At 36.8% G+C, this 144,179-nt stretch overlaps 7 protein-coding genes across 13 annotated transcripts in view; 2 read left to right on the top strand and 5 right to left on the bottom strand.

The window, feature by feature from the left end:
- LOC139140444 (BMP and activin membrane-bound inhibitor homolog) overlaps positions 1-8,868 on the bottom strand; it is a 14,915-nt gene extending 6,047 nt beyond the window's left edge. The window contains exons 1-2 of the mRNA XM_070709732.1: positions 8,661-8,868; positions 3,241-3,418 (exon numbers count right to left, since the gene is read on the bottom strand). Of these exons, the coding sequence (XP_070565833.1) occupies positions 3,241-3,418; positions 8,661-8,727 (245 nt within the window). The 5' untranslated portion in view covers positions 8,728-8,868. The remainder of the gene's footprint in view (positions 1-3,240; positions 3,419-8,660) is intronic.
- Positions 8,869-10,258: 1,390 nt separating this feature from the next.
- On the bottom strand, positions 10,259-30,199 carry LOC139140438 (GATOR2 complex protein WDR24-like). 4 transcript variants are annotated; one of them, XM_070709723.1, is made up of 18 exons: positions 29,995-30,199; positions 28,079-28,183; positions 27,516-27,629; positions 25,519-25,703; positions 25,108-25,230; positions 23,771-23,902; positions 22,989-23,193; positions 22,482-22,585; positions 21,172-21,381; positions 20,209-20,319; positions 19,285-19,399; positions 17,928-18,237; positions 17,187-17,234; positions 16,781-16,940; positions 14,076-14,178; positions 13,565-13,650; positions 13,277-13,383; positions 10,259-11,470 (listed from the first exon to the last, which is right to left on the bottom strand). In XM_070709723.1, the coding sequence occupies exons 1-18, from the start codon at positions 30,038-30,040 to the stop codon at positions 11,335-11,337; spliced, it is 2,400 nt and encodes a 799-aa protein (XP_070565824.1). In that variant the 5' UTR covers positions 30,041-30,199; the 3' UTR covers positions 10,259-11,334. The 4 variants fall into 4 exon arrangements, with proteins under 4 accessions (XP_070565824.1, XP_070565825.1, XP_070565826.1 ...); XM_070709724.1 differs by having other exon boundaries at positions 30,082-30,169; XM_070709725.1 differs by lacking the exon at positions 29,995-30,199 and adding an exon at positions 29,569-29,700.
- A 183-nt stretch (positions 30,200-30,382) lies between these two features.
- Positions 30,383-44,772, top strand: LOC139140437 (cyclin-dependent kinase 12-like). The gene is made up of 9 exons (XM_070709720.1): positions 30,383-30,765; positions 30,851-31,849; positions 32,580-33,364; positions 33,905-34,075; positions 37,875-38,065; positions 38,616-38,776; positions 39,208-39,402; positions 40,310-40,441; positions 40,879-44,772. The coding sequence occupies exons 2-9, from the start codon at positions 30,873-30,875 to the stop codon at positions 42,323-42,325; spliced, it is 4,059 nt and encodes a 1,352-aa protein (XP_070565821.1). The 5' UTR covers positions 30,383-30,765; positions 30,851-30,872; the 3' UTR covers positions 42,326-44,772.
- Positions 44,773-50,136: 5,364 nt separating this feature from the next.
- Positions 50,137-53,127, bottom strand: LOC139140436 (M-phase-specific PLK1-interacting protein-like). Its single transcript, XM_070709719.1, has 3 exons — positions 52,889-53,127; positions 52,076-52,277; positions 50,137-51,950 (listed from the first exon to the last, which is right to left on the bottom strand). The coding sequence occupies exons 1-3, from the start codon at positions 52,996-52,998 to the stop codon at positions 51,810-51,812; spliced, it is 453 nt and encodes a 150-aa protein (XP_070565820.1). The 5' UTR covers positions 52,999-53,127; the 3' UTR covers positions 50,137-51,809.
- A 56-nt stretch (positions 53,128-53,183) lies between these two features.
- Positions 53,184-63,705, top strand: LOC139140434 (inositol polyphosphate 1-phosphatase-like). Of its 2 annotated transcripts, XM_070709718.1 has the most exons (6): positions 53,184-53,485; positions 55,775-55,813; positions 56,674-56,921; positions 58,430-58,694; positions 59,957-60,131; positions 60,725-63,705. In XM_070709718.1, the coding sequence occupies exons 3-6, from the start codon at positions 56,718-56,720 to the stop codon at positions 61,227-61,229; spliced, it is 1,149 nt and encodes a 382-aa protein (XP_070565819.1). In that variant the 5' UTR covers positions 53,184-53,485; positions 55,775-55,813; positions 56,674-56,717; the 3' UTR covers positions 61,230-63,705. The 2 variants fall into 2 exon arrangements, with proteins under 2 accessions (XP_070565819.1, XP_070565818.1); XM_070709717.1 differs by lacking the exon at positions 55,775-55,813 and having other exon boundaries at positions 53,190-53,485.
- A 4,378-nt stretch (positions 63,706-68,083) lies between these two features.
- On the bottom strand, positions 68,084-127,126 carry LOC139140433 (growth factor receptor-bound protein 14-like). 3 transcript variants are annotated; one of them, XM_070709714.1, is made up of 14 exons: positions 126,992-127,126; positions 125,814-126,007; positions 112,362-112,771; positions 105,716-105,784; positions 98,730-98,892; positions 89,881-90,002; positions 88,527-88,616; positions 86,351-86,491; positions 83,016-83,126; positions 76,196-76,384; positions 75,544-75,657; positions 74,464-74,581; positions 73,328-73,509; positions 68,084-72,620 (listed from the first exon to the last, which is right to left on the bottom strand). In XM_070709714.1, exons 2-14 carry the CDS (start codon positions 125,953-125,955, stop codon positions 72,474-72,476), a joined length of 1,998 nt encoding a protein of 665 aa, XP_070565815.1. In that variant the 5' UTR covers positions 125,956-126,007; positions 126,992-127,126; the 3' UTR covers positions 68,084-72,473. The 3 variants fall into 3 exon arrangements, with proteins under 3 accessions (XP_070565815.1, XP_070565816.1, XP_070565817.1); XM_070709715.1 differs by lacking the exon at positions 126,992-127,126 and adding an exon at positions 126,405-126,594; XM_070709716.1 differs by lacking the exon at positions 105,716-105,784.
- Positions 127,127-128,269: 1,143 nt separating this feature from the next.
- Positions 128,270-142,451, bottom strand: LOC139140431 (uncharacterized). The gene is made up of 6 exons (XM_070709712.1): positions 142,148-142,451; positions 136,335-136,492; positions 135,738-135,843; positions 135,069-135,225; positions 133,754-133,918; positions 128,270-132,369 (listed from the first exon to the last, which is right to left on the bottom strand). The coding sequence occupies exons 1-6, from the start codon at positions 142,247-142,249 to the stop codon at positions 132,227-132,229; spliced, it is 831 nt and encodes a 276-aa protein (XP_070565813.1). The 5' UTR covers positions 142,250-142,451; the 3' UTR covers positions 128,270-132,226.
- Positions 142,452-144,179: the final 1,728 nt, after the last annotated feature.

Genomic DNA, 144,179 nt, shown 5'->3' with positions numbered 1-144,179 from the left:
TTCAAGCCTGTCATAGATGAGAAAAACAAAGCAGTGTAAGATTAGAGAAAACATTTTATGTTCTTAGTGATTTTTTCGTTGACATATTCGTGATGATGTTAAAAATTAACTATCATTTTCACAAACAAGCCTTCGTGAAGTACCTGAAAACAAGATAACATTTACACAACAATGGATGAACAAATCTTCAGCCATAGTTACCCTTCAACTGAATTGAATGAACTTTTAATACCTTACATTTCTCACATACCCAATTTCCCAATTTCACTACTCAGTGTCATAATTTCCAACAAACTATGGGATCTAATAGTAGGAATGTTTCAACATTTAAGTCTTGATGCACTCAGTTTTTAACGCCTCCTCAGAAAGCTGTACATACAAAGTTAATTTAGCCAGTACATAATAATCATTCATTTCACTACAATACCATAAATGTTTACATTTGATTAAATCTATCATTTCAAAGAAAGATAAACACGACTCTGACTGTATTGGAGATCTGTATGGAGTACTCTATCTAATTGTATAAGTAACAGTTAAATTCATAAAACCTTGCATAAATCTGGATTCTTGTGTCAACACTCCTAATATCAACATAACTGTGACAAACTACAGCTACATTATGCTTCTTATCTCAAAAATGACCTTCCATAGTCTATTGACCCAATATTCTTACATCATATCCTTGCTAGCTATCAGACTTATACAGATAGGAATGCAGTGTCTGCTGTGGTAATACAGGACCAATAAAGTTAACTTGTTTTGACACTGCATAGATATCAATTTTGAAATCACACCAGAACATACGTGAGGTTTGATCACTAGTAATACTGCAGATACCGGATTACAAATAAAGTAGATTCTGGTAGTGTATGAATTCTCATATTAAACCTCTTAGCATTAAATATTATATCCCTATTGCTTTCCTTGTTAAAGTTGGACCTCTAGATTGGAAAACTGGGGGTGAAAGTGTCAAAGGTGGGTGAACTGATGTAATGCCACTTCAGAAGTTGGAAAAATCGGCAATTGAGACTGGAAAAAGTGTCATATATAAATTTAACCAAATAAATAATGCGTACGAGCCAAACCTTTGCTAATTATTCATTCATTACAGAACACAATTATCCTTGAGACCTGAAACAGTAAAACCTGTTCACTTCCTAAGGAATTCTTGAAATACATTTATATAAAGAAGGAAGCTGCAGTATCCTTTATACTGTTCAGCAAACTTCCCTGTAAACAGGTCCACAATCACCACTGATGGCAATGGCTTAGGGCCAAACCATGGTGGTGAAAGGGTTTAATGCACTTTACTGAATAAACATCTTACATATATCTGTGTACAGTTGTTGAATGGGACAGTGACAGTCATTTAGAATTATAAGCAACACTCCAGACATTTTCCATCCTGTTTATCAATTCTGCACATTTTCATGTAAAGAAAAGCCTTCTAGAAAACTTGTTGTCACACGTACAGGACTTTATTCATTGTAACCTTCACAGTCTTGTTGTAGTCATATATGTCCAACAGCTGCTTTCTACATTAAACTCCAGGGCTTATAGAACTGTGTGTTTACTATGTTGATTGTTTATAAAACAATCCTGTGTACATAGAATAGGGTTAGACAGACTGAGATAGTCTGTGCGCCGACCCGGTCTATCGTTTCAAAAATGTTTTATTGAGCGCACACTTTTTAATCACCTCCATTCATAAATCCTTGCTTAAGAAATATAGAAAAGTCCATTTTCAATCTGATTTGCTGGGGCAGAGCGCTAAATTCGGCCGAAAAGTCTCAAAAAACAAAGCAGATGCAAATAGGGGTAAAAGGTCAGGAGCTTTGTTCCCGATAGCAACAAACGTTCTCAATGGCGGCTGCCGCCACATTACCTTCACATGGTCCAATCAAACAATGCATTCCATAGTACAACATTAAAGCTCTATTAGCCATAATTGTTTTATGTTTTTTCCTTTATTTTTGTTCTGTCCGAAAAATGCACCATCAAATTCTTGCTTCACTCTAAAAATCAAATTGAAATCTCTAGTATTTAAGATGGAGCTGCATGTTGCTGACACAGTTTTTTCAAAACAATATTTCTCATCTAAGATGACAAGGAAACCCTTCATACTATATATTTTCACAAAGCAGAGACTCTTAAGTTTAGTATGAGAGCAAACGTTTACTTGAATTACAAAATACGCTGTGTTTGGTGCATCACGCCCTTAATATAAGGTCTTCATGCCTCTGAAGTGAAAGACTTAAACTTTTGCTCAAACTTTCCTCAAGGAAACTTTCAAACATTGTCAAGAATAAAAATCAGGGGTCACTGTGCAAAGTCTGGTACTAGAGAAATACTGAGTTACCTAACATTTACTGATATTTGAATTCAAAATGGCTGCCAAATCTGTGTTAACTCTTTAGGGAATATAATTTTTTAATTTAGGAAAAACCAAGACAGAGAAAATTTTTCTTACTCAAAGAGCTTTAAAATGAGCCCCCATAAGTGGTAGATCAGAAAAGAATTGTAAAAATTTGAGAATCCAAACATCTGTCCAAAGGTGTATTCTACCTAAATCTTCTAAATACCGCATGTATATAGGAAATATCCAAATTCTTATTTTGTCAAATTGACTGTAATTGAATTTCATTCCATGTGCACACACCATTATCACATATTGTACAAAATGCATTATGTTTGCTACTGTTACACATGTATGTTACTTATATGCAAACATACTGGTACTGGCTTTACAGAACAAAACTAATGAAAATGTTATCAAAAGTTGCTGCTATTTTCCATTGAAAGACAGTATGACTGATGAAAATAAAGTATCATAATGCTTTTAAAATTCAATTTTCAACTCTATAGATCTTTTTCTCTGATCAAGTGTGAATCATTTGTGCTGCTTAAACATTCATACGTATGGAACGATAAATGTGAGGATTCCTGGCAAACTGCTGAGTCAGCATATTTTTTATTCTTCAATAGTGTAGAAGGCAATGACTAATGGAATTCATCGAAATATCAAACACCCACAAAATGAAAAGTTATTTTCTTTCTACGATGAATTCACTAAGCGGCTGTCAGCTCACTTTCCTATGCACCAGCTACAAATGAAACATTACCTCGGCATAGCCTGCTGAACTTCTGAGTAAAACCTAATGTATCCCGTGGGAAGTGTCAGCTGTGGTACCTTTATAGCCAGTAAAAGTGATACAACTGTGCAATATGCATGCTCACCTATTTTCACAGAGCAGAGTTGAAGTACTATCAATACAGCCTCTGGTGATAGGGTTGCCGCCGTCTTTCCTCTCGAGGTACTGTGAGAAACAAAGTCTGGAAGTATTGCACACTCTGGTATTCATTTGATTGCATTCTAACGTGGTACAGGCACACGGAATGGAGTCCTCTTTAGATTCTGCAAGATTAATACAAAATACTCACTAAAACACACACTGCTATTTCCTGCTTTGTAAAACATCAGCCCCCGCAGGGGTATAGCATAAACCATTGGCCTCCATGTTGTAAATATTACAGGCATCGGTCTATTTGCATAGCATCATAGAGTGGAAATAAAGGACTGACTCATGAGAAAGCTTAGGATTAGCTACAGAATTTTTTTCAAGCTTTGAATTTTTTATAATTTTGCCTGATTTTGATGAATTGAATGGTGTATGATATGGAATGATATCTAAAGTAAAGCTGTAAAACCATTGATAATTGTATCAATACTATGACACATTAACTAGTTCTTTTTGATTTCAAATCAGATGTAAATTTGTGAACATTTTGGCATAGACACTGACAGCAGGAGACTCAGAGAACACACAACTCAAGGATAATCATCACTGATACCGAACAAGGAGCCATCTCACTGATTGAAAAAATTCAAAATTGAAGAACATTATTTTACCTTAAAGCCTGGTGCGGACTTAATCCAAAAATCTCGTAACATATTTATATAACGATTGCAATTCCAAAGGAAAACAAAAGACAGAAATATCTCATAATCTTCTTAACACCATAGTTAATCCCGATCCCGGGCCTTTTCACGCTGGGGTTTAAACAGGCAGATAATTTTTATGCAAAAATCTAAGAATCATTATCTTTAAGACGTATTCATACATTTGAATATACTGTTAATCATCTCTAGTTGATTTTATTTTGCTTTGAAAAAAATTTGACAGACAGATAAAAAATAAATTGTACACAAAACAGCTGGCAGCTCCACTCTCCCTAGTAACATGACCTTGGTATTAACTACAGGAGAGTATACAAACATGCTATTTTCTTGGAAAACCATGCAACTTGAATACTTCAATTTATCCACTTAAAATAGCTGTCAACTTCTAAAGGTACACTTGTACACTTGATGGGTACTACATTCCATATTAAGAACCATGGCAAAAATGACCTACTACTACATTTGTACTTGCAGGGGTCAGGTTAGCTCTGTTTGGCAGGGTTGTGTGTTATCGGATATAGGCCTCCCACCTCATATACCTATAGTCGGTAACACACAGCCCTGCCAAGATGCAGAGCTAGGGTCAAGTGTGTCAACAATCAGAGCAGTACAATGAGTTCTTTAAGTAGTGCAGAGCATTTCATATCTGGGGCAAATGTAAACTGATGAGATGTTCCCTTCTGAGATGTGTCCTTGGTCATTCCAATACACACTCATTCATTATTAGTTTTGCAGGTTCTCTGTGTTTACGCTAAGCAAATTTCTGCCATTTCTGAATCACATTACTGTCCCCATTTACAAGCACACAAATCACATTTGCTCCCATAACCTCACAGTATTCCCCATGTTAATGTCTTTTTCCTTCATGTAGCTGGACAATCATCCTCTCACTGTTGCAATGCAAGGAGTACTATATAACTACTCAAAAGAAATACAATAGAAAACCTTGATTTCAAGATTAAACCTTTTTTGCTTTGCTTGTGTCAAATATTCACAATCGTAGAGAGATATAGATTTTTGTTGAAACAAAAAAAATAATATGTTGACAAATGAATTTGTCCATACCTGTCAATTTTATAATATGCTATAAAGAATTTTTATTCTAAAACACTGATTACTGTCTCTGGAAGAATTGTTTCACAATCAACCATAATCAATATTTCTTAATTGATCAATTTCAAGGTTTCTGAATCAACTATAATCAATATTTCTGATTCACTCATAATCAATGTTTCTGATCATAATCAATGTTTCTGAATCAATTGTAATCAATGTTTCTGAATCAATTGTAATCAATGTTTCTGAATCAATTGTAATCAATGTTTCTGAATCAATTGTAATCAATGTTTCTGAATCAATTGTAATCAATGTTTCTGAATCAATTGTAATCAATGTTTCTGAATCAATTGTAATCAATGTTTCTGAATCAATTGTAATCAAAGTTTCTGAATCAATTGTAATCAAAGTTTTTGAATCAATTGTAATCAATGTTTTTGAATCAATCATAATAAATATTTCTGAATCAATCATAATCAATGCTTCTGAATCAATCATAATCGATGCTTCTGAATCCATCATTTTCAGTGTTTCTGATCATAACGTTTCTGAATCATAATCAATCATAATCACTTTTTCAGAATCAATCACAATCAATGTTTCTGAATCAATCATAACCAATGTTTATGAATCAATCATAATCAACGTTTATGAATCAATCATGTTTATGAATCAGTTATCAATTAATCAATTAATATGTGTGAATCAACCGTAATCAATATTTTTGAATCAATCATAACGAATGTTTCGGAATTGATCATTTTCAATGTTTCTAAATCAATTATATTAGATGTTTCTGAATCAACCATATTGTATATATTTGAAGTCTCCAAAGCAGTGAAGCTTAACTATTCAGTAAGAATCTTTTACATTGCAAAATCTCCTCACATACAGAATTTTCTATATAAGTAAGTTGTAAACATAATGGCCTGTGCTGGTTTAAATTTGTGAACTCAATTTCCGTCTGAACGATCTATAAACTAGTGGTAGGTTGTAAATGCATTCCCTGGGTTTACAGCAAGTAATTCACAAATTGTAAACTAAAAATTCACTTGACTTTTTTCTTAAGTATTTCTGCCTCTCTGGTCTACATTACCAGACATTATACACCACACTGACTCAAAAGATTCTCCCCTTTTGGAACAGTGGTTTCTCCCTACTTAAGTCTCTCTTGTGAAGTGTTTCAACAGACCTGAGGGTATCGGTTTACATGCAATATAAACTGGGTATATTTAGAATGTAAACATATGTATAGCCGCAATGAAACCCAAAATATCAATATGTCTGTTGTTGGTCTTAACAGAGTTATAAAATCACCATTGAAAATCAGTACACTATTCAGGCTGTGAAAAGAAAGTTGGTCAGACTGTTGCAAACATAGTTCTAATCCAGCCATGTCTACCAGCTGTCAAAATTATCAAGCTACCCATGACACATCTGTATATGGATATGCACCTGCACGGCTTTCATCTTGCTGGCAATAAAAAGACACTGCCGACAGTGAAAATGTCATCATCTGTTTATCAAATATCAATGCGCATGACTCTGCATTTCCTCTTGCACACACGTAGACCAAGTTTCAGGCCATGGTGTCGCCATGGTTATGTGCCAAAAGTGTACACTAGCACTTTGTCAATGTAACACAAACCACTTGAAATGTCAAATGCTTAAAACTCATCACACCATCAGTGTGAATGTGTTTACTCTTCCTTGGCAGAAGCAGATATTTTCATGTTGTGTCATGCAACTTGCATTATGATATTTTCAATATTGCCCTACATTAGAAGAGATTAAGCATCTGCTATGCTACCTATGACAGCTTTAATAGCTCTAATCACTCTATTAAATTTGTGTGGCTCATTGTTGCCTTTTTTCATGTACAGGTAGGTATAAAATAATAAAATTGATATTTAAAGGCCAGGAACTTGATCCCCAAGATCAAGTTTGTTCCAGTCTGTAAGAGGATTATGGAGTGTCATAGCATCCTGCAATCATCAGACAGTTTGATGATAACAGGATGCATGAAATTTTAGTAACAGATGAATTGTTACTTTGTACTCAAATGATAATGCTCTTCTTTTAGTATTAATTTTCCATGAGGGTGGAGGAGGACGATAGATATATTATAATATATAGTATATATATATATATGTATATATATATATGCAAAATAAGAATTAGGACACCATCTCAGACTTATAAGGAAACACATAACTGCAATGTCAGTTAAACTAATAGACTGGTAGTTTATTTTGAAGGAGGATTGGGACTTGTTATTTGAACAATACCTATCTTTGTGTTCCCTAGGGATTTAGCCTGGTATTGTACCTGCATAAATGAATACATGACACCACAACACTATTTTTCTCACATCCCTGCCAACAAGTTCACTTGCGAGGTTCTCTAACAATTTCACTGAATGTCGAAATTCCGATGAGATCGTGAAGTGCAGGGTGAAATATTGAACCTGAAGCAGTGGCAATACGAAATGTTGTTTCACTCGAGCTCAAAGAAGTACACTTGTGACACCAATTGGTTTACATCAATTGTCAGTCGATGGCCTCAACAATGCGTCTTTACAGTGACAGAAGTCTATTGCGCGGTCAAATAGAGCACCTGCCTGCTTTTCATCGCCTGGGCGAATGTTTTGTCACCTAGCACAATATTATTAGCACCTTTCTTTCTCTCTTTCTTTTTTAACTTTTGTGCAAACAGAACAAGGGAAGTCAACAGTGGGCTATTCACGACACTTCGGGATTAATATTTGCGCTACAGGTTTCTTAGCTTACAAGACAACTGGGGATGCCGGCGGTTTTTCACATCCACGTACAGAGAGTCCAACAGCCAACAGATTCAGCGAGATTTCTTGAAGAATTGATATCATATTATCCGATTCCAATGCCCATGAGATGATGGGTGGTGCATCTTCGAGATATCGTGACCCACACAGTCGAAAATAATCTACTGTGATGTAACTGTCAGACCACCGGGTTTGCCACAACTCAAGTCTGGACGGCAGACTAAATATTTTTGACGAGGGGAGAATGTTAGTTTAGTGGGCCCGAGCTGCACCACATACCACTACTCGCACAGATCTGCAACACTCTCTGGAAAACTTGCTCCGGAGTGTACCTTAGTAGTTTATCGTTTGTGATAGCGCAGCTGCCAAATCTTGGCAAAGACAGAGATTTCAAAATCACAGACACTTCCATTTGATCGAACGTTCGCACTTCTCTTATAAAGTTAAACTAGATTTCATGTGTAAATAGGTTTGGAATGAAATTTGTTTCTCACTGCTAGGTCCAGTGTTGCAAAAAAGCTCTGACAAATATTGTCACAGACAATCGTTCAACTTACGGACTGTTTTTTTGACATAACTCAGAACTACAAACACCAAAAACTTCAGTATGAATTAGCCACAAAATATGTACAAAATTCACACACTTTGTTCTTGTTGCTTTGAAAACCGTGAATCTCGTTAAAAACTTGGGTGAAAGCATTTGGGTCTGTGTTGTAAGTCAACTCACGGTACGAGAAAAGTTGGAAGTCTTATCACTATCAGTCTGTAAGTACTTTTGTATGACTTGAGCAAGAGCAGCAGACGATATCGTATCAGATGTTTTATATTTCGTCCACTTACCTTTCGCCAGCGCCAGTAGCAGAAGGCCCGGGACTAACAGCCAATACTGGTGCCAAAGCACAGCCATTTCCTTGTGGTGACAATAATTGGTCGCTTATTTTTCAAACTAATTGCGGCTAATTGCTGCGGTTGCACTTTTACTGCTGCTCTCCTCGGGAAGCGGACGTCATGACTGTTCTGGTAACACCGGTCACTCTGCTCTGCTGGCTTGTCTCAGTGAATGTTTACATCGATTAGTGGAGTGATCCACTATTACAGTGGGGGTGTTAAGGCGCGGAAGCTAGCATGAGCGAGCAGGAATTTCATCGTCTGGTCGCAACTCTTGACAGTCACGGTCACGGTGTGCGTCATCGTTGTAAAATATCACATGATAACGATAGTAATTTGAAATATTGTAGCCTATCTTTATTTCGTGCCTTGAATGTATGGTAAATGGCATGACCACACATCCCGCATTTCTGAAGGCGAAACCAAACATTGTACCACCCCAACAAATTTTAAAACTACAACATGGAAGTTGATTTTTTACACATTTGGGATGGTGTTTTATCTCTTGATGCTACACTTCACGGCGTTTCTCGTAAAAAAGTTTGAGACCGAGAATATTTTTTCAAATTTCACAAGTCGTTCTTTTTGCTACTATTGCGCCATCTAGTAAGTAATTGATTTCCTTTTGTTTTTGTAAAATATGCCGATTGTACTGTCAAGGTATTTTGGCAGAGGATTTTGTCAGAATATTTCGTACAGACTTGATTTGCGTTTATGTACGAAGATTCTTTTGTTTTCATACTCATAGAACTGCCTTGTGGCTATCTCTCATTAATAAATTATTGTATACTTATGATGTTGTACCAACGACAGTAATCAGTCTATGGTAAGAACATAGAAATGGTTGACGAGTGAGAAGTTATCAGATCTATAGATTACCTGGCTTTATCAGTTGGAACACCAGAGAAAAAATTTGTGGGAATACTTATTAATATTATATGATATTGATAACATGGCAGATTGTGAATTAGGCATTTGGTTGAAGATATACGGGGATATGAAATGGAATTATGGGCTGTAAATAGACACATAGAACACCATGGATTAATATTTAATCCATCATGATGTTCCTTTGAAAATTCTGAAAATCACAGCAAATTTCAGTGTATATATTTGACGATAAGATTATGTACATAGATATCCTACCTAATCACCCACCTAGTTTGCATATTTTGTTTCCAAATGTACTGAAGCTGTTCAAAAAATTTGCCAATATAGAGGCAGATTCTGGAAAAGGTGAAGAACAAACACAGGTCACCTTTTGCCTAAATTGTGTCTATCCATCACGTAAGAATCACTCTGTATGAATTTTCAGTAGTAGTAAAGTGGTGCTGAGAAGATGACTTTTCACAAATTTTCAAGGGCAACTAGTAACTCAGATTATAAAACATTTTGACACAGTTCTAGCATTTATGTACCTCAAGGTCAAATTTCAGATTAAATTAGCTGTAAGACAAAAGTCATCATGATGGGAAAACATGATCCCATGCAACAGAAGGCTTGATTGGCCAGGTCATGATTTGAAACAGAAGACTTGATTTGCCAGGTCATGGTTTGATACTATACATTTTATCTACATTTTCAAATATTTACATAGCGGCAAAAAAAATACAAAATTGTAGTATGCAGCCCATCATGTTCCGTTCATGGCACTATTACCAAGTAATATGGTACTGTAAAGAAAGTTCTTTCTTTGGCAAGCTACAAAGGCTATCTATGTATGTCTGCACTGAAAGACATACTGAGCAGGCATATGCTGAATACAAAGCAGAGTATACTAGTACTACTTTTAAGCACTGACAAAGCTTACCTATGAATTCCAAAAGTACATGTATCAGTTCTCGACTCTGTCAATTGGAAATGCACTCATGATTTTTGAGATACGTCATGAAATTACGATAACATCTGAAGATCTAAACACCTAATTTGACTGTGTGAATCTACCATGATATTTCATATCTTTATACAAGTGGGTATGGCACTATTGGTTCTCCTGACCAGCTATACAGCTAAGAGTATCATGAAATAATTTTTAAAAAATGACTTTTAGTAAAAAACAGCTTTTTCACAAGTGCTGTAACAAAAAGTTGGTGATGTAAATTCCAGCTGATATGAAAGATTTAATTCTGAGACAAGAGAACTCAATTGACTCAATTGATACATCTCTTGATAGACACGTAACAAGCTGAGTTACGATACTTTCTTTACTTTCCTAAATATAAAGCTTCTCTATCATCTACAATTGGATTAAGATTTCATTTTCCTTAAAAAAAGAAAGCTGTTGTCCATAGTTTCTTTCACAGATTGTTATGAAGCTGGGCAAGTTGGAGAAGATTGGAATTCCTCTTCTTTTGCAACCTCTAGAGGGCAGTCTAATCACAACTCATGTTGGTTGTGCATGTTTGGCTGCCACAAGGCTCAAAGCTTTCCAGATTGATTTTCACCAATCCAATCTACATTGACGAGTCTGTAATTGGCTTTATGGTTCTCATGGAAGACAAAACAAGTGTTCAAAGGCCACAATGCAGATTCTACGCTCCCTGATGCGGTGCTTTGTAAATACACATGACGAAGTCTATGTACTGGTATACGGTAGACTTTGATGTTGTAGTGGTGGTTGTCACTTCTAGCTGTACTCACACAGATGTCCACAACCTACAGGACACCAGGGACTAATTTTCAACCACTCTTCAATGTGATGTAAATGTCCTCCGTGATTACAGCCTTGGCACCATACGTACAAACCTTTCACTACGTGATGACTGCATTGAAAGAAAAGAAACAAGTTGTAAACATAGGGCCAAAGTCCCTGAAGCTACTATAGACATGGATACAAAATTAAGTATTTCCTTACTGTATGAAATTATCTCACTAAGGTCATCCTACGGACAAGTAAACTAAATATTAAAGCTGTCTGACCAGCGGTTTTGAAAGAACAAGCAACTCAACAGTTGACAGAGCTCTGTTAGTTATGTAGAGAATAACCTTTTGTGACACATGTATTGATGAAGAAGGTGGATATCTTTGATTAACATTGTGAGTTCTGTTTAATAAGTTGAGACTGTACATACTCAGAGAAAGCACACTGAAGAGACAAAGGTTTGAAACTTAAGAAGTTCAAGGTCATCAAAAGCATTATAAGGAATCATGTTACACTTTCATTGCACTGTTTACACAGATTGCATAATTGCTATAAATAGCACATGAGGAATCTTTATACAGCCTAGCTTTACCATAAAACCCCTATCACTTTGACCACTCTTTTTATTGACCACTCTATTTTTTTCCTCAAAAAGTAATTTTATTTTATCCTTACCAAGTCAACCATAAATGGAAATTAGAACTTTCTCTATCTCTATCTCTATCTCTATTGACTATTTTGAGCAATTTCTTTTAGATAACATACATGGCACAATAAATGACGGCTCAGAATATGTCAAAGTTGGGATTCAGGAAAGTTGCCTTTACATGTTTTAATCCTCCAAGATGGTAAGCATTTCACTATGAACTGTCAAAAAAAGTTGAACTTTCTGATAATTCTACACTAAAATTATTTTGGCTTCGATGATTTCCTAATTAATTCAATAACGGTATTTAAAATCATATTAATTATTTTTTTCTGGGTGAATTGATAGGGTTTATACAGTACAAGAATTACATACAATGTAAGTCAAATTTTGACCAAAATGACAAAAAAAATTCCTTAAAAATACAGATTTGCATATTTCATCACAATTTGAACAAGTCTAAGTTGGGTTACCCCTAGGGACCTGTATACCAAATATCAAAGCTGTCTGACCAGCGGTTATGAAGAAGAAGATTTTTTACCAAAAACACCTTTTTTGGCATTAATTGCCTATTTTCAACAATATCAAAAAATTAAAAAAAATAGTTTCTCAAAATCGTATTTTTCATCTACACAACAAATATCAAATCAGTAAGTACTGCGGTTCTCAAGATATTTGAGTGGACGGACGCCTCACAAACGGACATACATACATACATACATACATACATACATACATACAGACTGACGACGGACGCCGGACGGATACCCATCCCAATAGCTTCTATAGACTATAGTCTATAGTAGCAAGTTGTAAAAACAGACTGACATTGTGCCCTGACATCAGTGACTGTAATATATGTTGCATGATACATTGTGTGAGATTTGAAATCTTTAATTTCCTTAGATTCAATCATGCAAACACTGAGATCACTGTCATCTCTAATCCAATCACAGAATATGACAAGTTTACACATAAACCCTGGAAAAAGAGATTTACATACCGGTAAAACATGTAAGAATTCATGAATGTTCACACAGTGATGATGGAAAATTTCTGTGACTGTAAATTATCACACACAAAAATGTATAAAAAGTGCTTGTTTGACATGTATTTAATCACTTTTGTATGACGAATTCAGGCAACTGATATCAACAATTCTGTACCCAAAACTGCTGAATCCAGTGATGGTTGCAATGCTGTTTGACTTGCAAAGAAGTCAATTCACCAAACTGTGTGTCCTTATGGTAGTAGCAACCGTGCATGTCACTGTGTACTTACCAGATTGAACACGTATTAGTCAGGTTACAGCATCTCTCACACAGCCAGCCACTCTTTGTCAGGGGTTTATTGCACTTGTTACAGTTTGTATGAATTGTGGTAGACGCCTAGAGGGAGTGGAAAAAAACAAAGGCATCAGAGTCAAACTAAAACTCCTGTATTTACTTGACAATGAAAAGAAGCAATTGAAAAGCGCGCCACAACTTCATTGAGCAGCACATTTTGCAGAATAGAATTTCAGTCGCATTGAATTATGGGTAGTAACTGAGGTGAAAGGTCATCACTCACCTGATTCAAGGCTCCAACAGCTGCATGATTGCTAAGTTTGATGACCTCTGTGGCCACTGTGTACAACTGGAACCTGCAGAGTAACTCTGAAAACAATCACAGAAAGATGTCAATCTGATCACTGTCACTGCACTGAGATCTGTCCATTGATGCTATGAAGTGGATGATCTAATGTTGAGGTTAAAATAGACAGCAAATCACTGTAACTTTCACAATGGGTCAACCTATATTATATAATGTTATTTCAGACAAAATACTTGTCCATATTTCAACTTAACTCTGTATTTAATGCGTTATTTTGAGTTAATAACTCACTTTTTCTTAAATAGAATGGCTTTATGCCAAAATTTTCTATTTTGCATTGACTGTTATTGACCAATTGTTGGCAATAACCAGTGCTATCCCTCTTGTACTATTTTGATTTTAACAATTTGGTTTCTGAAAAATTGCCTGATATCGAGTGAGAAGGGACATATCAAGGTCGATATGAAATTTCACCACAATAGCATACCTATGTAGGACATGAACCAGACTTCCTGAGATGTTTCACTGATTTGACTTCGTATGCGATCACCCAGTATAATCAAAGCTGACACGGTCATCTGAACATCACCCTGAGGAGAGAAACACCAACAAACACACATATCAAAGAGAGCCTCACACATCCTACATTCTCATTTATAGTTCACGGCTTCATTTTAGAGTACATTTCCACGGTTCTGGATTCAGAGTGATATTACTTCCCTGTTCAAAAATGATGATGGTCGATACACTTTTGATATTTTTATGTTAATTTATGTAAATGCATGTTTTGAAGAATCCTCAAGGGGACCACACATCTAGCTAGCTAAACACCTATGGCATCAAAATTCACTTGGCAACTGAAACTTACACAGGGCACTCTATGTATGAAGTTCAAGAGAAACTTGTTAGAGTTTGGGTGAATACGAGCTAGCATAGTATGGTATAATTCACCATGAATGTCTTGCAAATACATCACATAATTCTGGTTTGTCGAAAATTTACACATTTCTGTGCAAATGATGGTAGTTTGTGTATGATCAAATATCTAGCCTGTGGTGACATGAAAGGTGAATTAAAAATACTGACAACATCACTGTTCGCTCCCATATAGTTATGAAAACAAGTCAACAATTGCATGAAACATGGACATACATATACAGACGGACTGACATACACAGACTGGCACAGAGTGATGACATTGACCCCGAGTGTGCCTTTGCCCATGGAGAGTGATAAAGATATAACAAACAGCTGAATGTAATGATAAAATAGTTAAGTATAGGCCTATACAGGCACTGAAGGTGAATATGTTACAGCAATTTGATTAGTTTCTTTTCCTTTTCTACTTCTGTGATAATATTTAAGACAATCAATCTGCAAGGCAGTTTATGTATTGACAAATATGTTATCTTTTACAAGCACACAGTAAACTATTCTTGATTTTTCATTTACAATATTTGAAATAGACTGAAATACATAACATGCAACCAGTATTTACACTTTGCCCATACACCAGATACATGGAGAAATTTCAACAACAATCATCAACTCAGAAACCCTACAGGAAAAAGTAAACATTGTTTTCTTCCAGAACAGCTGGTACATCCACATCTGGAACAACTTACAAACTTAACCAATTACACAAGGATGATGACACAAGAGGTAAAGTTAAACTGTGGTGAACTTGACTATTCCTTTCAAATCCTTACCTAACTTGACATCTTAAACTAAAATACACTGCATGGTTAATTGTGCACAAAATACATCGGGGTGGACCATTTGATAAGGGATGGTGTCTAGAAGATCGATGAGGTACATTATCTTTTTTATCCGATCAATTGTACATTCTTTTTTCCCCACTCTCCCACCTTTTCTTTTTGTCAAACCTTCTCTGGCTGAATTTTTTATTGGCATTTGTTTGGAATTTTTTCAAAATCTGCCAGGATTTTTTACCGCATTTCAACACCAAATACAGTTTACTATATCAAATGCTTACTAAATCACCACATTATTAATATAAGTTCCAGTAGGTATAAAATTACCAAAAAAAAATCTTAAAATACAAAATGAAAGATATCCCAGTAAACTGAAAGTTTCGCAAAGTTGCCCCAAAAATTCAAAATTCCGGATTTCAACTTTATTTCAATATATCTTATTAACAAAAACCCTAAGGACCGGTTTACTAAATATCAAAGCAATCAGACTGGTAAATTTTGAGAAACAAATTTTTTGACCAAAAATGAGAAAAATTGCCCCCCCAAAATACAAAATTGCAGATTTCATCCTAATTTTAAATATATCTAATTAACATAAACCCTAGGAACCTGTACACTAGATATCAAAGCTACCAGATCAGAAGGTTTAGGAGAAAAATTTTTTGACCAAAAAAGGCAAAAATTGCCCCCAAAATAAAAAAAATTGCCAGTTTCAACATACCTTCAATACATTATATTGAGATTAATCTTAGATACCTGTATACCAAATACATGTATCAAAGCTATCAAATCAGCAGTTTTTGGATTAAAAATTTTTTTATCAAAACTTGGGAAATTGCCCCAAAATTTCAAATATAACAATATCAATACAATTTGACGAACATGAATATTAAGTTTCATGGCAATCAGACGAGCGATTTCAGAGAACAAGATTTTTTGACTAAAAACGGAAAAAATACCCTAAAAATACAAACATGCAAATTTCATCCCAATTTTTTCACTCATAATTTAGAATACCTAAAGAAATCTGCATACCAAGTTTCAACGAAATCTGACCAATGCTTACTGAGTTTTAGCCATTTGCAGGATTTTTCCTTTTTTCCCCCTCATTTGCATATTTTTGGCACTGACATGTTCATTTGAACAAATTCACATCTCCACCCCTAGGTGCACCTGTACACCAAATACTAAGACAGTAGGTTAGGAGTTTTTGATGTGGACGGACTAACAGACATACATACATACATACATACACACAGACGCCATTTTGCCACCTTATACGAATACCTCCCATTTGCATATATACATATGCATATATGGGAGCGAATTAAAAATGCTATTTATATGCTAACGTGCCAAAAACCCCAAAAAGGTGTTTAATTTGAACTTCTTATTTTTTAGTGTTAGGTAATGGGCAATAAAGTATGTATGTGGGCACATTTAATTTGTGGAATTGAGACTTTCCACTCTAACTCACCTGCTCCGCATAGAAATGCAGCATATCCTTGACAATGGGCGTGAACTCCCACTGTGGTAGTGATGTAGAAACAGTAGCTGATGTGGACACTGGGTTAACGTCGGATGTTGTCACGGACAAGATGTGATTGCTGATACTCAGTGTGTCTGATTCATTGATACTGTAAATGATACAGATTGACATCATAGTGAAAAACTGGAATCTGGGGTAATTGACCACAAAGTATGAAGAAAGCTGGGTAAATAGTAACATACAAATCTTCTCATTCTGAACATTGCCTGCTAGGCAACCATGCACATGTTAAATCCTTGAGTATTACCTTAAAAATATTGAACAGTGAAAACTGCTTTTGGTTGACAGAAAAAACTGTTGAGTGATAAGGTCAAAAAAACAGCAAATTTCATACCTCGATGGGGATGCTGGTCTTTCTTGTAAATCACTGGGTGAAGGAGCTCTGGTAGAAAATGCAAAACCAAAAGAGTAAGAGACAAATTGTTAATAAACAGTCATTACAACATTTCAACTGTACTCTGTCATCTAAATGTATTCAAACCAGGATCTTTGCAAAATTGTAAGAATGTGAAATCAGGCCAAAAAGACTTTTTTCTTGGAGGCAGAAATTGTGCATCTATACATAAAAGTGTAAAGATACTTTCTTCTTACATATTCATGTTGAGATACCCTTTCGACACAATGGACATAAATAATGTGAAATTTTCCTTTAGGTTATAATAGCTATATACCGTTGTTAAATCACTGTTAGCTACAACTTTTGATGAATTTTCTTTTATTTGTGTTCTGTCTGTAAAATAAAAATGTCTTGTTGTATTGCCAAGGTCATTTTGAAATAAAGTTCACCTTGTCAGTACAACCTGCAAGTACATGTATGTAATGTCCACCATTGTTGTTGAAAACTGACTATTAGTCTAGACTAGAATTCATTCGTCTAAGAACACTGCCTGTTGTGTACAATGCGTCGTGTTGATAAGGCTACCCATAATACTTTGTAACTCATTATACTTTGAAAAATAAGAGAAAAATGGGAAACTGTCAAGAGTTACAGATGCTGTCCCTTGAATAAATCTTTCTCTCCCCGTCTAGTTTCCTATCTACACTTTGAATAAATCTGTCTCTCCCGCCTATTTACCTATCTACAATTTCATGTCTGGGTTGGAATGCTTCAGTAGGAAGTGTCCAGTCGTCCCCTGGCTCAGTTCCTGAATAATTGTCATAATCAAAGGGATCCACTTCTCCGTCTCCAAAGAAAAAATCTCCATGACTCTGTGCCAACCCGCTGGCTAGGGTTGTAAGATCCCTGTCCCGTTCTAAGTCACTCTCTGATTCCTCGTTTTCACTGGTGACACCTGTGGAATCACCGAGCTGTGTGCTGTCTATCCGAGGTTCATTCTTTGCTGGGAAGTGGGCGTCTGGATTTGGTATGTGGGTTTCACTCCGACCTGTGGTGAAAGTTGAAACTGTCACGTAATCGTCCCTGACCATTTCAATGATCCCTGACCATTTCACCTGCAAACTTTGATATATTCTTATTGTTTTCAATAGGATGGGTTAACCCATGTACTGGGCAAATGGGGTGAAAGGGTTAAACCCTCATGGTCTTTACGAATTTCGCCATTTGTTAGTATAGCTATGATCTTTAAACATCTTGTACCTTGAAATAAGCAGTTTTCTTTGAACAATCTGATTTGTTAAATTGATATTACTATTTCAAAGTATTTAATTCTCAATAATAAATTTAATGCTGTTAAAGGTTGGAAACTGGAATCTTACGATAACTGAAAGGACCAAACAGCATTTGAAATCTTCTCTTTATGACAATCACAAGTAAAGTTTCCTTTGAGGTGGGAAAGGAATATAGTAAGAAATTTGCATTTCTGGGATTTGTTAATTGATTTGAAATCATGTTGCACACACTTCCAATGAAATTTTACCCATTTGTTCCTTTCTTTTTAAATAAAAGGGTTTAAAGCTTCTTTGAGTAAATTTTGGAGTTTAACCCTTTGAGCACTGTAATATTTCCCATCAAAATTTTAGTGCAACATTTTACCAGTTTTTATGAAATTTTTGTAATCATTTTGATGATTTTGGACCAAACGGACATTACATTTCATTGGCTACAGTTTTTCTTCAAAATTTTGGCAAAAATCTGAAAAAATTTGACCGGGGTTACGTTTTATAAAGGTGACAAAAATTGACATTGGCGCTCAAAGGGTTAAGAATTTATTTCAGCAACATATACAAATATAACTTAGTGGATGGTACTGAAAGACCGGATCAAACTGAATGACTTACTTTTTTTTTTTTTTACTGAATGACTTTACTCGTAGTCACTGAGAGCAATAGCGCCCTCTCTGGCAGAAAGCATTTACGATACGCATTGATCCCAATGAATACAGATATAGAGTGATGCACAACTAAACTTCAACAAGAAAATGAACTCATTGCCAAGTCCACTTTACTATTTCAACATTGATCACAGTATTTACCTTTTTCATCTTTATCTTGTTTATCCGATGCAATGGAGACATTTCTACTGAAAGATGATGATGTTGACGTTGTGCCAGCATAAAGTAACTTCAACATCTTCCAGGACTGTGCAACCTGTAACGGGATGAACACCAGGTGGTTGGTATCAAAATGCAAATTACCTCACTCAGGAGAGACCTTTCTGTAGTGAAATGTGGTTGCAGTAAATTACAGTTGGAGAGATTTTTCACCATCTCAGCTCATTGCGTGTCCTTTCTTGTGATTGTTAAAAACACAGCATGCAAGACTTGCTATTGATCATAAGTCCAAACCTTTGATAATGATGAAAGTATCAGTGCAAAACTTTAGTCAAATAAATATTTTCCGTTTATAATTAATCATGATCATTTGACTGAATGTTCAGCCAATGCTCATTTATACACATAAGTTAAACAAATACATTTATTCAAGAATTTAATAAATAGATAAAATCCCTATGGGAATAGTCCTCTGATATTTCATTAAAGCTATAAAACTGCTCATTGGGCTTTGCGAGGACTCTAGCTGGGAAAAATTACGTAACTTGCTAGTCTGCTTAAAGTCAATCACTAAATTTGCCCCTCTCGAAATTGGCTATGAATGCAATGGGGTAATTTCATTCATATTGTGATATCTATCATGCGCAATTACGGCACACGGATGTCTTCTCAATGCACGTCATGTATACATGATGTACTTCCACCTGATGAGCAATTTTATTGCTCCAACAAAAAATCAGACTATGACACAAAACATAAGTTTTGATGTATCAGATAAAACTACGGCGAGTTTCTGGACTGGGTGAAGTTGGGAAGAAAGAGAAAGGAGAAAGAGATTGCCAAATAAAGAAATGAACAGATTGCTAAAAGTGAAATATTGATCAGTGAATTTTAGGCAGTACTGACCTGATGTCTCTGCAGATCTTGAGCTACCTGGGCATTGTGTTCACACAGGTCAGCAAAGGGCTTACCAGTCAGCAGGTACTTCTGGGCACTTTTGCAAAATCCTTCGGAAAACTAATGAGATTACGGTTGGACAAAAAACATTGATTGGTGATCTGGTTCTGTACCCTCACTTGACAGTGAATGCATGCTAAGGTAGAATGTGCCTGGGGGATAGATATCGGCACTTTCAAATTTTACAATTCCTTTTTTTGTCTCGTGCTTGCTGCTCATTTTGGAGCACAAGGAGTGAATTTTTCATCAGATTATTTTTGTGAAAATTGAAAATTTAATTTTTCCATCATAGCATTCACACATGGATGATGGCCATGTTGAATTGCAAGTGTCGGTAAATATTGAGTGATTTGTTTCTCTTATACCAAATGCTGCACAGTGACTTCTGATGATTATTCTTGATTTCTGAAGGGACTGGTTTTAATGGGTTTTATTAATGGAAAGTTTGCGAAAAGTTTAAGACTTTCAATTTCGAGGCGCATACTACCTTATACGCCACCACTGATTATGAAGTTGAGAAATTCTGCCCTATTGTCCTGTTACAGTAAACCATGGAGGTGAACCCATTCATATGTATTTGTTGTCGTCAACAATAATATACATGTCATGAATTCTTGAAATGCTGCTCTGTTTTTGTAATGTGCTGATGTGTCGAGTTGCTGTCTGGTAGCAACTAATACCACTTACAGAGTAAGAAATTTCAAATGAAGAGAAACCGGTACATTGATCCGACCATCCTGTCACAAAGTAGTGTTGTCATAATAGGCATTTCCATTCAAAAGGGGGGGGGGTAATTATAAGATGATCTGACAATATTGAAAGATGTTCTGATGTTCACAAATTATAAAGAGATGATAAGTTTAGGCCTTAACAAAAACAGAGGATGATGATTCACAAAGTATGTGCCTTCACCTTTGAGTCTTGGTTCTTGAAAATATTGACAGTGCTGCACACGGCCTTGGTCTGTTCCTCTGGCTCTGGGTTCTTTCTGAAGAATGCTGGCATTCTAGTTGAGGGGTAATTTGCTGGAGATGCACCCCTGTGAATACTGTTGCCTCCCAGAGTGTCACTTGCAGCATGGCACACATCACCATAAATGTTCATGGCTACACCAACTGGATTCTGTGCAATAGGAAAATCGAATTGTTGCAAACATTCTATTGCCAAGGAATTATTGTGCATTAAAAGCTTTCTGTAATATCACTCAAGTGAGAAAATACGATCTCATTTGTAAGATTTTTGAGGATGTGTGAATTTTTTTATGGCAGGCTATTTGAATTTGTAAATTTTATTGTTAGATTGATGAAAATAAGTAAATTAAGTCATATAAAGCGTAAAATTGTAATCTTAGTTTGATGTTGGCACTGAATTTGTACATATCAGAAATTCCTATGACAAAATGTTACAAACAGAATACAGTAACAAACTATTCAAATTTTTAATCATAATCCAACATCCTGTGTGTGTCTTTAATGATTGGTGTTTCATAATTATCTATAGTGCCTACCTACAATAAAATATTCACCAGCGCTGTATTCAGCTGAGGAAACAAATGATAGAAAGTTCCTGCCAGACTTGTCCATGCAATTCAGCAGAAGCTTTTACAAAGTGTACTGTTTTTAGCTGGGGTGAATTTCTTTCTCCCAGATTTACTTACATTTTATAAAAATAATGTGCAGTTATGTACCATCATCATTGGTAACTTTATAAAAATATTCCGTATATTCTTGATGTCACAATAACAAGCAACTTTGTCCCTTCAACTTGCAAGCAGTGTCAAAAATTAACCTTTTGCTGAATGATATGATTTTGTTTGTGAACAACCAAATTCCAACTTGGTTTCCTATGACAAGTGAAAGCTGTTGTCCTTATCTATATTAAAGACATCGACAATTAAGATTTCATTCAAAAAACTTCCATGTGGTCCAAACTCTATGTAACAGTGTATCTGCAGCCAATGCATAGTTAGCGTTGTACACTTGAATTTTTGAACTTGATTTTTAAATACAGACTGTAAAATATTTCACTGAATGGCTAATCTTGTCTGGCTGCAAGCAGAGTTGAGGGTAGGCACAGTTGACCAGTATTTTAGCATTTTCCAAACAGGCAAACAACACAAACAACTTTTCATATCAAATAAAAACTGCTCATAAAACTTAGTCTCTTTAGTTTTCTTACAGTCATATAATTCCTATACCACAATGAACGTTGTTGATACTTACAGCCGTCTCTGCCGGTCTCTTTGCATCTCTGAATACATGTTGATACAAAGTACAATCTTTGGAGCATGACAGAAATACATGGGGATCATTTCTCCATACGATACCTGCAAATGTAGACGATTGAGCCATTAACTAGAAACTACAATGAATTGCATGTATGTCCATGAGAAAAGTTATATTTCTACGATATTTTCCAATACGTTGTACAATAAATCAAGAATGTCATTCATCTTAAACAAATCTCTCTATCTCTCCCTCCCTCTGTCTCTCTCTGTCTCAACAATGGATGATGTTTTACATATCTATGCACGTGCATACTACTCCATTGAATAAGGATGTAATGTACATCTAATACAGACCTTGAATTGGCATCATTTTATCTATAATATTATGGTTTCACTTTCTAATAATCATGATCAATTGAGATACCATCAAGAAGAAACACCATTTCATCATGAGTACAGATATCAATCTGTCCAATACTATGTCGCATCTAAACTTTCTCACCTGTTGCAACATCTTTGTGCTCTTCAAATGTAGCAAATGGAATGTACGGCCGTCTGATGTCCCAGATGTTGATGCTTTGATCTACCAATAAGGAACTGCTGGCAATGTGGTATCGACGTTGAGGGCGCCATTTTATCCTGGCTACTGATGCAATGGTCTGTACTGTGTTCTGTAGTGAGGGCTTGATATGAAGCTCTGTCCAGATCTACACGCACAAAAGAAATGGAATCATTCGGGTTCTTTGGTCAAGATGCCCTTCTAGTTCTAGACCGATGTGTATACAAAAGCATAATAACTTTCATGTGTGGCATAAATGCAAGGTTCCATGGGGGATTTGTGACTGGTTATGCTTAGCGGCCATTTGCATGCTGACTTGTTTGTATACACCCTATTAGACAAAATGCCTGTGCTTTCAATGTATTTGTACATAGAGCTACTGGCAGACGATCAGCTTTGCGTTCAGTTATTCAATTTATGCAGAAACAAACCTGATAAAACATGCCCCTTTACGGGACAAGTTGATAGCTCAATGGGTTGGCTTGTGATAAGAGCATTGTGTAAAGTTAACCTTTGCTTGAATAGACCGTGTGAGGTTGCATCAAGTACCATCTTTATTGGCAGACTTCTCAAACAAGGCAAAAAAAAAGTAGGCATCAAAAGTAGGCAGATCACAGTTGAGCAACTCCCTGAGATATCAAAGGGGCTGGTAGTTGTGCACATATGAGCAACAACCTGTGATATTACAAAGGCACTACTGCTTTGAGATTACAAGTGGGCCTCACCTTGATGGTTTTATCCCTTCCTGCAGAGGCTATCCAGTTTCTTTCTTCGGTGTGCCAGTCAATGCTGAACACCGGACCGTTGTGAGCTGTGAACATCTGGTAGTACTTGTCAGTCCTTCTGATGTCCCAGAGCTTAGTTTTAATCAGAAACAGGGGGTTAGTTTTCTGGTGATGTTATCTTTTCAAGAAATCTCTGAAAACTGCAGGCAGTAGTTGAGGAAATTTGTCTGTGAATGCCATATACAGCTGAATAATTCTCTTGCACAAAGAATTGAGAATTTCTATGCAATTGTTGAGAACAAGATTGATTTCATATTTCACAGTGTTTTCTCATTTTTCTTTCAGTAACCTTTCCTGCCAAGTCCAACTATTGCTACAACTGACTTGTTTTATTAAAAAAGTGACACTATAATTTAAATGGACAGTGGTATTACCAAAACTGATCAAGTACAAACAAGTGTGCATTGCTCTGCACATTTACGTTTTTTCTGTCCATATCAGCATCACATGGTTTCTTTCAATGACCTATATATACCTGTAGTCCACAGAAGCTGAAGTTAACAGTGTGTATCACTCAAGGCAGAATGCCCTCACGGAAAGATATTTGGACTAAAATATTTACAAAAAGGCTCATTTTAAAGCTCTTAAAGTAAGAAACATTTCGCAGTCTCAATTTTCTTCTTTCCCCATAGAATTAACACAGGGATGGCAGCCATTTGAATTTCAAATATTAGTAATTGTTAGGCCCCAAAAAAATGTTTCTGGTCAGGCCTTTCTTAAAAAAATGGTGCAGCGACGCGAATTTTTTTAATTTTTTATTTATTTATTTTTCTCCTCAGGGGAGGGAGGAGGGTCAATTTTATAGTTTTATCAATATTGTCACATTTAAACTGTTCATGCAGTCACTGATCATGTGCCCAAAAGAATTTTCTCTTTCTCTTCAGCCATTTTGGTTTGGTGTTATAGTAATCAGTACGTAGTTTGCCGCGGCCACCGGCCACAAACCAGAAAAAAAGGGTGGCGCGCTGTTGTTCAAGTGACGCGCGTGCTGACCAGAAACATTTCTGTTCTTTTTTTTGGGCCTTAGGTAATTTGTTTCTCTAGTACAAAACTTTGCATGGTGACCCTTGGTATGTTACGCTTGCTCTGTAAAAGGATAGTTAAAGGTTTCTTTGGGGAAAGTTTGAACAAACGTTTAAATCTTTCACTTTCAAGGCGTATACTACCTTAATCAAAGAGTAGGCCTACTTTTCCTAACAATCAACTTGACACATTGAGCATTCACAGGCAGCTAAAAATTCTTTGTGGGGATAAATATTGGTTGTGTATACATTCACCTGCATATTGCCATTTTCAAAAGCTGCTGCAAAGCAAAAGTACTGGTGAGGGGAAAACTGTACATCGCGTACACTCTCTGATTTCCCAGTGAAGGTATTGGAAACTTCTTTCTTCCGCAAGTCCTGGGAACAGTAAGGAAATACAATCATACATTTACTTCGGCAGAATAGAACAACATGCCAACATAATTAAAGACTGAAATGACTTAATCTGCAGGGTGACATGTCCAGCCAGGAATAAAACTTGAAAGTAGAAGAAAGAAGTCAAAACAACCATGGGGCAATGACTGTAAGTGTATCTTAGGAGGATAGGGTGTCTCAAAAATCAGACTACAATCCCAAATTTCGGACCTGAACTGATTCTGGTCTGTCCAAACCTGTTGCTCTACTTTGAGGTTTTGGGCAACTTACAAATAATTTCATTGAACCATCTATTGATCCACTGAGTAGGATGTTGGGCTCCGATGGATGGAAGCACACTTTGTTCACTGTTCTCTTGTGATCTGTGAAGATGTGGTCTTGTTTTGATCGAGTTGATTTGGCAAGGTTCCAGGTGATAACGGCCCCATTGGTAGCGGCAGTGGCCAATAGATTATCTGAGAAGAAAGTTTAAAGGGTTGTTGCAAAAAAATGTGTTACTAAAATGCCACCTATGTTTTTTTGTTTTTTGGGGTTTTTTTTATCGTAAAGTTATTTACATTGAAAAAAGAAAAACTTTTTTCATATCCACCCAGAAGAGTGAGTGATTGATTGATGGAGAATAAACAGAGTTACACTTGTAATAAGTTATGAAAAGGTTCACATTTCATGTCAATGCAGTCTCAGTATTCACTGAAAAACTCAGGATACTTCCTTTGCTAAAATAAACCACTGTTATTCTAGTGTAACTCATAAAACATGCACTAGGCAAGCAGTTTCGAAACATGCTGTCATAATATGGTTCAATATCCTCTTTATGAATACCAATCGTGAGAGGAACTTGTACCGACGTATTAAAAAGTGACATCTGAGCTTGAGGCATTTGCTTGAAGTAAACAAGAATGGTGTTGATTCTCATTGTATATTCAGAGTTCAGCAGTACTCTTCACCAACATAGCACTAGTTGACCTTTTTGGCAAATAAATCTGCTCAAATACCATTATATTAATCCAGCATCATCTAAAACACACTGAAATACCTGTAATATTGGTATAATATGTGAGTCTGTGTCTATAGTTCAGTGAAATATGCTTTCTTTTTTGAAAATGCTAGTGTTATCAAAGTGAACAAAAGCTTCTGTCAGCTGTTTATGAACTAAAAATGCTGTATCTTTGACCTATCGTTTGTTAGGGGCTGTAGATAATTAAAATACACGCATGGTAAATGCAATGTCTGTGTTTAGGGTGGTTTGGCTGTATTTTGATTACCATTTGCAAAAATCGCACTACATCTTCTTATATGGCAACACCCTGTTACAGGGTTTTTTTGGGAATGGCAAAATATTGTGCTATATTGTTTGGCATGTACCAAGTCAGTGCAGCACCGGCTATACAACAGCATTACATTGACATACATGTGGTTCATTGTACGAGTAAAATAACTTAACTATCATTTTGAATACACTATTTAAATTTTATACACAGTTTCAATTTCATTCTGTTGGTTGAGTCATTGTCTAGTTGGCGCTGAACAAAGATTGATTTTAGATGGGGTACGCGGGAGTGGGGGAATGGGGGTGGTAATTACTGATTGTAGGTATGCTGATACAGAATGAGGCTTGCTTGGATTTTCGCACTTCCAAACTTTTGTTTAGGAGATGGGGAGGGGGGTGAAGCCGAACACATTTAGTTGTGTTTACCGTGCCCATGTTTTAATTATCCACAGCCCCTAACAGAGTGAACCAATACACATGAAATTTGAGCATAAATTAACATAATTATCCTGGGATGAGAAAAGATGCAAATTATTTCAACACTGACATCTATATTCATATACATTGTAATGTTTTTTGGTGTTTAATGATAAAATACACCATGAAATGATGTCATCCAGGGTCTCTTTTAAGGTAGTATGAAAACTTTCAGCCTTACTCTTACCAAATCAAGAATTAAAAGCAGGGAACACCATGCAAAGTATGGTACTAGAGAAACAAATTACCAAACATTTACCAATATTTGAAATTAAAAATGCCTCCACTCCTAGATCCTGTTACACTCTATGGGAAAAAATGAAATTTTCAATTTTTGTAGAAAACTAAGACTGTGAAAATATTTTTTTATCCCAAGAGCTTTAAAATGAGCCCGCACAAGTGGTAGATCAGAGAAGAATTATAAAAAGTTCAGTTATCTGTCCCCGAGGCACATTCAACCTTAAGTTTTAGAAAATCAAAAGTCAACTGACATCATCTGGTTTGTATTACTTGTCCTTACCATCTGAAGGATGCCACACCACATCAGCACTGCTGTAGTTCAAGTTGACTCTTCCAACCCTTAAATTGTGTCTTTCCTCAAATCCTTCATCTTCAATTGAAAATATCTTGAACACTGAAAAAAAGTAAAAACGTGTTATATTTAGTTTTTCTATAATGCATACCTATTATATAGCCTGCAGCCTGATGTGAGATGTAAACTTCAATCAATATGTTTATCCTGTGCAAAAGTTGCTTTATTATGTGTTATTTTTGCCATTTCCTTGCTGACATTTATCATGTACAGAGAAACTTAAACCCTTTCACCGTCATGGTTCAGCCCAAACCCATTGTTATTGATGGTGAGTGAGGACACATTTACCGGAAATCTGGGGATGAACAGGTTAATACACTAGTTTATAATCATATCAGTTCGATAAGAATATAATATAAAAATACATGTACCCATTCAGGAAATAAAACACAAAATTCGTCCGACACTTAATTGATGCAATTCTGATAAATCTGTTCGTGCTACATAGAAAAATTCAATTGAACAGACAAATACTGATGGGTGATACTCACAATTTCTCCCTGCCACGGCAACCTGTGAAGTATCTCTGCAGATGCTGAGTGCATTGATGGTGCTGTCAAGGGTTGTGTGCATAGTACGCCCCATACTGCTGGTGACTGTAAATATGATAGATTTACCATGAATCTGTATAAAATTATTCAAGATGAATGATGCAGCCACTGACAAAGAGTGGGCCTGTTACTGGAAGGGCAAAGTATTCAAAATCTTCCCTTATTATGTCTTTGACATGACAAGCTTCCCATGAATAACTCAAAAATGTTCATGTTTGTGGTATTTTCCGGGTCACTTACCTCAGATGACAGAAGATATTGGATTTGATGATTTCACATATATGTATTTCAACCCATTCACAAACATGGTTTGACCCAAACCCATTGTTATCAGTGGTGACTGTGGACCTGTTTACAGGGAATTGGACGTGAACACATTCGATCATGCAGATTTGGCATTACAATATTCACTTTAGACTATGTGCTTTTTTTCTAACCCTGCTTATTACCTGAACCACCCTTTTAGTATGAAATACAAATTTTAATTGAAGAGACATTGGTATGATTTCCCAGAAAAAAATAATGCAGAGAAAAGTGTTGTATGTACGATAAGCTGAGAAGAATCTAAGGACGATGATAATGTGATCAACAATCAAGACTATGTATATGCATTAATTCACAGAACTGAGGGTCATACTTGAGCCTTGAGAAGGTTGAAGCTAAGCTGTAGTTGTAGAGTTAACTACTGTACTCCCACAGGGGAAATGTTAATTTGGCTGCGAGGCTAGATGTGCACATTTGAAGTCAACTTCAATGGCAGCCCAGACTGGATGATTAGTTTATCAATGTTATATATATAAGGGTATGCTAGGCAGCATATGTCCCTATGGCAATTGATTTTGAAAACAAATGTGTATGATAGTTGAATGAACAATTGATCATTTATGCTGTCTTCACCAGCGTAATTTTTCACCTATAGCATATATGGGTCAATTCAATCCAAGATTAAAAAAATACCAAGCTACAGTTACCGGCTGGAGGGAAGATCAAGCCCTGAGGTTTGTATGAAATATTAAAATGTTTACCAGTTAAACAGTGTGTATGTCTTTTTGGTGGGTGTAACATACACACAGATTGGATGAACAGCAAAAACATGGGAAAGAAAATGGGTATAATTGTAGCTATCATAACAACCCTCCACCCCACATACAATCGAGAAATTGTGATGCTTTCCTGACCAATTCAGCATCTTTAGTGTAAAAGAAACGACTCACAGTTAATACTTTTCTTTCGGCTGTCAACGGGACTTAGATTTGGGTCCCATTCCGGTAAAAAGATGCTCATCGCGGCCTTGTAACAACGGGCTCACTCTCGGAGAACAGAATACAACGATGATGTCACCGTTCTTTCTCCGGCCTCCGTATACTGGGCCACACGTACAAAGCACTTCCTTCTTACAGGCTATGAATATTTCAATTAATGACCCGTACCTGGGAATCGAGTCTTAGCTCGCTGTTCGTGTAAATTTAAACCAGTAGACTATACCCCGTAGTAGTCAGCTAAGCACTATCCCTCAATGTGCAGCATTCGCGCACCTACGCAGAAATGGTAAAATCCTGCTGATTTGGGGGTCAGGTTGCTGGCATTTCATTGGCGGCATGTGGCCCTTTCGGTTTGTGTACTGACTGCCTGGAGGAAAAGTGGATGTGTGTCGCCACGCTTTGTGTATTTTGTCTCAGAGGTTACGATGGAGATGAAGCCGTCTAATATAAAAAGAGATGAAATGCACCAGATACCAACTTTCTGATAGAGGAAGTAGCTTTTTACTGCCTGTGCGCATTATAAAAATACAGTGTACATGTCTTATCGTGCAACTATTGCAAGCAGAAAGTAGCACTAGCAAAAAGGAAGCTCACCCCAGTCAGCTTGAGAAGTTTTAGATAGTGCTGGTGCCGGTTGCATGTTTCATTGCATAAAAGAAACTAGGAGAATAATCATTCAACCTCGTTTTTCTGCCGTCTCGAAACTGCAGAGCGGTATCCCATCGGCATCTCAAGAAGTGTTGTGTGTTAGACGTCATCACTTTTTGTGTAACAATCCCACAATGCATAGGCCAAGTGAAAATGCAGCGGAGCAGGAGCGTATTATTTCGATCCGGTGTCTAAATTTGAATCCGCGATCATCAGCGAGTAAATTGAAAAGCAAGACAAAAATTTCCAACATCTATGTAATATAAAAGCATATTTTGTTGTTTTTAAAGGCTGATCCGATATTTTACCGTAGATACTTGCAAAAACGTCCTTTTCTTGAGAGAGCTTCAGACAAACATGGCCGCCGAGTTGGAGAGCGTGATGACGTAGAGACCGGCACGTTGAGAAGCCTACACGCATCATTCAGTGGCCCGATATTGGCTTTCGTGCAACACTTGTCCATGTTTCGAAATTTTGCAAAGCATATAGTCGCCACAAAAACACCAGTTTTGGTGGAACCGTGGCTGCAGTAAAGGAGGAACTCGAAATTTTGCTCTGGCCGGTAGGATAGCGCTCGTAGCAAGGACTCTGCAGGCCTGCGTGTGTCGTACCACAACTGTTGAGAGCGGCGTGGAAACGCCTGTAAAACGCAGTTTTCTTGCATAAATGCACTTCAAGGAGCAAGAACTGGTCTTGGTGTAGGAACGAGTAAAACTTGTGAGTAACGATGATTTTTGATTGATTTTGCCCAGTGTAATTAATAGCATTTGTTTACAGTGAAAGTTGGTTCTGTCCGATTTAGTACGGAGACTGGGAGAGGAAAAATGCGTGGGTCCAGCTCCAGGAAACGAAGTAAGAGCCCTGGTTCAAGTTCAAAACACAGTTCTAGTAGTCGCAGTGGACACAGCAGGCATAGTAAAGAGCACAAAGAAAAAAGAGAACACAGGGAACGCAAAGACTATCACGAATCCCATTCTGGGTCGAGTTCAAGTTCCAAACAAAAATCAAAGCATGAGCAGAGAAGCAAGCAGGAGCGCATCAAACAAGAGCGAAGTCATAGAAAACACAAGAAGTCCTCGAGGCACAAGAGGAGCCAAAAACACAAGCGGTCAAGAGAGCATGATTCGAGAAAGAAGATTGATAAACCATCAAAACCACTTGTGGAGTATGATGACATAAGCAGTGAGTCTGAAGTATATTCTCCCATTGACAATAGTACTAGCTCATCCCCTGAAGGAGGAGCAATTGGCAGGTTAACCCCTGAATCTGACAAAAGGCCAAGCAGTCGAGATGTATCGCCAGCAACAGCCATACAACTTTACCGCAAGGTTTCCAAGGAGAAACTGAGTGTCGGTCGAAAGAACTCGCCCCATGTGAGAAATGTTTCCCCACCCCCACAAACCAGCAGGTCCAGTAGGTCTGGTAGGAATCGGAGTTCAACGCCGGAACCACCAAAAGCTTATCAGCACAGATCACCATCACCAGTACCTGTAAGACAGCCAGCACCAGCTGCAACACGCCGACGAAGATCACCAAGTCCAAAGAGGAAACACTCTCCCATTTACAGACATTCGCCAAGTCCACGGTATCACAGGCGTTCTCCAAGTCCAAACATCGGTAGATACAGGAGAAGCCCAAGTCCAAGGTATATGCGCAGAACACCAAGCCCTGTGTCTTTGCCTTATAGTAGGAGATCACCAAGCCCAATGAGATATCGACGGAGTAGATCACCATCCCCTTATGGACGTTCACGCAGTCCATATAGAAGAGGCAGATCACCAAGTAGGAGTCCTTCCTACAGGTAAGTATCTTACACAGAAACTATGCCATCAGAAATTCCCTCGGGACAAGTCCAACTACATATTAGTTATAGCATCCATGCCAAATTTGATTTTTGCTTGTGTTATATGTTTCACAATTTATATTGTAAAATTTGTCAACTGGCGTGTTTCATAAAATGCCATTTGCAACCACCGCACTTTGGAATTTCTCTAGACAAGTTGCATTGATTGAGTGCAACTGTATAGACTGATTGATTCAGCTACCAAAGTGGTGTTCATTCACCATTTCTTCAATAAAGGCTCACAATTAATGCAATAACTCAGTGGAAGATAACATGCGAAAAATTTGAATCATGTTTGAATTCATGCTCTAACTGGAAACATAACCTTTTTACTACAGGAATAAGTCCTATCCTCAAAACATTAACATTTCTCAGATTCTGAATTGATAGTTCTTTTTTGTTTGTTAGACCAATACCAAGCTGTAACCAAAATTCCCTTTGATATATTCTAAAAAAGTCCTGCATCTCATAGGCATTTTAAAAAGTCTGTGTGAAATGTTCGAAGTGCTTACCATACATGAAGATTCTCATGTTAATATTTTCAGAGGACAAATATATGATACTTTATGTTGTTTTCAAAAATTGTGAGTAATTCATTGTGAAGGAAACTGAATTACATAGGTTCCATGTTTACTTATTTTTACTGACATCTGTGAATTGCTCACTGTTGTTTATACATCATTTTCAGCCGGCATCGAAGACAGAGGTACTCCCACAGTAGAAGCAGAAGTCCCTTGCCGAGGTCCAGGAGATCTCCTCCAGAGAGTCCTACACAACGGGGACTAGCCATGTCGCCTCGCAAAACCACCCTGCTCAACACCAGCTTGGCCGCAGAAATCAGCAAACGGACTAAAAGGAAAGGTGACCTCACCAAAACTGACAGTCCCAAGGAGAAGGAAGTGAAGAAAAGTAAAACGCCACGGAAGAGCCCAACAAAATCTGTGAAGACCGAGAAAGTTGTGAAACCTGCAGAGGCACCTGCCCCGAAAGTGAAAGAGGAGGTCATTTCTGAGCCACAGAAGATTGAAGTGGTAACCACCATCAAAGAGGAGCCCCCCATTTCATTGCCCGCACCACCTCTCCCTCCAATGCCGGAGAAACCTCCCCTGCCACCAGTACCCACATTGCCACCCCTGCCGCTACCTCCCATTGGACCAAATGACGAAGACGTGTTCGATGACGATGACGACATTTACACCCCGCCAAAGAAGCGAAGCAAAATTACACCTACAGCGGGTAAAGATGAGTACCGCAGTCTCAAGGATTTACCGATGCCCCCTCTGCCGGGTGGCATTACACCTACCAGTTCTCATCTCACTCCAAAACTTCTCAAGAAGAAGAGGCCAAGGCTGCCCTGGGCAGTGGCAAGTGAGTCCAAGTGGGGAGAAAGATGCGTTGATGTGTTTGATATCATCAGTCAGATTGGAGAGGGAACATACGGCCAGGTGTACAAAGCAAAAGATAAAGGAACAGGTAAGATTTTGACTCTGTAGTTCCAAGACTGGAAGATCAGTCACTTGAGGGAGCTCTTCTTGTGAAGAAAGAGCCCTCAAGTGACTCTGCAAAGTTGCATGGTGTATTTCCAAAAAAAGGAAAATTCTCAAGTCGAAGATATTCTACCTGTAATCATGTTAAATCTTCACTCATTGCATCATTCTTTCTGGTAATAGTCAAGTCACTGTAAATTTGCTTTTATAGTCAACTTTGGTTTTTAATGCTCGTTAAGGAAAACTTTCATTTGTGCTTGTCAAAATGACTGCATCAACATCTGTCAAATACGACGTAACGAAGTATATACCACTTTTATTTGAACATTGTGAAGCTGTATAGAATTCAAAATTCATCGGCTAAAAAAAGAACTTACCTGTCCCATAATACCTTACAGTCATACTGTAATATTCCACATCGTGAAGTCAAGCAAAATACCTGTAATTTGTTCTGATCAGCATGTGCAACGGTACCTACTAATTTTTCATAAATGTTGAACAAATTTATCTTCACTTTCTTCCGCAGGAGAACTTGTCGCGTTGAAAAAAGTACGCACAGACAACGAGAAGGAAGGATTCCCAATCACTGCTGTACGTGAAATCAAGATTCTTCGCCAGTTGAATCATCCGAACATAGTGTGCCTCAGAGAGATAGTCACCGACAAGGAAGATGCCATGGACTTCCGGAAGGACAAAGGTATGCATAGTGCCATAGTGTTTGTATCAACACCATTCTCTTTCCTATCAGGGTGTGAATTTTTAGTAACTCCATGTTCAGTATATCCTCCAGCGATAAATAGTTTTCTATTTTTAGTAGAGAAGTGAATATGCTCACTCTGTGTTGTATCTGCAGAGGTAACGGTCGGATAGGGCTATGTTGGTTTTTAGTAACTCCATGTTCAGTATATCCTCCAGTGATAAATAGTTTTCTATTTTTAGTAGAGAAGTGAATATGCTCACTCTGTGTTGTATCTGCAGAGGTAACGGTCGGATAGGGCTATGTTGGTTAGTGTATTGCATGTGTGTTTGTATAACTTTCAGCTTCTTATCCACCTAGAGAAGTAGTGGAACCAGTCTAAACATTCTTGCCCTTTCATGACGCTGCCTACTATAAATAATGATTAAAAACAAACCAACATAGTCACATTAAACAATTACTGTGAACATGCAAGAATGGTGTCAGTTGCCTGTCTAATATTTCAAGCTATGCAGTGTGATTTTGACGTGTCAATTATTAGCCCTCAACGTGGTATCACAGATTTTGTAAATCGATTGAATCAGAACAAAAGTACCAAGCCATGGTATACATCATGATCATAAGTTCCATAGTGACAAACTCAATATAACAAACACAAGTGGGAGATAAGAATTATCTGTCTAGACTGTACTGGAATGTATAAAGTGTACAATATAAGCATAAATTGGTCTCGCTACTGTATCCTCCCAGTACCACTATGTATCCAATATGGGCTAATTTTTACTTTCAAAGTCTGTGTTAACTCTTGTTCAAATCCCAGTTGGTTCCAAATTTTTTTATTCAGTGAACTCATTGAGTTACAGACGACAGTTAATCCACAGGTTCATTGAACCAAAACAAGAAGTATAAGAAAAACTTGTCAGGAAAGACAGACGTGTGTGTATGTAGTGACACAACTTAGCATGTCAAATATTTACTTATCTTTGAAATCGCTGATATATTACAGCACAAATTGACACACATAACTATTGTGGACGTATCCTATCATGAACAATGGCTTCTCATTATCACAGTGAGCCCATTATGTTGCAGTTCAAGTCAATTTCAAAAATCCAAACTCCCAAGTGCATACAGGCAACCAGGCAGTTCGTTTTATTTGTTCAGTGCATTTGTGTTCTTCATGTCGTTGACCAATGTTAAATTTGCCGATTGTTGAGTTTGCCCGCATTAACTTACAAAAACACCACCATCAACTAACCATCCTGTCAATAGCAACAGCCATAACAAGGAGAGTATTATACTTTCAGTGCAACTGTTAAAACTGGCAGCTTATCATTCAAAATTTCAAGCGGTTTCACTAACTTCACCCTTTGACTACCATGGTTTGACCAATTCCCATTGTATTCTATGGCAAGGTTGGATCTCTATACAGAGAAAACAGGTGAAAGGGTTAGATTGTGGTAAATGAAGTGTAAACTTTTATATGCATGCATGGTTGTGTGGGATACCATATATACATATACTTTTATTCCCTCTGGATAGGGTGGGGTTGATGAGATGGAAAGTTACTGTGATTGTGTTTTATCCTGTGGTTATAAAATAGTTATGTCCATACACAAGAAACTTTCCATTTGAAAATAAAACTGGACGGAAGATAGAAATTGGTTCTGGTACTTTTCTCGACCTTTCAACTTTATAAAACTAGATTGGGGGGTGGGGGGTCATTGGGAGAATATCGATATTGGTATTTTGTATTGGGTATCAACTAGAATCGTTTTTTAGCTGGACAGTTTACTCTTCTGCCATGCAAAGTGTCGTCTGGTCAGAATTTCAGACGTGAAAGGAAAATATATAAACCTTAAAATGTGAACCAAAAATATTTGTCAAAGCTATTATCCTTTTTCATATACATCGTGTCAAGTTTTCCCAGAAATCACATCTTCAACTATGATATTGAAAATAAATATCTCATATTTTAGGGTTTTATGCTTTTATTGGGCAACCGCAAGAATATTAAAGGATATTTAAAAGCAAAAAATGGCGCTGATAAGCCCACATAAATCAGACATAAAAGTTCGGTATTTGTTGATTTTGATAATTTTGTGAAGCTGTGAGGTAGTTTGCTGATATTCAATGCTAAAATGTCAACAATGTTATGAATCATGTAAATAGATGTCCTTACACTCACTGTGGCATCTGAGACTTAACGGCCAGGAATGACCTTATTGTACTTTACTATCATAGGGCCTTAAGCACTCACATGCTCAAATTTCACTTCCCCAGTCTTGTTCTTGTCAGCACATTTGCCATCTGTTATCATCTCTGCAAACATGCTTTGCTTGCTTCTCATAGTGAATCAGTGGGAAAATTTTGTCATTTTTGTTGAACAGACCATGCAATTATCAAACAAACATGGGGATTTTCATTTTGTAGGAGTGAAAATGAAGAATGATTTGATCGTCAAGGGTCAAAAAACAAAATAAAGTTAATTTTCTGTAAGATTTGCTTTGTGTGAAATTCTATGAGATGCTGCTATTTTGTTACAGCATAATTCTACTCTGCTGAAATTTCTGTGGCTACTACAGCTCTACCATATAAAACCGGCTTTGAAAAAATGAAAAAAAAAAAGTCTTGACTTGCCCCACCACATCATGGAAATGCAACCCTGACCATGACCAAGTCTAGTGTATTGCAACCAAAGACTGATTTTGCTAACATGTGTAGGGAATCATTCAGTTGCGTAATTAAATTGATGAACTTGTGCCGATTAAAGGTATCAGGATGACCCATTGTTGACCAGTGTTTCTTTCTTTAAATATTTTTTCCAAGTGTTTGAAAAGTGTATAGTTGTACAAAATCAGCATTGCTCCCTCTGTCAATGAAAATACATCAAAATGGATAAAAGGAATGGTGAAATCCGCCTCCACCCCTTCAGGCCAAGTTGCATTGTGGTGAAAACCTTTTTTGTGTCATAGACAAGCCTCATAAATATTTCAATGAAGTTCAGAATAACTTGCAATGTCAAGGTTTAATTTCAATTATTCCAATTATAACCGTCTATGTCCAGAGCATGGTGGCAGTGTTAGTGATCACATCGGATCAAATGGGGATCACATGGAATTAATGAAAATTTGAACCACCGGCTCATTGAATATTGGTCACACTCTGAAAAAATTAAACTCGGTGGTTCTGAACTAGCTCTCATCCCTAGGAAAAAAAAACTGATTTTGTTGCTTCAAACACCTTTATGTGGAGCTGACAGAAGGATATACTGCTAATGCACCTAAAAGGCAATTTCTACAGCAGTCCTTCCAAACTAAACATCAGTGTTTGATAAAAGAGATCTCTTTGTGTTGGAGAAAAAGAATGTTGAAATACCTCTGAAATACCCTCTGAACTTTACAAATGAGAAATAGAAAAAAATGGGTTAATGTTTTCTGCATGAGCTAGTCTGTATTCCAGAGCTCCGTTGTTGTGATTGAAAATCTATCTCTTTACAGCTGGTATATCAGTGGTACACAGTAGAGACTTTCATCAGTGTCTGAACTATAGAGGTCAATTTGAAAACATAATTAGTAAAGACACGATGCATCATTTAGTCAGTAGCAGAGTTGCTAGTCAGTATTTAGAGATAACCAATGAATTAGCTAAGTTACAAAACAACTGTTCTGATAAGCAGTGCAAGCAATGTGATATGAATGACTTGTTCATTACCCATCCACACTGCTGTAATTTCTTCATGTGAAGGAGAAGTTTCCTTACACGTACCAAAGTAAATGTCTTTTCTATCTCTTTACAGGTGCTTTTTACTTGGTATTTGAGTACATGGATCATGATTTGATGGGTCTTCTGGAATCAGGACTTGTGAATTTTAGTGAAGATGACATAAAGTGCTTCATGAAACAGTTACTTGATGGGCTCAGCTACTGCCATAAGAAGAATTTCCTCCACAGAGATATCAAGTGTTCCAATATCCTCTTGAACAATAAGGTGAGATTTACCATCCTTCCTTCAAACTAGCAATCTCTGCAGAGTAGTTCTATACATTGATTTTTTCCCCCTTAAATATGCATTGACATGTGTAAATTTGGGTGCATGTGGTAACTTGCATTTAAAATGTTTCTTCATTTTTCACTCAAAATTTTGACAGTTATTGATAGAAAAATCATAATTTAATAAATTTTGTATTTAAAAAAACTCAAGTTTCTGCATTCTGACAATGCATGTCCAGGGTTTTTCTATCAGTTCTGAAGATGACTAATAAATAGAGATGTTGAATGGATGAAATTTCAGCGTCAGTTCTTATAAACCTCTGTACAGATAGAAAAACCTAATTAATCCTTTTTCTCTCAAGTGGTATTTATTTCTATGGTTTGACTATGGAGCCTGGTAAAAAGAGGATTGAGGAAGTAGGTGAACGTTTAGATCACATTTTGTATATCGAGAAAACAAAAATTTTACCCTTCAACCACAGCACTGTGACTGAAAATCAAAACTACAGAAATATTTATTGAAGTGTTGATATTTTTTTTCCCGCCAGGGTCAAATAAAACTCGCAGACTTTGGGCTTGCACGTCTCTACCATGCTGAAGACAAAAGCAGACCTTACACCAACAAAGTGATTACACTATGGTACAGACCACCAGAGTTATTGCTGGGAGAAGAGAGATACGGTCCAGCAATTGACATTTGGAGCTTTGGGTGAGTCTGGCAAAAGACTTTGATTCATTGAATATTGAGTTTGTTTTAATCTCATCACATTCTGTTTTCCTAACAGGATTTTTTTTATTCAGGGAAATCATGCTGTTTGTTAGTGTAACTTTTCTCTTTTGGAATAAATTAATTACTCATGTCAGGTATGGGTGATCAGTTATGTTAAAATCTAGTCAGTGGTTTCCAAAAGTATACTCTGATAACATGCCAAAGGCTCAGGGCTGAACGAATATATATGTACTATGTGGTAAGTAATGGTATATGGTTAGTTCACAGCTGTTTAGCTACAGCTGCCTCTAACTTTTTTGGCCAGTAATGGAACAGTTTCTACTCAATCCAATTCATATGTGCAAGACATAACATGAGTTTTGCAATTTTTTTTCAAAACAAATTATCACATAAAATATTATACATTTCAGGTGCATTCTCGGAGAACTGTTCACCAAAAAGCCAATCTTCCAAGCCAATCAGGAAGCAGCTCAGCTGGAGTTGATTAGCCGTACATGTGGTACGCCATGCCCGGCAGTGTGGCCAGACGTCATCAAGCTACCGTACTTCAACACTATCAAGCCCAAGAAACAGTACAGGAGACGACTCCGTGAGGAATTCCAGTTGTGAGTATTGACACACTGGTCATATCACACGTTCTACTACTTCAACTGTCTAGCCATCTAAGACTGTTCCACATCTGCAAATGAATATAATAGTGAAAGGATTGAAGGTTATAGCACTTCCTGGCAACATCAAAATTTGATTGAATTTCCACTCTCTTTTTGGCTTGCTTGAGAAGTACCCCAAGAATTACCAGTGATATTTCAATGACCCATTACATATACACTCCAAAAAATAAACGGTCTCCCATAAAAGGTTCACAAGGATGAAATCTAGCATGACTGCTGTCATGATGTTTGCATCAATATTGGTCATGATAACTCACGTTGTTGATGAGATACATCACAAAATGTGATTAGAATCACAGCCTTGATATGCATGACTTCAGGCTGTCTCATAGATGTTCTAGTTTACAATTTACAGGCAGCTAGCTTTATTCAAAATGTCCAATGATACAGGTACAGTTGAAGGATTCTAGGCCCTTATTGTGAGATTAATCAGTGCTTGTCCGAGGGTGCCTTTCATGAAGAATAAATGCAAACAACACCCCCTAGGGTAGTGTTGAATTGCATTGTAGAGAAGTATTGGCCCAGTGTTCTCCAATCTGACCGTAATGGCTGATGAGCAGAAACTGTTTGCAGATTCTTGGCTTAAACTCTGATAATTTTGGTGCCACTGCTTTGTGCAGAGAGGCAAGTTGCCTGAAGTGATTTTACAAAACTTATCTCAGTCCTCAATGGAAAAACATAACAGAATCATCCACAGGATTCCTTGAAATCAAAGAGAACTGAAGTAGATGACGGAATTGAAATCAACTTGTCATTGACCTAATTTTCAACAGTTTGGTACCCTGGATCCATGTTCCTATTGACTGACGTGTGTTAACTGTCTTTTTTCCATGCCTTGCAGTTTGCCTGACCCAGCGCTAGATTTGATGGACGAGATGTTGACCCTTGACCCGTCAAAGAGGATATCAGCTGACAAGGCACTGGAATGTCCATGGCTCAAAGATCTGGATCACAACAGGATGCCAACACCCAGGTAAGTCTTGTCCCCTATCCATGAACCCACAGTACAAGTGACATGTTCTCTTTGATCAGTATTCCAAAACCTCGAATAATATTGATGAAGAAACTTACTGGCACCAGACTTACACCATGATGACAAAGCATATTTTCCTTTATAAACTTGCATGCAAGGACACAGATTTCAATACATTTGTACATGTTTCAACACTCATGTAGAGTTGTCAGTGTTCACATATGGCTAGAGTTGCTGTCCTATGGTTTTCCAAAGTGGTAATTATCAAGCAAAGTGAATATGTCATACCTGGACACTCTTTGCATACATATTGTATATTACAGTATCCTGCTATGTGCAGTATCATGCATGCTATTTGTATCATTGTGCATATTTTTCAGTTCTTTACATTTGTATATCCATAAGTCTGATTAATGCATCCTCATTTGCATTTTCAGTTTGCCCACCTGGCAAGACTGCCACGAACTGTGGAGTAAAAAGAGAAGAAGGAAGCAAGGTGTGAACGAAGATGCAGTCAGGGCTCCAGCCAAGGTTCACCAAGGAGATGGAGCCGGTGCTGCTGCTAAGACCAGTGTGGATAGGCCAACCGGTGGTGACCAAGCCTCCCAGTCTGATGCCGCCGCTGGAAAGAGTGGTAAAGACCACAAAGCCCCAGGTGTTGCTGCGTCAACTTCCGCATCCGAGGCCTCGCAGTTGCACAGCCTGATTGCACTGCTGCGGTCTCAGCCAGGTTTGAATACAAATCAGTTGGCCCAGCTCTTGAATGTCAAAGTAGATTCGTCGACAACTCAGTTGTTAGAGAACCTTAACATGCAGCTTCTCTTAGCAGCAGCCGCTGCCCAGGCCCAGGCCCAGACTCAAAAAGCTGAAGGGGAGGGGATCGATTTCATGGCCACCCAAGCGGCCCTTAACACAGCGCTATTGGCCGTTCTGACCAAAACTGCCGAGTTGTCGAGTTCAGGGGGCGCTGCAAATCTACCACAGAGTCAGGTTCAGAATCAGGTTCAGAGTCAGATTTTCACTGAAGGAAACAGAGATACAACTAAAGCTGATATATCGTCACAAAGAGTTAGTAGTGAGCCTAGTCAGACGGGCAACAGTAATGTTACAGCCAGTGCTAGTGCATCCATGTCAAATTTAAATACAACCACCAATGTTAGCTCTTCTTTGCAGCCTAGTGCAACCACTACTAACACATCTGTACCTTCTAGCTCGGAAGGCGTGCTTCCAGGTAATGTACAAGTAGGCACCCTTCCCCCTAGCAACTCCCTAGAAAGTGGCCGCAGTCGGAGCCTTTCCCAGCAGAGCAGCATGGAGATTGACCCGGTCTCGGAGACCCAGGTGGACGAAATTGAACAAAGTACGCTGCAGCCGCCGTCGCCACAGCAGCTGCAGCAGCAGGGTTATACCACCGAAGGGGTCAAGGCCGCCCTGGCACAGATGCTCGCAAGCCAGATGATGACGGCGACAAGCTCGGCTACAACGAGTGGCTCGGCTGCAACGAGTCAAAAAGAAACACAAGACCAGAGCTCAAGCAGTGATACCGTCAGCAGCACTGTCTCCGAGCACAGCTCTCACCAGGACTCTGCGAGTGTGGCTGCGACTGCACAGCCTGAACGAAACACCAACTACCAGGCCGAACAAGCTCTGGATGACATGAATGGCCAAGATTCTTCAAGCAACGAGCCACCCAAAGAGTCCTTACGCAGCAAAGTTCAGAAATATTTCAACCAGTATAAGCAAGATGTCCCGCAACAAGCTGTCGCTCCAACCCAAAGAGGGAGAGGGGGAGGGTTCCGTGGGCGGGGAAGGGGAGGGAGGGGGCAGAGGATGCAAGGAGGGCAGCAGAGAGGTAAAGGGTATGGCTATCAAGGCCATTTCTGAAAAGCAAAATTGAGTGTGAAATGTAAAAAAAGACCGTTATAGGGAGGACCAAGTCATTTGTGCTGACCACATGCTTTCTATCTGTGCATTATATCACTTATTTTAAGAATTTCACTGCTTGATTCCCATAAATCAAAAACATATTTAATAAAAAGATAAACGTACTTCAGTATTTCACAGGGATGCACCAATGAACAGGAAAGCAAATATGAGCCAAGTGAATTCAAATCTTCTTCAAAATCTGTTGATGGAAATACCTCCCGTGTCTGAAGTAACACATTGGAGTATATTTCAATTGAAATCGAAACCCACAGCAACATTTCCTGTATATATTGCTACAGATTACCAGTTGTATTCTGATGGTTCAAGTTCTGAACGGGCATTCAATTTATGTTACAGAGCAACTTGCCAAGAGAGATGTATTTTGTTCACTGAGAGAATGGAACTTTAGCAGATTCCAGATGTCTGTCAATATTTGACAAGAAAATGAGTAACTTTTTTTGTGCTAATGGATAATTTGTTCACTGGGATTCTTGAGATAAAAATTGAGCAGCTCTGCCATGAATAATGAAAGCTCTCTCCAAAAAAACTATCAAAATGATCACAGCAAGTTCTACAAATTTTAGTACGAATAGCATTGCAATAATGTATATGTGATGACATTGTGTCTTATTTCAAGATAGTGATATATTCTCACTGTTTTCAATACCATTGGTTGGACCTGTATACCGAGAAAATTTAGATGAAAAAATTCAAACAAAATTTATGTTGATGTTCCTGGTGCTAATGACTTCTTGAATATAAAAGTTCAAAGTGTTACAACAACCCCTAAAACTACATAAAAAACCAACCTAACAACTTTTGACCGGTGATAATGATGAGCCATCAAACTTAAGTGGTGCATTATTGTTGCTACTCACAGGCAGAGGAGTGTTTTGTGTTCAAAGAAGTGAATTTGTGTGGTAATCAACAAAAGAATGCTTGCCCTGGTTTGAGAAAATTCAGTGTATTTTCAAAGTTCCAGTGGTTGTTGGCTGTGCTTTTATTATGAATTAAAATAGAGGCGGTTTACCTTTTTGATAGCTTGTTGTATGCAAATGTCTCACGTAGCTATCGACAGAGTTGTATTATTTTTTTTTGCCAAGTGTAATATTGTGACGAAAGATAAGAAGATGTATGTTGTCAGCATGGCAGCCATAGCTTCAAAATAGTGCTTTCAATAGAGCAGGGAGGTAACATGTAAAGAGGCAAAGAAAAAAATTGCTTGCTCAGATAAATATTGTTATTTGAAGCTATTATGTTTATGTGAATATAATGATGCCTCCACAAATGTCTCTCAATTTTTTATTTTAAATTTCTAATGTGCAGCATGTCACAGATTTCCCTTTGTTCTGCAGAAAATTCCATTCCATCAAAAAAGATAAAAAAAAGTACTTTTTTTGGTCTGAGGCAATGTGTTATTTGAAGACTGTGATTTGAAATATAATGACATTTCACCATGGAGACAGCAGTCTTGACCTGAGCAAATTTCTAACTGCCAAATAGAATATATTTTGCGAAATATGGATGAATTATAAGAGATGGTGTATTTTGATTTGTAATGGTTTCTGTAGCTGTGTAATCTTGTATTGCTGTTGTCATCTTTTGCTGTAAATATTCACGTACAGGTCACAAAAACAGACTCATGGTTTTCTCGAAAGACTACATTATTGTATTTCATGTGTCTTATATATAATAATAGGCATATTTTGAATTCTGTTGCTCTTCACAAACCGGGCTCTTTCGTATTGGATTTTGCCAATTCTTCGGTAAGTTTTCATGTGGTGGTATATCCTCCCTCAAAAAAAACACTGAAACCTTGAAATGGTTGTAAAGAAAATCAACATTCCAAATATGAAGTAAAATTGGAGTCGCAATGACAGTCTCTTTCCAGTCTATTTCCTTTGCACTCGATAAAACACTACTTTGTGGCCGATCTGATTACGGCGTCGGATTTCTTCACGTGTTGTTGCACCCATGCAGTTACAAAAATATTGCCCATACATACAAGGGCCCATTCTCTTTGCAACAGAAAAAACCGTGAAAACAAATAATGCATTTCTGTTCGAGAAAATCCATGCAGGGACAATACTTGTGAAAAATGTACCATTATTCATTTCTGCCATTGTAACTTTACAGATTAGTTCTCCACTGTCAGTGTTTGTTTCACTGTCACCATGTACCTTTCATTCACGATCAGTCAACTGTGCATCTGTAATTTTGTCTTTCTTAGTTCTCATTTGTAACACTGACCGTGACACATGTTTTTTTATACTTAAAGGGAACTTTTACATCAGTTTTGCTTATAGTACTGGACTGCTGTTTCTTTCTTTCTCTTCTCAACTCTGGCATATGTCAATGTTGCTTTTTTTTTTTTAAAAAGTAAACAAACAGTTGTATCTCTGAAATCACATGTGTTCTGTCAACAACTTTTCCGCATGCATTGTGAGCCTGGGTGCCTTTATCGTTCAATATTTTTACAGTCACATGCAAACACCCGTCCATTCATCCCTGTGGAAGAAGCAGACCCTGACACAATTGTCCCACAACACACCAGTTGTCCCAACAATTATTGTGTGTGCTAGATACTACTTTTCACCAAAATTTGTGCTGGAAGAGAAAGAGATTCATCAGTGGAAGATGGAAATAAAAAAATTACTCCCAAAATTGCTGAGGAAGGTGTAGTGAATGCAGATAAATAAAAGGCTGTGATGGGTCTTCAGCCGTTGGATATATCGCTCTTGTTTGGCTGTTCCATCCAACGTTGACGATGGGGGTGTCAAAACACGGTAAGTGATGCTACAGTGATGATTTGCTTAAGCTGCCATTACACTAACACCACACCCTCCCTCTGTAGAACAGTGATATAACTATACAGAGCAAAACATTTTCAAATGGTATATTATAGTATCATGGCCATAAAACATGTTCATTTAGAAAATTAAAAAACTGGACAAATATGGACCGATAATGCTTATAGGTATAGTATGAGAAAATAAATCTATGTGAGATGGCCTTTTTAAATCCATAATATTTCAAAGTTTAGAAACTCCTACTTGGTCATTAGAAAATTCTCATCATTATGTAGTTCAGAGTAACAGTAACTCTAACACAAGTCCTTGTCTGATTTTGAGGTACCTTGTAAGGCTATTAAACTGCTTTTGAAGAAAAGTTTTTGTGGTGGTAGTCTTCCATCAATCATAATACTTCAGTATGTTTTTGTAGAGACTAGGCTAAAGAATGCTACCTTGTTAAATTATGTTCTTTCAAACTGTATCCTGGTGCAAGAGTATCCACACTGGGCAGAATTGGTGATGCCTTTCCTTTGAGCAGTGCGGGAGTCGAGTGATACAGCGCCCTCTTGTGGCCAATTTGAAAAACTTTGTGCTACCAGATGTGATTTGTAATGATGACATAGCAAGTTGGCGGAATTTTGAAGCATTCTTTTGTACTTGCCATTGAAAATATCTTCAATTAGAGCTAGGGCATTCTACAGTCTAGAAGAATCCTCTTCTTATATTTTTAATCAAGTCTTTTGATGTTTGAATACTTCCAGAAGTAGAGTACCAGCTTTGTCAGTATTGCAAAGCCTACAGTAGTCGACCTCAGAAACTTTAAACACAGTGTAGGTTTGGCTTGATTTCCAGTGTAAATTTGAAAATTATACGAGGAAGTGGTAAAAATTTAATTATCATTTAAATATACAGTACAAGAATACATAGTTACGGCGGTTCAGGTCTACACGTTTCATTTTCAGTGTTTTTGGAAGCTCCAGAAGGTTCAAAGTGCTGTGATGACCATTTACAACTGTTGATTGCTAGGGGCTCATAGGCTTAACCAAGAACTTTGACAAAAAAACTTGTGAATTACATATATTTTATGAAGACCACTTTGAGATGAAGGTAGTCACATAATCAGCTCGGTATTTCTGTTTGTCACTTAGTCATGAGTTGCGGTTAATGATAAAGAAATTCAGGAAATTCAAAGTTTGAGAGCCAAGTTGCATCAGAGGTCATGATTTTGAAAGAGTAAATTATAGTAAATGAAACTGGTAGGGTTATAATTTTCTAAATTATATCAGCTATTTTTTAAGATTGAGTATTTTGAACTGGTTAAATTTTAGTCTTCAGTTAAGTTCCGGGCCTTGCCAAAATGATAGTTGAAAAAAACCAACCCTTTTAGGTGTGTTTTGTTTGAGCTTGTGGCTCTCACTCTTGGGAGGGTTAAAGGCCTCGCAGTCAATTGGAAATGAAAAATGGTCGAGGGAAAAAAAAGGCATTCTTGTAGTAATGACGCATGAACTCACAGTCCAGTGCCCAACGGTAAAGACGGTGAATGGGTCCAATTGTCCTCACTGTGTGGCAACTGTTTATGCAGCAACATTGTCAGGAGTTGTACACCGTTCCACATACAGCTTCAGGGTTTTAGCTTGACGTACATAAGAACACTCAAAACCCTTTTAAAACACTTTACCAATGGCCATATTGTAAAGGCCAGGCCTTGAATTTTGGTTGTATATACAACTTGTTCAGCATTCTGCTCCTAATGGAAGTCCAGTATCAATAAACATAAAGACAATTAATCAGGCTATATGAGTTGAAGGACCCTGTTTTCCTATGTGTACTCGTGCATTAAAAGAAACAAAGTCAAAACACCAATCACTTCAGAAAAAGTTACTCCAGGCATTAAGCATAACAAGATGATAAAGTTCAGTCAATATGGCATCCAATTGTTTCTGTGCGACTTGCTGCTCTGAGCACATGGCCATCTGTCAACCACTGAGTTGTTGGGGCCAGATGTGATAGTCTGGTAGAATTGGTAATATATACGATTCAATTCAACCACCTGCAGACATTAAGACAACATTTCCATAATTTCATCTGTTCTTGGCCTGTGAAATCTAAAAATATAGATGTTGCCACAGTCAATCTTGGCTATGTAATTGACCATTCAAAACTGCATTGTTGAAGAGAAGCAGAGCTAAACAAACATTTAATCCAAAGGAATTCCACATCATTGCAAGATGCAAGAAACAGACAATGCAAGGCTAAAACTGTAGCCCATAGTGCAATATTTTGAACTTTTAACTGGCAGTATACGTTTTTTAGCTTAATTTAGACTCATGAAAATTGCCAGGGTGAGAGGCGTGCTATGCATTATTTAACTTCTTGGCAACAAATAACTGTGAATTGGTCAATTCATTCTTAATCAGGACCGAGGCTTAAACCATGGTACTTTTAAAGAGCAGGTTGTTGGATCAGCCTTGTGTAAAAGCAAATTAACCATCTTGATAAAAATTTGAATAGAAAACAAGACTGACATCATGTAAATACTCAATGTCAATAAAAAGTAATATAAGAACAAAGGATTGAGAATTGCCCCTTTAAGCTGAAGGCGCAGTACTGAGACTGTCCACTGCAGCTTAATAGTTTCTCACTTTCATGCATGGGTTCTACTTTACCACAAACAGGCTGGTCCCTAGGTCTCACAAAGATTGGTTTTGTATTTTGTTGCTGCACATAAATAAACAACATGCTTCACCTTTTGACCAGATCCTAGTGGTCCTGTGAAGCGCTATTTGCCAATTTCATAGGTATTGACTTAATGTGAGATAATAGGTATTGGCATCTTTTCGTCTTTTCAAATCCTCTGAAATATTAATGCAGTAAATTAACCTTCTTACCCACCTTGAAAAAAAAAACCAATCCCCTTTAGATAAAAGCAACATGTAGATTATACAGTAGTCTCGGCAATAAAAACCTGTTTAGTTTCCCTTTTGAGCCACACAGTAAGCCATGATAGACCAGCCCTCCTTGAAGTAAAATGGTGTCAATATTCAAGCCACCACACTGGCAAGGAAGCTTTTCTGCAGCTGAAATGCATGGCAAGGTGTTCAGAAGTTGAAATTTGTACTGCCAAATTTTTGCTTGACAGTAGTTAGGGACACTTTCAGAGGAAGTAAAATGCTGGGTTCAAATACAGTACTTGGCATCTAAACAAAATAATCTATTTGTGGAGTTGAAATTCAGTCAAGCAGTGAGGTCCTGATCATCTACAAATTCCCTGATCTCAATTTGGGTTGACACAAAACGTAGAAACTCTAGGTTTTCTTTCATCTACGGCGAACTTATGCAATACTTGAGCGTCAGACTGTTCTCATAAATTTTTCCATGGCTAAATGAAGAATACAGTCGCTGCTCTGTGATAAAGTCTTTGTGGTAACATGCATGACAATATTGGAAACTCCATGCGGATTCATTAACCCTTGTCCTGCCAGACCCGTGACTTCCCAATTGCCAAGTCGGTGGAAAGCGATATTTTCATCTACTTGACATGGTATATTATGTTCACAGTGTCTGTTATCCAATGGCCTTCAAATGTTTAAGTCTTTGTTAAAATACAACATATTAAACATTTTATGCCTCATTGGTTTTACCTTTCTTGACCTGATGGTGACATTGGAACATAACAGGATAAGGGTTCACTGAAAACTCGCCAAAAGAATTATTATAGTTGTGAATCTCACCCAAACACCCCTGTCAGAATAGCAACAGAGGATATCTTGATGATGTTACATTATCAAGTTCAAGATTACAGAAGAGATTCTCCCAATTTGCACAAATGAAAAAACCTGGATTAAACTGCAGAGTTGCTCATGCAATTTCAAAATTTTAAATCTTGGTTAGGTCCTTACAAACCATCAGGGTTTCCTTGAATGATAGAGCTTAAAAAAAGCATATGCTTGATAATTTGAAATGAAAATACAGGCATTTCCATTTTAAAATATCCAAAGTTATGGGCAGGGAAATTCATGAGTGGATGGTCAGGAATTGAGAATGGGTTGCATCCATGCTGCTCCTTCACATGAAAACAAAGTATTTCAAGTGATACAAAAATAACACTTCATGAACATTTTTCAAAGAGATGAGAAAAATGCCATTAGCTGAATGTCTCATTCTCCAATTTTGGGTCTTGCATTCATAAGTGACTGTACACACTCCCAGTTAACATGAAAATCGCTTCGGGTAATCGCTGCATCATTGTGAACGGAATCTGTTTTCAAACACTACATCCTGACATTTGAAAAAGGTACATGACAAATCAAACCATACATGAACGTTGTGTAGTTTTAAGTTCAACGTCACACATTGGCGAACAACCAATTTAAAAGTTTCAAATGAAACCCCCCTAAACGGCAGTGAATGACAAATCTATACACACATGCGAGCTTCACTCTTTGCCATTCATGACAAAATTTTCAACCCAGCTGAACCTTGAAAATCTACAATACATAAAAATGTTGAGCTTTTCTTCATATCTGCAAATAATACACACATATCCAAAATCTAACTTTCCATCCGCTAATTTTGTGCTAAAGTACACTCAATAATTTCAGTCTCCAAAGTGGCAAAGCATCTCAGAATCTAGTGCAAGAGCTAGAGAAGTTCTCTCATAATAAGAACCTGGTCTAGATTGGTAGCATGGTTATGATGTGCTACAGCTTACTGACCTTTTCAATGAAAGGTTTGGTATCTCTTTACTGTTGCTAGCTCATAGAGTGGGTGGAAACATGTATAAGAAAATGGGGGTGATAAGGTAGCACAGCATATCTGCATATTTCATTACATTTTACATACATTTATAAACCACATACAGAGCCCGTCTTTCCGGAGAGAATTTTTGTAATAATTCCACTTCAAAATCACACTGGTTTCATCATAACTGACGTTTTCTTTGCTGATTAGACCAGCCCCATGTAACAAAACTCAATGTCAAGTTCAATATTCCAATTTATTGAAAGAAGGATACAATGTACTGTAAATATGGAATGTGGCTGTCAATTCTTACAGAATCTACTCAAATGAAATGCCAGATGACATCAGATTTAATGACCTCGTTGTATATTAAAATGTAGTTACAGTTTAAGTGTACATCAAATTCATTGATAGAAAAATTACTGAAGTGACGGTAAAAATTATTTAAAATCTTGAAAACTCAGTCAAAATCTGTTTGTCACAATATGACGATATGAATTTCTGATAAGTTAAAAAGAAAACGGTCGAAGACCTCTTCATGTTAATCAGAGAAAATTCAGCAATATTTCTACATTCCACTTGCCAGTTAAAATCTCGTGCGAAAATTTCTGTTCTTACTTCCGTTAAACATCCCACATAGATTCAGTACTCTATATACATACATCATTACTTACAAAGGGAGTGCAGATATCATTGATACTAACTTTATAGACAGCTCTACATTTAAAAAAAAATAATTTTCTCACTTTTGTAATTAATTTTGTCATAAAAATGTCAAATATGAAGGTCTCCCTTCTTTCTATGCACTTCAGAGATTTGAGTCTACAGCTTTGTACATTCAGGATCAGTCGACCTCTGGACTTCCCATGGCATACAGGAAGTTTAGTGCCCCATAATGCCTTTCTGCAATTTTGAGTTCAGAGGTCAACTACCACCAATTATTAATGAAAAATTCACAGTACACTTATAATGATAAAAACTTAGCAAAATCCAAAACAACTATATCTGTTAATGTGCTCATTTGCAAGCTATAATGATACTTCTTGAAGAAATAACAGCGTTTGTGAGGATAGGTTCAAAAACATGACTTTCACTGCCCTTGAGCTTGGTTGAAATGTATCTCACTGCATAGAATCAAAATTTAATTCTCTATCATGCACTGTAGAAGCTACCATTGTAAACACCCACTAAACACGCCAATTCTAGCTTGCCATATATTTGGTTTACATTTTCTCAGGATCTGACATTATTCTTGCTAAAGTATAGAGTATCCACTTTTTGCATGGACTGCATGGGAAAAATTGGCAGTGGCTCTGATGTATAGAATAAGCTGGCACACATTTACCTCATGCAATGTTTAAAAAATAAACTAATAAAAATAATTTTTCGAATTTTGTGGAATGTTCCTGTTTGTTTAAAAAAGTAACATTGAGACTAAAATACTGATTATGTACGAGATACTTAACAGTATCGTTGAAGATGTGTTGATTCTCAAGACTGCATTGGCTGCAATAAAAGTGAACATCACCTTAACCCTTTCACCCCCAGTTCCCTGTGTACAGGTCCAACTTTACCATAGAAAACAATGGATTTGGGACAAACCATGACTGACAATACTTCCATGTTCTACTTTGTAATAATGCCACTGGTGCTCATTTCAGGTTTATGGTGATGCTACGATGACAAACACTTTATGAAGTTTCTTTTTGATAACGTCTTGATGTGCATCGACAACCAGGTAAGATTGTCAATTCTTCGTCACTTTCTCGTCAGTGTACTGAATCCCGTATGGTTTGGTTTGTCACACTATTGTCCCTCTCCCATTACAACAGACTTTAACATGAGGATTATACTAGCACTTCGAGAGACATGGTCCGACACTGACCATGGGTGGTGCAACTCCATCGGTGCTACCTCTGACCATCGACGCTGATTGGTGTCATTCCTTCCCATGGATCTTTCACCATAGACTCTCTGTAGTAGTGTGTGCCAATGTCAGCTTTGTTATTGTACTGATGTTGAAGGTGGTGATGGTGGTGGTGGTGTTTGCCCTGACAAGATAATCAGTCATTGTTAATTTGTGAGTTTACCCCTCGTACCATCATTACAAGTACTAGAAATTACTAACAAAAGAGGCAATTCGAAAATGTCCGTTGCAAAGATCATTTTATCTTACCCTATGTGAATGTCGCCCTCTGTGTCCACCGCCTCGATATGGTTTGGAGTGGTGGTGCCCTCTGTAATTTGGGGAATCGTAGCGGGGGAAACGATTCGAATGAGGTCCGCTTGATTGTGATCGCTGGTTGAACTGTGGTTGGTGGTGGTGGTAGCCACGTTGTTGAGGACTGTATCCACGAGGTGAATGTTGACGGAAAGGGCTGTCAAGTAGAAGTATATGAGTATTGTAAGAACTTGGGAATTGAAAACTATCAATATTGGATTATTGTCTCTTACAATTAAATGTTTATGTAAATCAAGGAGTTAGCTCCTTCTTTGCGTAACCTGTTCTGAAATTCTACATACCACAACAACTACAGAAACAAGTATATCCCCTGAAACCCTTTCACAGGTTAACAGCCAGACTTTCGTGCCATCTTCTTTTCAAACAGATTGGTGAACCCATGCATACAGAAACTGTTAAGAACGCTGGTGGCATGCAACATGATTTTTGCAAATTTGATTGCCTAATGCACACGAATATACTATTGTTCAAGTTATTCAAAAGAGGCCAAAATTTCGCTGACACTACAAGTACTGGTACATGCACTAGCATATAGCATGTGCAGTGACTTTCCTTCGACATTTTTTAACAATCTCGTGGTTCTCACTGACTTGCACGAGCATCTTTTGGAAGGTGCTGGTAATGTATGTCACACTATGATATCGAAAATATCTGCACGTCAAGCTGACTCAGTCATCATCCATGAATCATGACGATATCTCCAATGGTTAGTTGTACATGTCCAAGGAATTAAAATACTGTACTCACCTATTTTGAGGACGCCACGGAGGGCTAGGGCTTCCGAACCTTGGACCAGGTGGCGGTGGTTGAGGGCGATGAAATCTGTTCGACTGTTGATTTGAATGACCCGAATACATTTTCTCTATCACGACACTTCTTTTAGGTTACTTTCGAGCACGTTTTCCTCAGCATAACAAAGCTTGAGTCCAACACGAAGCCACACGTACAAAAGCTTCTGAAGGTTTGACACCGATCGTTCACTTCCGGGTCAGTAGTCCTCACAATTTTCGATGACGTTATACACATAAACTGTTTAAAGCGTAGTGAGGTTAGAAGGTTAGGGGTTAACCGGAGGGTCGCGCCCAAGCTGATACGGAACAGGAAACAAAGCTTCCACTGCCAATATTATATCATTTTCTGTCTCTTATCATTTTAATTAAATATAAGCGAAAAACTTTAGGCAAGATGAAACTGTGATTGACAACTGAGTGCGCCAGCTCCAGCAGTGGTGGTGAACGAAGAAAGAATCTTTTCTGTACAGTCGAAACTCAAAACTGTTGAAATCAGCCTGGACTGTCCGACACAAAACGCAGTACGACCCTCTTCCAGGAAGTTGAGGAACCGGTGAGTGTAACCGACTGTAAAGTCAGACTATTGGTACTGAATGCATGCCATACACATGTGATGTACAATTATAATATCACAGGAAACTCAGGAACCATCTGTTTGGCAATGTTAAGTTTGTTGTAATTTATAGTGACACTAAATTGTCTTTATCTTTTTCTTTATGTTTGTTGTTGTTTCGATATTGTTTTTGATTTAAATTTTAAGTACATATGTAAGAGTAGCATTAGCAGAAATTCTCTAACATCATCACCATTTTATTAGGTACCATAACTGCTCTCTCATATATATATATATATATATATATATATATATATATATATATACAGCGTTGGAAACTACCGCCCGTCCTCCCGTCCGAGACGGGTAACTTTTCAGTCGGACGGGAGGAAAATTGTACTTCAACGTCCGTGTGTCGGGCTCTCGATAGTAGCCCATACGGCATACCCAGTAATCTCATCGATCAGCTGCTTCTAGATGTTGTGTAAAATAAACGAAATGTAGTATACCAATACGTCCGACTTTGACGCGCTTATGCTACTGAAACTGTGCAACTGTGTGACGCCAGAACGCAATGCAAGCGAGACATGCAAACACGGGTAACAGGAAGTCACTCATACTAGAAAATCTCACACTAAGCGAGATTTGCGCGATATCAGCCAGTGCACATGCGTCCTCCAGCACAAGTACAAGTACAACAACGGCACGGGTTTGCGTTACGTAAACACAATGTTGAGTCGATTCCTTGGCATAGAACCTCCCCAAAAGAAAAATAAAGACACCGGTGCAAGTAAGAAGGAAGCCAACAATGCGTACGATAGACGAAATGGAAAAGGAAAGTCGTCGCGTCTTGGAAGACAGAGTTTGCATAATGGTTTTTTGTTTTTTGAAAAGTTACCAGTCCTGATGTCTGGCAAATTGTTGGCCAGTTTCCACACTAATATTATACAGATGTCCTCGTGGGAAATTGCAGTGATTGATTCTTAATTGGGCGTTTATTGAAAAACATTACCATTAAATTAAGTAATAAAATCAAGTAATAATATCTGTTAAAGATTACTCTAGTAATATTCTCTTTACTAGTTATTCTAACCTCTAACATAAGCAAGTGATATCATCTTTGTATATCAGAAAAACTGTTAGACAAATGCCACCAAAACAAATATTATGTATCAAATTTCAACAGCACCAAGAAAGTAGGTCTATTGATCCAAGCTACTGCCAGAGGGACTCAGCTTGCTTTGTGCAAAAATATTGAGAGGGAAAATGGCCAATTTTTCCATTGATTGTCTGGCCCTTACCACTGCATTAGGCCCCCCCCCCCCCCCCAAAAAAAGAAATGTTTCTGGTCAGGTCTTTCTTTAAAAAATGGTGCGGCGACGCTCATTTTATTTTTTTTTTTATTTTCATTTTTTTTCCCTCAAGGGAGGGAGGAGGGTCAGTTTTATAGTTGTATCAATATAGTCACATATATATATATACTTTTCATGCTGTCACTGATCATGCCCCCAAAGAATTTTCCCTTTTTTTTCTTCAGCCATTTTGGTTTGGTGTCAGCCACGGCCGCCGGCCACAAACAGAAAAAAAAGGGTGACGCGCTGTTGTTCAAGTGACGCACGCGCTGACCAGAAACATTTCTTTTTTGGGGGGGCCTTATATGTAATTTTTTCCGGCATCTAGCTCATGAAAAGAAGATAATGTAAAAAGGTGATGGATTGTATTATGTAAAACTTGCTCTCTTCTTGAAGAGTACAGGTTTAACCCTCAAGTGGCTCCAACCAACCCACGTAGCTATCTTATTACATAGGAGATTGTTTACTATTTTTCTCCCACTGTGTTAATTGTTCACTTTTACAGTTTCAATGTATTTTGATGTACAATACCATGCTATCTGATAGTATGTGTCAAGTACAATAAAGATTAGTTGATTGATTGATTGAATAAAACATTTAAAAATGAGAATAAGATGTAATGATGAAGAGAGATTATCACATTAACTATGCCACAAAGATGAGATTGTTAATGTGCCTTTGATATATTTGTCAATGGTTTCCACTGATGCAGGAAAATTGCTTTCTCAGCAGTTGATTAATATTTTATCCTCTTTACTGCCAACAGCAAGGTAGGCAGGCAATGCTCATCTCATTCCCATTCCTGGCTGTCTGTTTGGTTGTGTGTTTGACTAGTCATCTTTTCCTGTGCACTTTTTTCCAGATAATGTTCAAAATAAAGTTTGTTTCAAGAAATCATTTTCGCATAATATTTGGTGATGTAATTAAATTTTTGCAGGTTTGAAAAGTGTCAAATTGGGAGTTTTGACTAGAAAAGGTAATAACTCTTACTTGACGTTTAGTTAAAAGGAAAGGCTGTATGTTGTATTTGGAATGGAAAAAAGTATTTGAAACTAAACCTTTGGTTTCACACCAATAATTACACGCTGATCAACAGCCATTTACATTGGGCGCACAAACAACTCCAGACATAGTACTTCACATACTTCCTGCATTATCATTGTCTCTACAGTAACATAGATTAATTAATGAGCCCAGAATATCACAAATTGCGACTCGTCGTACTGATTAACTGTTCAGTGGAAATGAGCTTACAGCATTCACTCTAATTACAAAGATGAACTAGACTGACAGTTGCCGATATATAAGGAGAATTTCTACAAAGAGCTCACATACGAATCATAAGACTACATCGACAATTTGCGTTGGAGGAGACGTTTTCATAATTCTTACTTTGTCTATCAAATCCAGATCATTTAGTTGGTATTTTTCATTATGTGTTTTTTTATGATTTTTGTTGTGTCCATAATGTGAGCTATGTTTGTCATAAATACTGTATTTTTCTTTGCATAGCAGCAAAGTTATAGTTTTCATTGTATAGGCAATCTTTCTGCCGCAAACTGTGCATGTGTAACGAGGAGCTGACTTCCATTGATAATGATAGTGTCACAGTCAATTTCTATTTGAACCATATTCCATTTTGTTCCAGGTAGGTTCAAACTCTTCCCCTTAAACACCTTTGCATATAGATCCAATCAGACCATTGAAAACCATTTGGCTATTATACAAAATTTGGCAATAAACCGGGTCAACACCAACAGTCTGGCAGTTTGTCAGCTTTGTATGTAGTCTGCAGACATACTTGTTTGAAAGACTGAAATTTGACTTTCCTTGCAGGTTGATGCTGTGACCATACCCGTTGAATATTTCCAACTGACAATATGGCTGAATTTTTGAAGTTGCTGATCAGCCTCTCGGAGAAAGCTGCCAATCTTGCCAGAGTCATCCGATCTGAACATGCTCTCTTTGAGTTGTTGGTGGAAGAAAAAACCGGTGATGCAAAGAACAAGAGATTTGTGCAGGACTTCAAGACGTTGGCTGATGTGCTGATTCAAGAAATGATCAAGCATGATGTCTCAGAAAAAGTAAGTGTTTCTTCATTGTAATCTTTCTCATCACAAAATGATAATGAGTCTAAGAGATATGGAAATGTTCTCTTATTGAAATTTAAAAGCATTTTCACCATTTTTATTGCAAATAATCTAATTATCATTGACTTTTGAAATGTTTCATGTTGATTTATTATTTTGGCAGGATTTACTAGACTTGCCCGGGTCATATTTGGCAAGTATGTCACACCTTTGTTCTCTTGTCAGATACTGAAATACCCACTTTTTCATTGAAAAGAAATTTAAAATATTCAGTTTTGTTACTTCCCGTTTTTGAGAATCAAAACCTACTAGAAGTTATTAAAAATAGCACTGATGGCAATTTGTGACTAAATATAGCATCCCCTGCGTGATAATCGGGTCCTGCCAAATCAGATTCAGGTAAATATGCCTGTTCAAATGTATTTATTTTCTCTTACTGTTTATGGTCAAATCCCTTCACATTTGATTCCATGGCTTTCATTATAGTATTAAACTTGCTGGTAACGAAGGCACACTTTTGTTTAACATGTATGTGTAATTTTCCACGGTCTTATAAAAATTGAGAAAAATATTAATTTTTGCATGTTTATTTATTTATTGAATTATTTATTTGGAAATCCCATGGGATCAAGTCTCATTTACCAGTTCCTGAAAAAAAAAAAATCAAAATTTTAAAGAAAACACTGCGTTAACATTAACAGAACAAAAACAAAACAAAGAGCAACAAAGCAAAGAAAAATGTTTAAAAATCATAGAAAAGGAAAGAAAAGCAAACAAATTAACAAGAACAGCTATCAAAATATCACATGTCAAATGTCAGTCTGAAACACATCACTGAAAATATTAATTGTTTGATTTGGAGAGGTGTTTGGTTTATAGAGGTCCTTTTAACATAGAGCTCTATTGGAATGGGCCCGGGAAAAGGGTTCAGTTTAGACAGGTTTCCAGTTCAGACAGGGTTCGGTTTAGACAGGTTTCACTGTATTATGATCGTTATGAAACATTTCATTAAATTATTCAAACATCTGTTGATTTGAGCAAATTTTAAAACATTGATGCGGCAACAGGGTGGTTTGAAAGTAGGACAGGTGTACAAAATTTTACCAGGTGCATTAATGGAGAGCTTTGATAAAACATCTGATAAGTCAATATAAAACACAGTTGCACATTTATATATATTTAAAATATCACTTCCAGATAAAAGAGTATATTAATGATAGGACTGCAATATCTTGGAATAAGCCCTTTTCTTGGAATACCTCCTTACCTGCAAGGATTCTGCTTTGTAAAATTAACCTCACCCCACTGTTTCATTGGAGAGAGTTTCCAAAGTTGTCTATAAAAATTGAGGTGAAAAACATCCTGGTCTGATCACAAACCAGCCCCATGATTGATTCACACACACTGTCACTGACACTGAAAGCACTACCAAATCAGTTAACATTTGCTTTATCTGCAATGTTTATTCACATTCAAACATTTGTGACATTGTTTCCCCACAGTTCCCAGAGATGAAGGAACACATCTACGGTGAAGAAAGCAACCTGTTTACCAACACCCTCGGTGAATCCATCGCAGTGGGTGTGCAGAGCACCCAGGAAGAGACCGCACAGCTGCTGGGAAAAGTGCTGGATGGCAACACTGCCGCTGCCAACATACTGGCCAAAGTCATCCACCAAGAACTTGATGAAGTGAAAGACGAGAAGGTTGACAAGTTAGTTCTTGAACTTGACATGGAAAACTTTGCAATCTGGATTGATCCTATAGGTAATGTCCCATTTCTGTCAGTTATTCTGGATGTTCAATATTGTCCAGCTGTTTATTACGTGCATCGTGCCCAATCTTTGAATCTTTTTCACATTTCCTCTGCTTAGTCTTATTCTAAGACATATATGCAAAATATTATTCAGTCAAAAGAACACCAATACAGGCATGTGATATAGGTATAGAGGGCACATTGATACAAGCAGAAATTGAGCACTTTGTGAACCGTCCCACCCCAATTTTATACTTCCCGTAAACAGGGACCTAAATCACTGTCAGTAACAATGAGTTCAGACCAAACCATAGTGATGAAAGTTTAAAAAGCAACTTAAGTGAAGCTGAGGCTTGATTACAGTTTAAAATCGGATCCCCTTGATCATATCGAGATGAAGATTATACAATGCACTACACTTAATGTTCTTTCTCAGGTTATGTTCCACCATAGGAGCTGACGGTGATTTATCCTATCTCAATTTGGACCATGTGTACTGAGTATAAAATGTTAATATAATCACTCCAAGCGCCAATTATTTCTTGTCATTGTAATATCAACCATGAGTATAATCAAAATCTGTCTCTCACTTGAATCGGACAATGGCCCTAAACAGCCAGTAGAAGGAATTGCTTCTAGATTACTGCAGCTCAGCATTACGTCTGCTTCTTTTCAAAGGATATGCTGAGATTATAGACTTTGTTACATGATCCAGTTGTTGCTATGGTGACTAGGTTCTTATACGAGCCATCCCAAAATTATCTTTCTGTTGAAGAGTCCTATTTATCTTCAGTCTCTTGTTTCACATGCAAGCAAATCAGATTAGTTCTCCTGTATGGCAATTAGTAGAGAGTGGAACAGTGGTTTCCATGGCGATCAAACTATCATGCAAAACAACTTTGAAAGCCAGATTAAGTAATATAACCTTTTCATTCAATTTTAGTCATTAAAAGTGCTCAGACTATTGACCATGAAGAGTTTTTTAGGCCAACAATTATGACAACAATAAGAAATGGCTGGTTCACATTGTTCTTCATTTTATTTGTTATGAAATATCAATTACAAATGTCGCAGAAAGACAATGTCAGAAATATTAAACTTTCCATGCAATACACTTGATATCGTCTTTTTGCAATCTTGTTCATCCATGTTTGGATATAAATGGCGTAAAACTTTACATATACTTAACCAGCGCCCCCAGTGTTAGAAATTTGCATATTTGTACTGTGTCAAAATATTCCATTTCTCTCTTTCTCTTGATTTTACATCCTAGATTCAACATCGGAATACATCAAAGGCATATCAGACAATGTAGCGGAGAATGGCGTCCATAGCTGTGGACTTGAATGTTCAACTGTGCTTATTGGTGTCTATGACAGAAACACTGGTTTACCAGTCATTGGTGTTATCAATCAGCCGTTTGCACAGCTAGATAAAACAACAGCAAAGTATGTCTTCATTCAAATAATGACTATGTGTTATGCATGTATGTATGTACCGGTATGTATGTATGTATGTATGTATGTATGTATGAATGTGTATGCATGTTTGTGGATGTATACAAATAATATATATACACACACTCAAATACTAGTCGCCCTTGGTCATTTTGATATGTCATTGATGCAAATGGTTAATGTCCAAAATTCTCACAAAATCATCTCAAATGAGAATAGGAACAATGAATTGAGAACCAATTTATTTTCAGCCAGACCATGATGCTGTCATGTCTAAAAGATAAATTTGTTTTAAGTTTGGACAAGTGTTGATTATACAATAGATTTACTGATTTTGTAAACAAAAATGTATTAAGGGATTTCCATTTTACGCAATGAAGTATCATCAGTTTTACATTGTTTCAGTGGAAACTTGAATTTTTCATGGCAAGTTTTTCGTTTTGCCAGGATGAACTAGTTTAAAACAAGACAGTATGACCAAAAAACCAGCAGTGATCGGATGAGAGTATCTCTGTTACAAATCTGCAGCAAAAGATGTAGGTTAACACTGTTGTGAAGCTGACAATGGTATTTCCTGTTTTTAGATGGCAGGGAAGACCGATATGGGGAGTATGCTGGAAAGACATCCGGGCCAACTCCTACTCCGATGGCCATGATAGTCAAGAAAGAAAATCTCCCTTAGCTGTAGTATTGAGCTCCAGCGAACAAGAAAACATTAAGTCGGCCGTGGCAGCTGGAGGCAAAGGTAGATACCAATACGCCAGCGGTGCTGGGTACAAAGCGCTCTGTGTCTCTGACAAGCTGGTCGATGCTTACATTCTGTCCAAGGGCACCACCTTTAAGTGGGACTGCTGTGCCCCCCATGCAATCTTAACCTCCATGGGAGGTGGAATCGTGGACCTCAAGAAAGCCATGCAGTGCGGCGACGATGGGGCATGTCTCAACTCTGCAGCGATCCACTACGACAAGCCAGACAGCAACGACTACGAGCCTGGCCAGAAGTGGGCAAACAGTGGAGGTATGATAGCCTATTGGTCTGAAGATGCCGCCAAAGAAATTCTGAAATTACTCCAAACACACAAATTGTAGAAAACAAATAGATTTACATGTACCATATATGCTATCACAGTGTACTATTCCCATATGCAGGCTACTTCATTTACAAGTTTAACTATTTATGCTACTTATTCACAAACTATGTATAGGATTTCTGGTTTCTAACTTCTAGTTACCTAACATAACTTATAATTACTTTATATTATAACTACATATATCATAATCATTTACTCTATTTGTTTTTAAATCTTTGTATTGCGTTTTAAATTTTAATCTGTACTCTAGTTAGATTCTTCACGTGGTCAGTACATCATTTCAAGAACTATAACCCTTGCCATAAGCATCTAAATTATTCTATAGAATCCATCATCAAGCTAATGAAATTTTTTTGTGAAAAACAATTTTAATTTCACTATATTTAGTTGTAAAACATTTTTTTATGAAAAACACTTTGATTTCTGATACATTGGTTTAAGAACAAGTTTTTTCTTTTAAAAACAACTTTAATTTCTGATGATTAGAATTGGTTTTAAGACAAGTTTTTGTCTGCGCTGTAACATATTACAAGGATTTAACTTATCAACATCAGATAGTAAGATTACTCTTTCAGGGAAATCAAAGCCAAAGCCATAAATACCAAAGACAAAGCAAATGTGAAACCATTGAATCTTATAATCACTTTGCAGCAAAGAGTTGCTGAAAATGCCACTGATTTCAGAAAACACAGTAGACATATGCATAGGAAAGCTGGTCTAAGTCAACAAGGGGAAGGGAAACTTAATTCAGCAGAGCGCCCTCTGGAGAGTTTGAAGGTTTGATATGTAATCCTATGGCAAAGCTGGATCAATGCTATCTTTTACATCAGATAAACTTAGTTTTCCACAAAAGAACACTTTCTGGAGCAAATGGATTTCTGGACGTGACATCCGCACTGCACAATAGAGGGCTTTCGCCGGTAAGAGAGAGAACACTCCCTCTTGCATTCCATTGACATCGCCCAAAGCGCTCGCATTTCGTGCACGGTAAACACAATCTAATTACTGACCATTAATGACTTTCTCCACATTCAAAAAGAGTGATGCCAAAAAAAAAAAAGCTTATATTTTTTGTGGGTACCGGTGGGAATTTCACAAAGCCGCCCTCAGAAAGAACATTTTACGGTTGTCATGTTACAAAGGTACATTGCCCGGAGTCAACCCTTTTCATCTTCCCTGAACCTTCTCCAACAATTACTCAACTGTGTTGAGTATTTATTACGTGTCCTACTTTGTAAGTAGGTGACCCAACTGTTAATGGATAAAGAAAAAAGGAAATTGCAAGCCAGACTTACATGAATCCTCATTTACTAACATACACAGTTACTCATATTTACATAACATATATACATATACATAGTCATGCAGCTGTCTGCGACAATCCTATCAAGGGATTATTCCCAAACTCATGAAATTTTTATTGCCGTTGGCAATGTCCAGTAGCTTGCAGACACACAACTAACAAAACAGTAATACTTTTGATGAACTCACCTATGGCTCCCATTTCTCCTCTGTCAGATATTTCTTTTTTAATCTGAAGAAGAAATCCTGCCTTGTGATTGTGAACAACCATTATACTGGTATCTGTCTCCTTGAATGCATTCTCAGTTGATAAATTGTGATTTTAAACATTGAAATTGTGGGTATTGTCCCAGTAAACTTTACTCCTTCTGGTAACGCATGCATTTACGTGTCAAGTGCAAATTTTTATTAAATTGATGTGTGGATTTTTCTGTCACAGAAAATATTTATAATTGTTGACACATTTTTGTGTAATTTAATCACTCAATATTTTAACTTTCTTTTCAGAACAGAAGTCTATATATATCTACTTTAGCAAGTTCTTGATTTTATTTCACACAGATTTGAAAAAATGAAGGACATGCAAATGAAATATTCATAAAGCAAGTGGAAGGTTTTTCCCAATTGTCTTATAATAAACTCAGGCCAATTGTCCATTGCTTAGATATTTTCTGTTTCAAACCACACACTGAGTTTCCAGTGTGCAACATTGTATACCGTGGTAGAATCTATTCGTATTTTTCATTGTACACACAGCTCTCATTGCCAATATTACATTGATAAAGTAAATCAAAGTAGTTACAGGTCAAGTATTCATACAGATTTACGTTGAAATACCGTCGTCAAACTGCCAATTTTTCTTCAAACCGTGCCCAGTTTAGATGCCTCCCATTTGTCGAGGTGTTTTCCTTTTTACAATTTTATGTTATAGCAACGAAGAGTTCTGACAACTGAGAAGGAAAAACTCAATTTACATATTTGGACAAGTCTGCACCATTTGTGCATACCTGGTTGTGTATATACAAGTCTTTCATCACAAACTGTTAGTGACATTCCGTCATCATATTATTCAGGAATTATTACATCAGTGCAGCTGGCTTTCATTTCACTCAGTATCCTTTGTGAAAACTCCCAAAGTACATACATCCCAACTCACATCCTATACACAGCAACATCAAAGACACCATGTTGATACTGCTGTGTACACATGTAAGAACATTTCTGATTGGCTTTTCAATTAATTTGTATTGATGTGTTGAACAGCAGTGACCAATCACTACATTTGATTCAAAGAGGACATGTCCTCAACTCACCGTGCAATAGAATTACTGTAAAATATTCTATTTGTTTTCAACTTATGTTAATAATATCAATTTTTATCATTTGCATCAGAAGCAAATGTCAATCAATATCTCATACATGTATCAAAAAAATACTTTATTCATAAATTATCAGAATATACTTGTTTATCACTTCAGGATAAAAATATAATAATGATGGTTTATTTTGATAATAACATCAAGATTAACTATATCATTGGGTTTGATAATATTATTAATTATATTGATCTTAGTCATTGAATAACGTTTAATGAAATTGAATGAAGGCGGATATGTACGGTATGTATGTGTTGATGTATGTATATAAACAAACATATGTATATAAATACAGATACACACACAAACAGCTCTGTGTGAGATATATATATATATATATATATATATATATATATATATATATATATATATAATATATATATATATATAGATATATATACCTTAATATATATGTTAATATATATATATATATATATATATATATATATATATATATATATATATACCTTAATACATATACATGTTTAGATATATATTTACAAAACGGTGTGTGAGAAATGCGATGACCAAACACATTGTCTATGCTGTCTATACTGATGAACATAGTAGAGAACTTAAAAAAGACACATTTTAATCAAATTCATTATGCAGTTTTTAAATAGCGCACACTACTATATACTGATATCTTAACTAGAATGTAATATATATATTTATGGTTACGTGAATAAATATTATCAATATTTTGTAAGTTACTTTTCATATGAATTGTACCAGTGAATGAAATATTTGTAAACTAGAATTGTAATTGTAAATTTCAAAGCTGAATAAAGTGACAAGCAGAAGAAAACAAATGGTGTGTGGAAAGTTTAGTTCATGATATGGCGCATGTTGATTTGTAATAAACTTTTGGAGTTGAAATGTGACATTTTCAGTAGCCTTGCAGGCTAGGACCAACAAATTTGGATTTGTTATTGTCCACATCACTCTGAGACCTGTGTGCCATTTTTGCTTTTTCATTTTTTTTTGTGTTCAACAAAATCCTCAATGGCAGTGTTCCCCAACGGACATGATCATACCAATGAAATGTTGGACAGGAATCATTTTGCCGTCACAGAAAAAATTACTTTTTTGCGTATGCCATCCAATGCCATGCTACAGTGGATTGATTTGAAAGAAAGGAAAATAGAACCACATCACCGCATTACTGTTACAAAATGGATCAGAAAAGGACCAGAAATAAATATTTTTTTTTTCTTGGCCTGTGAAGGTAATCTTTTTACACCATCACCTCTTGTACTGTGGATGAGTATGCGCAGAAAATTTGTGTAATATTTGAATATTTGACTACAATATTTTATGGATAAGTAACATTCATACAGCTACCCTGCATGTCTTACAGCCTCCATGTCATCTTCCAGTGATCGACTCCTTCATTTTAACAAAATTGTGTTCAGTACTCTCATCATGTGATATATATCCCAACATATCCTTGCTGAGATCACTTTTACTGTGTGCAGATCCCATGTACTGTCATTCAGAACACAAGCCATTTACTCAGCAAATTTGGAATGCAGTCTCATTGCTACATTCAAAATATCTGAATCCCATGTCAATTTTAACTGAACTCATGATTTCCACCCACTTTGGGCCAGCTTTTTCACCCGTTTTATGTCACTATAAGTCATACATACCTGCAGCTTGTCAACAGTGACAGAAACATACATGCTTTGAAATATTTCTGTGATCACAAAGAAAATAATACACAAAGTTAAAACTTCTAATTGAGCCTTCAATGGTACTTTTCAACTTAAATTTTGCCCCTGTCTGTCCTGCTTTGTTATCTGTTAGGTACTCAAAAAAGAAACTATTTCAAAGATGTCTAAAATTCATGAGATTTTACTTTCGTTTTTTCACCTGTTCATAATAGCATAAACCTTGACCAATCAATTTCATGGTCATTCAGTTGGCAGTCCTTTGGATAAATTCCAATGCTGGTTTCTCAATGATGGCGCCACCAAGAGGGGAATATCATTTAGTGTCCCCCCGCCCCCTCCCCCATCCTTCACAATATGTTAGATAATGACTGACACCAATCACACACATACTCATAAAACACCATAATTGCAAGACATTAGCCTACATGATAGAGATCTTCATCAAATACAACAGAACACACCACTCAACTGAGCTAAGGACGCTTGGACCATCTACTATGCACAAATCCACAAGGCTTTTCCTTCACACCAGCAGCAAACATAAACGTGAATGCAACGCTTTCCAAGCACACACTACTTTGCACACATTAAACAAGTTAAAATGTACAGATGCCTGTAGAGATAAAATATGTAAACACACTAAATCACTCACCAGCTCTCATGTTGGTACATATAGTTCAGATGTGGCGCCTAAATAGTCCCTGGGCCACCAGAGCCATGTGTCCACCATATGTCATTATCAGAGATTGTACAGAAGAAGAAAACAAATAGTTGGATGGCGTTTACCATCCTTTTCAAAAAAGCATTAGTTGATATGAAAGGGTTAAAGGTGCTGATTGTGGATATTATTTTCACCAACTTCATAGCATGCAAGTGTTTCTTCATGGTAATTGGCATTAAGTTTAAAAATCACACTCTGAGTGTGGTTGGCGGACACTATATACCTTTCAGGTCCCCTGTTCAAGGACGGTGGATGGAGAAAGTGCTGTATCGCTACCTCTGGGAAAATAACTGATGAGCTATATACAGGAGCAAGCTTTGTAGAACTCTGAAAACTGGCATGAGATATACCTGGGTTAAACTTTATTTTATTTTCTTGCATTGATATAAGTGGAAAACCATTTGATTTTGGAGGTAGAGAAAATGGGTCTGGCAGGAAGTTTATTCTCATGTGACAGCAATTCTGGGAGTGTATTTTTTTCTCAAGCTATGACAGGATCAAATGATTCTTCTCCTCCTTCACCTACCAACAATTTTTTTTCAAAAATCCTCCACCCACTAGAAATCAAATGGTTTTACATTTCTTAGGGATTCAGAGGAATAACTTTCATCAAGGTTGGAGGGGGAGGGGGAGGGGAGGGTGGACTGGTAAATTTGGGTGATTATAGGCCTTTATCCTGAGACACGCCAACAAACTTTGACACTTTCAGATACGGTAGTATACCAAACTCATCATGAAATGTACTCTTTACCTAAAAGCAGTTTTGCTGTAATATATTTAATACTTGATAGTACTGGGAAAAAACAGGTGGTGTAATGTTTAGGTTTGCAGCAGAAAGATATGCACGGTATAAAATGATAACACATCTGACCCTGGGAAATGACATCCTGACAAATGGTATCACCTATTAATACAGGTCACCATGCCAGAAGCACAACATCTACAAATCAGTCTTTTTTTCATTTTCTACCATCACTGATATACATCTTTTTCCATTCCTGCCTGTTTGAAATTACTTCATTCTGAATTTTATTGTCATGCCATCACATAGTATTATGGAGAACAAGCAGTCGCAGGTTGCACAAATTGTGATTTAGACATAAAATTATTTATGGAGCAAAATTATGAGTGTGCATTCATTTAACAACAATCCTGGGTGTCGCTTGTATATCTTTTGACCTTTGAACTCACAAACAGACAACGAATAGTGGATTGATTGATTTAAATTTGATGGAGCCAAAGAGAGGAGTCGTTGTCGGTTCTCAACATTACATCCTATTCATCAACCCCTCCACGTACTGCAAAAGGATGGTAAAAAATCAGTCAGCAACTTTCATATCATTTCACATACATACACAGACACATAACAAAGATACCAAAATTCAACGAAGAATATGGGGAAACTGAAGATCACAGGGTCCACACTACACTATGACAAATCAACACAACCCTAGGGGGTACACTTGCTTTATAAACGCTACAGAAGAGCCCCCTAAGAAAACCCTTTGTTGAGCCTGGTGGTCTTCAAGTACGGCAAAGATGAACATCAACATTTCCAGGGATGTATTAAAACTGGAATATCATCTTCTCACATACAATGTAATTCCGTATAATAAATGCAAGCAGCATTGTTGAATCAGCTTTTTGTCAAAAGTCATGAAAAGACGATTCTAGTGACCGTAATTCCATTATTGTACGGTAATTAGCTACATCAACTCTCAGGACTTAAGCACTCTCAACAAAATTAATCTTTTTGTCACAAATGACGCAAGACAACTTTTTTCAACATGAAAACTCAAAAAGATTTACTCACAAAAAATACTATGTTGTTGTACTCCAATCCATATTCCTGTTAACACAAATTTTTAAAAAAATTCCATGATCTTTACGAAAGAGAAACTGTAAATCAAAGAAATGTCACAGGTCAAAGGTCAAGACTGTCACTGAATCTCAAAGCACTGATATGATACAGTGGTTAACATGGTATCTTGCTTTATAGTGTTACATTTGACACTCGATAATATATGAACAACTATGACAATATTCTACGTTACGTCTACATTACTATATTATACTATGGACATATTTGTGACTAGGATTTGTTGCAATATTTACAGGAAACACAGTTACTTTATTTTGAAGTCTGAATGTACAAACTACACTACCATTGCAAAAGACAATTCTGCTCTGAATCCGATTTCTGCATATTATACTACTTATCTTTGAGTTTTATCATGGCGATATGACCTTTTTTTCATGATTTTTTGATACTGTATACACATTATACCAATGCATGAATGCCTGTCAGTGACGAAAAAGAAATGAAAAAAACATTATGATCCCCATTGATAAAATACATAAATCCACCTCACTTGGTTATGAAAAAAAAGAAAAATTTTCTGAGCAATGAATGTGAAAATACATGTTACCACAATGGAGCAAGAGAGGAGGTCTGAAAAGAAAGAAGCTAGCAAAGACTGAGAAGGTTACAACATGTGTGCATAGAGTACGGTAAACGACATTTGAAGTTGCCATGACAATCTGCTAGAATAAACGTTTGCATGGCTCTTGGACAGTTATATGATAATTAGATTGAAAAACAAAAATAAACCAGAACTGAGATATATGACTATAACAGTAAATATCAGGCAAACTAATAAAAAGTTATCTTGCCATTATGATTGAAAAAATGTCGATAACATTTCTTGGTTTTTCGAGAGAGAGTTGACGGTTACCAAAAACAATAATATTATTTTACATGTACCTCAGATAATGACAGATAATTCATTCCTAGAAATTTTATTCATAAATATTCATTAGATGATTTTAAATCATAGGAGCCCATAAAAATATTGAAATCAGTGAAGACTCATCAAAAATCCTGATTTTTCATTAATTTTAAAGAACCAGTCAAGGCCTGAAAGACGTCATACCAAGTATCAAAAGAGAATGGATTTCTCCATGTTTCTACAAGTACTGTCAATTTTTGCCCTTCTGAAAATTATGTCATATAATTGCTGCGAGTCATTCTAATAATATACCTCGACTTGTATATTTTGGCACTCAAAGAAACCCAAAATTGATGTTGAGCTATGAGCTGATTGGTGTAATTTTAGCACCGTTACTTCCCATTGGCTGAAGAGAATTCCTGATTACCAACGACTTGTCTGATTTCTATTTCAACGAATTTACAAGTTAATTTTTGAAACTGTACCAAAATATTTCATCAAATATATTCACAAGATAACAAATGTAATTATCAAGACGAGCTTCTTTCTCTAGTTGAACAAACAGTTTGCAAAATATGTGAGGGATATGCACATATGTGACAAATACGAGACATTTTTGAAAATTAAATGATAACTGAGATCAAGAAAATTCAATGAGCTACATATAAACACACATGAACATATCATCCCACAAATTTCTTTAAAATTATAGAACTTCACAAATTCATCATTTTTTTATCAACCCTGTGAATAGAATTTGCATTGACCTCGCCATCCCTGTGTAAAGTTGTAATAGTCTTCAGGGAAGGGTCACAAATTGGGCAGAAATATTTGGATCAATATGGCATTTATGAAAAATTCTGCTCAGCTTGATTATTCATTTTTATGTGTCACTTTAATGTGCAGAGGTCGTTAAAAGATCACTGACAGAGAATGGGCAATATTCTCCCTCAATAAAAATAAAATTCATATTTTTTTTCAATTTCATTACATATGCCATGATTGTATGATATCAAGTCTTGCCCCATTGTGTCAACTTAAAACCAATGAACTGGCTGCAAATTTTGTGAATTCATTGACCGATGATACCTGAATTACCTTACACATTATTTCTAAACATTCAGTAGATACCTTTAGCATCCACAAATTTCTCCTAAAATTTGTCATTTCTCTTGAAGGCAGACACATTGCACAACTTCGTTTTTTTTCTAAAATGGCACTTGACAATTTCAAAAAAAATTTTACAATATCAAATATGTCTGAGTAGAAAAACTCTTTTTCTGAGAGCTTGGTACTGACAGCCAAATTGTGTGGACTAAATGCTTCCAATCAAGTGCTGTCAACTGCAGTTACATAATAATTAATTGAAATTAAAAGCAAAAAAAACAAAATCAGCCATAGGAAGAATTCTCAATGATTGGGGGTCATCTGAGGTCACTTCAAGTTCAAACAAAGGTCATGTGAAGATGCAACGACTGGATTGGCTGCTGGATAATCACACAGCGTGAAGATTCAACAACAAAAACAGGAGCAAAATAAAAAAGTTCAAATCTTCAAATTAAAAAAAGGTGCGCATTTCATAAAAGCAAAATGTCCTGTTTCAGTCATTTCCAGAGCAGTGTAGTAAAACTGATTTATTCTCCAAGCAACATATCATTTAGCTAATGTCTTTATAATTGTACAATAACTTAAGAGTAGCCCCGGCACCTTATAATCTTCAGTTTAATGCGGGGAAAATTCACTTGAACTGGTCAATTGCATTAAATTATGTTACATTACATTTTTCACATATGATAGTGACTCATTTGTAGATAAGACCGTGGAGGTAGCACACAGAAGCAATCACAACAAGCCTACATCTCATAATCCCATATTGTTCATCTTTTCTTCTTTATCAGTTTTAATCCCTTTATCTACATTGTATGAACTCCCTTTGCTGTCATCTACATCTTCCAACACTGTCCTTGGCAGCACACTGCATGGAGGCCAAGTGACATTAACCTTTGGTTGTTGAGGTCACTCATATTCACCTGAAGGTTACTTACTACTGTGCAGAGATGACCCATGCATGACCTGGGTCAAGCGGGTCAAAAGAGTGCAGGAAGCTCCGTAATCCACTGGGAAAACACTCAGTGATTAGAATTCTCAACACTTCAGCCAAGTTTTTGCAAAGTACTTTCAACAACAATTTTCATACGCTTCTTATTTACTGTCAGAAGTCTTTCTTTGAGTTGACAGAAGTGCATATCAGGAGCATTTTCACACATGAATATACTGCTCCAAATTGAACCGAAACTGTGAATTTGGGTCAAACTTTCAGAGTTTTCCATTCAGCGATGGTACACAATGCCATGTTGACAATGAATGGAATAACCAACAAATCACGAAAACAACCGAACAAGTCTGAGCTCTGCTTATTAATATGTTGATCTTGTTCAGAATGACGACAAAAAGCTCATTAGTGGGTCTTTCAATGTGAATCAAACAGCTAGAAAAGCAAACCGCAGATATGCACATCATCCACTTTGATAGCCCCCCTCCAGTTGTGACTCCTTCAGTGTGGTACCTCCATGATAAGACACACAAGTTGTTCAGATAGTATTCCATCAATACATGCGAAACGAGGTTGGACCCTACTGTGTTGACAGAGCCTGAAGATAAACTAAGTCAATACAGTGATAGCTATACTCCCAGAAAAGCCACAAAAAAATTGCGTCAATTGTGTGTATCAGTTCATGGAGGTATCAACTGCATTGCTTAGCACGTGTGCTTGTGTATACAAGTTGGATTCCCTTTATCAACCTTCAAACAAATAAACACAAAATGAGTCGTCAATTCTTTTCATTGACTCTTATCTCAGTAACAGTATCTGTCTTATCAACAAAATGTGTGTCTTATCTATAGAACATGTGAGTCGAACATAATGAGGGAAATATGTTATGTATGCAGTTGTCAATTCCAGGTGAATTTTTTTAGTACGAATTTGTAGTGTGTCTTTTCACACCTTGCTAACATTAGCAACCAAGTGGATATGGAATCCATCGATGTCACTGTATACTAAATTTCTTATTAAAAATTATACATGAGTTGTCTATTGAACCATCGACCCTAAATACAGTCTTTTTTAGGGTCTGTAAGTGAACATAAAGTCCACTCAGTATCCTTAATACTGGGACTTAGAATATCCATTGGGAATATCACTTTTGTCCCAATTTTGACACACTTTGGGTCAAAATTATTTGAAACTGCTATTGACAATGAAAGGAAAAAAAATTAAAATTAGACCGATGAAGTGTGCATAAAGTGGGATTAATTCTTTCAACAATCCAATACAGACATTGTATTTTTGTTTCAGGTTAGTTTTTTGAAAGTGAGTTATGGGGTCTAGTATGGTGTTGTTCATTAATTGCATCAATTCAACGTCGTCCATTCTGTACTCTACATCAGCTTTGTACAGCATTGTCGGAGTCTTATCGGCAAGCCTGCCGGATTCAGCTCATAAAATTCCACCAATTGCACTAGGTCCATAAATTTGGTTGCCCCATCGTCAAGGCTGTAGCAGGTATGTCCATTTTGATCTTCAATCTGTAAGAACAAGGCAATTGATTAATTAATCGATCAATCAATCAATCAGTAATCAATAAATATGGCATTACATTGCCCTGAATGATTATCAACATCTTGCAAGCATAGTTGAATTGAAGTCTACGATGAAAGAACACAAAGCTCTCATTTTGATTGTTGTATGCAACTTTGGCTCATCCAGTTTGACTTTTGCTGGTTGCTATGTTCATGAAAATGTTGGTTTCCCATCCGAATTGGAAGGACAAAGACAAAGAACTCTGTGACTGAAAACTATGGAAGAAGTAATCTGTAGTGTTAATTCAGGTCTAAATCTCACAGATTGTGACATTCGTGTAACGGTGCTTGGTGTAAACATTGACCCCAATCTGTGGTGTTAATCTGCTTTCAGACTGGTTTCTCAATCACATTGACCTTTGCCTTTGGAGGTCAACTACCAGTAAGCTGACGATGATATCCCGAATGAACTAATAAAGAAGGAAAGATAGTGACTTTGTCCTGGACATGTTAACTAGGTATCATTATTCGACCATATTCGGATGACTAGACATGCATGCAGCATTGCTCTACTTTACTGGACACTCCATAAAATATCAAGAAGACTGGCTATTGGCACAGAAATCATACATTGACAGGCCTTGCCACTAGAGGGAGCCCTACTAGATATGACACCTCAATTGTCATCATCATTGTTGGGGGAAAGGACTTACTGGAGTTATCTGATAGTGCCTGATCTTGTTGCCATAGCAAAGCGACAGAACGTAATGACATAATTGTCGATGACTCTCTCTGAGTAAATAGAGCCCATCTATGGTTCCATGCTGGGTGAGTAACTGCTCCGATTCCTCTCTCGACAGTCCGCTGTGAAACCATGGCTGGGTTATGTGAACACCTGTCACAAGACAAAATGAAAGAGTACACAAGGCTGAGTAAAGTGAGAAGTTATCTCCTGTTTTGACTGCATGTCAGTGTCTATTTTTATTGTATCGTGGGACTCCGGGTAGCTTAAAGGAAATTTTCCATCATATTTTGATTGGACAATAAAGTGTTTGATCGATTGATTGATTGATTGATGGATTGGTTAGTTGACTGATTGATTAATTGAACACCTGGTCAGTGGTGGAGATAGGGTTTGATTAATGGCTCTGACATAAGCTGCATATTGACCCAAATTAATTCATGCGCAGTGTGAAACAGTTCTCTTACACTTATACATGTTCATTATAATTTGTCTACCTCCTGACCTATGATTTAAGCATAGTCCGTCCACAAAATGAAAGGGACTGTGATTTGAGTAAAGACTGTCAAAGGTTTGACTGGATTTGACAACGGCTACATGAACTTTAAGACTACTGCATTTAATAGTTGTGCATTCCAATACTTCTAAATCTTACAAATTAGAGTACATCACAACAAATTAAAAGTTAACATCTTCTTTAAACTACAGCATTCATATTCACAAAAAGTTAATTTCAAAAAAATCTATTTCCTGAAACTTGATTTTACATACTAGTGCTAGATTTCATAAAACATGAATCACACAGAAAAAAATTCACTTCCATGGCGCTAGATTTCAAAAAAGTCAGTTACACTAAAAGAATCAGTTGCTCAATATTTAATTTCATAACTTGTTCTAGATTTCAAAAAAAGTCAATTTCACATTGAATTTCAATTTCTGTTCCCATGTTTTGATGACAGGTACTGGTTTCATATCCCAGTGCAGTGCAAGACTGCTAGATTCACTGATTAAAGCTTAAAACTGCAACTGCATCTGACTACTTTTGGATTTCACCATCGATGGATTTCACAAACTGCAGGATGTTACAAATCAGGTGCTCGCACTCACCGACTTCAATTCCTTTACTCTTTGCCAATATGGGACTACCGGTGCTGAGGGGGCTTGCAGCTAGGAGCGGACTGCCACTCAACCGTGGACTCCCCATCGCTCGGTGACTGCCCTTTTTCTGGAAAAAAAAACATAGAAAGAATGGCTATGAACACACATACTGCATGGCATATGTCTTTTCCTCTTCCCAGCTGTCTCCATTGTTTTAACGGCAATTTCAAATTTCAAGAGGATCATTAATCATGTTCAGTATGACCTCATTATTTACAAACATGTCTTTCTTCAAGCTCTGTTGTCTCAGAAACACCAAGTTATGTAAATTTGCAGATCCTTCAGCCAATATTGGACATTGCTCATAAATTCTGAAACATATTCAAAGAACGGCTGTAACAATGGCAAAGACATATTGATAGGCCTCAGTAAGATCTAAATTGCCATCATTAATTTATGAACATTTCTAGGGGGTCCACTTTCCCTTACTTTTTTAAGCACAACAGTAAATTGTAGTCTGCCCCAAATAATTGACTGATGTGTGGTTTCACAACTCATAAGAATGATAGGTGAAAAAGCGATCAGCCACCATTTGGAGTGACATTGAACTTTGATAAAATGTATGATTTTGTCAAACAATTTGGAAGGTTTCCACGTTTTCATCATTTTTATGCAAGCTTTGTAAAATCTACATGATTCCACTCACTGCTAGATGATACATTGTAATAATCAAACATTTAGCATACTGCTCACATTTATTATTGTAATTTTTGGGTTATGAGCACCAGAAATTTGGTTTCCAGATGGACAGACAGTGGGATGGAAAGACAGACAGACAGAGACATGCAAGTATAGACTGACTGAATGATGACATTGACCCCCCTTTACTGTACCCTCATTACATCAGGCCAAAAATCACGAAACAAAGCAACTTAATGCTATTACAATGAAGAATGTAACACTAAGCTTTTCAACAAGTCCATCACAATGCTAAGAAAATTCCAATCTGTCTATCATAGTTGGGGGGGGGGGAGGGTGTACAGGAAAGCAATGATGGGAAGTCAATGTACTGGTGAAGGAGGAACTCACCCTCCATTCATGCCCCTCTGCAATGGCCACTGCCATAGCTTCCGTTGGGTTCTGTACAACTCTCCCGTGTTGATGTGTGAAATCCATGGCAACCCTATCACTGCCTGCCCTGATCTGCAAAAGTTTAAAAAAAGACACAGAGTTGGGAAAATTTCATCATTTGCATTGTAATATGGTAAGATACACAAGTCTGATTTCCACACAGACAGCATGGCCGCAAGGTTCATATGCATTACTGTGTGTGGGTGGATGAAAATGGAAAACCACTGAGGCAATGAATATTGATGTGATATTTTAACAAGAAAATGCTTGCTCATCTAACATCCATTACTGTCACAGAAACAAACATAAGAAAAATTATCAATTACTTGCATAAAGAGGATTTTTAAGGTCATCCATATTACAAAGAGTTTGCATAAAACTAAATGTCAACCAATTTGAAACTGTAGCATAAGTCCATTGATACGAGATAGTAATATTAATAGACTGGCGAAAATTAGTCACTGCATACCTACAGTCCTTTAATTTCTGTAAAAGAATCCTATGTTGATTAAATTTTGATAAAAAATGAATATTGAGATAAACATACATACAGATGGAGGCTTTTGTCATATTTGAGGAGTAAAAACCCAGCTTTTTTTTTTTCACTTACTGCTTTTGGACTTGACGTTGCTCGCAGATCATTGAGTTTAGCATGCCTCCTGAGGGCGGTTTGGAAATTCTGACGAAGCAACTGAGTTCCGTATTTGGCCAGCCTGATGCCTGTGACCCAACACTGCCTTGATTCCTCGCTCTCGGCACATAAACATTTGATGTCTTTCACATCAGTAGAAGTGACAGCCTGCCGATGAGAAGAGAAAAGACGATGATAGTGATGTAATAGAGTATAGAACTCAACCCGAAGACTCACATTTTTAATATAAAATTTGCTGTTTACACTGTCATTGGAACACTTATAGTCTTGCAGTGGCCATTCTCTGAACCTCATCAAGATAACCCTTTCACCACCATGGTTTGGCCCAAACCCATTGTTATCAATGGTGAGTGTGGACCTGTTTACTGGGAATTGGGGTGAACAGGTTAATGATAGTAAGACTCTGCACAGAAATGAGTGGCTGTCAGTTCTTTTCTTGTGACGTTAACTTGGTGGTTTTTGAAAATTAACAAAACTCAGCACTTGCTTGACTTCTTTTTCAAACAGTCAGCCTTTGACGCAGATTGCTTTCAAAAAAAAACCATCAGAAAAATCAGTTGTTGCCTAGATGGACAGTTATGTCATTAGAATTCCAGCTAGACACACACCCCTTGTTCCTAAACATAAAATACTTGTAAGGAGCATCGAAGTTTAATATGCTTGCAACCATCTTGACATCTAGAAATAGATGCATTGTCAAAATTTGCAATTTTCAAATGATCATTATTTTGACTGGGTAAATCTATTTAATTTGCATATTCGAATTAGCTTTGTGAACCTTTTTATGTCAAAGTGTTCAGATGATATACATTGTGTAGCTAGGGTATCCTTCTGCCTGAAGCAAAATGAATCTGTTGTCTGGACCGTGTACCCTTGGGTAACGTTCACGCAGGTGTGGAAAGCTTGCTTTGTGGAGATGCAATTTTGACTTTTGGAAAGGCGAAAAAAAATGTTGACTGTACGAACTCTGAGGACACACCCATCTAAATCTTTCCTTTCATTGTTCTGTGTTGGTAACATCAGCATACCAGGTACCAGTATGAGCTGGTTTCTTCTTTTAAAAAAGACGAAAGGTAAGAAATGTTATGAAAATTGAAAAAAAAAATGAACGTGTACCAGGTGTTCCAAAGTTAATCAGAATGGATGTGAGAAACATTGAACAACTCGCTGTACTACAATCCTAATGCATTTCTAATCAGAGAACAAAACAAATCTCAAAAAAAAAACCAACTGCAGCAAGTTGACGAGTAACATAATGGGATAAGCTATTCATAATGGTTAAGTTTATGTTTTTTGAAATTTCAGTTGTCATTATTATCTTTCGATGAATTACTGAGATATGTTTCTGGATTACAAATGTAATGGATAGGACCATTTTAGCGAAACCTTTTGAACCCTAACTCCCTCTGGTGACATCATTTGAAGATTTACCCAAGGGGATCAAAGTCTTAGTTCTTCAAGCCCTACTTTAACTGATATTGAAAGCGGTCCATTCCCACGTGTACCTTTTACAGAACAGTGCATGGTTAGACAAGAAATCAATGATAAGCCATACATGAACATTTGCTTTCGACCCTTTGGGTTAAAATAGCACACATAAATATATGACCTGGCAGTATGAATACAAATTTTGTACTCATATCTGGATAATCTGGGGTCACAGCTAGGTCACACCTAACGCACACATGAGCAATTAGAGCACGGGTCTGTTGACGACAGAGAGAAACATCTTCAAGGCAGAAAAACATTAATTACCGGTTAATGTGCCCGCCTGACCATTTTTAACCCCTTTTCTTTTATTGTCAGTGCTAAATATTTATCGCCAAACAGCAATGATATGTGGGTCGTGTCACGCAAACGTTTCTTGACTAAGAGTGTTTGAGAAATGTAACAGCTGTTGGTAGTTTGAAGTCCGAGAGTCAAGCAAAGAGTTCACAGAACCATACATCTGCGTGTGACCTGATGAACTCTGGGCAAACTGATATCAAATGAATGATTGAATAACATAATCTTTTTTCAATCAAGATGCTCAGAATTTTTTTTCCTGTTGAAAACTCAAGTGACAATATATAAATTTTATCACTATTTTCAAGCATAAATTACAAAAGTGTTATACACCTGTGTGTACACATATGCATACATGCAAACAAATGCTCACATTTTACCACATGCACATATATGTGCATAAAATATGTTGCCTTTTTTGTGAGAAATACAACAGATGTTCATGTACTGCTGCGAAGAGAAAATTGTGCTCTGTTCAAAATTTCACATACTGTAAACTACAAGTTCAAAAGGGCAAGAACTTTACAGGAAATCACCTTTTGCAACTTGTACATGTTTAAGCAATTTTCAAAAAGTAATACTTTTCCACACTTAATGTCATCAAAATATGCCATGCTCTAACATGGATGTCACCATGACAACTGTGAAGTTTGATCTTATATGCATCCATGACCTTCCAATGACCTGCGTTACTTTCGAAGTCTTTCTTATCAAATGACCCCTTTTTACTTACCAATACATTTACAATAAACACAATGCTGCCTTGGACCTCTGCCAAAATGAACAAATACACTGAATGGTGGCACTTTTCAAAGCAGAGCAAATATTAGAAACTTCAAATAATTGGTTTTTAATCTTTATTACTGTCACTTATACTTCTGTATATATCACAACAAAATTTCTGGAGTTCTGTTTAAATTTCAGAGTTTAAAGCTCACATTTGACTTTAACTACCAGAAAGAGAGTGGCCTGGGAAAATTGACTGCCGTGGGGGGACAGTGATAACAACATGGGAGTGGTCGCGGTTTTTTTTGTGTCAATGATGTATACAACGCACAGCGTACTGGAGTGGGCTACTACTAAACACTTGTCCTGATGTCAAAGGTCACTGTAGTTATTGGTTGCTGGGCAGGAATGCAGTGCATTTGAGGGAAGAATTGACTTGTCAGAGTGTATAACAGGGAGTAAGGAATACAAGTTTTACCACAATTCAGGCCGGATGAGTCATGTCTTTTCTCAAAACTAAAAATAGCTTTATATGTGTTTGGCATTCCTTGCTACATGTTGTATACAAGTAAAAGTAGCAGCCTGGTCGTATTTTGAGCTGAAGCCGTGAGTTTGTAATGCTTGTAATGAAACAGTAAACTAACCTGTTTTAAAGAGACACTTTTCAAAACATTTATCAGACTGAGAATTTTGGGGGGGCAAATTTTATTGTTACTTCATGATATTACACAGTGAATACTGTCAGAAAGAACCAAACAAATTTCATTTTTTAGAAATACTTTGTGGGAAATTCTGATAAGCGTTACTCTCAAAATGTTGCAGATATTAATTGAAAATACTTGATTGTTAAAATGTTGTATGTCTACACTTCCAAATTTTTGTCTGTACTTTGGAAAATCATTTAATACTTCAAAATTTCTAACTGCCATCATGCTATTTCAGAAAATTATCAATAGTTGAAATACAATACCATCACTTTTAATTTACTTATTTAAATCTCTCATGTCAGCATTGTTTATTCATTTTTGTGTCTTATTTAATTCATATTCACACAACCAACCCTACACCGAAAGCGACAATCATTTAATGTGATTTTACAATTTCTGAAGGTAATTTGTGTCCCATTTGCTGAAGAAATCAAACAAACATTTTCCATCGAAGAGGGAATTTTGTTACGTACTGGTTTATATTTACACAATATATTTTGAGTGAAATGAAATGTCCTTGAAATGCCTTCTGTATGGGTTACATGATATGCTTTGAAAAAACATTGTGGCTCATAAAATTAGACTGTAAACTCACAGCTGGACACACTGCGACTTCCTACACTTCCTGGTGGAAGAAATAACGTCAATTACCCTTTGGTATTGCATCAGATACTGGGTGTGTATGCAACATAGAAAGTACCAGATACGTCATATTGACCTTGAAGTTTACTTCACCAAACTACTCCTGATAATATCAGCTTCATCACTAAGCTGATTCACTACACAAACTCAAACATAACATTACCTGTGTATTTTCTCAAATCACCGCAATATTTTGAAGTTTGTTATAATTTGCTAATGACACTGAAATATATAAAACCTATTGATAATTCAGGAAACAGTTCTGGGTACTAGTAAATAGCTCAAGCAAGTAGTACATTTATTTTGATAGTTCATGATAAAAATATGAAATGAAACAAGTTTTCAACACTTAATGATACTCATCAACCTTTCTTCTAATTACTAACTTACAATAATCATTTGTTGCTGCCGGTCAATCCCTAAATCTCATTGAACTTTAGACAGGGATTTAACTTAAGACATGGATTAACTTTAGACATGGAGCAGTTTGCAGACCAACAGGTAATGATTAAATTTTGTTGCCTATGATATGCTGTCAGCCAATGAGTTACCACAGCCACTGGATGAAGTTGCTTTGGTTTGATGACAAAAACCTGGAAAATCCGTAGTCAAAAGGTTAAGCTTTATACACTCTTTGGAGTGAGACGTTTATCATGATCATAGATTGTTCCTGCCTGATGCGCCAATGCAATGCACTCCTTTCAATACTGTGTACTGTTGAGGAAACATCTAAAATCTCCCAGAATGCAATTTCATACATGACATCATCATCATTTCAGCATGAATTGTCACTGGAAAGGGATTCAAAAGACAAAAGAATTGCATCATTGTTTCTCATCCTAAGTCTCTTGTGAAAATGATGCAGCAACACAGTTTTGATTTTATTTTCACTTTTTGGAGCTGACGAGATCAGATTACCGACTCATACGCGACAAAACAAACATTTCAACATAGAAACTGGAGTGAGAGAGGAGGGTCTATACTTGCATTGGTAAATGTAACCCATCAAGATGACGGAACATTTCAGTTGCCTGTTCATATCTGTATTGTGTGTGCAAATATAAACCTGCAAAGATTTCTACCATGCGTTGTGAAGTATCATTTTTCACTCACTAAAACATGAAAAAGAGTCTGATGTAGCTTGTCCAGATCAACACTACCAACAATTTTTTTAGCCATAGCTGCAAACATACATAATAAAACAGAAAAAACTTCACAGTTCACCGAAGTACAGTATGCCTTTGCAACATCCTTGGCCTTTAAAAAGTGGCATCAATCACTGGTTTCTGTTCTCATTGATGGGGTTGTTCTCTGTTCGCCGGTTGAGTCATCGGGGATAAAAATAGAACAGAATTGAAGGACATCTCGGCCACATGGTGGTGATGAATCGGAATGAGGAATTGTGTGGGCGAAGAGAAGCCTGCTGACGGAAACCACTCCGGGTGATAGCGGCAACCCCCATGCACTCCCGGTACATGGAAACGTGACTCTTTGCAAATATTCAAGGCCCTGCAAACTTTTACAAAAGATATCACTGAGTGTGAGTTGACTTACAAGGCTGCCATACGCTTGTTGAAACCGTTGGATTGATTAGCGTACAATCAGTAGAACAATGAAATTGGTATGTTAACAAGGACTGCATCACCTCTACAAATTCTTCTCTTTGAAAGTATATTATGACTGACAATTTTCACCAAGTGGTTATATATCCCACTTTTACGATTGCAACAGATTAAGTCTTTTGAGATTTTGCAAATGAATTAATCATCAGATCAGATTAATTTGAGATTTTGAAATAGAATTAATTATCAAACCAAATTTGCGCATAAAAATTATCAGATTCTTGACCTTGATATATCAACCTGTAGTTAACACAGGTGACTGCATGTCCTCATCACTTCTGTGTGTAATGACCTTTAACCTTTTGACCTTGGGTCGTTGAAGTATATCCATACACAGAAACCACTTGGACGGCCAGAGTAGTGTCGGCTGTAAATTTCAGTCAATATGTGAACTATTTTGATGGATATTGCAGAAAAATAAATGGGCCAGTTATCTTTTGATTCGCTCCAGCTGGGTTTCATTCCGAATGCACGTATTGCTTTACAAGTTCAGGCGATTTTCATGAATCATCTGTCCTAATCAATGGTTTACGATTACAGTTTATGAGATCGTATTGCCAGTGTATTACATCCATACATGCTCTCCAAATAAACATTAATATTTATGCGGCAGTATTTCTTGTCAGGTCCTTTTGTTGACATTCAAAACTAGACTTTAAACCTATTCACGACTGAATTTTGGTACAACCTTGTGGTTTTGCGTTGAGAGGTTGAATGTAAAGTCTGAAGCAAACGGGGATGTAAGCATTCCTGTGTTTCCCAGGGGAGCTACAGTTCACAAGTAGCATGCTGAATTTACTTGAAAGCCAGCCAAATAGTTTATTAACTTGCATTTCAAGCTACAGCGCGTTCCGTGTGAGTTATTGACACATCAACTAACGACCCCAACATGTGGCTTGAATACGGATATTTATTTTTTAAAGGTAAAAATTACACTTTAACCTGTAATGTTGTTTTGATTTTATTTTGTAATATCTTGGCAGATGTCAACACAGAAAGAGATATTTGCCATAACTTGGTTGCAAGATTTTTATTTTCATCGTCTTTATGCTGATGAAACCTGCAAAGAACTAGTTGGTCACACAAGAGTTGAAATTATTCTAAAAACTGTGCTCGCACAATGACGCAAGCATCCTGAGGTGCTTACACACACACACATACAAACACGCAAACCCAAACACATTAACAAAAGCACATACTGAAATATACATTAAAACATCATACAAGATGTAAATCTCTTTCAGTGTCATATAAAAAGTCTGTGTCATCATCAAATGAATATCAAGAAGAACTCACTTTTAGACAGAAGACACTATCGGTTGGGGCACCGTACTTCTTTCTACCGTTGATTGCATTGTAAACGTGAACGCCAGTAAACTGAGAAAAACACTGGAGATGTTTTGCTTCCTGGACAAAGAAAATTTAAAAATAGAATCAGAAAAGATGTAAAACATTCATACATTACAACGTTTCTTGCCTGAAATCAGAGAAGGAAATAATTGACTGCTGGTCTGCCTGACTGGGGAAGGTAATCTTTTTGCATGGCAGGTGAAATTTTAGATGGATAGGTGGATATGATTTCAAATTTTTGGTATATTGAAATCAGAGGCATTGTGTACCACATATAGTATGCAAGACATAATACGGCTGTTAGTGATTGCAGGTTTGTTTCTAAATGTGGCTGCATGCACAAACTGCTATTCAGTAATTCCAACAAATTTTGTCAATGTTGCAAGCATGGCTCAGTTGTTGCAGCTTGTAGTCAGAGCCGTTAATATGTATTTTCTAGTGTTCATAGTAACATTGGCAGTCTCAGGTTGTTTTCGTCGTGCTTATATGAGTAATTTTTAAAAAAGTAGTTTAAGGTAGTTCCTGCCTTGAAATTTACAAACTTAGACTTTTGGCAAAATTTTCCCCAAGAAACCTTTAAGCTAAATCAGAGGTCACTTGCAAAATTTGGGACTAGAGAAACTAATTACTCAATATTTGCCAAAACTTAAAATTCAAAATGGCTGCCATCCCTGTCTTAACTCTATGGGGGAAAGTTTTCAATTTTCACAAAAATAAGTTGGTGAAAACTTTATGAGTTAATTCCCCTAAGTGGCAGACCTAAAATGTATTGTAAACTTTAAGAGTCTATATAGGAGCAAATTCTTCTTGAACTTTTCAGACTGATACTCATATTTTTGCATACTAAGTGAACAGTGGTGTCATCTGCAAAGTGCCCTACTACATGGACAGCATGTACAATTTTTTGATAAGTCACCTGTCTGGTTGGATAGTTGTTATTTTATGTTCCATGCAATTATTTCACAGCAGTAACTCTATTCTAAACTTGAGAAACGCTAAGATTCTAATTTTGTAGCAAAGTTCTGAACAGTACATGTAGCTTGCCTTCTGACGGTGAATCAACAATTTTTGAAAGAAGACAAAAAGATGTGCTACATGGCAGTCGTGTGTTATACGCCCACTTGCTCGTGACATTTCAACTGAGAGTGCTTTTAATATCCGTGATCTACAAACACATGAACTCATGAGCTGTTTTCATAAGCTGTCCATGAACCAATGGACTTCCCACGCCACTAAGTATCAGGGAATCCCTCTGAGCTTAGAAGTACAGGAAGACCACGGTAAATGATTGTGTGGTCTTTTCAACTACCAACCACTGCAGAGCAGAGAGAACACCCCCTGATTTTGAAAACCATACAGTACGGCAACATTGATAGATTGATCCAATACTTGTGTTTTATTAATGGCTGACAGTTCGGCCTTGTGCTTATACACATACAGTATTGACCTTTATATCACAGAACTCCTCTATTGCCATGGCAACCAGGAAGGGCTGTGAAAAATTTGAGACAGATCTACCAAACCCATATTTTCCCGTCCTTCCAGTGTGACTGGGCAGTGATGCTGTGGACTCAAAAGTTTGCAGCCAGAGGCCATCTTAACAAACAAGCTCTCTTCAAATTGTATCATTTCTTTATCTGTCCAGCAACAACTGATGACATTACAGCTGAAATTGGTAATCTCTAGTAACTAACAATCCATTGAGTAGTATGCCAGATTAAGGATGAAATTAACAAGATCAGCCAGTTCCATAAACACTATAATATTGCCTTCAGGGTGTAGATTGATATCATTATCTTAGAGACCTACAAAAACTGCATGGTTCCACTTTAAAGCAAAATGTAGAAAGCCACTCAATAGATATGCCAATTTAGAAGTAAACCTGATATTGACTTTATCAGAGAGTCTCATATTGTGCTTTTTATAAAAACATCAACACATGTCAACGATTGGTAGTTGTTTCAGAATATCAGGACAACTGCAATGGTTATCATTTTGTCCTCCACGCTATTGTGGGAATATGACCTTTAACCTTTGACAGAAAATAACCAAGAAGCCTGAAGATACATGAAAGAATCCATCATTGAGGCTTGAAGGTAACTGCAAATAACTAATTACCTCAGGGGTGGCACAAAATATTAGATTAAAGCTCCATTAGTTGTAAATTTTGATTTACTTTCCACCAGTTTTTTTTCAACTTGTAAAACAGAGTTTATTGGTCTACTCAGAAAATCACGTTGAAATGTCCAGCATTCGGCATATGTGTATTGTTTACAATGGTATTTCAGTCTGGTCTAGAATTCATTTGTTGACAATAGTATATGCATCAAAGATAACTGCGTGGCCGTTACTTATATTTCAAGACTTTTAGACTATCAAATAAGGAAATATAGTCGTTTTGCAGGACATAAAAGCTATTGTTACTTTGGGGATGTACATGCACTTTTCAATTCAAATAAATCATTCTGCTGTGTTCTCCTTTGCAAACTGAGACACCGTAGTTCTTTCAGATTAATTAAACATTTCTTCAGGGCAACTTTACAGCGTGTCGGAAAGTTTTAGTCAATTGGTTGGCTGTAACATTGTTCTTCTTGAATTCTCACTACCTTAAATAGCTCTTGTCTTATGCTAAGTGGGTAAACTACATAACGTTACAATGCATTGTGGGTCAAATATTGACTTATCCTCAAAGTAAGAGTTTGAGATAGTGATTGAATAAACACTTTTCACGCTAATATAATGGCTGTCATGGAAAAAGTTCTGTATGTCCATGAAACTAGCTACACTTATGCATCTTTTCAACTTTCAAGGCATTTCTTGTATGAAATTCCTGTATAACCTAAGATTTTATTTGGCTTGACAATGTGTAGTCTTATGTATTTCACCTGTAGAAATCTGTTATATTATATTCAAAACATGGTCAACTGCTCTAGACTTTTATGACTCACGTAGGTGTAAAATCATATTTAAAGTACCGAGAACTCTTTACAGCCAGCTTATCAGGTAGGGAACAGTCCTATTTTAGACTCCCTAAGTTGCTGGAAATAAAGTCCCATTTTAGATTCCTTAAGTTGCTGGAAGTAATGACAACCTAAATTCAGATATGACCTTCCAAGGCACTGCACCTTGCTAGTCTCTTCACAGAGTGGTTTGTCCACAAAGAGTGGAGATCATGAGATTTCTGGAATATACAAATATGAACTGTGCACAAGACAAACGACTTGACCTGATGACCACTGAGGAATGCTGGCAAGATCTCAAACTGATGATGCAATGGTTACCTTGGAAGTTCCCTTGGTTGAAAAGTAGATTCCTGATCCCCGTAGCATGAAAAAAGATTTCTTCCAACTTCTTTTGTGAGCTTCTTTGCTGTGAAGCTGTCCCTCGAGGTCTGGTATGCGGTCAGTATTCATAAACAGCCTCTGTTGAGAATGGATACATCAATGAATGAATTGATGGATGGACGAGTGAACGAATAATTCAATAAGAGAATTAGGAGAATTTGAACAACTATCTTTTTACTCATACTTTTACAAATTTTGTCTGGAAGAAATTACTCTTCACTAGTGATGGCTTTACTGTGATGAAATAAAAAATGAACAGAAAAATGTAAAGATATTAACGTGAAATCTGATTATGACTTAACTTTTTTGAGGACAGATGGCAATCTTCTTATATAAATGGCTGAGCTGACTTTGTTTCTTTTTTCTTATTCTGATGAAAACTAAAATCATTTGAATTGACCTGGTATATGCAGGCCCTATGATCACTAGTTCACTTGCACTCATCTAAAAGCTTGCATGTACAGCACAATAGAACGACTAGTAGATCAAGAGTCTTGGGGACTTTGAATGGTGCATTGTGGGATGGCCCTCCGAGGGAAAAGTGAAATGAACCATTTTTCCTTCCATCCATTAGTTGTGTCATTTCCGCCTCTTTCAACAATTTATCATCATCAAACTGAACCGCTGTCGTTAACAACTGACAGACCGGTAATTCCATAAAAATCTCATACATGTAAGGAGGCAGAGCTGCCCTGGGCTGCTATATCGGAGATAAACGATCCCGCTGATATGGATTTGGGGCTGTGTATTCATTTCATTTTTTTAAAACTGATCGGAAAATTAGCGGAAACCAAATCAGTGTTTAACTTCATTATAGGATAACGCTCAGCGAAGGGACAAGCCAGTTGACATCCTGAAAGATGTACCTAGATTTCATGACGTCCATTATTGGCAGACATGTGGTCATGCTACCATGGCAACCAAATATAACTCCTGGATGTTATGGGCTCATTTTTAATGTCTGTTTGTCACTGAATGTACATTACATGAATGCAACACTTGCCACTATTCACAGAAATTTGCACAAATTTTTGTCTGTTTGTGTCTGTCCTTTCTTTCTGCAACTGATGGTGCTAATCCTCTTGCATGATTTCTACAGCAAACACAGCATTGGCAGTAAAATCGTACCATTTTTTTATTTAAATGTGTCCTATTTCAAAATTCCTATCAAAAATTTTGCTCAAATTTAAACTTACAATATTGATATTAGAGTATACATGTACATTAGAATCAAACCTACTTTTTACATTGCCATACCTTTTCACATTTCCCCCAGACAAAATTCTAACATTAGGCACTCCTAGCCTTTAAATCCTTTCACCCCTAATGAACAGTGGACAAGTCCAACTTGGCCATGGAAAACACATGGGTTACATCATAGCTCAGCTGTGAATGGGTAAATTTAAAACTGCCTATTCAAGTATGATTCAAAAACGTGACTTCTATAAATTCTTCTGAGATGCAGGACATATGCTTTCAATAGAAGGAAAAATGTTCTATAACCCTCAGTTGAGAGAAGATGACAGTATTTAGCACGGTATAAGAGACACCATTCAAAGTCAAATGTCGTGAAGGGAAGCAATATCAATGATCTGGGATTAACAAGGTTGTCATTTTCAGCAGAGTTTGTGACCAAAGTGTGTGTGTGCACAGAATTCAATGGCTTGCAGCATTGACAAACTCATTGCATTTCGCAAGGCCTTGTAGGCAGTCAAAAACATGGACAAACCACTTTAGAGATGTACATTTAGGTGCCACATCATGCAGTGAGCCAAACAGGTTTGTTCTTGTGATCTAAAGGCGTTTCTAATTTCCTGCGATCTCTGATGTACAGTATAACGTGACATTTAAGTTCCTATTTTCCCTCCTGGTTGAGTGCTCAGTTTACGATATTATTTCATCACGTGGCTCAATCAAATGACAGATGTCAGTCCATTCCATTTCACTTTATCATGTCCATGCATGAAAAATGCAACAACAACAATAAAGATGAAGATGATTATGATTAAGACAAAGATGACCTCTAACCCCAAAACCCTGGCAAAAACAGTGTGTGTAATCACAGTAATGGGGGCTGATGGAAATATTCAAATCTTGCTGACGGAAGACATACCTCTAAAAGAATTTTTCTGGCTTCTTCAACACTTTCTGTTATACCTTCAAAGTCTTCTTTGCTAAGTACCATGTGTGGAGGAAAAAATTGCTGCAACAATTTAAAAGTGGATCTAGTGAGTCTGTGATGATAAGACTGTTTTAAATGTAGTGAATATATTACAGTGATAGGCTAAACAGTCCAGTGTGTACAATGACTTAAAATTGTTTGATTATTTTTAATTTTCTTTTTGAACTGACTCTTATCCTGTACACAGTTCCACTTACATCATAGAAACAACTACATAGAGAGCTTGAACAACAGTGCAACATCAGATAACAAGTGACTTCTTGTTTCAAACAGTTGGACACTTCCATTTTCCACCTACATTCTGTTTCCCATACCCCATCCCTGACAACATTGGAGATATCCCATGATTCATTATGTTTGTACCATTGGAGATTTCTCAGGGAAGTCTAAAATGTCCCCAATGTGTAGACAAATTCATAGACTAGTTTTTAAAATTCTGAGATCATAGTTTTAAAGCACATCATTCTTCTCAATTCCCACTTCAAATGATTTTGAAAAATGATGTTTGATTGCTAGTGGAGATAGCGTTTTTGTAGAATTTTCCACAGATTGTAACCTCAGCCATACAGAGTAATGTGATGCAAAATAGGGAGACTAGTTGCACCAGTTTTATGAAACAAAACTTGGGAAAAGGATATTGATTTTTTCAAATGAAAATGACAACAGAAATTTACATGCTAACTTTTCTTGAAGAATGACCCCTTCAGTTTGTCATGACTTGCTTCCCAAAAGTATGGTATTTGTGGTACCTACAGAATGTGACTTTTATGATTATTTAATGGTTTCTTTTAAATTTCCCTGAAATATCTAAACATACTTTTAATAGATATTATTGAACAATGATTTTGATGCTTCACATTACTGCTTGTATGTACAATAGAAAAAGTTACAAGAAAATAACCTTCATCAATCAAAGAGAATTGTGGGTAATTTATTGTGCTGGGTCTCCATACTTTCAGGCAAAAAAGAAGTGAAACAAAACCAAAAAGTGGCTGGTGTGCACTCTGACTGGAATGAAATAATTGGAACAGATGGTCTTCATGAAAATGGAAAATGCCATAGGAAAAAGGAGATCTTATCCAATCAGCTCATTCAATGTCATCACATGACACAGCCTCCACCAATCATGAACATTTAACGTTGTGCAAAATAACATCACAATCAAAGTAAAAGTCATCATTTCATTCATCTAAAATCATAGTTTTATTCCGCTGTTTGTGCCTTCTCTCACATTAACTTTTGGCATTTTGGAAAGAAAACAGACTAAACAGAGGGAGAAACTTACTGAAGGATTTTCAAATAACTGATATTTGAGAAAGTTCTTTCTAAATACAAATTTATTGTTGGCGTTTTCCGGCCAGCTTCGGTAGACTTCCATCACGACCTCGTGGTCTTCAAGACACCTCTCTGTCAAAAAAAGTGAAACAAACAAATTTAAATGAGATGTGTCAAAACGTTAATGCACCCTGCATATCATTTATATACACATCCTGTACAATTGTACAGTTCAATGCAAAATTGAGGAGAACAATTCAAATTACCTAGAACACATGCATGCATGTTTCTCAGAATCACAAAAGTGCAGTTGAATGAAACTTCAAGCTATGACATCAAATATATGCTGTTGCCACGGTGACAGGTCACTGAGATGGGATGTTTGCGTTATTTAATCTCTCATATTACATCAATACCTTAAGAATCTGTAATTTTCACCAAAACTAGATTACAAAGCTTTGGTGTGTTTATCAACAGATAGTAACGGTGGCTCCTCAACCTTGTTAAACCCAAGTCGGGTCATATGAAAGACTATCGGAATATCATTCCCATCATGTGTCAATTGTCATGTTGAACAGTTCCCTGTAAGCTATTGTGACCAGTGTACACCACTGAATTTCTCTGAGACACAAGACAATTATATTACACATACTTGTGTAGGGTTTATGCAAAGCTTTATGAGAAATTCCAGAAAATTTCTACAGTGACTCAAATGAGTTCAGCACTGTCATAACTTTGAGAAAACACTGATGTTTGGTGTGACGAAAATGAACGTTATATTTGAGAAGATGTGGGATTTTCTTCTTTAAAGGTAAAATATGTACCGGTATGAAAATAAGCCTTTTGTTACACCACTGTGGAAAGCTTCTTGGAAGAGAATCTGCGTTTTTTTGTATGACATGTGACTTATGTAAAAGTCCAAAAGGTCGCAAAGTTCATAATAAAGTTTACAATTCCTGTAATAGCTCTGTCATTGTCAGTCACGTTCCCACCTCCTGCAGGGCATTTCATTATACAACAATTCACTTCATGATCCAGAACTAACTGTCCTGCACTGAGAAAGCAAAATCATGATACATTGTTCTCAGTGGCTCCATATTAATACCCATTTCCTGTCCATGTGACCAATTTTTTGTGAAAACTCAACAGCCGTATAAAAGGGAAAAAGACACGCACGCATTTGTTGCATCACACACTTGTCACACACACAAGTTGACTGACGTGTGCTCCTCAATTGAACAAAGATAAGATCCTTTTACACTGTTATTTCCGTGTTTTAACAGCTCTGAATCGCACTGAAAGGGGACAATACAGTTACAAGCCACACCATACAAGCTGGAAAGGGTCGTTCACAATTGATGAACTTATGCCCGCATCAGCGATTTCACTGACTTGAAGAACAGGCCATTTTCCTTTATTTTGACTTGAGTGAAGACATTCATGGTTCAGCGTCATAGTCTTTCCTTCATATTGTTTGGCTTGGGAGCTACCAAAGGCCGTTAATTTAAATTCCAAAGTGCCAAATTGACTTGCTGGCAGGTTTCCATCGGCTTGGCTCTGTGTACACATACACACATAGAGCATACGCAGAGTTCTACTGTCAAGGTCATCCTGCAGAAAAGTCAGGCTGATGGGAGTACAGTTCATGGCTTGCCTGTTGGAAAAACATCCCACACTAAACTGCGAGCTTTTAGGGATCCTCAGAGTGAAAATAACACCTGGTGAGATGTTTTTCCCCCTCACCGGAAATTATCTCTTGGTTACAAATGGTTGTTTTCATCCTCGTCCATCCATGTTTGTAACTCTTCAAGTTTGCTCACACCTGAGCACTTTCCTTAAAGTCACCTCCGCAGAAAACATTCACTGCTTCAGTCTTATCAGAGCCTTGTAGCCCTAAAAAAATGGACATGACTCTTTTGCCTTCCATGGCAAAGTTAGCCATCCATGGACGGAAACAGCTGCAAGATGGGCTACATATCTACTAATCTTTCAAGAGTTTTACCAGTTTTTATTAATACCTTCCACACATGCAATGACTATCTATTGAAACAAGGCATTTGTATCAACAGTCTGACAGTGAAATTGTAGATCCCCATATAAAATTACTAGCTGTTCTAGGTGAGTTCTATTCTACATGTTATTGATGTTTGGTTTAAACCAATAAATGGTTTTTGTTTACATGAAAACAGCAGAGAGACATCCAACACACTGGGCTGACAATTCAACCCAGACTTTCATCTCCAGGCAAGGACACTGTAGGAAATTGCACAAAAATCCAAACTCTGCATTTATTTATTACCTACCATCTACAGGAACCCAAGTGCTCTTTAGTCGCTCCTCAAACACTTCACTATAGAACCGTAATGTCTACCGTAAATCTAGTCAAAACAATATAGCTCTCAATTTTCTCTTCTTTCACCCAATTAACACATTTTCGTGACATGTGTTTCTGGTGGACACACATGCTGTCACATATTCACCAGCTGTCACTGAAGGCCGTGTACATCACACTTGACATATATGCTCAGAAATAACTTATTAACTGGTGGTTTGTCTCCAGGGGGAAGATGTCTGACAGTCGTGATTGACTGTGAATAAGAAGAAACAGACTTTGGTGAACACCACATCCCCTCTCAAACCCTGCAACATTCACATTGGGCCATAGCAATTAAATTCATTGTTTTGCGTTCACTCAAAATTTCAAAAGGTATGCGGGTCGGGAAAGTGGTTCAAAATCACACACAAAATTTTACTCATGCAAACTGTATATTTAATTTACTTCATTGTTATTGTACAGTAATATGAGTGCCCTTTCAAGAATGAAAACAGAAACTTCTTTTTTGCCTCCACTATTCGCGATAAAATGTAACATTCTATAAGCATACGGGTGTTTTAAACACATTTTACAAAACATGTAAACAAAGATGTGTACACAAAAAAGCTATGAAGTAATGTCCTATTCAAATACACTGTGCCTTCTTTTTCATTAAAACCTATGTACGTAGACAGGCAAAACAAAGAATTTAAGTACTATTGGCCAGTGTTGAAATGCCTGGCCTTGCCCACATCACTTAACAGGTGCATTTTCAGGATACATGTATGTTCAGTGGAGCTATTAATTGTTTGGGGGGGGGGGGGGGGAGGGGGAGTCGATCGATTCAAGTCTAAAGTTTCCAATTAAAAAGGTACATCTATGTGAGGTTAGCAGTCTAGTCCACTAAAACTATCTTTCTGTGTCACATCAGCGATGTAGTCATCAAGATCATTTATATTAAATGCCAGATCTTATGTCTCTAGCACAGTCCAACGGAAAGCAGCAACAGTGCTATATGTGCATGTAACGATGCAGAGCAGTAACTCAGCATAGAAGCAGTGGCTATCTGATGGTCATACGAGGCAATTAAAGGGACAACTATACGGAAGTTATAATATGGCATTCAAGTTAAAATCTATTCAGCGACTGGAGCTCACCTCTGAAGGTCAAGTGAAATTTCTATTTTCTGGATTCAGCATGAATAGCTTGCTTTGTAAGTTCTCATGATGGAATCGCACTCAACTATCATTGAAAGATTGAAGGTGAAATGAATTTGCTTTCCACTGAAGCTGCCAAATAAGCACTGCTACTGTTCAACAAACAGGAAGCATTTCGGTTCCTACATGGATAGTTTGCACTTAGGTATAAAACACGCAGTATGTAGCTTTGACACAATTGCAGGCAATTTCATTCACAATTTACCATTAATTCCTTTTCAAAAGTACAATAGCAGATCAAATGAAGTGTGCACTAACACCAAAGCCTCTCAGTTAATTACATCGTATACGCTATTTTATAACAAAGTCGTGAGTAAAAAAATTGCTCTGAGACATCTTCCGCATGCCTAGGTATGTCCTATCACTAAATTATTCGTGGGTTACCTTTGAATTAAAATCTAAACATATATGAGTAGAGAAAAATCTTCTAACTTCGCATCAGCTTCGTAACAGCAATAATTGCACGATGCAAAATATTTTTGCATTAACTTAAACTCCCTCTCAAAAAGGGCAGGTTTTCAGATTAATGCCGAGTTTTGATGGATGCGTTTTGGGCTTGGCTCTGTATAATGAGTAATTTAAAAACCTTTCGTAAACTGTGCCGATACCTATATGGTCTAGGTCTTTATGAAACAGTCTATGTTCATGGCATGCCGATAATTTGTTTTAAAATTGTTTTTGCTGATTTTTACGGAGCGGTTGATCTCACTGTTACCAGTTTTCACTCAAGCACCAGTGTGAATTTTCGATGAGTTAGGGGCCTTTTATATCCTACACCGGGGTTTACCAGAATCGTTCTTTAGTCAGAGGTGCAACAATTTAGTCTAGTACAACACACAGTGATGAGGAGTGACATCACTTCCTTTATCTGTCATACGACAGATGGAAGACGGTCTATATAATTTTTCCCATTCGCATAAAATTACATTTTAGAGCCATTTTGAATAACACTTCGAATTGATCTACCACCACATATCTGTTCATTTGCAATCTAACTCTTTTATCCACAAATTCCTTACCACGTTACCAATACCGAATTGATAAAATGTGGCAGTTATTGAGTTTTTGCCGTGGATAGACATACAAACAGACATAAACACAAACAGACATGGGACAAACGCCAGCTGATCCTCTGATAGCACCTACATGCCATAGCACATGTATGTATATCAAATGGGAGATTGAAATAATGGTGAAGCAATACATCTGCTGGTAGCAACATTCCAATTCGAATAATTCACATGATCTGTAACTATTGATATGAAACATTTGAACTTTTGGAGTTCAATTTGGGTTATACCGTATTAGCAATGTTTCAGGGTTTTTTTAATATGAATTTTCTGAATTGTTTTAAATGACATCATTTAAATCATAGTTACTTAACATGGTACACCGGTATATATGTACATTAATCATGGGAAAGTTGCTGATCTAGAATTTGTTTTTCCAAACTAAACAAACTGCATAGACGTCAATTAAAATTGCACCAAGTGTAGAATAACTGTTACTTTAATGGGTATGAGGATCTTTGAAATGTAAGAAACAATTTGGAATTGCTTGTTTTTCCCAGTTGTTGTCATGACAAACATACTGTTTTACATCAATGTTCATTACGGTTGGATAAAACAAGGGTGAATGATGGCTGTTACTATCAACCTGCAGAACAGAAAAATCTCAGATGTCAGCACAGAAAAAATGATAAACAAGTGTAAAATGTAAACAGCAAGGAAAAACACACCTTGCGAAAACAAAAGGCAGAAGGTTGTTGGTGTTTGAGATCTGACCAATCACAGCCTTTACAGTACATAGATGCGTGGGTTTGGTCTATAATAGGAAATCATACAAACGTTATACAAACCAAGGTTTCTGCTGAAGCCCTGTAAATCAGTTCTGATGCCAAAAATACAAAGATTTGATCGTTTTAATCTTCAAAATAGTAAATATGTGATATTACATACATATACAAGTATGGACACGTCAAGCACTTTTAGTTTAATTTTCTCTCTCTCTCTCTCTCTCTCTCTCTCTCTCTCTCCTCTTCAAATTTTGGCTATGCTTATATTTTTAGCATACTCTCATTTCTAGATACCCTCATTTCAAGAAATGGCGATAAAGGAAGTTTTACAAGCATGGGTTGAAGAGCTTGAGTATGACACTTTTGAAGTGACGGATTATGCCTACTACATGCGGGTATTGTCAACACTCTCTCTCTACCTGACATGCTGTAACAATCATCATCTTTATCTGATCTGAACTCATGCATTTTGTCTTGCCACGTTTGCCAATTTCCTTCTCTGCAGCTCGTTCCTGTCAAGTCACATTTTGCGAGCCCTTCGAGGGTGCAAACAGTATTTGCAGTTGCCAGGTTATGGTGACAGCAAAGAACAGACGACATGGAAGCAACGTCAGCCTGTCAAGGTGGTTGCTAGGAACACTTCCTTGACTCAATGCAACTATTGCCAACTCACAGACGATGAAGCAATTCACTCTCACCAATGTATCAAAGATCAAAAGCTCAGTGATGATTAAATATTTCCTTGCAAAAAAAAATCCTTCGAGAAGATGCCTACAATAGAAACAATCAGTTTCATCCTATCAGTGTGTGTTTCCATCAAGAGCATTTGTACGACATGCCTCAAATAATTTCCTTTCAATCTGAACTAGAATAGTACAGTGTGACATCAATGAGCATGCTGGCATATTTTGTGCTGTGATCCAATATGGCTGCCGTGCAGCTATCAAAGAGCCATTTGGTTAAACTGAAAGCAAACTGTCTCTCAGCGATTTGAAATTCAATAAAAAACACCACTTTACAAGATGTAAATTAGATAAGTACTCATATATAACAATATGCGCACTACGTCAAGTAATATGGGCCTTTAACATATTTCCTGTCAATACCTACATGTGTGGCTTGTTTAATATTCAGACATGGAATGATTAGGCACTGGATATACGACGAAGTATGGGTGCATGACAAAAAGTTTAAATTGCAATGATGGTGATATTTAAGTAAAAGAATTTACGATATTTCTTTTAGGTATATAAGCAGAAAGAGTTGCATGTTATTTTCTATTTGTTACGTTTGCTCTCTAAAGTCTCTTTTCCTATTTTGCTTGAACAAGATGATCATTGAAATAGAGAGATGCTTTCCGGGGCACCTGGACATAAATATAGAACACGGTGTTGACTCTAAATCTGTGGAATATCAGCTTACCAATTTGATGAAACTTGATCAGTTTCACTTGCAATTCAAGGCGGCGATGTACTGGGACTTGACTGTAATTTGGACAAAATGGCTTCTGGCAATCATGCAAGAGTGAGTCAACCTCGCAGAAAATAATTCTGCTATTTTTACGACAGATATGTTGCCGAACAAATGAAGTTTTCACATTGAGCAGTCTCTTTCTCTCTACATTTCTTGCATGTAAAGTATCTCCTTGTTTTATGCTTTATCTGTATTAGGTCATCTTGTCATTGCTGTCTGTAGAAGTTATTACTCCTCTTTATCATTAAGACGATTTAATACTTGAATGAAAACAGCATTTTCCTGTACTACCTTTGTTTTCTGAATAAATATATATATAATATACATATATATATATATATATATATATATATATATATATATATATATATATATATATATATATATATATTTTTTTTTTCCTTTATTATTGATTTATGTAAAATATGTATGTATTTATATATGTAATGTATCTGTGTATCTATTTATCTATCTCTCTATCTCTCTATGCATCTATGTATCTGTGTCTGTAAAGGGCCGTCGATAATAAAAGCTGACGCACGACAAACGTAATTCTTTTGTTTAGGGGGGGGTAAAAGCTCATTTCGTTTTGTGTGCGTCAAAATCGCATAAGGATTTTCCTCTATTGTTTTCGAAGTGCAACTTTGCAGCGAGAATGCAATACTACCTTTGCGTTCAACGAGAACAGAATGACCACAAAATACGGAGACAGAAAAGACAACGAAAAGACATGAATGTGAAATAAAAACTTGTATGCTTTTTCAATGTGAAACATGTATGTGAAACATTTTCCTACGTGCGAAATACATTAAAATGTTCTGTCTTAAAAAGTGAAACGCGTAAAATGGAGGTTAATTTATTAATGTGCCTTCCGGTATTTTTTCATGGGCGTGCAGATCGGAGAGGTGCGTGTGGGTTTGTCAGAAACGGCATCATAATACGAAATTGATTTCGCATAAGAACTTTCGTTTTGAGGGGGGAGGGAGGGGGTTTCAAGTAAAATGAAGGAATTACGTTTCTTGTGCGTCAGCTTTTATTATCGACGGCCCCTAAGTTTACTGTTCTGCAAGTGATGCGACCTGGGTTTACATCTTTTCTTTCTTGCTTAATAGCCAAGTTGCCTGCTTGCTTCTTTTCTTTCTTGATTGCTGGTTCATTGACTGATTGGTATATTCAACTGTCTCAGTCATCTACCGACCCACCATTTAATCTGTCTACTCACTCACATGTTCATCCGTGTATTCATTCATTCATTCATTCATTCATTCATTCACTCATTCATTCATTGTCTTTGGCCATGGAACAAACAGAGCCACGTCCACATTTTCCAAATCCCTGATCAGGCTCAGATCTTGCCCCTGAGCCTACAGCAATGATGAGCCACGAACTCAGAACACTGATATTACAAGAAATTCAACTTCAAACATTGAGAGATGAAATCAGCTTCCATCAACCAATTCTCTCTCTACGCTATCGACGCATTTGAAGTCAATACAAGAATTTTCAGAGGAACTCAAATGCTCTGTTGCAGACATTCCTGATATTTCACATGAGTCAAGGCATATGTGCTATAATTATTGAAAGTTTACATGTAACATCCAGCCACGCCACTTGCAGACACAAGTCGCAAGTCCACGTGAAAGAAATGAAGTTTTCAATTAATAGTTAATTAAAAACATGCGGTAGACTGCACTGGGATGAAATGATTTCATTAAAATGTAGACACCACACGATATTGGCACTGACAAAGTCAGCTGTTGTAGCTTTCAATTCCAACACGCCTGTACCAGAGTGTAATTGCCCAGGTGTAACTACTTAGTCAACAGGAAATAATCGCCCACTTCTAAGCACAAAATTTAATTTGTTTTTCAAAAAAACTCTCCCCTGTCGGATATAGTATCTCCTCTCTGATGACTGTGGATGAAACTTTGACCTCAGAATGTTTTTAAGTTTTGCTTCTGTTCACAAGAAAGAACACTCAGTGTTTTTTGACTCCCCGCCATTCCAGTCTCTCTTTTCCCCGTTGGATGGAAGACATCACGTAGTGTGATAGTACTCACCAAGTCCGTAATCTGTGAGTTGTTCGACCAGCACCCAGTTTTTATCGTCCGAGGCATGACTTTTCAAAACCATGAGGCAGCAGACATCCCTGGCTTGGAATGTGTTCTGCATGATAATGGTCTTGCTGCTTCCGTCTTCGCTGTAAACTTTGATGGGGCATTCCTGAAAGTAGATTTCAATATTTTTAAAGTTAGTACTGCCATCCTCTGGAAAAATATTGACAATGTAGGGCCTTATGATTAACAAAATGCCAAATAATCAGTATGTCACAAATGAAAGAAACAGAATATGTGGTATGTTCAATTTTCTGATGAACTGATTCTACTAATAAAATTTGTCATATTATAGTCATAATTATTTTACAGTTGAATTTGTCTCTGTCCTGTATTTCTTCCACACGTTTGACTCTAACGACTGAACAGCAAGGGGTTTTCAGCAATTAATGTTAAAATTGTGTTTGCTTTAATTAAGAACGGTAGGTGAAATGAGTAAATTGAACATTTTCATCATTCATACTTTTTTCACTATACTAACAGCTACACACACTGTGAACATCATCCTTGGTGCATACACTGACGATGTCAACGTCCTCATGTCATTGAGAACATCCAATCCTTAATACCCCTGGCGTAACAATTTATTGAAGCCTGACAACTCTCAACCCACCATCTCTTGTCCACAGGGAAAATGCCTCAGGACCACTTAGAGTAAAAGAAATTGAAAAAAAAGAAATTGGCCGTTTCTTTCCAGGGCAAGGATTTCAAGGTTGCCAATTAAACACCAATTCAAAAGAAACTGCCAACGGAAAATTGCAACGTGTTGCACAGTAAAATCACCACAGCAACATACTGTTATTGTCAAAATATTTTTTCAAAATGTACCAATATTAGAGATTATCAAACAATCCAGATCAGACACCTGATCAAGGAAAAATGTCTGTGGTTGCTAAGCAACCATGATGATTTCAACATTACATCCAAAGCTATAGCCATATGTTCTGCAAGGCATTCCCTAAACTTTTAAAGTCAACAAAACATGCATCTTGACTGAGTGATGATCACGAGTGCCAGCAAAATTCAACCTCCTGATGTGCAGCTGGCTCGGAAAGTTATATCTGGTTGGTCGACTGTCGCTACTCACAGCAACTTACGAAGTCTATTGTGTATATTCAATGATAACGGTAAGATTCAGCTGACCAATTGGATAACATCAGCCCAATTCAACAGGTGGAGTGACAGCAAAAGCATCTGATTGGTCATTCGGGCATTCTGATTTATGTGTCACATGATAGACCTTTGACGGAAGTTCAAGGGTCAACTTTTTCTAACATTTCGCAGGTCAGTGACTCCTTCAGGACACCCAGTTGACTGTATTTCTATCCTGCAATGTTTTCAGATTCAAGGAACAAATCCCTGTCCATGAATCAAGCCAAACATGTAAAGCTGAACCAAAGCCCTCATTGCAATAGTACTGGCTGAAAAATGTACATTTAAATCTTTACTAATGATTTTCTAAAGGACATATTTACTCTATAGTTGTCATTCATTTTCGTTTGCCATGCAAACTTTAGATTAGATACCTTAATGGCTTCTAGTTTTTCTGATGCTTAAAATTAAAATGGATATAAATCTCTGTTTTTGAACAAAAGAAATATTTCCTCGGGAACAAATGTCAGAACCTTGTTTTTCTCCCCACCGCATATGCAGAAAACATTAAAAGCTTTAGGGAATTTACGTGTAATATTTGAAAATCTGAACTTCTAGTGCATTCTTCTGAACTGCACGAAATGATGTACTGACAACCATAGCTTTGATAGTGATCACTTGTGTCTGTTAGGAAGCAGTGTTAGTTCATCCTGCATTTTATTAGCCTCCCGGCACTGGAAGGCACCATTTCTGTAATTGGCATGCCGCTGGGAATGAACTCTTCTGATGAAAGTACACCAAAGGGTCATGTTGGACTAACAGATGTTATTTCCGTACCTTTGATTCCAATTTTACAGTGCAAAAAATACAGGGCTATCCACTAAATTTCTTGTGATGAGTGGAGTAAAGACTGAACCTCCCGGGTTAGCTTTTTGATCCCTGCAAAAAGCTTTTTTCTAAATGATTTTAATTATTCATTAATTTAAAGTAGTATGCGCCTCGAAAGTGAAAGACTCACACTTTTGCTCAAACATTCCTCAAGGAAATTTTTAAACATTCTTTTTCATTATCAAGAATTAAAATCGGGGGTCACAATGCAAATATTGATACTAGAGAAACATCTTATCCAAGATTTGACAATTTTTGAAATTCAAAATGGCCACCATCCCTGAATTACATGTAACTCTATGGAGAAAAATAAAATTTTCCATTTTCAAAAAAATAAAGATGGTAAAAACTTTTGCTCATTCCAAGAGCTTTGAAATGAGCCCCCGCAAGTGGAAGACCAGACACGTATTGGAAAAATTTGAGTGTCCAAATTTCTGTCCCCAAGGCACATACTACCTTAGGCAATACAATCTGCAAGGCCAACAGAATCATTTCCTGTATCATATTTGATGGACAACGGATCCTGTTATGATGATGAGTCACACATGGGACAGACTTATTGTAACACACCACACTAGCTGTAAGCCCATCAATATTAATACTTGGCTCAGAGCAATTACACAGGAAACTATGCAACGAGTGTACTATATGTCACGGCTGATCGACTGCAGGAATACAAAGTGCAGTTGCCTGAAGAATGTAAACAACAAAGCATTGTTTTTAGCAACCAGAACAATGTTGCAACATATCCCCTATAGAATTGTTCATCATTAGCGGTTTCGGATCATTATTCCCAGTCATTTTAATATCCAACATTCAAAACATTGCACCATTTTGCAAATTGTTAAGCGAGTTGTTGAAATCTGACGGCTGCACGTATCACAAACACTGATGTTATAATTACACAATTAAAACCATAAAGGAAAGTTTTCAAGTTGTGTTGCAAAATTCATTCGAGAATTTCAAAATTTTAAATAATGTACTTAACACGAAATTACTCTGTAAGGGAGTTCTAGTTATGTAGCTTTTAGGATTCTAGACGTTTAAAGCACAATGTGTGTGAGTCATCGTTACACAGAGAAAGCAATGTTAGCTGTACATCAGAGACATTGAACTCAGCTGCTGATGATGGACAGATCTTGCAGACTACAAACAGAAATTTTCTGGTTGACTGAAATGAGCAATCCAAGGGCATGATAGTCTGAAGGCTGCATGTCAAGCACACATACTTATATTATCCAGGGCATTTTCCACAGAGATTTCTGGGCTGATGAATCTGCCCGCTGTCACATATGTCCATGAGCAGATGTTGTGAAAATTAGAAAATTTCCAATCAATAGGAGACCAAGACGGCAAACGATTTTATTTTTAATTGAAAACAGAGAACGATATAATTTTAATTATTTCTTATGATATTCCGCACTGCAAAAATACTGATGCAATGGTGAAATAATCGTAAAACATTATGAAAATTGTAGAGAGCATTATCAAATGGTGTACACACTAATCTCATACAAAGAAGGCTGTTAAATCCAACCTAAAAAAATCTAAATTTCAATTAAACATTTCTTTTTGACAGCTAGACTTCACCAGCACTACAACCTACCGTATGTTCATTCAAATGTACCCAGTATATTTCAGTGTAATTCAATGCTGTACAATTCAACAAATTAAGTTGCTCTTTTATCAACAAGTGTACATTACACTAAGCCAGTGAACTTGAATCAGTCTAATGTCTCATGAAAGAATATCTGCTGCTCATCAAAGGATAGAGATTGTCCTGGAGGAATGTGCTAACCAACAAACAACTCCATCGGCATAAGAACTTGTGCAGGGCCTTCTACAGAGTGATTCTATATGCAAGCTGTTGACACGGACCTCTCTGATAACTAATTTGTGTTTGAATTCACTATCCAACTACAAATTAAACATTTGAATGCCTAGATGCATGCAAATTAAGTGATTGTTCATGGCAATTTAAAAACTGAGTTTCAGAAAAGCTTTTCGCAACTGCCTTAAGTTCAGTCATTTTGAAATATAATTATCCCGCTTGAAGATTATCTGAAATAGACTGTTGAAAAAGGTAAGATTTTCACTGATTTTCATTACCCGGAGGATGTATCTTCTCCTGGACACAATTTAATTTCACACTAAAAGACCATGAATGTTATTGTAACACAGTAACAACACCTGCTCTCATACTCAGCTGAAACTGAGCATCTATCAAATACGCTTTCATTCTGATTTCTGTAATTTGAAACCCTGTTAAATAGTTGCTTCTTTTTTAGAAAAATTTTGATCTGACTGTTCAATAATTGAACTGTCTATCACGCCACAGTTTGGTAACAATTATGACATTAAAACACTGAAAATGGTTGAAAAGGTTGGTATAACATTGAAATGGCTGTATTTACATGTGGACAATGAATATCAAAATTGTATTACTTTAAGACTTATAGAACTATCATAACCTTCACTGTAAATACATAATGAGGATAAATCAGTGAAATTTTTTGTGAATATTATAGATACTATCATCTATACTGTCGCAGTGTTTGGTTTTACGAGTACGCAATATACTTTGATTTGATTGGATACCAGGATAATTGTCTTATCGTGACTGGTCGTTTTGTTTTTTTACATGTTGGTTGAATGAGCGCTGAGTGTTTGTCACGTTTTCACAATTCGACTATTCACACATCGTTTCATCTGACTGGCTTTCATTTAGCCAATCGTTACCCTGTACATATCTCATTTGTATCTTAATCCACCAATAGAAACACACACGTCGCAGTACTTGCACGTTTTGTGTACATCTGTATGTCTCATTTGCATTTTTATCCACCAATAGTAATACAGACATAGCATTACTCGCACCTTTTGCCACGTTTCAGTCCGTTAAAAGCAAAAGTGGGAGGAATTGTGCTTCAGTTTAAGCCTGTAGCCAGAACGGCAACATGTAAAACTGTGACATATTTCAGTATAATAAAAGTTGGCTGTTTAAACTGCCATTGCTGAAGTGCGGTGTATCCATGTAAGAGCGGAACCGTGACAATACTATGTATCAAAAGGAGAGTTTTTTTATTGTATGAACAAATGGTTAGTGGTAACTTTTTCTTCTGCCCAACATAAAAGCTATGTAAATAACCAGCCAACCAACCAATCCTAACCCCCCTCAAATAACTCCAACGATCTGTCCCTCAAAAAAGTGCACGCTCACAAATTCTGTGCAAACAAAATTGCACATGTGCATTTTCTTCATATCCAATATCTCATCAAACTTCAACATATGCTGCACGGATTTCTGATTTACCAGTTTGTCTTCTTGCATGCACTCCCTGACATTGAAAAGTTCCTAATAGATTCTGCAATGCATACAAATGTAGGTAGAGACATGCAATTTGATTTGAATAATCCATACCAATACAAAATCAATCACTGCACTTTTGTTATATACACCTATTAGGCATACTGTACACACTTGTATAGGCTAATTAAACATACTGAATATGCTTGTCTTCCAGTATATCATCAAATTGTCTCATATTGTCACTGTATTGGTTTAGCATGAAGTTTCCTAAAACGATTTCTTTGAGCATGACATAGAAACACAGCTTTAAATTTCACAAGATTTAAAGTCAAACTGCATGTACTTTTCTTTTACTAGACAAGTATCCTATATCACGGCATGAAATTCATAGCCAAACGATTCAAGTTGTTAGATTATACCATCCACATACTAGCCAATCAAAAACTTTTATTGAATTGAACTTCTGAAGCAATTGAGAGACTTGATAACAGAAGCATCACTAGGTGCACTGGTTAGCCAAAAACAATTCAGATTGCTATGGGAAATGATAAGGCTATCTACCAAGCACTATGTACTAACTTAGACCCACAAACATTAATTTTTTTGTTCATATATATATGAAAGAACACTGGGTAATGCATTCTTGGGAATAGTTTGATATCATCTGATATCAAAAGTAGTCCACCCTTATCAGGAGCCATACATATGATAAACTTCAGTGAAAAAGATAGACAGGTCTAAATCCCTTGGGATTAAAATATAACCTCTATTATACTGAAACATCAGCGCTTCTATTATTGCTTTTTAATTTCTTTTAATATTATTGTGTGCCATGCATACCATTGACAAATACCATTAGCTCAAAGAAATATACACTGGGATTGACAAACTTGAAATGCTTAAGCACAACTAATCGTACGCCACTTCGTCACAGCTCAATAAATGCTGCACTTATTCTTGAATAATTCATTACGTGCCAATCGCAGTTACAGAACAATTCCATGTGAATTGAAAATTGAGCAGAATCTAATTTGCATGTTCATTTGTCGTTGCTCATTGGCAATTTTTATCAGAGCAAGTTTTCCTCTTGAACGGACAAAAGGTCTATGGAGACCCACCAAATGTCACCACTATCTGTCACTTTTGCGTGGAATTTATTCTTTGCACCTTTTTTTTAATTTTCTTATCTAAAGTTATCAAAACACTGAACTGAATTCTTCTTCACAGCACATTATGCACCAGCCAAAGTCTAACCATAAATTTTTGATTTCCAAATATTTGTGTGAGAAACTGTATACCAACACAACTGACATAAGGAGCAATAGATTGAAGCATATAGGGTAACTGGACCAATATTGACATGTTCTTTTTGATAAATATTTATTTATTGATGGTGGATCATTTTCAATGACAATTTATTATCATTATCAGTAATACATAAATTGTGAATTATGACGCTATCAAAATACTATTGTAAGAAGATACTAATTGACTTGTATGTTTCATTTTCTCTTTATTAATTTATTTATCCATCTTTCTATTTAATATTTTATTTGTTTATTTCTATCTCTTTCTTTCTTTCTTTATTTAGTTATCTATATTTCTCTAGTTTTCCATTTAATTTTCCGGTTTGAAGACCTACCTCATCCATATTCTTTTCATTATCCACGGATAGATAGTTGGCCATATTGTCATCAGGAGTCTTCGCATCCTGTCAAAAGATAAAGAAGACCAATAGCTGAGGTTGTAGTAACCATGGCGATGTGAAGGCTGAGCAATTTCTTCCCATGAGCTTTCTCACTGTCATCATCGTCAGGAACTCATAAATCAAACTCTCTTAATTCATTATTCTAAGACCATGGATTTTTTTGTTGGTACTTCCTGTAATACTGAGAAACTATGCCTGATTCACAAATGGGGCAATTATTCTGGTCATATTTTTGTAATATTTCGTGCGTGAATCTGACTCTGAGTGCTCGTATATGTCTGTCTGTCTGTCTAACTGTCAGTAACTCGCATTCACACAAGCCTGTGTTTATGACCAACAAACATTTACATTTTATAATGGGTAAAGGCAATTATCCAAACTTCTGTTCACATCACCCCTGAATATTGTATTTAAATTGCATACAATGATACACCCACCGTATCGGGATGAATAAAAATATTAGAGTCTAGTATTTTCTGGCTGAGAATCATGGATTAGTGGAGGAGACTTTGGCATATATACATGTGAAATCCAATCCAAACATCTGCGTTTTGTTCATTACACAGTTATAACAAGTAATATCACACATGAATCTAAGTGGTCTACACTCATACATAAGTGGAAACTCATCAGTATTGACTACTTTAACATGTTTCTTCTGTCCACTTGAGTTATCTGTTCCCAAATTTCTAGTTTCTGTTCTATGTGCACAAGGAGGCAACGCCAATTTGCAGAGCTTTTCAAGAGGTATCAGGCCTTCTCTCTTAGCTCTTCACCTGTCGACAAAACCTAGCAACCAACCTCTCTTCCAAACTACTATCAGAAATATGTAAATTCTCACACTCTGAATGATGTGTCTGAATGAGTGTGTGTACTTTACTTTTATTAACAGTTGAATAACAAGACAGCCAACCTTGCAGTTAATCAAGCTCCACTGTGATTTTTTTTCAAAAAATGATTGATGAAAACTCTTTGATCAGTTTGGTATTCAATAAGCCACAAAACACACTTGACACTGATCTTGGACAAATTTCACTGGAGTCATTCCTAGGGACCTATGTCCCACGTTTCAAAGCTTTCAGACAACCACTATTGTTGGAGATTTTTGACCATAATTAGCAAAAAATTCAAACTTGCAGATTTCCATAAAATTTGAGCAAATCTGATTTGTTTTATCCTCAGGGACCTATTATTAAACCCATCAAACTAGCACTTTCACAGAAAGGGCAAATTTTGCCCAAAAAATACAAAACAGCACAACTCAACCATCACAACTTAAACACATCTGCCTGAGGTCATTCACCAGGCGCCAGGCCCTGTATACGAAATGTCAAAGTTTTGTCACTCACAGTTGAAAGATTGTTGGATAGGCAGACAACAACAGATGACAACAGTGAATCAATCTCTCTGATAAGCTCCCCATCACTGACGGCGCTAGCTTAAAAACATGAGACGAACAAAGTGGTTTAATCAGTCATGTTCCCTTTTTTTCAGTATTTTTGTTGAGACAGAGAAGGAGTGTAGCTGTAATCTCAAGTGCCCAGGAATCATGTGTATCAGGATAATTCAAAAGTAATTGTCATTTCCATATAATTTTGACTTTTCCATCATATTCCAGACTGTGGTTGGATTTTCCAGGTGATAATGGAGAAAGGTTGTACAAAATTTAATATACATGTTTGTGATTGGCAGACAAGATACCCTAATTTTATACCACACTCTGTGGGCCACGACAGTTCCTGGACAACCTAAAATAATATCTGATCATGATAGGAATTGCCAATTTCAATTTCATATCAAGTGTCTTAACGTGAGTTCGTTCAGGATTCACTGACAAATATGAAGTATCCTGGCACTAAGGTCAACAAGTTCTTCAAATTTATGGACTTCCTGCATCAATTTTATTTTTCTTTGATTTATAAGATACGGATGAACATGAGTGGATGATGAATGATGGGAATATCGATCAAGATAGATGAAGTAGTGTGATAAAGGTGAATACTGAAACTTGTTTCATCTCATTTGTGTTGATTTTCATCAGAGAACTTAAGATATCTGTCACCTAATGATTCATTCATGTTCCCTTACACTTCTCTCAGACTTCACAGGAACCTTATCATTTCGGTTTCCTGTGAACATAGAATGCCAAGTTGAACAAACGCGATGGCTTTCTTGGGGAGACATATGGGATGATATATTTGATGACCTTTGACCCCAAGCCCAGTGATGCAGATACGTGTGTGTTGATTTACGACTCGTGTATCAGCTTTGTCTCAAACTCATCTTTGTCAGAGCAAAAGGGTATCAGCCACGACAACTTTAGAGTAGAGTTTCATGAAAGTAAATGGTATTGAAGATATTTTGCCGATTTCATTTTGTAATCTGAAAACCAATTCGAAAAGTACATGCACATGCTTCAAAAGCTGATGGATACAACGAATGCTTACGTTTATATGTCAACAAACTTTTCATTTATGACACATTTCTAGCTCATTTTGCAATTGGTAAAATCTGAATTGACATCTGATCATAGACAGTTCATGATTGTATAGATTAATCCATCTTGGCCAATGTGAATCTGAGAAATGAGGGAAACATCTCCTTTTGGTTGCAGCTTGTAGGTCTATAGTGATCTCAAATGAAGTCAGTACTTGAAAGGTCATTGAACTGGAATGGGCCATTGACACAGGAACTGGCAGATTATAAACGATTTATTCATATGGACAGAAGCACCTGCAGTGGGTACAATTGATGATGAGATTGATGTTGGTGCCAAGTTTAAAAGTCTGTTACAGATCGCTGTTGTAACTAACAGCAAACAAAAGATGAAGGTACAATTGTCAAATATGATGTATTGTGACAGAATATGAAACTGATGATGGGTTGGGGCAGAGATTCTTGCCAGTACAGTATGTCCTTATATCATTCATGCACCTCTGAATTGTGATTTTTACCCACAGATACACCATGTGATGGCACTAGCTGTCCAAAATATTTGCCAAGATTAACACGGATGAATTAAGGTAATAATCAGTATGCAGTTGAACGATTGGCTCCAGGCCATCTGCTTAATTTACCATCAAAGGATGTATTAACAAATTGGTGCTAAGAGAAGACAGACAAGTTTCCACACTTTATTACAAAGATTTGGCTGTGATGATTGTGTGTGTGTTTCACTGAACTGTGCAGCAATGTGAAAGGGTCATAGACAAAAAACTGCAACAACCTAGCTCGGTTATTGAACCATCTTTCTGACAGATAGGGATTTAGCCGAGCGGTTTTGATCGCGGACTCTCATTGTTGGGTGAACAGATACAAAAGATGAGTTTTACTCTGATCAAGAAATTATTGATTTTTATCTGGGATGATGTGCCAGTAAATGTCACCTCTGTTCCCTGCTGCTGTCATTTTACTTGAGGCTCTGTTTGTCTATAAAGAAAATCACATTGATATAGGTATAGCAAGAGTTACCTTACCAATTTACTGATATGTTGAAACATTAGAAACAATGTTGGTTGAGCGTAGACATCATTAGAAGTTTTAATGATGAACATGAAATGAAAAGAATGGGATGTATGGCAGGGATCAAATCGAAATTTACTCTTCCATGTTTGGAAAAGTTTAGGGAGTGTGCAGAAGAAATTGCCCAAGTTCAAGTTGCATTGAAAATTTTCCTGTAATTTTACCAGGCATTCTGGGTAATGGCCGAACCAGAGGTGTTGAGAAAGAAAAGGCCTATAATACTTGAGAGGTTTATGAGTCAATGTTCATAGGTTTTGATGAGTTTAAGTTTGGAGTGTTACACATTTGATTAAAAGACATTCTGTAGAGTTTGCCCGATAGGTTGAGTGTGTCTGAGGGACTGCATCAAAGGTTTATCAAACTCTGATGATGTGAGTTTATGGGGTTTTTACTTGGCAGTCACTGTCCAGACAAGAATACAAATGATGTAAACACACAAACATAACATACACATACTTGTGAGGTTTGTGTTGATGTGCCAAATCTAATACTGGTAGTGCAACTTGCTTACTGGAAGAATCAAGAAACTATAGTTAAATACTCAGAACGAAAAACTTCCACAACAAGTCATCATAAATGACATAGTCCCCACTGGATAAACTGTTTTGGGCACTGTTAATCCCCCTTTGGATTGTAATTTAAACACTTCTTGTCTGTCTGTGATTGTAAAATCATTGTTAAGTGGAGTTGTCTTTGCAGACTAATTTATCTATGGACTGAGCACTTGAGAAATTTCACATTGTTACATTGTCTCATTCTGTCATGAATTTCTTGAAAGTTTTACATCTATGTTTTGTGACTTTGTTGAAATCCATTCATGCTCATTGCCCTATAACTCTGAAGAAGATTAGTTCTAGCTTGTCGGAGCAATAACTCCTGATGTAAAATGATTGTAACAAAATGGCCGCTTAGCAGCCACGTGAGATTGCATCACAAAATAAATTCACATGCATATGTCCCTCATCGTATGTTGTCCTCATACCAAGTTTGAGTGAAATCTGTCCAGGCATGGCTGAGTAATGGCTGCAGATGTTACAGGTAATCATATGAAAACAACAATGGACGGACTGACGGACATACCAATCTATGAGTCTCCATGGACTCTGTTTGTGAGGACTAAAAACTGTCAAGGGTAACAATTGCTGGTGCTTTCTGTAATGATGTCTGGTATATCAGAATGATCAGTTGTAACCACATCTGACAAATTGGACTAACTGATAGAGCCAAAGTCTCTTAATTGTTAAGTCAAACCTTACAAGCCAGATTAATATCAGAGCCTAGATTTACAGATTGATACACTACCCCCTTGGGGCATGTGGGAGGAAAACACTGACTCATTCTATTGACCACTTTCATTTGAACTGTTGACATGATTAATTGAACCCATGTCGTTTTAATGCTTGCGCACTGCCAATAAAAATTTTGAAATCTCAAGAGCGTGAGAAAATTAATTCCAATGAGCACAATCTCGAAGAGACTTTGGATTTCTTACAAGTTTTCACGCTTCACAGTTGCTGAAAATGAAGAAGGCTGCATGATCTTCAAGTTCATTATCATGTCATATTTTTAGTCGACCATACTCTGACACTGCATGACCAGAATAATGACTTTCCTTCTCAAGGAAAATCATTCAGTCCTTTCTAAACAAAGATATCAAAGCCTACCTGGAAATAAAACTTTCTTTCCATGTTTTAAAAATTTCTCGCTCCAAGTTCCCTGTGTGATATTTTGAAAAGACATAGACGTCTGGGATTACAACTCTTCACTGCGTTCTCAAAATTTCTCACTCCAAGTTTGCTGTATGATATTTTGAAGAGACCAGTAACATTGAAAATGACCTGTTCCTTTGTCTTGCACAGTTGTAAAATCAATAAAGTTATTTTTAGAGCTGTTGTCTCGGGTTCATAGCTTCCTTCTTATCATTTGCCGAATGATTTGTTTCAGACAATGACCTAATAAGTATCTGCTATGAGTAATGTCCAGAGGAGTTCCTCAACCATACAATAATTTTTTTGTGCAAGAGAAATGTATTTCAAGGTTAGTATTTTCACAGGATTTCATTTTTCAATTGAAGATAATCCGTCTGTGAAGCATTTTCCGGTGGAAGTGTTCTTTATGCTTCGACAGACAACACCAATTAAAACAGGGTCTCTTGTACAATATTGATCCAATTTCCCGGTCACGACCTCGCTCCTCCGCACTGTCTGAGGAGTAAGTTGAGTTGAAAACTGAAGGCCAACTCTTTTTCTCTCTCCATCCCCTGGAAGTTACATTTGTCACCAAGGCAACCTGGATAAAATCTTGTGATAATGATTTCCAGATTTCTTCACAGTTTATGAACGACTGATGAAAGTGGATAAATGTTGAAAATGTCTGTGTGTCTGTATCAAAACTTGTCTCTGTTCACCTGAAGGTTTGCCCAATGAATATGTTGTGAGTACTTCACATGGGCGATGGTTTTCTAAATAATGATACCAACAACATCTCAGAATCTTTTCTGAAATATCATGTCTGAGTCTAGCTAAGTGCTGTTGATGAAAATAAATGATTCTGCAGGTGTTGATAATCAACCGAAAGGTGAGTGTACAGAGTTATAGGTGGTGTACAAATGTTAGTAATTAGACATCCGCAGTGGCCATGAACACTGCCGCATCTGATAACAATAGAGACCGATTATAGCCTCAAGGTGTGACACTACGTGCTTCAGAGTACACACTTGGGGAAATGCAACTGCTTTAAGAGTCCCCTAACTCGACAACTGTTGGTGCTTGCTGTAAGATTATGCAGTGTCTGCAATTGATCTCATCACACCATGCTACGTTTAACAAAAATAAAAGAAGTGTATGCTACACCAGCCTGATCCTATAGCCACACACAACAGAGGCATCATTCTATTGCAAATCGACCGGCTGAAATTATTCAACAGAAAAAAGTTTTTGGATACTACTAGGAAGTCATTGAACACAGTTTGTTCTACCACTGTAATACCAAAAAGAACTCTACCACTGGCTCTGTGAAAGTTTGAATAAAAAATAAAATCAAAATATGTGTACTTTACCTGCGCATTGTCTGCGTTGTTAGTGGCTTCAGCCCCCAATTCCGGGAATGGGTCCGGCACATTTGAACGGTTGAGATCATTGCGGTATCCCTGGGGCACAAAGTTTGCTTTGCTGTGGTTTGCATTACAAGAGGCCGGTACCGATACGCTTCTGGTCATGCATGACGGTCGCGGTGGCAGAGCCGGCGGTTTCTTCTTCCTAGCCTCGGCCAGTATGGGCTGCTCATCATTGTCTATGGATATGCTATCGTAGCTGTCCAGTGAGTCAGTATCGCCTTGGATGACGTTGGTCACGCTTACTGGCCTCGGTGGAAGAGCTGGCAATTTTTTCTTTCTGGTCTCAGGAAGTATGGGCTGGCCTTCATTGTCTGTTGATACGCTGGCAAAGCTGACCAGCGAATCGGTGTCACCTGCAACAACATCAGAAAGCCTGTTAACATTAAGATTACATTTGAATTTAATACTTAAAATGAAAATTATAACTAGAATAAAGATTCTCATAAATTCTGGGAATGGGTACTGCACTTTGAACGGTTGAGATCATTGTGGTATCCCTGGGGCACAAAGTTTGCTCCTACACCGACGCAGATCAGCATATGATCTTGGGATAGGAAGACATCCCTAATGGTATTGGTATATAAAACTTCTGCTGTCATACCTGAACTTATTCTCCACATCTACTGCTTGAAGTATCATATCATAGTTTTTGTTAATGAAAAGAACATCAATAAGTACTGATAAGTATGCATATTAAGAAACATTGAAGTATTAAAATCCAGAGATGATGACTATTTATAAATTATGAATATTCATGTACCTCATGTGCATATAACACTCCACACTAATACTACATATTTTGTAATATGCATATGAAATCCAAAATTACAGTAGAATGCGCCTAAGGGACAGACATACGAACTCTCCAATTTTTACAATTCTTTTCTGAATTATCACTTGTGGGGGCTCATTTTATAGCCCTTTGCCATCTATTCTTAGTTCCTCACATAATCGAAAATTTTATTTTCCCCATAGATTTAACACAGGGATGGCAGCCATTTTGAATTTCAAATATCGGTAAATGTTAGATAATTTGTTTCTCTAGGACCAAACTTTCCACGGTCACTCCTGATTTTTGTCTGATTTGGTTTAAATTTCAGTTGAAAATTTCACTGAGGAAAGTTTCAGCAAAAGTTAAAAGTCTTTCACTTTCGAGGCGTGTACAACCTTAGATGTGAAGAAATCTGAGAATGGATGCTAGTTGCTTAAAAGATAGTGAGGGTGCATCGTGAGGTCATTGTACACTGTACGGAACAAACCAAGGATGACATTCACCTTTTGCTGAAACCTTCAGCACAAATACTGATTGAACAATTGTTGAGTTGCCGTTGGCATGCTCTAAATACAAGGACAAACGTGCATCCATATCTACTCATGCTTCCAAGAAACCTCCAAAATGTACTTAGTGGAAAGGCCATCTCTAAAAATAATGTTGGTATGGCCCTGAGAGAAAATTTCAAGAAATTTCTTGAGATAACATTTTGTGTATGCAATTTCAAGACCAAGTGAGCGTAGTTTATAAACATTTTAAAAGGGATAGTGAGAAACAAGGTTCAAAATAAAAATTACCGGTACAATGGAAGTAATATGGAGCCATATGGACACATGTATTATTTGCTTATGATGGAGAACATAAATATGGGTTTGGGAATCAAAGTAATATTTTTACTGTCCTTTGGAACTCCGGTAATATGAGTTGGGTACCATAGTAACATTCACCAGCTGGTTACTCATTAAAACTGGTAAGACAAGAGATTCAGGGAAACAGCATGTTAAATTGTACTCTGGTGTTTCAGTGCATTGACCTTTTACCACACCAACTCAAAAGAACCAAGTATGGTAGTACCTTGTGATATGAAAAAATTTAATACAAAGTTGCTGTCTGTCAGTCAATGTACTTGTGCAATAAATAATCTCACACATGTGTGCATTATTTTTAAGTTTTCAATATATATCTTTTTTTGAAGAGATTTATCGATGAGTGTCAAAATATCAGCTCTAGACATGACAAAGAAGAAACAGAATGGCCATCAGGTGGCCATATTGGATTGCATTCCAAAACGAATTTGATGTGCACCTGAAAGTTTTTGTTGTGCTCTGTCCTTGAACCATCTTTAAAGGAAATCATTATAATAGGTGCAGCCAACGAACAGTGCACTTTTAATTAAAGGGGTCCTTTTCATGTTAAGATATATTGTGCATGACAAGTAATGTTAACTAACTAATTTTAAGTCCAGAGCGTAATTAATTAGCTGTTCATATTTTGTCCTCCAACTGAACATTTTTCGACTTACCCTCCCGCACAAAAACTTCATTTTTATCCACTCCCCACATATATTTGCCTGTTCCCCTTCCCATTGTGAATTTTTGAAGTTCCCCTGCCCTGTGGCGAAAAAAACTTGTCGATATGCTCTGCCCTGGAAAAAAATTCCCTTTAAAATTTTATCATACCCCTGCAGACATGAAGTTCTCCTGCCTTGTGATAAAAAAAACCTGTCTATTTCCCCATGCCCTGTGAAAAAGCAAGTAACTTCCCCTCTCCTCATTTTTTCCCCAATCCGGATCCCCATGCCAATCAACTGATATTTGCCCAGCCCAACAAAAAAAACTAAAATCTGCTCACTGCAATCTAAAATTATGTCCCCTACCCAAGCAAAATTAAAATTTCCTCTGCCCTCAAAAATTTGCTCCCGGAATAGCTTTTTCGATGAATAGCTCCATTGGCTGCACCTGTTACGTGAGTAGTCTCAGTTACCCGGGCTGCACCTAGGGGTTCTCATCCCACCAACCCCACAGTCTGGGGATGTTCAAAAATCTGAGCAAAGATAACGTGATGTAGACAAGAGCGATGCATCCTGGGAGCAACACATTAATCCATGATGCAAATTATGTCTTGAGACAAAGTCAAGAAAAAATATAGCTTCACGGTTATGTGGAAGTGGCTTTGGAAGGCCTTTCTTGGTAATACTGTAGGTGGGAACTATGGCTTCTATGTCTTGGATCAGTTGCATTGTACTTGACTATACATGCCATCTTGGCTCAGAGATTTTTAAATGGGGTTTCCCCAGACTGTGCAGGGATGGCCGGATGACAGCCACCGACTGCAGTCTTGGTAATCGATAATGCAAGACTGACTAAATACAAGAGTGATCAATGTGTGTTGTGGTTGTTCTGAGCATGAAATAATCATTAGCAACTGACTGGCTTGTGACAAGATTGGAACTTATCACAAAACAAGCATATGAGTATTATGACTAGACTGGCCTGGCTGTAGTATTTTCTTTGATGTTTGAGCATAATCAGCTGTGTACAAAGTATCACAGACTGCTATAATGGGCATGAATTTTGTTGATATTGAATATTTGTGGGGTACAATGATGTCACAACCATGCTTTGAAAAACACTATCACCACAGCGTTTCATCTTCGCCAAGAATTTTTCAGTCAATTTTTGCAGTATTTTTATGCCAATGGTGTATATAATGTGTTCAATTATTCAATAGGGGTCATGGTGTAGGCACCAGTGGATGCTGTGACTTCAGTCGTACCATCAATGTGTTCTTCTGCTCATTTGCATAAATTGTCTGCGAAAAATCAGGGACCATTTCATCAGATTAGACCAGGCTGTGATTTTCTATCTGTGTCCCTAGCACTTCGCGCACACATTCGGTCCCGCATCTGAAAACCATCCTCCCATGAGCAGCATGCAATTGTCAGTCTCTAGCAAGGTGACCATAAATACGTAGATCTGGTCCCCAGCTGAGGTGCCAGGGCAGGCAATAAGAAAATTGCAGAGGCGGTTTTAACCATGGACACTTAATTCACAGGTATTGCGTGCAGAACTCTCCATGGAGTAACCTTGCCAAACAATTAACTTAAAGGTGATGTATTTGTATACACAGAGTATACACAGAGTATACAGCAAAACATTTGCCAAAGAAAACAAGGCATACAAATTTAATACCAGCATGTAAACTCAAAGCCCTCAGAAATAGACTACCTTGTTCTACTTTTTTTCTTTATCTATTGTGATCTAAAAACGTATTTATCCAGGTAGGCATGTACAAAGATTTGTGATGACAGCAAAATAAGTTGAAGAATGATATTTTTGCACATAATAATAGTTTTTCACTTTCATTGAATAAAACTCAACAGAATTTTTCATAGATAAAAATTATAAAACAGGAATAGCGATACATTGAATTTTCTGAAAGCTATGAAAAAATAAACTAACAATATTTACATAAATACACCACTGTACTATACGAAAAATATCCAAGATGTGAATTCCTAGTTTTGTCATAATTTGTTCAATTTTATAGTTCCACAAGATCCTTCCATAATAAGATTGATGTCAAATCACCTGAGTGATGTACAAAAGAAGTGACTCTTGACCCTTGACCCCACCGTAAACACTGCAGCCAGGGAAAGACAAAATGACAACACTGTAAACTATCAACAGCCGTTCAAAGATTTGCAGCCCACACAAAAACTGCATAATACATCTTCAATAAATTTCCATAGGGGGTTTATATATTGCATGGCTCTAACATGACAAACCTCTTTTGGATAAACACTATATTAACGACAGGGTCGGAAAGAAAATTAGCAGAAATTTCTAACCGCAACTGTCAGTAAAAATAGTGACAATGTCACTTGGTCGCTCCCTATAGTTATCAAAACAAGCTAAAATCAAGCTAAAAGATTTTTTTATCACAAATAGAAACAATTCCCCCAATAAAATAAAATTATACAAATTTCACCAGAATTTGATCAAATCTTACTGACGTCACCCGTAAAACCTCTACACTAAGTTTCAACTCAATCGGACTTGTGGTTTCAGAGTTAAAAAAAATTTTTGATCAAAATGAAAAAAATAGCCAAAAAATGCAAATATGCAAATTTCACCACGATTTGCCCAGATTTGAGAAAGGTCACTCCTATGCACTTCCATACCAAGTTTCAAATCAATCAGACTTGTGGTTTCAGAGAAGAAGATTTTTTGACCAAAAATGGGAGAAAATTACAAAAAAATTCATGAAAAATAGCAAGTCCAAGATACTGACCCAAGATGTGCACAATCATTTCAGGTCAGCCCAAAGTACTTACATGCTAATTTTTCATCTAATCTGCTCAGTGGCATTGAGATTTTCAATAAAATGTAAACTTGTAAACATATATACATATGGCTATGGGAGCTAACAAACGACCCAATGGTCGACAGAGCTCTGCTGTGTTATGAAGAGAGCAACGTTTTGTGACATATGTATTGATGAAGAAGGTTGAGATCTTTGATAGCTCATTTCAGGATGGCCTGACCTAAAATGGCAACATTAGCTGCAAAAATACAAAATTGATGATTTCATCATAATTATGTATAAAAATGTATACCAAATATCAAAGCTATCACATGAGTAACTTTTGAGAAACAAATATTTTGACCAAAAACGGCAAAAACTGACCAAAAATACAAAAATTGAAGATTTCATCAAATTTCACTATATCACACTAAGAGAACCCCCAGGAACCTGTATACCAAATATCAAAGGCATCAGACAAGTAGTTTTTGAGAAACACATTTTTTGACCAAAAATGGCAAAAATTGCACCAAAAATACAAAATTGCAGATTTCATCATATATTCTGTATATCATATTTAGTTTATCTGTAGGAACCTGTATACCAAATATCAAAGCTGTCAGACGAGCGTTTTGATGAAATAAATTTTTGACCAAAAATGACAAAAAAATTCCTTAAAAATACAGATTTGCTTATTTCATCATAATTTGAACAAATCCAAGTTGGGCTATCCCTAGGGACCTGTATACCAAATATCAAAGCTGTCAGACGAGCGGTTTTGATGAAATAAATTTTTGACCAAAAATGACAAAAAAATTCCTTAAAAATACAGATTGGCTTATTTCATTACAATTTGAACAAATCCAAGTTGGGCTATCCCTAGGGACCTGTATACCAAATATCAAAGCTGTCAGACGAGCGGTTTTGATGAAATAAATTTTTGACCAAAAATGACAAAAAAATTCCTTAAAAATACAGATTTGCATATTTCATCACAATTTGAACAAATCCAAGTTGGGCTATCCCTAGGGACCTGTATACCAAATATCAAAGCTGTCTGACCAGCGGTTATGAAGAAGGAGATTTTTTACCAAAAACGCCTTTTTTGGCACTAATTTGCATATTTTTGGCAATGACAACTTCATTTGAACAAAATCTCATCTACAGCCCATCATCCATGTACACACCAAATATCAAGATGAAATGTGCAGCGGTTTTGGAGTTTTTGATGTTGACGGACAGACATACAGACATACAGACATACAGACGTACAGACATACAGACATACAGACATACATACATACAGACATTTTCCTAGCCTATAAGAATAGCTTCCATTGCCATATATACATATGGCTATGGGAGCTAAAAAGGCTCTTCTCCTCCCGTTACTGAATAATTACTGGAGGGACATTAGGCCGACAAAGCACGGAAAAAGATTCAATACGGGATATAATTACACAGGCAACTACCATGCATCATAAAGTTCCTTTGAAAGCATTCAGTTTCTCTAAAAATAACTGTTCTTGAATATAGGCTACGTGGTTTAAATTACAGTAATTTGACATGAGCATACATGCAACACGTGATTTCTACAATCAGCTCCTCAGCAGAGACTTTAAAAGCACGGCAATTGTAGATGTGCTTGCAATAACCACAACGGATCTTTGTACGACACTTCAGTTTAGATAAGCTGCCCACTTTTTATCAATTGGTTTTAGCGCTAGTATCACTGGACTTAACCCCCTTTGAATTGATCCACAGTGTACCGTACTTGTATCCAATATCCAACGGTTACAGAGGCATGCCTTGGAAAGTTTTGAAAAGATTACACGACACCTGTATACACACAAAACCCTCGTTGCTGTGAAAACTGCTGCAAAAATCGAGCTGTACTCATTCAGACAGGCAACATGGAAAATAATTGTTTTCTCCAGTTGAGTGAAGTGATTTAATCGCAAACAGCAGTAATGAGACAGGATTATGAACACGATAGGATAGCACAGATTTTTTTCTGGAACAATGTAGCTCTTTGTTCCTGTCCTCAGATGTCAAATATTGATTTTTCTGGTTTCCACCTCTCAGGATTGATCTCCAGGTCAAATGGACCTGACCACAGAATTCATTTTACCTCTCTGAATGATACGAACTCTGACCTCTTAACCTGGGTTCCGCCTATTAAGCTGTATTACACGACAATTACACAGGGGTTGCTAAACAAATGATTACATATTACCGTAAAACCCGATCAATTCGACCAGAAAAAATAATTACGATTTCAAAATCGTCGATTTATTAGGAAATTAAAACTGCCGAAATAATTTAGTGGTCGAATTAATTGGAACGACGAGGATGAAATTTACGCGAGACATGTTTGCCATGTTGAGACTGCTTCAAAGCATGGACTGTGAAATTTTGTGAGGTCGACAAATTAGGTAACAAAAAACCTCAAACGCACCTGGGTGTCACATCAAAATCAAAGTGGCCGCGATTACAGACGGAGCGATCTGTGACACTGCCACCGGCCGCTCGACGGACGACGCGTAACTTCGTTGACATCGTGTGCCAGCCCTTGGAAATATATTGTAACTCCCTGACAGGCAGATGAGATAGTCTAATGGCGTTTGATGCATTGGAAGTTTGTAAAAATAATAAAAAATGACATCACCGATCATAAGAAACGTGGTGTTGAAGATAATAGTTTTTAAGAGAAGACTATGACGACCATATTTCTGTAAGTATTGTCTAACTTTGGAAAACCAACATCTGAAGATTATCTTCAACCAACACTTTTATATTTATTCTAGGCCCTACTCTTATTATAAGATTAGTCGAATTTCTGGAAAGTAGGTGTACATTTTCGATGTCTGTGTATCGTCTATACCGAAGTCATATCCGAAACAGTATAATCAGATCGCGACAGCGTAAACCTCTCTCTCTCTCCCTCTCTCTCTCCGGCATTTCGATATTTTATATTGTCGACATTTATATATAAGTCTGAAGTTTCAGGTCACTGCTCAATGCAAGTAGTTGATGTCAATTTTCCGTATCGGGCATGGTCTCTATCGTCACTCAAATCGTTAGTTTTTTCCTGTTATATTCGATATCAGACTCAAAACACAACGTGAACAATGCTGATAATATATTGCATATTTCGTATCGAAAACCGGTAAAGTTCGTAACTGGTGACATGTCACGGCCTGGAGAAAGTTCATCACCATCGATCGAATGTCCGTGATGCTTTTGCTGCAAATAGACATATTGACATAAGACATATTGCACAGGGAACTTCGCGGTATGGCAATTATATGAATTTTACCGTGAAGAAAATCTGTGACTTTAAACTGGCCGTACAACCAACAGTAAACATGGCGGAGCAATGATACCGACTTCAGAGACTTCGATTTTTTTTTCATTGCGACCGCTGGTGAGAGCGAGTCGTCCGGTCGAATTTTTTCCCACTGGCTATTTGGCTTTGAATTTTCAATTGCCCTCATGTGCTAAAAACAAGACGGGCGTTCGCTGTGAATCAATAAGCCTTTTGAATATGAAAAAATCGGACATCTGAACCTCAACTCGCAGCTTGAAAGTTGTTCTCCGAATCAGGACAGGGACATCGGTGAGGCCGGATTTCACGTAGCTATGGAAACCGACGGCTCGTTCGTTGTAAGAAAGCATGCGATGTACGTCTCATGCTCCCTTGGGCCGTGGACTTTCGCCGTATCGCCTCTACAGACTACACCGTCTATTACCTAACCATGCTAACAAACACACGATAGTTCAGTAACATATGTCTTCATTAATCTACCGATCATCGAGCGTCGAACACTTCAAAAACAATGGTCGCGGTCACGGATTCAAAGACGTTCACATGAAGACATGTCAATAAGTGGCGCGCAGAATTATTTTTACTGGTTTTGAGAACTTCTAAAATAACTTGTAATCTGTATATCTTCGCACATCGAACCGATATTGTATACCTATCACCGTCGAAGTTTATGTCTTTCACTGTAGAGTTCTTTTTATCCAAACACATATCCAGAAGAGTCCCACAGAGCAGTCAAATGAAAGGATAATTGCTTCAAACAAATGAAATTGCAGAAAGAATGAAAATCAACAGCACATCCTGGACGTGATTTAAAACATAGCGCTTGTGAATAGGACTATTCTATTTGAGTAACGGGGATGGAAAGCACAGAACTGTAAAAGTACTGGAAAAACGTGCCGTTTTTCTCGCAATTTTAGCAACTGTAACGACCCTTTATTCTTTACTAATACCTTTCCATAATTGAATTAAACTAGGTTTAGGGCTTATACACACAGTGTACGTACACTGATGTACAGAACTTTAAAAAAGTACTCTGCTGGGAACGAGCAGGGGTTTACACGCTAATTGGCGCAGTAAAACAATGGTCATGTCCATAGGTTCAAGGAGAGACACGGTGGCAAGAGTGCAGTGTCGTAAAATTGCATAGACTAGTTTTAAGAACATACAATATCTGGTCATCGGTGTACTGCTGTGAATCGAAACGACAAGTGTATGCCTATAGCTTTGAAATTTATGGGAGAGACACCACGACTGAGACCGGCAGTAGCACAACAAACTATTCCGAATTGTGCGTCCGTGTTTAATACAGACATCTCTCGTAGGTGATTCTGGTTTCTCAATCGAATCAAAAGTCAACATTGACAACATTGACATAAAATATGTCTGAAAACTTTTGTTTTATTCAACCAACTGATTCATCTCCTTTGATATCCCCTAAGCTACATGTAACAGTCCGGAAAGACTGACATCGATGTCTCCCGGGCCCCCATGCTACAGTATGGCTGTATGTGTTCAAATATTTCAGTGTTATACATTTTCTTGTCCTTCTCTTTCTTTCTGAGCCAGTGTCATTATTGTGAACACGGCTAATAAATAAATAATAATATTTCTTCACCGTTTTGCAAAATATCTCGTCAACCGGGCGCATGGGCAACGTCTTTGTACGTTGGTCAAACTAATGACACTGTAGGTCAGGATATAACATCAGTCAAAGTAAGATTGAATAAGGAAGACGAAAATGCTTTCATCGATTGACAAAAATGAGAAGGAACGAGTCAGTAAATATCGAACCATAAAGGGCAGATCGAGACTGCCATCCCCCATGATTAATCAACTGGAACAAAATATATATTTCCATCGACAGACTTACACAACCAGAGACAGCATTTTATTCAGCTTTAAAATAAGTCACCGCCTTTCCTATAATAACACCTGGTTTGCGTTTCGATCTACTCTGCTCTGTCCCCCAATAGGTATGGCCGTCCGGGTTTTGCCTACTGTCGGCGTACTGACTGATACATGGTTATTTCTTCAGCTATCTTTTCATCATTTGGCATAAAATACAGCATCTCTTTTGGTGCACAAGGCAAATCAACGTTTAGAAGGAAAGTCACAGGAGGTTAGGATATTATATAGGTGAAATTAGAATGGAATATTGAAGATGAAAAGACTTTTATCGGTCGACAAAAATTGCCACAAACCGAGAATTGAGATTGTCTATGATTTATTAATTGGGTACAAAAATATTCGATTGAGTCATTAAACAGCCAGAAAGAGCATTTTCTTCAGCTTGAAAAAATAAGTCGTCGTCTTACTCTTTCCTTGACACTGTCCCCATTTGCGTTTGAAAATATTAGTCTGTTCCCAGTCGGTAAGAACGCACGCGGCGCGGCCGTATTTACCGACATGTAACATCGATTTTTCCTCAGCAATTTTTTCAGCATTCGCAAAAGATTTCGCAAACTCGTCCTTTTAGTGCACGGGCACATCTGTCTATGTGTTTTAGGAACAAGCAACATGTGGTTTAGACATAATATCTGTCCAATTAGGAAGGGATATTGATTCACACACAGAAAGAGTCTGTAAATTTCAATCGACACGGGATGGTAAGAATTCGGAAAAGACAATAAGAAAGGGAGAAAGTAGGTAATTTATTCTTACTTTCTTCGATATTAAGGTGAGAAAATAGTTTCAAAACCAGAGACTAGAGGGTTGGTACTTCACACACGCTGAAACTTCACGCATATTTCGAAAGCGGCGACTGAGATCCAGCTCACAAAATCACTGAGGTTTCCACTCAGCGAAACTAATCATGTGACCCAATGAAAACCAATCTGAAAGCCGTTTACAAAGCCCTTTGTTGGTCTCATTTCTGCCTTTTTGTCTGACCCGTGGTTCATCGTATTCGTAACGGTGGTTTTCGATGTCTTGAAATATCGTTCATTCACCAACTGAAGGAAGTTTTTGAGGGTATGTAATTCGGTCGAATTAATAGAGATCGAGAAAGTCCCAATTTTAGTCGGTGGTCGATTTGAAAGGGCCCAAATAAAATTATGTTTTGTGAAAAAAATAGGGTGGTCGAATTAATAGGGTGGTCGAATTGATCGGGTTTTTACGGTACTTTGACGAATGCTTCCCATCTGCTACTAAAACATGAATTATTTCCTTTTCCGTAACCCTAAACCACCCCTTCCTCTCCATACTGGGGTCCACCTTCGCTATGATAAAAATTTATGGGGCTGCTCCAAATAGCCAAGGCAAAAAGGGTAAAATATTTTCATTGCACTTGAAAGTTGCAGCTCTGTTAATGAAATGGTAAGTCATTCTCTGATGTGCCTGGGTCTTCATCGAAAGAAGAAGTAGAAAATTTGTGTGTTTACTTTGAGTTACAGACCACAATGTAACAATATACCACGGGCTATCGCGGTAGGCTGATGCACTGGTCAAATTTTGTGTCAAAGAACTGTGCACTTCACACGAAAATACAGCGGTACAAATTATAGGATATAGCTTTCCCTTGATAGTTTTTATTACCTGGAAGCCTTTAATTATTCACTGAAAAGCCATGATCACAACAATGGCAAGATTTTTTTGTGATTTCTGCAAACAAATATACATGTCAGTTGAGTCACCATCAAAGGTAATGCCACCGCAAGGAAATGTCTGTAAGAATTGACAGATAATTTTCTCCGAATGGCAGGATTTTTGTCGACATTTCTCAGATAAAGCATAACAATATTAAAAGAAAATTTATAACATGGTCAAACAGCTGCCACTTGGAACTGAGACACAAAACGGCAAAGTTGTACAGGTCACAAGTATATGTACGCACATTTGGATGATTGGCCAATATCGGTTCATGTCTGTGGTTTTGGCAAGATTCGAAAAAGCATCTCTGAACTAACGACCACTGAAGCTGCTTAACTAGGGCATTACAACCAGGAAGCAGTGGTCCGTTTAATAGCCTGCGAGGACATACTGTACTAACCCTGACCAAATCAGATCAGTGCTGTTTAAGAAATGCAGCCTTGTACGTCAAAGCAAACAATGAGAAATCTGAACAAAAGAATGAAATCTAGAGGTCATTGTTACATTGAGGGTAAAAGAGGTCACACATAGCCCTATACATGTTACAGAGGTGAACGACTGACAAAAGTACATCATGTCCATGCATGATGCAAGGAATAATTGACAAATAATTTGACAAAATTGCACCAATACTAACCCCTACATCATGTACTTAAGAACCATTTGAATAAATTATATAAGTTATGCCATTTCTGGGTAAACTCATTCCTTTGGCAAATTGCCAATAGCAACCACCTATCGTTTTGAGCAAATATGATACCAGGCAGTCTATTTTTCAAGCTGACTTTATCAGAATCAAGCTTTACAGTATGTACAATAAACCAACCATTGTGACAGAAAATGGTTTAAACACAGTTAAAAACCACACACATTCCATAAACACATTTCTGACAAAAGTTTATGTATTGTGCCAATGCTCAAGTTCTTCACTTATTCTAGAGCACTTAGATGCCTTTTCACTCTGTGAATTAATTAATCCCTTTGAAAACGATAAGGATATACTTAAGTCTGGGCAGAGAACTGGAGAACCTTTTCTGCGCCTGCATACATTTGACTTTCACCACCGTTCTATTTGTGGAGTTTGCTTCGGCAATAAATATATATAGGCACATAAACTGCTCATAAATCTGATACTCAATTCTCTGCTGTGATATCAATGAGAATTGGAATTGATATCTCAACTTATGGATGCAATATACTAAGTATCTTTTATGAAAATATTCATTAAAATTTGTTAATATATTTTTGGTTTACCATAGTATGTTGAAATCAGTCAATTGCACGGAAAAGAAGTATAGCTGAGTACAAAAAAAGAAACAACTCTATGACAGGGGTTTCTGAATACGAGTTTAAGATGATCATGGTGTCTTCATCATCTGAGGATTTCAACAGACTGACTCACCCATATCACCTGGACTGATTTCTTCCCTGTTGTTGTTGACATGTGATGTTTGTTGGATGTGGCAGATTGTCTTGAGATCTTCCACCATGTCGTTCAAGTTCCCCAGTACATCTTCGAAACTGGAACAGCCGACATCGTCCATGCTCGGTTCTTGTTGTTTGTGCTGTTTCTATCTGTACAGTCAGCGGTTTGTCCTGCACGTGAGATAGATGTGAGGATGGTGTCACTCAAAGGACAAGGAAAGCAAAGTGTGACTTAACGGCATTAACTTTTCCACCTTTACCTTGGCATCTAGTGTCTGGCTCTCATTCAACTATTTCCTCTTACAATTTTCCCTATCTATAAGAGCAATTGAAAGTAATCTTTTACTATGGAACGAATATCAAAACACTGCCACTGGCTAATGTGTGTCAAGGCCAGGTCGAATTTTATCGCTAAAATACACCTGTCGTCACGCAATAACGATTGCGATCTTAACAGGCCGATTTCGTTCGCCAGTTGGCAGCTAAACAATATTGCATTATCTTTACACATCATTCATGATTATCAATCGACTTCGTGGTGAGTTAAGCCCGACAAAGGTCATCCCACCTTTCAGCTTTGCCAGCATGTACGTGACCCGAGGTATCTCACATGTGGGTTGCATCAGACTAAGGGGAGGCGTGATGCGTAAACGTTGCCCCGTTTGTGTGTGAACTGGACGTTCCTGCTCTCGAGTGACTGTCCATTAATGAGGAAAATCGCCCACACATGACGAGCGTCGGGTACAACCTTTGAATCTGGTGTTACGCACTCTCAATCCCGTGGGGCGTGCTGAAATCACCGAGATCAGAGCCTCAACTACGTACTTGTAAAACTGTGCCTTGCAGCCACTCAAGCTTCAGTTACTGGGTATCGTCTCTCGCTCATACGGTTCCCCTACTTTCCCTTGTTCATATGGGTTATTAAATCGAAAACAAAGTCGCTGCAAAAACCTGAAAACTGTCATTGAAATCAAACACGTACGCAACAATGTTTTGAGGACTTCAAGAATCAATATTCGGCGTCACTCTGTTGGCCATTGCCCACGTTTACGACGGTGGGCGTTCAGATAGGCACTGAAGGAAATCGATTTGAGTCAGGACACCATTAAGGTTACCCGTTAAAAGGCAAAATCTGCTGAATAGTAAAGTACTTACGTTGTGGCACTTCCCATATCCCATCTGCTTCTGTTTACTATTTACAAAGTATGAGCAGACGTGACCCGCCGGTTACTCACACCTCACACTTTAATGCCAAGCGAGGGCGTGCTTTACGATGTTTCAAAGCTTGTTCCCTGCCATGGCCTGGCCAGTATATGTGTGTACACGGTACAAAGGTAGGATAGGGAGAGGTGTGTTGCGGGCCGTGATGATGTGTAAGCAACGAGGTACAGTTATAATAATGTTTGCACTAGGTTACCTATGAAATCGATGTCAATCTTGAGAATTTGATACACCCTGATAATCAAAGGTGATGGTAGACTAGTTCAGAAAAAGCAGCGTCTTCAAGTGTCTGAAGCGCAGTTCAGTTGCATTTATATCCGTGTCCCGCAGCGCCATCAAGTGTTTTGATTTTCGCAACTCATTTTGTTTTTTCAAACTTTTTCTTCTTGTTCAGCTAGCACTTCGAAACTTTACAGATATTCTGTATCGTAATGACCAGCCTAATTCCAAAAAAAATATGCATTATTCAAAATACTTGTATCCTGTGCATACAAAGTTATATATCAATAGTTATCATAGCAATCACGTCGAGCAGTTGTCACGCTGGATGTACAATTCTTCAATCATTCATCTATTCATGTTCATACTTTATCTCAACATTTCTGTAAATGCAGCTTTTTAATCACCAGAAATTTCATCACAGCAACCTACAACCCTCATTTGAGATTGTACATTCCTCCCCTCTGACTTTGCACCCCTTTCCCACTTTCTCCAACAAATTCTAAATGATACTTCACTTTTGATGTAGTGCTTTGCTGCTTTAATATCTAATCTTCAATCCTTTAATTTGTTAACCTCCACTTTGACATATGTGTGTATGTATGTATGTATGTATGAATGTATGTATGTACGTATGTACGTATGTACGTATATATTATATATATATATATATATATATATATATATATATATATATATATATATATAATATGATTGCTATATATATATATATGATTGCTGATGATTGCTTAGCGCATGAAAAGCTGTAGAGTGACAACTACAAGTTCCTAGATTCTCAGTATTACCGCCCTGCAGAAATGCATTGAGCACTATACTTTGCCTGCATTGACAAGCAAACCATTTTCGTATATATATATATATATATATATATATATATATATATATATATATATATATATATATATATATATATATATATATATATATATATATATATATATATGCTTAGCAGGCAAAGTTCTGAGACATTGCTTTCAAATTTAATTTTAAGATATTTATTACAACAACCAAGGTACAATCTTGAATTAATATTGATACATACACAATTTTATTGAGGCTGATTTTATATATATCTTTTCATGGTATGCTAATGTTATGTAAATTACTTCAATGCTTGAGTCCTAATCATTTACTGTTTGATTCCCACATACACTGCGGTATTTGTGCTTCTGTTCACAATCGGCAGAGCTGAACTTTTATAAATCATTCATTGGTTGGTCCAAGGGGAAGCACTGAGGTACATTTATTACCAGTTTGCATCAATTTTTACCATGCACCTCCATTAGACTCTACCCTTTCATCATCAACTTTTGGTACAAACCCATTGTGTTCCATGGGATACATGGACCTATCCACTCGAGAGATGGGTGAAAATTAAGAGTATCAAACAGGTCTGCCTAACCTCAATGATGGAAAAATTCACTGGGTTGAGGAAAGAAAATTTACCATGTAGTGGTGCTTCAGACATCAGAAAAATGGAAATTGGTCAAAGAATATTCATATACTAAAATATCATCAGTAAATATCCTGAGATTTACAAAAATGAAAAAAGAAGAATGCTTCATTTCACGATAACCGACATGAGATAAGGAAAAACAACAAACACAACACTTTGAAGTTAAGATGTACACTTGTGAATTTCATGCAACAAACTTATAATGTAGTGAAATCATTGTTAAGTAAGTATATCATAAGTATATGAAAACAGCACAGTTAAAAGTTACTAACTAAAATGAATTGTTTCAAGAAAAGAAATAAAAAAATAATTTGGGGATATCTTACTCATTTGTTTGAACAACTAAAAAAAGTTTTTTTATCTGGTATAACATGAGCAAATGACAATACAGGTTGACCGTTGTTTCAAGCTGGTAAAAACAGAAACAACGCAGAGGGAAGAAATGTTTACAGATGTAAAACAAAGTTAATATATGTTGTACATCTTTGTAATCGCAATAAGACAGACACATTGAAACACTGCATATCAAAAGAAAGACAAATTAATATAGCAAATGCAAAAACAATCAGACAATTATCAAGCTAACTGATATTTGATTTCAGTAATCTTACTATAATAAACAATTGATTCTAAACTCCATCAATCGATCATTCATTAAAGTAAAATAAAAAAACAGTGAACAACAAGGTATTTGTGGCAGTGAATAGCTCCATCTAAAAGTTGATATTCATGTACTTCAAAGTCGCCTTTGGGGGAATTTGTGTTTCTCCATTCATATAAAATATAAAATTTCAATTATTATTCAAAGAAAAGAGTTTGTAAATCATTGAGATTGCAGAAACATGGCAAAAACTATTTTCACATACAATATATACATCTGTTTTTATATTACCAGTATCACCTGGAGCAATATGGGTTCCCAATTTCTGTACAGTAATTTTGCACATCTGTTGGTAAACTATTTTCTATGGCTACTCAGATTAGTGATGGCAACTAGCAATTAAGTAAAGTCAGCTTGTATCAAATCAGAAGAACTCTAAAACATTGGCTCTGAAATTCTCATCATCGTTAAAAATATTGTCAGCAGGACATCCGTCTATCATTATCACTCTGATGACTATGGCACCAAGCTAACAAATTTCATTTCATTAAAACTCCTCCGCTGAAGTCATTCAGATATCAGATACCAAATGAAAACGGCAGCACAGGTTCATTACTTTCCAGAGGCGATATTCTCACAAAATGTCAAGTTCATGTGGTGCAAAAGAAGACAGCTGTGATCAATAAGCAATATTACTTCCAGGCAGTGTGGATTAGGGACGATTGCATGAAATTCTGTCGGCTACGTTATTTTGCAGTGTCACTGGAGTAGGTTCAATGTTTAACCTTGTGAACAGCTTTACATGCTTAATCTAGCAAAACAACTTTACATGGCCTAACCTAGCAAATCAACTTAACTTTGCCTAACCTAGCAAAACAACTTGACTTTGCCTAACCTAGCAAAACAACTTTACACATTACCTAACCTAGCAAAACAACTTTACATTGCCTAACCTAGCAAAACAACTTAACTTTGCCTAACCTAGCAAAACAACTTGACTTTGCCTAACCTAGCAAAACAACTTAACTTTGCCTAACCTAGCAAAACAACTTAACATTGCCTAACCTAGCAAAACAACTTTACATTGCCTAACCTAGCAAAACAGCTTAACTTTGCCTAACCTAGCAAACTACTTTACATGCCTAACCTAGCAAAACAACTTAACTTTGCCTAACCTAGCAAAACAACTTAACTTTGCCTAACCTAGCAAAACAACTTTACTTTGCCTAACCTAGCAAACTACTTTACTTTGCCTAACCTAGCAAAACAACTTGACTTTGCCTAACCTAGCAAAACAACTTGACTTTGCCTAACCTAGCAAAACAACTTTACACATTACCTAACCTAGCAAAACAACTTAACATGCCTAACCTAGCAAACAACTTTACATGCCTAACCTAGCAAAACAACTTTATATGTCCAAACAGAAAATTATGAAAGTTACAAAAAATGGTCCCTTATCAAAAGTAACATTTTTTTTTTAATTTAAATTTGCACAAATGGTGGGGACATAGTATTTGCTTTGAATGAAGTAAAAGAGCACAGTAGATACAAACTATATCCAGTCATAACACTTAAAATTTATTTGTAAAACATTTAGTTCATAATGTAACAATGCCTTAAATCCATCAAATGGACAAAAAACTGAGAAAATACCATACTGTTTCAACACAAAATTTTGCTGTAGAAAACTTTGAAAACCTGATAAGTTGCCACCTAGGGTTACAGGCCTCCAGCCAAAGTAGTCTTTGATCACGGTCCCTCCATAGAGGGACAAACCTCTTACAATAGGATTCCTACAATTAACAAAGGAACCTCAGATTGATAATGTTTTGGCAGCTTTGAAGATTAATAAACACATACCCCAACCTCATCTACTCGTTCCTTGTTCCATCCCAATTCCCTATAACAGGTCCACATGCACCATAACAGTTAATGTGTGTGGGCTAAACCATAGTGAGAAAAGGGGTGAGTAGAGCACACAGAGCAATGGTGGTTTGTTGTCATGGTTTACAGGTGGGACAATTAAACATGCTCCCCAGGGTAAACTATCATGGTAAAATAACTTCCATTTCCAAGATATCTCTTTCTCCACACACAAGCTAAAGTCAAGAGAGTTTGAGCTTTTTTTGCTGGGCACTGTATGACTTGCCTGACGGTAATGTGAGAAAAATAAAAAAGGAATATAAAATATAGAATAGAATATTTACAGATACACTTTTGATCCGTATCAGAAAAATAAATCATGCCTCGGCAGTTGTTAGAAACGTTGAATTTCACAATGTGTTACATTTAGGACAAAGGAAGGGTGACATTGATAATAATTGATAGTGATCCACTATGTTAACACAGATAAAATCAATCTCATATTAGTGAGATGAGAATCCATGCATAACAATGTCCCGTACCCTTTGTTTGGCAGTGTTTCTCTGAATCTATAGATACACATGACAAATTGAGATCTTAAAATTATAAAATCCCAGAATCCTGAACAAGTGTCCTGACATGTTCATGGATATCTAAGATGTGTTTTGTGTAGTTCAGTGCAGAATATGAAAAAGTCTGCATATACAAACACCAAGACCATGTTCATGAACAATTTACACACATAACTTTAACTGTTAATGGGTGTTTTCCACAATCTTAAACTTCAGAGCATCATTTTGAAGATCATGAGTACTGATAACGCCCAGTTTGCTGTCTGGTTCATCGCCATTAGTCATGTATAGGTATAGATTTTCATGGCGTGCTGATCTGAAAATGCAGTAACTGGAATTTTCAATGCGTTGACGGTAAAAAACACGATTGTCCAGATCTTTCAGCTTCTCAGGCCTGACTACATTAGACTTCAACGGTGAACTTGACTGCAAACTCATCCTGGGCTGCTGAGTACGACGATCCATAGAGCACGACACATATCGATTCCTATCTCGTTTTTTAAAAATTCCAATATCACGAGTGTACCAGGGACATTGCTGCCAATGCGATGTTTATAGTGATGCATTTTGACCAGATCTGAAAAAAAGACAAAAGGCAATTCAGACATTTCTCTCGGCCTTTGAGGGCAGTATGATAGCAATACTGACCAAAACAATTATTGAAGACACTTTGACAGCTCTTCCAAATTGGAAGGAATTATAAGAACTAATATTTACAAAAAATCCTTTCAGTATCACTTTCAATGGTGTTGCTTTGAAAGTCAATCAGCCCAAATGTTCCTCATATGATATAAACTAGCTCATAAACTGAACGTTCTCTGGCTAGTTCATGAGCAACACCTATTTAATCATTGTCCAATCATATGAGGAACATTTGGGCTGATTAAATTTCAAAGCAACACCAGTGATATCATCGTCTCTCCTGGAGACCATTCACTTTCAAATGAGCTGTTGTTTTAGACTACGGCGCAAAAAATGGACCTCAAGTCTGGACGGAGTGGGGTCGGAGGCACGGAGGCCGTAAGTGAAGTATAGGGTCTAGGCAACCTGAAGACTGAATAATCTGAGAATGTGTGCATGTTCAGCTCTTGAAATCCATCATTAGCACAATGCATACACAGCTTGTTTTTCATAGGGCAGAGCGATATATATTCAGTGGTACTGCTTATAAAGGGCCAGAATGCTAACTTTTGATGATTTTTTCATTACTTTTTATTTTGTATGTCAATTGCAAGTTCTCATTCCACTCTCAAAAGAATAGTGAAATATCAAGTATTTAGCTTGTCAACACTGTGAATTTTTTGTCCCGACAAGAATTCAAACGTAAACAATAACAGTGTGTTTTATACAAAAAATTCCCTTGTCAACAATAACAACACAGTTTACACATGGACAGGCTGAGTTGACAAGCTGAATACTGTGTATTTCACCTTGCTTTGGAGGAAGAACAAGAAATTATGGTTGACATTAAAAACAAATACAGTGCAAAATTCATCAAAAGTTGGCATTACTGGCCTTTTAAAATTGCTCGAAAGCTACCATTACAAAGAACAGTGACTGTTCAACCCTTCAAGTTAAAAGTCATTTTTTGTCAAATTGTTTATAAGAAATAAGCCAGACAATTTATTCTTTCCCCAAAATTTCTAATCAAAGTCTGTAGCCACTGAAAGTTGTGTCTGGTTGGTCAAAAATTATCAAAATAATTGCAGAAAAATTCATAAAAATTGGCAGACTGTTGCACAAAAATTTGGGAGGGAAATTATAGCACTCAAAGGGCTAATCTCCTACAGACCTGCAGCAGATAAACTATAGAATTACGCAGTAAAAACCCTTTTTACGTATTTGATTATCTTCAAGCTTTATCCATTAAATTGTATTCTTCGTAGACGAGAGAATCACCCAGCTCATGCAACTGGAAAAAATGTTTAAATTCACAAGATAAAATTAAAACATAAACCTACATTTTTTCTTTCGCATCGTATGAGGTACAATCTCTTGCTTCCTGGCAAGTTTCAAAATGGTCGTGGGTGAGTTGCTGTAGGGTAAGAGGTTCACATCGGTGTAATTTTCATGGCTGATCACCGGCCCTGAACCTAGAAGTGGCTCAAGAAATTTCTGAATCCAATCTGAAAGCAAAGTAAATACATCAAAGTATGAGAAATATATAGTTGATTTTGATACGCTGGGTTCAACAGAAAACAAAAACAATTAAAATATTCACACTTTGATTTTTATCAGCCCATTTCATTGAAAGTACAATAACATAATGATCAAGGTCGAGTCACATTTATGATAACAGAAATTTATTTACGACAAATAAATGACCCAAAAACCCAGAGAGAATGATAAATTATTAAAACAAGGTTATCATTAAATAATAACAGAATTATGGAAAGATATGATTTGTGAGTACATGCAACAAATCACTATTTGAAAGGGGCAATTGTTCTTGATTAGTGGAATAACAAGCGAACTAACGGCCAAAAGAGCTCTGCTGTTTTATGTAAAGAATAACTATTTTGTGACACATGAGTTGATGAAGGTGGAAATCTTTGATAGCTCATTTCAGGATGGCCTGACCAAAAATGGCAAAAATAGCTGCAAAAATACACAAGTTCACATTCAGATCCTCACTAAGAGCATGGTTATCAAATACCAAAGCTATCAGATAAGTAGAAAAACAAATTTTGACCAAAATTGCAAAAATTGTCCAAAAAATACAAATTTGCAGATTTCATCTAATTTCAATATTTCACATTTAGTTAATCCATAGAAACCTGTATATAATTATCAAAGCTGCCAGACAAATACTTATTGAGAAGCAAATTTTTCGACCAAGAGATGGCAAAAATTACCCAAAAATACAAAATTGTAGATTTCATCATAATTTAAGTATATCATATTTTGATTATCCCTATGAACCTGTAAACTAAATATCAAAGTTATCAGATGAGCTGTCTTGGTGAAAACAATATTTGACCAAAAAAGACAAAAACTACCTTAAAAATACAAATATGTGAATTTCTACACAATTTGAACAAATTTGAAATAGGTCAATCCTAGGGACCTATATCCCAAATATCAAAGCTGTCTGACCAGCACTTTTGAAGAAGAAGATTTTATAAGATTTTTTGACAAAAATGACAAAAATTAGAGGGGGGGGGGGGCAAGTTAATGGTCATTTAGTGGTCATTCCATTAACAAAATGATGATGTCAAAAATTTCATATCCAAGGTTTCACAGTTGGAAGTGACAAGTACTTAATGATTCACTTACTGAAAAAAGTCCACAGTACATGGAATTCAATAATATCACATTCCTCGGTTTCCCGGACCAAGTTTTTATTGATGACCATCTGAGAATTTTCTTGTTTTAAAACAGTCTCTGTTTCCTCAGGTATGGGTTTCTCATTGCTTTTCTGTCGTTTAACATGCTACAGGTAAAAAAAGGATACTTGTTGTAAGCTCATAATGTCGATGTGCTCATTCAGGATCTTTTAATTTATTTACCCGTTTTCAAGTTACTTTTCAAAAGACAAAAATATAGAGTAGGTGACCAAATAGAATATAGACCAAAAAAATACTGCATAGCTGTAGAAAAAAGAAAGACTTGCTAAATCATACATACACATTCAAAATGAAGATAAATTAATATCAAATTTACTACCATGGTGTCGAAGCTACTTATACTACATCAAGTGCTTTACAAAATATAACTACTGCAAAAGAATATTATTTTTTATCATGAGGAAAAATAGTCAAAATAAAATGCATCAGTTTTGATGTTGCTAGTATTGTCATCTTCTTATTTAGGAACCAAAACATTTTTCCAAAATCACACTCCTGTCAATCTATTCTGCTCATTCAATCAAACAAATTTGGAGCATTGTAAATATTGCTCTTCGTGATTACTTTTTAGTATATCTATGCGGATTTGATAGCTTACCACTTTGAGTTCTGATTTTTTCGTGCTTTGGAAGCACTTTTCAATTGCAAAACTATCCATTCGAGTCAAATCTTTGCTGTTCATCCGAACTAGCCTATCTCCCGACCTGAAACAGGAATGAAATAAAAACCAAATTTGAAATAAAAAAATAACACATTACAATGATAAAAGTCAAATTCTTTTAATGGAAACTTTCGGTTCTTACGTATGCTTGGATGTTTGTGTTAACAGTTTCTGACCTTCAACTTGATATAGGAAATCCATGATGGGCAGAAAGTAACTGGTGTGCAGTTCCCTGAAATTAAATTTTAGTGCATATTTCCTTTTCAATACCATCAAGAAGTACATTTTTACGGTATTCAATTTTTCATATTTACATCCAGCAACAGGACTGTTCTATCTCCATAGCCATGTTAAAAATTTAAAAATAAATTCCTATTTTAATCAAAATTGGACTAGAAACACATTTTCCTTGAAATGATTGTACATTGAATCTGCCAAAATCAATTCATTGTAGACTGTTAGGAAAAGATATGGCAGATGTATGCACTCAATGCTTGACAACAACAAAAAATCCTAGTACACTTATAAACTTACTTGATTCCCCACTTTTTGAATGGTCCATCTGTTTCAACATAGACTACTCTTTCCCCCTTTTCATTACTTTCAACACTTGCTCCGAGATCTGTTAGTTTTGTGAAATCAACGCTGGGGTCCTGAATTTTCAGCCTCCGGCTATTCCGTCTTCTTCCATTCTATTGTTAAAAGAACAGGCAGGGTATTTAATCAGTCATTGTCATGTTTGACAACTTTTACATGTAAAAGACAGCGTTTTGTAAACATTTGCAGAGTAATTTTTCAACCTCTGTATGGCATGGTAGAGTGTGCATCCAAGAGAGATTTTCGACAGACTCTGAAAATTTTACAGTTTGTTTCTGGTCTGCCACTTGTGAGGGTTCATTTAAAAGCTCTTGGAGTAAGAAAAAATTTCACCATCTTAGCTTTTCAAAAATCAGAAAGTTTTGTTTTTTTTTCCCATAGATTCAATGCAGGGATGGTGGCCATTTATGAATTTCAAATATTGGTAAATGTCAAGTGATTTTTCTGTAGACCACACTTTGCATGGCGACCCTTGATTTTTATACTAGATTTAGTGAGAGTATGGTTGAAAGTTTTGTTGAGGAAAGCTTGATCAAAAGTTTATGTCTTTTTAATGGACCTTTTACTGTTCACTATGCATATAAATATTAATTATATTACAAAAAATGTGTACCTAGCTATGGTAAACATTCTAAGCATTGAAATATGGACCTGAAACCTAAGTATAAAGGAGTATAAAGAAAACAATCGTGGTTTCAAGCTGAGTTGTCAAGCTAATATGGTAAATTTTCCAAGTTAATTAAACAAAGGTTGATGCAGTACATGTCTTCACGTGTATGGATGTTTGACTTGATATTTGTGGTTGGGCCCTTTTACCACAATGGTGTAGCCCAAACCTGTTGTACAGCGGTGTGTGGGGACCTGTCTTCAGGGAATTAGAGAAAAATGTAGCTAGGTCAAAATGTTTTGCTTCTCCAGTTCCGATGGAAAACATGAATTTTCACCTGAATTCCGCCATCCCATGCATCGCTGACAAGTTCAATGTATGAGAGCTTTATGTTCAACTAAAATTAATCAGGCTTTATCCTGAAGACTTTGGAAATTGACTCACATTTTTTATAAACAGTATTTATATGATAATTGGCATCTTACAAACTGTATTTGATTTGATTTGAATTGTACATACCTGTGTCATTTTAATAACATTATCACCAGCGGCAGTGATTTTAAGTAATAATTATTATTATCGATACTGATAATAGTTTGACGTAATGAAATAGAAACAATGTATTTCTCGGTATGACTTAAAAGCAACTGTTTTTCATCACTGATTGTAAAATCCTTGTATGAAAGAAGCCCTAGAGCTCAATATGCTTGGATTTGCATTCAGGTGGCAGTGCATGTAAAACAGTGTATTTTGCTCAAAATCACTTTTTTAAACATTTTTTGTAAAGATTCATTCCAAGAGTTTCCATTAAAATGTTAACCCAAGATTAAAATATTGGTTGGGTTCACCTTTAAGCGTGACAAACAATTGTAAGTTGAATGAGAAAGAAGTATAATTTTATGTAAATTGCCCAATTTCCTTCCTTCTTCTTAATTCCATTTTCAACATTTCAAAAAAATTATCATAACTCCTCACTGGCTGGTCAAATTTTGTGAAATGTTAACATTGTGTTCTTTAAGTACTGTATAATAAAGCGACAATTTTGTTTCGCAATAAAGTTCTTATATTTAGAATAACCAAGTCACTTCAATTTTGCTGATCATGATTTTAATCATTTTGTTGAATATCAGTCTTTTAACCCTTGCTATTTAAGACTGGGAATACATAATGAAAATGAAATAAAATTGTTTTTTTTCCCAACATATAATCTAGTTTCAAATGAGATACTAAATTTCATAAAGAAGTATCACTTTTTTGACAAACAAATTTCTATCATTAATACCAATATTGAGGTTTTCTACCCCAAATATGTACGCCCTTCATCCTTCCAGTAAACTATATTGCTACACTACCCTTTTTGAAAATATATAGTATGTTCAAGGCCCATGTACTACATTGCTGACCATTGTTAGCAATGAGGAAGTTTGTGACCAGACCCAACAATGTTATCTTGTTTGTGTGCTCATAAAGGATTTGACAGTTTCAAATTGACAACCTATATAGACTGACCTTTTGTAGTCCAACTTTTGTACTTTAGCCAATCGAGACAATTTTGTGAGCAATCGCACAAAAGTTCACTTGGCTGGTACAATCATTTCAAGATGATCTAGATGTCTGCCTCTCTATTGTAACAGCTAGACCAGTAATTTGGGGTAACTGTAGCAAAATGCAGATTTGAGGCGCAATCGTGAAACAGAATTAAAGCTCAGCTGGTTCTCATGAATTAGGTCAATCAACAAAGGTCAGTCAGCTGACAGGAAAGCAATGACACATATGATTTTGATGGCCATAATAGCACTTTGATAAAGAAAATTTTCATCAATAATTAAATGGGGTGGAGCTAGGTTATGTATGGTATATTTCACTGTTTTACATATGGGGTATAGGAATTGTTCAACAATTTCTGATCATAGCTAAGCTTGGACACTCGACATTGATTCAGATGAGAAAAACTGATTGTATCATAGCTACGTGTTGCATGTATTCTGTCTCTGTGTTATCCAACATGGGATGAGTATATTGTGGAGTTGTGTCTGTAACATGTTACATATGGTATTCAGTATGGGATGGGTGCTGACAAATCAATTGCCTGTATGTTATCCAGCCTGGGATGGGACGTTGGGTGCTGATCAAGTTGAAAAGTCTGGATTAGGTGAATCAATCACTTGTGTTTACATAAATGCCAATACCAGACTGTCAGAAGCATGCGCATAGTGGCTTGATCACTAAGTTTGGGAATTAAACACTGAAGCATTTGTTCAAGTGGCTTTTAATACTGGATTGTGATACACTATCCGCATTTGTACAACTGATAAACTCAAACTCTCTTGAAATATTATTCTTGACATCAAAGAGTTCCCTATAAGCTTTGAAAAAATACACCTTTGAGTGAGAGCGTCATTGTAAAATTGCAATTTCTGGAACAGGTGATCAACCGCTTTTAAGGGGTGGCCCATTTGATTTCAGGGGGGGGGGAACTGGAGGATTTTCAAAAGAAAAATTTGCTGCCGACCAAATGCTGGAAAAAAAAATTGTCTCTGCAAAAGGGAAGGTAAAAAAATTAGCTTCAAGGAAGGCTCACCCTTGGGTGATAGACCAGCATTCGGTGGTCTCTGGAGCTGCTGTCTACGGTGGCACAAGAATCTTTGAAAACAAAATTATATCGTCTTTAGAGGCTGCCACCTACAGAAGCAGAAACTTCTTCTCAGTAGCATGAATCACTGTCACTGTATGGAGTGACCATGCATACAAAGTGACCGTATGTGAATGTGTACTTGTATTCTGCTACTGCACTCCCTGACTGCACTTTTGTTATAAATACAATGCTGTCAGTGTTAGAGTAAGCGTGAGAATGTTTGTCAAGTCTACAAAAGAGATTTGAAATCAATTAACAAATAAATCTCATTACCCAGTATAAAGCAGTAACACTGTATGAATAGATATATGTCTATAAAGTTTAACATTTTGTCTCAAATTTTATTGGAAAACAAAACAACTGGTGAATGTCAATGTCATTTTGTCTGCCATCTGATCAGATATTTCATGATGAAGAAAAGAATATTAATCTGCCTTTCATATTTCAGTTAATATGTATGATTTGTGACATTCATTGGGTGTCAATCACAATTGTTAACATTGCCTTGGTGGTGTACTTTAAACAATGACTGGAAATATAAAGGATAAGATTTGTAAACTTATTGATAGGATCAAAATAAACAATATATATTACTGTATTTAAATAAATCCTTCGAAAAAAAGTATCAAAGAATAAATGAACGATTAACTGTGGTATACTCAAACAATTTTTCAAATGTTTTAACTGAAAATGTTAAACCACTTTTAATTAAAAAGAAAATGAAACACTTTTCTAACAATCCACTGATGTCTACCTGCTACATAGTAACTTTAAAACTCATTCTCCAATTAAAACAGCGGTGTCTAAAATGTGGGCTAAAATGATGAAAATTGTCAAAAAAGTATGAAACTGATAATTTTGCTATAATTTTTGAACTTCATAATAAAAAGTTCCCAATAAAACCCGATTTCAAAGAAAGAGCATGAGCAGATTCTGATTATTTTTTTACTTTGACCAAAATGACTAATTTTGCCATGATTTAAACAAAAATGAAAGAGAACATCGTTGTATACTTTTAAACCAATTTTCAAAGCGACCAGCCAAGCGGCTGCAGAGAAGATTTATTTTAAACAAAACTAAAGAAAATGACAAAAAAAACCAATAAAAAATGGACATTGTGAGATATCAGCACATATGAGGTTTATCTAATATGCCATTCACATTGCTAAAGCCCTTCTCCTAGCCTGGTATGTGGCCGACCTAAAAAACAGGTGTGATAAAATAAAACAAAAAATTCAACTCAAGTGATACACACGAAAGTCAACTCAGTACATGAACTGTTACTTGAAATGTATGAAAATAAAACAAAATATTGCAAGAACACGCAAGAAACAAAAAACAAACTGACCTTTACAACAACAAATAACTAGCATGCCAAAAAATCAAACTATGCTATACACAAACAATGATCTCAATACGTGATCAAAAACAGGTATACCTGCTTCAGTGTTCTCCCCAGGATTTTCTGGTTGAGTGACAGCTAATTTGCATAACAATAAATGTAATTATTACGGTAATGAGTTTCTGTTGTTTACCAAACATTAAAGACTAATTTTGTAGTTCGAAAAAAAATTTGCTTTGACTCGACAAGTCAAAAAAACCTGTTTACTTTGAAGCAACCTCTGGAAAAAACAATTGCTACCAGTGTGGGTACAAAAATTTGTCACCATACCCATTTCCTCCAGCCCCCCTCCCCCCCTGAAATCAAATGGGCCACCCCTAATATCGAGCAAGTAACCAAAAGTTTCACAGGGAATTGAAATGTCAAAACTGTAGCTGATACCCCTTCCCCTGGTACTCCCTGTCACCAATACAAAAGTTTTTCTCCGGGTCATATAATTGCATTAATCATTTAACCCCTTGATGATGAAATTTCCTATGCCATGATGATTTCCTGTCCACCTTGAGTGGCAGAAAATTCTGGCAACATCCAACACATGCAAGGATGTTTACAATGTTTGGAACGTCAATTTTACAACATTGTGGTATTCAAGGGGTAATTACCCTAATCCCTTTAATGATACCAATAGCCCATCTCATTCAATCTTAACTGATGAAACCAGACTGCCACCGGCACAAACTGCAGATATTAAAACAGTTGGAACTTTAATTGTTGTGTATCAGCAGTTTAAAGCAGTTTACTTATGAACAATTATTTTCCATATTACAGCTAAAAGGGACGCTTATAAAGCTACTGAAAAACCAACAGTAAAAGATAATACTTAAAACTTCTGGTAATATTACTCCAGAGTATTATATTTATTCCAGAAAAATGGACATTTCACTAGTTTCTGCCCTGCTATGTTGAAATACAATGTACTTGTTTTAGTCTTAATTGCCAACTCAACATATATAGTTGAGTTGCTGCAAGTATAAATTAGTTCGATCGCTAATCCCTTCAAAAACACATGTAAAAAGACTGTACATTAATAGAATGTAAGTTCTACGTTTTCACTGCAAGTTAATTCTACAAAAAAAAAGCATAATAAAAACTGGCAGTAAACTTACTGGTGTAGGCTCTCCTATGTTCTCATTCTGATCTTTCTTAGCAACTGGTTTGCCGTCATCTCCATCACTTTTGTCCAGAAAACCTAGCAGATAGTTTCCCATTTCAGCAAATCTCCGAGGACCTAGTCGATATACTCTGGGTATAGTCTCTCTTGGTGACAAAAAAAAGAAGCAACAGTTGATCTGATCAAGGTACGACAAGGTTCCCAACAGCGGCACAGTCACTTAGTAATGCACATCTATCAATGGTAACAGAGCAGGTATAGAGAGAAGTAACTCATTCCATTGATTTTGTGTGAGTGATGACTGATGGAGAGACAGTCAGGAAATTTATAATGGCAAGAGCTGCCCATCGATTGGTTGCGCAGTTAACTGGAATTTACTCACTGCAAGGGGAAGTGGGGCATATAATAGTTTTTCTCACTTCCCCTTTGGTGTGTTTTTTTCCTATCTGGACACCCAACCCACTTCCCCTTGGTTACAATGAAGAGCATAAGATGGAATTCCATACCTTTGGAGATTACTTTAGATCTTCAAAGACAACATGTCATAAGGAGGGGGGTATGTTTGTAATGTAAGTTTCAACACTGATAATATTTATATACCATACAGAAGTTGCTCTATGGAAATTCAAATATTGAGTGATGCATGAAAAGCCACGTACACCAGGAAAACAGACTGAAAATTTCAGGTGTGCAAACTTAATAATTCAAAACACCGACACGATGCATGTACTTGAGCGTTCTTCAGGAAATTTCTGCTTGGGAATATTCTGTTCCCCCCTCGTCACTCCCATCAGAACAGAGTTTTCTGGAAAGTGACATGATTTTGATGTGTTAAGCAGCATTCATTTTCAATGCGCTAGGTCTGTAAGTGATGAAAAATCTGTGTAAGTTGACAGAATTAAACTCTTTGCTGCATCATGGATGATGGAGGAATTTTCAGTTCCATGTTGATGATCAAAGTCTTCAAAAAAACCCAAGAATTCATATATTGTGAATTCTACCCACAATGCATTTCTCCTATCTACACACATACCACCTTTCTCTACTTATAATTTATACTGTAGATTTATTTCCATCCTGTCTCCAAACCACCCTTATCATTTTCAAACACAATGCTGCATATTCATAGTCTATAAATAACTTTTTATTTTCTTACATAATTTTATTGTTTCTTACTATCCTACCTACATACTGTACATACCAGCCTTATCTTCTTCAAACACTAAGCTGCATATTCAAAGATTGCTTATGAATGCTTTTTATTGTTACTTTTAACAACCTGCTGTTTGCTTTTTTTGTATCTGTTAAAAGACAAAATCCCAAAATTGCCTTTATAATTGTGTCCTTCACTTATTCCCAGGGTAAAGTTCCAACCTCATTATACGGAAAGTTACAAAGGCCCAGCACACTATACTGAGGAATGAGAGACAAAAGAGCTCTATGCAGTTTCATGGCATGGATTACCGAGAGTACAGCTACCATTCTGAACCGTCCACAGCTGCTTGTGTCACTTTGCACTGATTATGTTTGTATTTCAGGTAAACAAGGCTCATGGGACTCAATCAAGTCTTCATGAATGAAGTGATTGCTAACACAAAGTATATCAAGTACTGTGTAATGAGGGTGATAATTTCCATTTCTATTTTGCAAAACCTGACTGCACAAAGTAATTTGGATTTTACAAGTCATCGCTGATGACACAGTCCCCGCTCGCACATTAATTGACATGCACATGCACACTACAATGCAATGTCTCTGTGCCAAGTTTGAACGAAATCTGTTCAGGGATAGTTGAGTTGTGGTTCAAAAACATTAAAAAATGACAACAAAATGGCCACCCGAAGGCCATATTGGATAGTATTGTGAAATAAATTGATGTGCATATATATGCCATAGTACTTTATCTGTGTACCAACATTGAACACAATCAGTTTAGGGATAGTTGAGGTATGGTTCAAAAACATGAAAAATTCATAACAAAATGGCCGCCAAGTGGCCATATTGGATCGTACATAGACCCTCGAGAA

The sequence above is a fragment of the Ptychodera flava genome, chromosome 9 (assembly GCF_041260155.1).
Source record: "Ptychodera flava strain L36383 chromosome 9, AS_Pfla_20210202, whole genome shotgun sequence".
Lineage (NCBI taxonomy): Eukaryota > Metazoa > Hemichordata > Enteropneusta > Ptychoderidae > Ptychodera > Ptychodera flava.
The sequence above is the reverse complement of the archived record's forward strand: the minus strand, read 5'-3'. Positions and strand labels throughout refer to the sequence as shown.

Coding starts and splice junctions, on each gene's coding strand:
- LOC139140438 (XM_070709722.1), bottom strand. CDS start 29,422: ATGAGCATCTTTTTACCGGAATGGGACCCAAATCTAAGTCCCGTTGAC. Junction 19,400..20,208: donor AAGATCTGCAGAGACATCAG/GTCAGTACTGCC, acceptor ATCCCGTTACAG/GTTGCACAGTCCTGGAAGAT. Junction 14,179..16,780: donor TGCATTTCTATGCGGAGCAG/GTGAGTTAGAGT, acceptor TTCTCTCCTCAG/GGTGATGTTCAGATGACCGT.
- LOC139140437 (XM_070709720.1), top strand. CDS start 30,873: ATGCGTGGGTCCAGCTCCAGGAAACGAAGTAAGAGCCCTGGTTCAAGT. Junction 31,850..32,579: donor AGTAGGAGTCCTTCCTACAG/GTAAGTATCTTA, acceptor CATCATTTTCAG/CCGGCATCGAAGACAGAGGT. Junction 39,403..40,309: donor CTCCGTGAGGAATTCCAGTT/GTGAGTATTGAC, acceptor CATGCCTTGCAG/TTTGCCTGACCCAGCGCTAG.
- LOC139140436 (XM_070709719.1), bottom strand. CDS start 52,998: ATGTATTCGGGTCATTCAAATCAACAGTCGAACAGATTTCATCGCCCT. Junction 52,278..52,888: donor CCGTGGCGTCCTCAAAATAG/GTGAGTACAGTA, acceptor TCTACTTGACAG/CCCTTTCCGTCAACATTCAC. Junction 51,951..52,075: donor GAGGGCGACATTCACATAGG/GTAAGATAAAAT, acceptor TTATCTTGTCAG/GGCAAACACCACCACCACCA.
- LOC139140434 (XM_070709718.1), top strand. CDS start 56,718: ATGGCTGAATTTTTGAAGTTGCTGATCAGCCTCTCGGAGAAAGCTGCC. Junction 56,922..58,429: donor AGCATGATGTCTCAGAAAAA/GTAAGTGTTTCT, acceptor GTTTCCCCACAG/TTCCCAGAGATGAAGGAACA. Junction 60,132..60,724: donor CTAGATAAAACAACAGCAAA/GTATGTCTTCAT, acceptor TCCTGTTTTTAG/ATGGCAGGGAAGACCGATAT.
- LOC139140433 (XM_070709714.1), bottom strand. CDS start 125,955: ATGGACGATGTCGGCTGTTCCAGTTTCGAAGATGTACTGGGGAACTTG. Junction 90,003..98,729: donor ACTCACAGATTACGGACTTG/GTGAGTACTATC, acceptor TTTTTTTGACAG/AGAGGTGTCTTGAAGACCAC. Junction 76,385..83,015: donor ATAGTGTCTTCTGTCTAAAA/GTGAGTTCTTCT, acceptor TCTCATCGGCAG/GCTGTCACTTCTACTGATGT.
- LOC139140431 (XM_070709712.1), bottom strand. CDS start 142,249: ATGGGAAACTATCTGCTAGGTTTTCTGGACAAAAGTGATGGAGATGAC. Junction 135,844..136,334: donor TTCAAAAAGTGGGGAATCAA/GTAAGTTTATAA, acceptor TTCCTGTTTCAG/GTCGGGAGATAGGCTAGTTC. Junction 132,370..133,753: donor TACGATGCGAAAGAAAAAAT/GTAGGTTTATGT, acceptor TCTTTTTTTCAG/ATCTGGTCAAAATGCATCAC.